Below are 121,345 nucleotides of genomic sequence, written 5' to 3'. Positions count from 1 at the left end.
TTTATATATTGTCTTCTTTAAAAAGTTCATTTTTCTTAACCTTGTCTTCCCATCTGGATTTACTAACTATACCCTCAACCGTTTCCAAACTAGTTAATCTGCCTTTGATCTTTTTAACTTTAAAAAAACTTCTAAAAAAGAAACAGTAGGTAGTTACATTTGCCATTGTGTGTTTCTTAATGTCTCAGTCTGAATTTAGATATTCTCTTTTTTGCTTAATAAAGCTTTTTTGTGACTTTACACAGACTTGATTACTACAGGGTGTATCCAAGTTTAATTTGCATAGCTGTGTTCCTGCCTTCCTAATATTAATATGATAGGGATTTTACAATTTTTTAAAATATTAATTATGGAAAATGAACATATACAACTAATGACAACATATACACAATATGCCCACCTATGTAAACAGCCAGCTATCTGTTTGAAAGACATTATTTTTTATAGATTTCATGGCTGGTCTCAATCAAATAGTTATGAGCTTCTGTGCGGAGAGAGCATGACTTAACAGTTTTTCAGTGTCTTGATGTTTCACTGACAGCTGTGGCCTGTTCAGAAGCAGGAAGAGCTGCATCATGTTGTATGTTGTGTAGTGAGTTCTTCGCGCAGGAAAGGAGAGGCAAGTGAGTTCAATAAAGCTCATGATTTATTCCTTGCAGGATCTGATCTGAGAATTGGGCTGCAGCTTGCAGCAATTTATATCCTGGCCCCTAGGCGGCAGCCAATAGGTTTAAAGCAACTCATTGCCGCCTAGGGACAGCCAATGGCAGCACTGGAGACCTGGAGTCTGGGTAGCTGGAGAGCCGTTAGCTGTTCCAGCTTACCACTGGGGTTACAACTGAGCCCAATATATAACACCCCTCCCCTCTTAGATTAGACATCATAGCAATAATTGGCAAACAGTACAAGTTACAAGACTTAACATCATAGCAACTTTTATAAAACAAGTTACATTATAGCATCAGTTAGCCCAAATGAATAGACTTCCATTTTAGCACATGAGACAGTTAACATCACAGCTCCAATGCTGTTTCAGTACAGTGACAAGTTACACTACAGGCAACATTATATAGTTCCTTTATTTTACAACATAATCAGATAAGAAGGAGGCTTGCATGCCCTTGTGGAACGCCTTGGGGTTCCAGTCACTTTCTGTTCTACCAGTTTACCCATCGGGCCAGGTAGACCAATGTCCCTTGATGCGCTTGAGTCAAAGGAATTAGATGCTCTCTGTCTGGCCTCTCCAGGTTGGCCCACCCCAGAGTCATACTGATCAGCAGAGTTGGCACAGCGTTTGTTAAAGTCTGGTTGGCTTGCTCTTTCGGGGGATCCATGTTGCACTTCTGGACTCCCGTCCTCTACGTCCAGTTCCTCATTGCTTAAGAAGGAAGAGTCTTGACAGTCCATGTATGGGCTGGCTTGGCTGCAAGTTTGGGGACTTTGGGATGGACCTATGACGCAGTCCTTGCTTAGTGGCCGTTCTGGAGTTGATCAATGTGGTGTCTGACAACTTGCCCTCCCTCCAGCCCCACTTCGTAAGAGAGGGGACCAGATGACTTGGTAATTTTACTAGGAACCCATAGCTTCCCTTGTCCATAGTTTCTGGCCCATACCCAATCGCCCACTTGCATCCCCCTTGGGGGTTTTGGTCGAGAGGCTTCTGCTGCCACCCTATCTGGATGCAACCTGTCCAGTTTAGTGATCAGTCGCCTCCCCCAATGAAGTTCTGCAGGACTTTTGCCTGTAGCAGTGCAGGGCGTAGAATGTTGGCAGAGTAAAAAATCTGCCAGTCTGTGATGCCAGTCACTTGTTACGATGTGTTTGAGTGATTCTTTCATGGTCCTCACCTTTCGTTCAGCTTGACCATTAGAGGACGGGTGAAAAGAGGTAGATGTTGCATGTCTGATAAGATTTGCTCTTAGGAAGGCCTGAAATTCAGCAGCAGTGAATTGGGCCCCATTGTCTGAAACTAAGACATCTGGCAACCCATGTGTGGCAAAGAGTTTTCTCAGCACCTGGATGGTCCTAGCAGTAGTCATATTTGCAACTGGGATTACTTCCAGCCATTTGGAGTGGCTGTCCACCACTATGAGAAAGAGCTGTCCCTGAAAGGGCCCAGCATAGTGTATGTGAATTCTAGACCAGGGAGTTTGCGTTTCCTCCCACCTGTGAACTGGGGCGTGTGGCATCTCAGGCCTAGATTGCTGGCCTGTATAACAACCATGTACCTGTGCCTCAATGTCCTTGTCAAGGCCAGGACACCAAAGGTAGCTTCTTGCTAAACCTTTTATTCTGACAATGCCTGGATGGCCCTCATGTAATGACTGTAAAACCCTGTCTCTCAGTGAAGAGGGGATTATGACTCTGTTTCCCCATAGGATGCACCCCTTGTGAGCTGATAGCTAATGTCTTCTGACAAAATAACTCTGAAACTCAGATCCTGGGCTTTTATCTAACCACCCCGTGTGTACCCATGAAAGCACTCTAGTAAGTGTTCTGTCTGTAGCTGTTTCTGTAGCAATGTCCCCAGCATGGAGGGGGAAATTCTGGCAGGTCCTGAACGGACAGAATTCTGGCTGCAGGGGCTGGGTCTGGTTCCGTTAGTGGCAGTGGAAGTCTGCTGAGGCCATCAGCATGGCCCATTTCTTTACCAGGTTTGTGAACCAATTTAAATTTGTATGCAGATAAGAAAATAGACCATATCAACATTCTTGGGGACAGTATGTGGGGGGTTTGTTTGTCTGTTGTGAAAAGTCCCAACAGTGGTTTGTGGTCTGTAAAGACAGTGAAGTCCCTGCCATATAAATAGTCATGGATTTTTTTTATTCCAGCTACAATGGTTAGGGCTCTTTGTCAATTTGAGCGTAGTTATGCTCAGCAGAGGACAGTGTCCTTGAATAAAATGCAATTGGGACTTGTGTTACATTCTTTTCTAAATGATTCAAGACTGCCCCTACCCCATAAGGAGATGCATCACATGCTAAACAGACTGGTTTATACTCCCTAAAATGAGTTACAGTGGATTTAACTGACAATAGTGCCTTTAAGTCCTGGAAGCTTTTTTCATGAATGCAGTTCCATTTCCATGGAGCTTTCTTATCTAAGAGCCTGTGATGAGGCTCTGCCAATGCAGTCTTGTTAGGCAGGAAGGCATGGTAGAAGTTGAGGAGGCCCAAGAATGCTTGTAAATCTCCTTTGGATTTAGGACTAGGAGCCAATTGAATGGCCTTCACTTTGGATTCAGCAGGGTGAATACCGTTAGCATCAATTTGAAATTCTAGAAATTCCATTGAAGGAACCCCAATACTACATTTACTCTTCTTTAATTTGAGGCCTGCTTCTCGAAGCCTCTGTAAGACAGCCCTGAGCCTGCTGGCTAACACTTCTGTAGATTCTCCAGCAATAAGTACATCATCAAAATAAGGGCAAACACCCTGAATGCCTTTAAGTGTGCGTTCCATGATTCCCTGAAAAATGTCTGGAGCAAAGCATTTGCTAAACACTTTATTTTGAAAGCCCCCCTGTGAGTCACGATCATCTGAGCCATGGCTGTGGCCTCATCAACCGGCAGTTTCTGATAGGCCTGTGCTAAATGTAATTTAGCAAAAATAGTGCCCCCTTGCAAAGAAGCTAAAATGTGGTTCACTACTGTGACAGGGTAAGCGTGTTGTTTAAGGGCTTTGTTAATTGTACATTTATAGTCAGCACATATTCTAATTTCTCCATTGGCCTTAAGTGGAGTGACTATAGGAGTTTCCCCCTATCCACCATCAACTGGTTGTAAAACGCCCTGTCCTACAAGTTTGTCTATTTCTGAGTCAATTTTATGTTTGAGGGGCAAAAAGGACCCTTCAAGGCTTAACCCTAATGGGAACTACGTTGGGATCTAGCTTGAATGAGATAGGTGGGCCTGTGTATGTTCCTAGGGCTGAATCAAAAATGTCTGCAAAGTCCTCGCAAACTGACGAAAGGTTTGCAGCTTGTCTCTGGTTGATACCAGTTATTTGAATGCCTACAGCATCAAACCTTGATTGGTCCTATGAGACTCGTTCTCTGGCCCCCTACTACTATGACATCCAGGTGCCCATAAAACCCCTTAAATTTTACGGCCAAGGTGGCTTCTCCATTAACTTTGACTTGATCGTTTTGAAAGTCAATTAAAATTATGTCAGAGGGCCTTAGCTTGGCCCATTTTCTACTGTGACTGCACACAAAATTGAAGGTGTCATGGGAAATAATGGAGACAGCAGAGCCAGAGTCCAATTCCATTTTGCAAGGAACTCCTTGTAGCTCTACCTGCAGTTTGAGTTTAGGCTTGAGGGGGCGTTGGGCCCCGGTGCAGCGTACACTTCTACGGCTTCTACAAAACCCCACACTAAATGGACCCTGGGCCCTGGGCCCTCTCCTGGTCGGATCTTCCGACTGGTGTTTGGGCTGCTGGTCCCTCTGGCGAGCTTTGCAAACTGCTGTGATGTGGCCTGTTTTGCCACAGGCCCTGCACATGGCTGACCAGAATCTGCAATCAGCACGTTGGTGGCTGCCGCCACAACCTTTACATCTAGGTAAGAGAACTGCCTTGTAAGTGTTCTCTTGCAGTTTGCTGCTGTGGTGCTGTGCATCGGGTTGCTTGTGAAGCTTGTTGACTTCAGGATCTTCTTCCTCCAAAGATTCCTCTGTGCGTTCAGCGTCCTCGTGGTGGAGTGTTTCATCTTGTTTCGTCGTTTTGGCAGGCTGGACTGTTTGGACTGCACCCCCGGTGGCTTCATTTGCCATTACTTTGTCTTGGGCTTCGATGAACATTAAATTCAGTCTGGCAAAAAGTTTTTGCTGGAGCGTTTGGTTCCGTAGGCTGCAGATGAGCTGGTCTCGCAGTCACTCCTCTACGTTGGAAAATTTACAGAGGCGTGCGGCCTGCCTCAAGGCCGCGATGTATTCTGATGCTGTTTTGCCGGGCTGCTTCATTCGCTGTTCAAACCTGAAACGCCAAGCAATCACTGACATCTTCGGCTGAAAATGCTCTCCCAGCTTTTTCTTGAGGTCTGCGTAGGAAACTGACTCCAGTGATGTCGGGGCGAAGAGGTTTTCGGCCAGGTCGAATGTAGCTGGGCCACACACGCAGACCAGTGTGGCGGCCTTCAGCCCATCTTCTGCGACTTGGTTTGCCCGGAGGTAGTTTTCTACCTGGGACAAGTAGGAAGGCCATCCCTCTGGATGCTTGACATCAAATTCGCATACTCTTCCGACTTTCGGCATTCTGTCTTCGGCTGGTTCCTGTGGTTTTCGATCCTGCTTCTCCAAGGCCCAGGGACTGAATCTGCTGAGCACGTGGTCGCTAGCGTGGCTTGCTAGCCGACCGTAGTGGGGCGGGAAATGCCTTTTCTCTCCAGGCGTGAGCTGCCTCTCCCCTAGTGAACTTCACTAGGAGAAGCAGGATCCCACCTTCGTTGCCAGTGTTCTGTAGTGAGTTCTTCGCACAGGAAAGGAGACGAGGCAAGTGAGTTCAACAAAGCTCATGGTTTATTGCTTGCAGGATCTGAACTGAGAATTGGGCTGCAGCTTTCAGCAATTTATAGCCTGGCCCCTAGGCGGCAGCCAATAGGTTTAAAACAACCCATTGCCGCCTAGGGACAGCCAATAGCAGCACTGGAGACCTGGAGTCTGGGTAGCTGGAGAACGTTAGCTGCTCCAGCTTACCACATGATGTTACAACTGAGCCCAATACATAACAGTGTATTTCTTAAGAACTCACAAATAGATTTATTTAATTAATTTATAGATCTATAGCAGTGCTGGCAAACCTTTTAGAGACCGAGTGCCCAAACTGCAACCCAAAACCCACTTATGTATCATTGGGTGCCAGGTGGGCGTGGCCCATTGGGTGGGCATGGCTGCGGTGGTAACAACAGACTGGGTGGGACTAAAAAGTTCAATCAATCAATTCCAACTTTGTGAGACCTTTTTTTCCCCTGCAAGAAGTTGAAATTGATTGATTGATTGAACCATTTTTTTTGCACATGGCGGAGGCCTAAAGCGAAAAGGTTTTATGAAACCCAGCTGAAGGCCTAGGACAGGGGCGATGGCACGTGTGCCCACAGAGAGGGCTCTGCGTACCACCTGTGGCACCCGTGACATAGGTTCGCCACCACGGATCTATAGCATAATCCTATACATGTGTATTCAAGTATAACTTCCACTGAGTTCATCAGAACTTACTTCCAGATATTTGCATACACAATTGCAGCCCTAATATCAGAATACAAACTATATTGCTAGGGAATTTGATCTTTTGAAATGAACATGAATAAACTTTAATAGTCACAGTTGTTTGATTCTTTCCAAAATCCGTATCTGTAGAGAAAACTCCAGATTTTGAAAATATGGCATTAGTTTGTTGTACAGTTCTAGGCACTGCAGTGTCTCCAATAATTCAGAATCAGTGTTAGACTAGGTGAAATACTGACTTCTGCATTTCTCACAGACTCTGACTACTTACATTATTAAATGAGTTTTTTTTTAAAAGAAAACTTTCAACTAATTTTCAGAGAAAGGCATTTCTTACTGGTGACTATAGTCTTTGCTGAAAGATACTAGGGAAAGGAAGTACATGGATCATTCTTTCACCCAATTTAATTGTAGCACAAAGATGCCTTGATAACCATATTTAAAAGAAATGGAATCAGGATATCATCTCTGTATATCTCTAGCTTACTGAAGAGGCAATCTATAGTTGTCTTTAGTTGTGTGGTGTTTTCCTTCTTTTCCTGACAAGCCTTGTCACCTGCTGTATCTATAATACTTTGAATCAGTGTTGGCAATGATTCAGTCAAGCACTGAGATCTGTATAACTCCTATTGGTCATTTAAATTTGCTGGAGATACCTTTATATCCACTACTATAGAAGCACTGTCGTCTATTACATTTTGGATTGTACAGGTGTAATGTCCAGCTAATGCCAAACAGAGACTTAAGAATGCTAATTAGATATTAGGTGTACTCCTTATACCTGATTTTTATCAATGTCAGCTGTAGTTCAAAACACCAATATACTTGTTAACAAAATAAAAGAAAAAAGAAGATGGGTGGTTAATTAAATTGGAATTATGTTACATACTCAATGACCGTTAAAGGTACACAGAGAAAAAGTTTTCTATTTGCCTTATTTCTTTGTGTGAAGGTGCTGTCATATAGACTATTCCAATGCTATGTTGTATATAGACTACAGTTTATTTCTGGTTGCTGTCATATGTGGGCCTTCATCTTTAAGCATGATTACCACACTTACAAAACAGCAAGTTGATTTGCTTTTTTTGTTTTAGACAGAAATGTTGATCTTTAGAAGATAGATGGACATTCCCATTTCAGAAATAAATAAGTAAATCAATAAATCAAATCTAGAGGTTGGTGAGCTATAGAAGTCTTACAGGATAATGCAATATCTGTCAAAACTGACAGAATGGTGGTTCATTTTCATTTTCTTTTTATTCAGGAAACTAATCTTTGTACCACTATACCAATATTCCAGAATACCTATAATTCCTGTGCCAAACCCCCAAATCTCCCTCTCTCCCTCCCTCTCCTCATTGACCAATCATCAGGGGATAAGAGGTATGTGGGTGATATAAAAAGGAACTCTGCTGCCCCTGCAAGTTCTCAATCACTTGATCCGTATTTACCTATCAACCTGTCTGCTGGAATATTTGTTTATTGGTACTGGAATAACTACAGATAGTCCTTGACTTATAACAGTTCATTAAGTGACTGTTCAAAGTTACAGCAGAACTGAAAAAGGGAGTTAGGACCATTTTTACACTTACAGTCATTGCAGCATCTCCACAGTTACATGATCAAAATTCAAATGCTTGGCAATGGACTCATATTTAAGATGGTTGCAGTGTCCTGGGATCACGGGACCACCTTTTGCAACCTTCTTACAAGCAAAGTCAGTGGGGAAACCAGATTCACTTAAAAACTGGGTCATTAATTTAACAACTGCAGTGATTTCACTTGGGAAGAAAAGTTGTAAAATGAAGCAAGAATTCACTTAACAAATGTCTTGCTTAGCAACAGAAATGTTGGGCTCATTTGTGGTGGTACGTTGAGGGCCACCTGTATTCCTGAAGACAAATAGGTATTCACTAAGACAACTTGAAAGAGAGCTAAATCTTTCAGGCACTTCTGGAACCCCCAATCCCACCCTGTGCCATGTTTATGAAAAACAATAGGTATTGTTGATTTCTTTCCCCCCACCTGTGTAGGACATAGGGCAGGAGAAGAAAGAGAACCTGAGAATTAGTCTCTGCTCTGAAAGCACTTTGCCCTTTTGTGCTTTCCTTAATAGACTCTTAGTTGATACATAATAATCTGAAGATGATGTGAAATATATTTAGAAGGCAAACCTGGGACTCTGACAAATGAGCATTAAACTCTACACTTTATATATTACCAACTAGATATCCTTCATTTTCATATGACCATGATGCTTGTCTCTGACTTCACTCATCTATTTAGAGAAAGGCTTCATTGAATTCTTACCTCCCTTTCCCTCTGTGAACTCTTATCACAGTTGCCAAAATAACCCCTCTTAGTAAGTGACAGCTTTAAAAACCAGACAACAGCTGAGTGCAACTCAGAAGCACAGCACAAACAGACTGGAGTGTCTTTCCTAGGAAACAAGGCATTTTTATATATTACTGGACTCTCGGATTTTTTAAAACATTTTGTATATAGTTTCAATATGAATATTCAGTCATGTGCCAGGTGTGGCTATGGGGTCTATCCTGCTGAGAAGGTTAATTGTATCGATCAGGTTAGTAATTAATTACTATTTGCCATTATTACTGTATAAATGTTCTGATACTATTTGCCTATTTAGCAGCTTTTGTTCAAATAAATAAAACATACTTATCCTAAAGCATAATAATCAATATAACCATTGGATGGCCAAGTTAGAATTGAACATCTGCTAAATTTGTTGCACTGTTTCTTTTTTTAAAGTTTTGAAAGGAGAGATGGATTTACACCATACATCATGTGTGTTTGATTGTTAGACTATCAGGAAAAATTAGTTATAAAATTTTAAACTAGATTTAGAAAATTCAAAAGACAAATAACTTTCACCCACTTCTATCTGCTTTTCTAGATCTGGCATAAAGCCTGCTTTCACTGTGAAGTTTGTAAGATGATGCTAACTGTAAACAATTTTGTTAGCCACCAGAAAAGGCCATACTGTCAAGTGTAAGTGTGTACATTTTGTTTTGTAATATGACCCTGTTATATGCATGAGATTGAACTAAATTCTGATACTGTTGTAAATTGGCTCAAATGATTTTCAGATATACTGGTTTAGTCAGATGATAAAGTGCATCCGTAGTGTGGAGTAAACAAAAAGTGTTCATGGCATTTGAAATAATAAATACAGTTTATTATGCATTAAATCTAAGTTTTCTGTTTAAAAGTACAGTTGAAGATATGATAATTTAAAGGAGTAAGATAGAAAGCCAAAATACCTGATTAGACTTATATCCAGGGGGTGCTCAGTAACTCTTTACTAGTACCAGGCTGTTCTGTCTTCTCCCACCTTCTAATCTCCAGATGTGTTGAGTTACAGCTCACAAATTTACCAACCAGCCTGCTCAAAAGATAACGACAAGAGTTTTAGTTCATCAGAATTATAACTGCTTATTAGATTAAAGACCAAAATAGGTGTACTGTAGAAGATCCATTTTATATAAAGCACACAACTTGAAACTCCAAGTTGTGTGCCTCTATCTGAAGTTTCAGAGCAGAATGGGACAACTTGCCACGGCAAACTTGCCACGGGAGAACTCAACATAGTCATAGCCAGTTCGCCATGATATAACTCATTGGTTGTTGTAGACCCTTTTACCTGAAAGTCATTTCTAATAGAAGAGATAAATAATTCCAAGCATATCTGGAAGAGAATTATATTACCTGTGCCTAATTTAGTTTAAATCTAAATGCCATTGACATAAACTCAAAATTAGATTTCTTTTTCTCTTTGAATTTACCTATTTTGTTTTGCAGTGCAGTCCTATTGTATCCGAAGATTGACTGGGCTGTGTATCTTAGTTCAGAAAATATGTATTTTCTTAATTTAGAGCATTTATTAGCAGGATATGACTTTTCAGATCTTAAATTCCTATTCCATCAAAGGAAAAAGTTAATACTTCTAGTGCTACGAACCCATTATAATTCACCTCCAATTATTTGGATTATTTAATTTGAAAGCATTAGAGTGATTCTAAATGACATGGCTCAGTGGGTTAGGACGCTGAGCTTGTCGATCAGAAGGTCGGCAGTTTGGCGGGTCGAATCCCGAGTGCTGCGTAACGGAGTGAGTGCCTGTTACTCGTCCCAGCTTCTGCCAACCTAGCAGTTCGAAAGCGTGTAAAAAATGCAAGTAGAAAAATAGGGACCACTCTGGTGGGAAGGTAACAGTGTTCCGTGCGCCTTTGGTGTCTAGTCATGCCGGCCACATGACCACGGAGACGTCCTCGGACAAACGCTGGCTCTTCGGCTTTGAAACGGAGATGAGCACCGGCCCCTAGAGTTGGAAACGACTAGCACGCATGTGCGTGGGAACCTTTACCTTTACCTTTAAATGACATTAGAACGTGGACCACCTTTGTGCTAGTAGACCTGATCTGAGACTCTTCAGTTGGCCAAATCACATTCTCTATCCCTCTTATAGCTACTAATACCTTCTCTGGGAAGGCAACTGCCTATAGTTACTTGCCGTTAGAGTGCAGTTAATGACAAGTAATAATGATTGAGAATGACACAATATGGCTATTGTGCACATCCCTTTATATGTTTTTTTTCTAAATTCAAGCTGATTGGTAAATCTTCAAAGTTCACATGCATAACTTTCAAAATTTCATGTTTAGTTATGGATGCCTATAATGTGTCACATTGTTATTGCTTTTGTTAGCTTTTTTTCACTCTAAAAACCAGCAATTCCAGTGAGTATTTCCTGGTCACTTTTTAAATAAGTTCCTTAGAACTGGTACAATTCTGTTTTCCTGACTTTACTCTCCATATTGGCCCATATGATCAATCCTGCACTGAAGGACTCTCAGAGTGAAATATTTCCTCTATGATTGTGTTCTGGTTGTGCTCTGGTGTCTGTCTGTCTGTCTGTCTGTCTGTCTATCTATCTATCTATCTATCTATCTATCTATCTATCTATCTATCTATCTATCTATCTATCTATCTATCTTTCACATTAGCTTAATTTGGGAAAAGACAAAATGGGATGGGAAAACAAATCAGCTTAGAGAAGTTAGGCAGAGTCCTGAACCCATTCCCTCTACCCATTAGGCACCATCAAGTCTAATTGAACCAAAAAGCTCATAGGCAGAGATTTGAGGACTTAGCCCTGATAGTATACTCTTATTCTTAATTTCCGGTTAAAATCCTATGTGTCTTTTCCATCGCTTTACATTGCAATGGACTGGCATGTACTTATTTCTCAGTAGGCCAAGTAGTTGACACCTGGGAATAGTTACTGTAATAGCCCAGTCTGATCTTAGGTCCTTTGCTTCTGACTTCAACCTTAGCCACAGTGCAACAATGCCATCATGAGAGGAAATTTTCCTTGCTGTATGATGACACATGGAAAAAGGATGTCAGCAAAGTCAGGATATAAAAATAATTCTCTGGACTACAATCAATGGCATTCTCACAAATTAGAACACTATTTAGCAGTGACTCAGAAGAGATGCAATACAGACAGAATAGAGACTAGTAACAGATAGCACATTTTTGTGCTATTTTGATTTCATGGTAACTAAAGGATGTCTGGATAAGGTTTCAACTCAGTAGTGAGAAAGGCCCCAAATCTTGATTAAGAGCAGAGACATACAGTGTTGTATTTTCCTAGTAATATAAAATGAGTTTATGCTTCAGTAAAAGGTAAAAAAGGAGTCCCAGCAGATTTTACTCTGCTAGTTATTGCCAACTACAGGGGGTGGTGTTCATCTCTATTTCAAGGCCATTTAGCCAGCACTGTCCGAAGATATTTCCATGGTCATGTGGCCAGCATGATGTCATGGAGAGCTCTTAGGTACCACTTCAGTGGGAAGGTAACAGCATTCCTTATGCTTCGGTATCCATCACATATTAAAAAAGTTAAATATTCAGTGCCTGAAATATAATCATTAATTTTTACCTTTGTAATTATATATAAAAATGTATAAATTATTGCCAAAGTCAAATGATATCCCCCCCCCAGTTTTTCAAGTTGGAATTTGTGATTAAATAAATGTCATGTGATTATATATGTATCTCTATTTAAAAGAATGCTATTCTTTTAAAGATTATTGATAATAATTTACTTTCTTTCATAGACATAACCCCAAAAACAATACATTCACAAGTATTTTTGAGACACCAATAAATATGAATGTGAAAAAGCAGTCTGAAGCAATAAGTGAGGTAAGATGTGCTTTGTAATCACATTGTAATGTTAGATTTGTTTTTTTTTAGGTAATTATAGAAAGAACAATTTCACTCCTTTGACTAAAATCCATATTTGTTCTATTTACCCAAGTTGCTAACTAGTTTAAAAATGAACCATTATTTTTCTATTGAGTTTGACATTGACCCTGAGATATTTTAAGCAGAAATATAAAGTCAAATGAGTTTTACATACTTGCAATGGGGAAATCTGGTAAAATGTTACAGAAACTGCTAGATACCATTCCCTATTCAGTGAAAAAAAATCCTATAAAATATGTCCAAATATTTTTAATGAATATTACTGTGCTACCAGTTACAACTCTCCTAAATTTCTGGTTGTATTTGTACTGCCACGAGTTTTCACTATTGAAACAGGAAACATCAATATATTTATATTTTTTATATAAATTCTTCTGGTTCGTTGGACTTATTCCTGAGTAAGCATGGCAACTTTGCAGATGTAATATATAGTATGAATATGTATTTGATGTTTCTTTTTCATTTAACAAATGATGGACATTGTTGTTACAGCTTTATGAACCTCATTCTATGTTGCTTTCTAGGATAATTTCATATGTATGTGTGTATACATATATCAGAATTACACTTCTGAATTATCCTTCATAAACCTATCATAAACAACAATTATATTTCTTTTAATTTGAGCATGAAATATCTGCTCACGAATGAGTCAGGGATCAAAAGCAATATCTATTTCTGTTTGAAGGTCATGCTAAGAGATCTTGTTACTTCCAATAAATTTGAGTGCTGGAAAAGCCAAGATTACTTTTCCTTTCCTTTTTCCGTATAGAAGACATCCTTCTAGTCAAAAAGGGAAGCTTCAGACAAAATTCAAAGGAGAGTTTATAAGAGCTAGTTCTCACAATTTTGTTTTTTAAATGAAATATTGATTTTAATAAGCTTCCACCTTATTCATTTTGGAAGGATTCTGTCATTGATATTATCAAAACCGTTGAGAAGTCTAAAAGAAGTAACAGCATCAATTTTTGCCCAAAGAAAGCTAGAAAGTCTGACTAAAGAAAATAAAATTAGCTTCATGTAAAATGCCTAGAGTTAGTAGACAGCTACACATTCCAATGTTTTATCTCCTTGCTGCAGGGGAGCTGGACTAGAAGATCTCCAAGGTCTATTCTATTCTATTCTATTCTATTCTATTCTATTCTATTCTATTCTATTCTATTCTATTCTATTCTATTCTATTCTATTCTATTCTATTCTATTCTATTCTAAGATTTTGCAACCCATAGTTATCTACTACTTGTGGATGCAGGGTAAAATTTTCTAAGGAAAGCCCAAAAGCAACCTATTTCAATGTGCAAATTTAAAGATCTTGTGATCTTAAATATCTCTTCCCTTTTACAAGTTCAAATACCACAATTAAGGCAAGGAGTGAATGCAATGGTAGTTATCAAGACTTGTCAAGTGGACCCTTGTCCATTTTCTCAGAATTCAGCTGCAACATTTAGAATTCACTTCCACATCAACATATTGTAAATCACTACTGGAGACCATGTAAAAGATTCCAAATGACTGATAGGATAAAAAAAGGTAAAAAATCATTTCCAATAGTAAATCAGATCTAGGATATATTCTGCTACATGTGTTCCGTTAATGATTCTTAAGGAGATTTCTGCAGATAGAACAGCTTTGGCATACACATTGCAGTTCCCCAGAAGCTCTAGCCTGAATATCGTTGGCACCAAATCTCAAATCATATCTTAGCTTAGGCACTGAAATTATTTAATAACAGGGTATAATACTGTTTCTAGAAAGTCTTGGATCAGATGCTAACATCACGTATTAGGAGACATTGTAAAGAAGAGGATGAAATCTAGCCTGATGCAGTATTGAGTACCCTACTTGGCAAATTTCGTCCTATTGTCAAGTGTTTTAAGTACATTTCCAAATTATGAAGTGGTAGCTTTTTAAATAAAATAACTGAAATGTATTATGGTAAATATAGTTTGCATTGTTTTATACATAGTTTTTAAAATAAAATCTTAAAACTTGTGCTTTCTGACTAATGTCTCTTTGAAATAATCAATGAAACCAAAGAACTTGAAAATTCCAGACAATTCTGGTATACTAAGATAATTTATGACCATTTATTTAACATAATGCCTTTTTATTTATTACAATTGAATCTGTATTTTTATGCAGGTTAAGTATAGGGAAGAGGGTGAGAAATTCAAGTCTGCTTTTCATTGGGATGTAAAATCTAGAGACATGGAAGCCACACAGAAAATGCAACAAATAAGTCAGGTAAAAAGCTGCTAAGTCATCAAGACTCAATAAACTATCCTTCAACTCTTCACAGTTTTGTTGTGCTAGTTGATTGACTGAGCCACCAGATAGTTAGACCAGGAACCTGGTTGTTCAGGTTTCCCAATGGTGCATCCTTTGTTGCTATAACTGAGTTTCTAGAAAGCTTCTGAATGTCATTTTTTCATATTCTCCAGTATTATTGACTTCTTAAGAGAGCTGGGTCTTTGCATAATGTTTCCAAAATATGATAACTTGAGCTTGGTTATTTGTGCCTTGAGTAAGAAGATGCCTTGCTCTTCTTTGAGTGTTATCCTAAGAGTCCATTGTCTGGCACTATATTGTCAATCACTTTATCTTGTCTATCCATGTGGTTTCCTTGATAAGAAACTGAGTGGTTTACCATGTGCCAGTATGGATGTTACCTTTGCTGTTATCCCTGATCATTTTTCTCCAGTATCCTCTTCTATTAACGCTGCCTGATATAGGTGCCACCTTGCTTTAGTTGGCCAGCTAAAATGACTTTCTAATCTTGGGTGATTCTCCTGCATGCATATACTCTTAATATGCATTTCCAATATCAAAATCAAAACATGAAACTGCCTTGCAATTACATAATGTTGTAATTCTGGCAGATGTACTGGACAGAGAAGTTTAGGATGTTACTTTATTGGTTTGGGCATTCTAGTCTATATCCAGCTTGCTGAAATGTCCTGGAACTGAAATAAGAAACAGTTATATGTAATTCACTCTTCATGTTCAGGGCGAACAAACAGAAGAAAAGGGAAAATGTCATTTTCAGTTCAGTGCAAAAGGAATAAGACCAATATAAAATTGATGTAAAATACACTCAATAAAGAGATATGTGCACATCCGGTCTTTTATTTATAAATACTTCTTAGAAAAGTAATTCATTTTTGGAAACCCAATAAAAATGGATGTAACCTTTGTACTAATTTCTTATTATACATATATTCTTTTTAGAAAACTTACCATGATGTATGTAATGAAAGCAAATCCTGGTATAGAGAAACTATTCCACAGTTGGAAATGATCAAGATAGCGCAAACACAGAAAAGTCTTAGTGATGTAAGTAAATCACTACTTTATGACATTGATTTGTAAAACAAATATTATATTATTTCTCATGAAGGCTTAGTTTCTCAGCTAACTGGCTTAAGGAAATATGTTGAAATACAATGCTGTCCTTATTCTTCCTTTCACATACAGTGTCCTTTCACAGACACTTTTTTTTATATTGGGGAATGATCTATACATTGCCAACAATATATGAAGGGAATATGGAACTGATAGAAAAAGAATTATTTGAAACTCAGTGACTGTATATCTGTTTTTAAGAAATCATTTCTTTTCTATTAGCTTTACGTTCTTGTACTCATCTCATCAGAGAGATTTTTTAAAGAGTAGGTGATTATTAAGAAGAAATAACTTTTTGTTTGTAATGTACTTTCATTAAAATTATTTAGGATCTTGGTAATAATAATTAATTACACAGAGGAGATATTTACATATACCATGAAAATTCACAATTAAATTTCAGTTGTCTCCTGTCTTATTCCAGTGTAAATTTTAAAATAGTCTCATATGAAGCTTTATTTGATCAATATTATTTATTAATAAGATTTCAACAGTTGGCAATATATTAAATTTGATAAATAAATAAGTATAACATTTGGAGTGCTGAATTTGAATGTGAAAATAATCCATATTGAAATTTTTGCTATACCATAAAGTTCATTTCTTAATCTGAACAATCAGTCTAACCTCAATGAAACATTACCAATGGAATCAAATTGTTGTATTAAGCTGGTGGAAAAAAGACACGATACAAAGGAAAACAAATAACATAAAATCAGTTACTTCTGGTAGCAATGACAATTTAAGTATAATTAAAAAATGAACAATGGTTGACTATTTTCAGTATTTTATTCCATGACTTTCAAACAATCTTCTGATTAAATTATAATAAAGACAAAAGAAGTGAAAATTTTAGAAGCTTTGAATTCTGACTAATTCTTCCAAATGAAAAATATTAACAGAATTCTGTTCTTCTTCCAATTAACAAATAAAAGTTTGCTTATTAGTATCATGTAGAATCCTTTATTTAAGTATTTTTATTCTTTCTTTTCAAATGGAATGATGGAAAGAAATTTTGTAAAAGGAGTTGGGACTCTGTCCATCTCAAGGAGAGCTCTCTGAAAACTGAGAAGCTGGTAAAACAAAGATATTTTTCTGTAAAGAAAAATGCATCCCCCAAATATATCCTGATGAAAGGGCTATTTAGACAGTAGCTTCACATATAGCTTTACATATAGGGAACACATATACATCTATTCCATGAGACTGTCATGCATATATACAGAGTGAAAAAGAAGTGCAGAAATGCAGATGCATTGATTAGTCCAACAGGGGAAAGTGCACACATACAGTATACACAAATATATCTTGTTACTCTGAGGCTTTGTGTCTATGCGTTCAAGTCAGCCTTAACTCTCTGCCACTGGACATGTCATGCGGGGGTGGGGGTGGGGGTTGGAAACATTTTCAGAAATGATTTTTCCTCCTTCCTAGGACTAAGAAAGAGTGACTGACCCAAAGGCAAGATTAGAAGTGAAATTCATAGTCCCCTGGTTTTTAACCCAGCGCAAATTGGGATGCCAATAAATAAATATCAGAGGAAATAATTTCATGGCCAAGTGTAAATGCATACATATCTGTTTTGACTAGCTGAAGAATAACCAGGAATATGAGCAGCTGGACAGAAAAGGAAGCTTTCCGATTTCTATGACTCCATCGTATCAGATTGCCAAGAAGGCCACAGAGCTATCCAGTGATGTGAGTTTCTGGAAATGTATTTGAGGAGAGAGAGCAAGAGATTTTATTTATTTATTTATCAAATTTAGGCCATAGATTGTGCTAGGATGGTGGCGGTTGGGATTTTTTAAGAATTAAAGCCAACCCTTTCACTTATAAAGTTGTGTGTCTGTATATATGTGTATATTTACTGTTTGGTTACCCATGTGTTTAAGCCCAATGTCTACGGAGTCTCTGATTGTTGTATGCTGCTAAGAGTCACTTCTCATGACTATATAAATTTTATATAGATTTAAAAACCAAATAAATAAATAATAAATAATAAAACCAAAAATAATAAATAAATAAAATAAATAAATAAATAATAAAAAACCAAATATACCAATATAGCATTTTGATTAATAAATGCATTTATTTTGTGATATGAACAAAAATTAAAATGTTTTAACAGCTGAGGATCAAAGTATTTAAAATTACTATTGTTTAAAAACTGAGTAATGTTAGAAATAATTATTTCCATCCTATAAACTTTTCAGAATTTCCATAAAGTTTTGAAGGTTTTTTTCCTTAATATTATCAGGCTTCTGCTATATGACAGATTTATATTTATGTAAAGGTAAAGGTAAAGGTTCCCCCGCACGTGCGTGCTAGTCGTTTCCGACTCTAGAGGCCGGTGCTCATCTCCGTTTCAAAGCCGAAGAGCCAGCGCTTGTCCGAGGACGTCTCCGTGGTCATGTGGCCGGCATGACTAGACGCCAAAGGCGCACGGAACGCTGTTACCTTCCCACCGTAGTGGTCCCTATTTTTCTACTTGCATTTTTACGTGCTTTCGAACTGCTAGGTTGGCAGAAGCTGGGACGAGTAACAGGCGCTCAATCTGTTACGCGGCACTCGGGATTCGACCCGCCAAACTGCCGACCTTCAGATCGACAAGCTCAACGTCCTAACCCACTGAGCCACCGCGTCCCCTATATTTATGTATCCTTTGTCATGTCCGTGTTTTAAAATGAATACCTTTGGCAATTAATTAGTCTGTAGAGAATAAAATCAGCATAATGGTTTGAGAAATAAGGAGATCTCAGGGTTGATCTCCTCTAGGACTGACCGGTTTGATCGCCTTGCAGTCCAAGGAACTCGCAGGAGTCTTCTCCAGCACCATAGTTCAAAGGCTTCAATTCTTTGGCGCTCAGCCTTTCTTATGGTCCAGCTTTCACTGCCATACATTGCAACTGGGAAGACCATAGCCTTGACTATACGCACTTTTATTGGCAGGGTGATGTCTCTGCTTTTTAGTGTGCTGTCTAGATTTGCCATGGCTTTCCTCCCCAGGAGCAAGTGTCTTTTAATTTCTTGACTGCACTCCCCATCTGCAGTGATCTTGGAGCCCAGGAAAATAAAATCTGTCACTACCTCCTTTTCTTCCCCATCTATTTGCCAGGAATTGAGAGGGCCGGATGCCATGATCTTGGTTTTCTTACTGTTAAGTTTCAAATTTATCTTAATTTATAATTGTAATTTATACAGAGCAAATCTTACAGATTATCTTTGCCAAAGAAATATGTTCAGGATTCTGTATATTAATTTAAAAGTGTATTATGGTACAAATATCGATAATTTTTATTTCTTTCAAATTATAAATTGTTCTTACATTAAGTATTCATCTTAATCACTTTTATCTTATTTAAATATCACTCAAGTCTTGTTTGTAGATCTTCTTTCAGACCTTTCTAGAACTTCTTTCGTGTATGTCTGAACAGCCAATAAACAGTTGAGAATAATTCATACAAAATACTGTGTCAAGATAAAGGAATCAGGACATAATTTAAACTCTAATCTGTATCCATTTTGACTGTTACTGTGAGAAAGTGATTAGTACTGATTTATTCCAATTTATTGAGCAAAAAGACAGGGTTCCAAGTTCATGTATTAATGAAATAAGAATAGGTGTAGATATGTCAGTATTTTTAATATTTTTTTACTGGTCCACGAGTAACACTGGTGTATAATAAAATCTTATCCTCAGCTCTCAATGGTAATTTTCAGAATTTCCAATTCTACAGGTAAGAGGTTCTAAAAAAAGAAAAAGAAAAAAGAAGAGAGAGCATATACTTTGGCGTGAATCAAACCAAGTATAAGCAGAGGATATCTCTATAGGTATAGAAGTTGAATAAATAATTTCAGTCCAAACTATAAAACTTTGCTGGAATTGAAACCAAATGAAAATCCACAAGATATCTGTGCCCTTTTCTGTTTAGTAGCAAGAAATAAGATTTTTTTTCTTTATTTGTTTTCAAGAAATGTTGACTTCTTTCCATCCCTAGGTGGAATACAAACTGGGACATAAAGAACAGGTTTCCAGTGTTATGGATACTCCAGAAATACTTCATGAAAAAGCCGGGGGGCAGTTCATGGGTGATGTATGTATAAAGAAAAATTATGTGCATGATTTTTACTACTTACTTACTTTTCTATAGCTTATCTTTCTATAGCTATATTGATATATCATGTGACATAATAAAGTGGCTTGTTTAATTTTGCCTCAGTCAATATGTATGTATTGTATTATATGTATTGTTTTGTATATATTAACCTAGGCCATGATTTATATGAACTGGATTTATAGCTCTGTTGCTATAGCTTTACACATTCTTGATTTTTTTTCAGTTTAAATACCCAGAAGATTATGAACAACAAAGAGGGAAAGGAAGCTTTCCTGCTATGATAACACCAGCTTATCAGATTGCTAAAAGAGCCAATGAACTTGCTAGTGATGTAAGTTTTATAAGTCATGAATGTGTCATTCTGTTTATTCTGTTTATAAGATAACATATGTTTTTTTAAAAATAAGGCATTTTCTGCAGTGAGAAAAATTACAAATATTACAGCTCACTAGATTTGAAAAGGGCAGAGATTAATAGGCAAATGATTGTCCCTTACTATGGTACATTTATGCTAAAAATGAATTTTAGGATGCAAGAGAAGGACAAATTAATCTCAAAATGGTGGACAGGTGGCACTCCCAGATATACGAATTAGGTGTAAATGCTTACATTTAGTCATGTAAGGAATTAAATTCGATCTCCTCATTAGTTTTTTGACTGATGTGAGAACAGTGGACATTGGCTATTCATTTTTTAAAATTTGATTTTTGGGAAGCTTTTAGAGAAGGAGATAAACACCAATACAAACTAATATAAATTAAAGGAGGGGAGGGGGAGAAAAGATACAAAGAGAAAGCAAAAAGTTCAAGAAAAGAAAACAATTGAGGAAAAAGAGGAAAGAAAGAAAAAAGATACAAAGATTTAGTTTTCAATATTTTTAAGCACAATTATATTTTAAGCTCTCTCTTAAATTGTGACTTCTTTCTATAAGCTATCCTGTTTAATCATTAAAGCCATAAACCACAAGTTCATTTTTTTTTCATTTTTACATAAAACATCCACAAGAGGTTTCCCATTACCAATAAATATACTGTAGATACTGTATTCTCTATTTTTCTGCAACTTCTTTTTTCTTTTCTTGTACATTATTTTTTTTTATGCTTTGCACATGTATCTAGAAAGTCAATCAGTCTTAAACCTAAAGGAATGTTAGAATAAACTCATTTTTTATAATAATTTCTTTCAGGTTAAGTATCACCAAAGATATGAAAAAGAGATTAAGGGAAAAGCAAGTCATTCTGTTGGCACATTAAGAGAAAATGTAGATCAATTTAATCAGGTAACATTCAAATGTATATGCATGTATTCACACTGCTTCTAAAATAGTGGTTTCAGTCCACATATTATGAGTAGTAGTTTCTCTTGTAGTTTAGGACTTTTGATTCCCTTGCTGTAGTGCCCCAAATTTTCTACCTCATGCTGTTTCTGGAAATTGTGAATTTTGGAATAAAATGAAATGGGAGTATGAAGGTTTAGCTAGATGCAAAGACTAGGTAGGTCACCTGTTAGTAAGAATTTATTAGATAGTAGAAATTTTTATTTTCCTTCATTAATATGGCAAGATAAGAGAAAGATAAGACAAGGCACTCCTCAGGGTGCCTCCGGTCAGAGAATGTCGGCTGGTGGCCCCCAGGGGGAGGGCCTTCTCTGTGGGCGCTCCGGCTTTATGGAACCAGCTGCCGGTCGAGCTCCGGATGGCACCGGACCTTAGCTCCTTCCGACGCGGTCTGAAGACCCATTTATTTGAACAAGCTGGCCTGGCCTGATGGGGGATGCTAGGGTTTTTAATGGGTTCTTATATTGTTATTATTTTATTCGGGCGATTATTTAATTCTTTTTTAATTTTTGTATTTTCTATTTATATGTGCCCTGTTCACCGCCCTGAGTCCCTCGGGAGAAGGGCGGTATACAAATTTAATAAATAATAATAATAATAATAATAATAATAATATGTTCTACTATACTTATTCATTAATATACCTTATTTACTGCATCCCATGGTTCTATAGATTTCTTAGAATTAGTATATGGTATACATGACATATTGCAGTGTTTGGTTTTAGATAAGCAATGTCATGCAAAGAGAAGAAAAAGAATAAGTAAAGGACAAAAAAAATTAAAGACAAATAAGAGAAAAAAAATCTAGCTAAATTTATTTCACAATAATACCATTGTGTACCACATTTTTCATTTTGTTTCCACCACATATATCAATTCATACATAGCTTTAGTGTGATCTACAAATAAATGAATGGATTTAAATGTGGGTTTCTTATGTTCATGTTAGGGGTTTAAAAATATATGGGTAAGAATGATGTTTTCAGCCTCTTTCATTATCTGCTCTCTTACATTGTACATTTGATGTTGTAATATGTGGAAGTACTACTTCTTCTTACAAAGGCTAATATTAAAATGAGATATCAAAATCAATAAGTAATTGATCACTGCTGAATATAATCTTCAGGATTATATGGACGAATATGAAGAGCATAGAGGAAAAGGCAGTTTCCCTGCTATGATCACACCAGCATATCTAAATGCTAAGAAGGCAAATGAATTGGCTAGTGATGTAAGTATGAATTTGGATGTCTCAGCTAACATGGGCCAGATCCAAAATGCTTGCTATAGTTTATCTGGTGTCATATTATTTGAACAACTAATGAAAACCTATAAAAAGAACAAGTACTTGGAGGACATTAGCTGTTTTTTGTGGTCTACCAAATGACCCTCTGTTTGAGTTCTGATTGAGTAAATACATGCTTTCAGAACTGGAAGAAATACTTTAGTCAGAAATATTTTATTACTATTAAAAGAAGAAATACTCATCTTCTATATTTATCTTTAAATAAACTTTGAATAAACTGTTGGTATTCTAGCACTCATTTTGGAGAAGGTCTGTCTGGGTGGTTGCTAAGAGGCAACACTAACTCATGGCACATAATCAGCTACAGTATTCTAGCACTCAACTAATTGGTAGTAATAGCTACAGTTAGCAGTATAGGATCTGAACTATTTAGCACATGCACATGTCTTGCAATGTTTACTACTTGTACATAATCAAAAATAAACTGAGATAGTTTATTTACTTTTTCAATGTATGCAATTAATGAAAATTGTTTTTGTATATTTTGCATAAAGAACTGAAGCAGCATTTAATATTATGTAAACTAGTATCTCAAAATAATCCTGTGAAGTATGTTAACATGGGAAATGGCAACTTGTTGACATGGGTTATAGGACTGACTGGGAGCTGAATCCAGAATTTTTTTACCTCAAGCTTATTATAATGTTTTGGCTTTCAACTGGATAGAACAAATTGTTTTTTATACTGAAGTACATCTGTTCAAATATGTTTCCAAAGTTTCTTTGATTTATATTTTATTTATTAAATGTATTGGACACAGATATGGTTTTTGTATGAAGTTTACCTCATGAATGAGAAGGTAAACTTCGGTCCTTCCGCCATGACCTGAAGACATGGATGTTCCAACAAGCAGGCCTGGACTGACTATGGTTTTAAATTTGGCTTTTATTGGGTTAAATTGTCACTTATTTATTACATCCATTGTTTAGTTCTTTTTCAAATTTTGTACTTTATGTTTTTTAATTTTCTATTGTTGTGAGCCACCCTGAGTCCTTGGAGAGAAGGGCGGCATATAAATTTAATAAATCTAAATCTAAAAAAGAGTTCTGGAGTTTATGACATTTTTCCCAATGTATTGTTGCTTAGAAATATACAAACAGTGCTTATAGGATGCAACAAGATTCATAGAATAACAAAACTGCAAACATCAGATGTAGCATAATATGCAATCTCAAATGTTGTGATTGATATCGAAGGAAAATTTTAAGAAAAAAGCACCAAATTGTTTTTCTTCTGAAAATAATATATCCTGAAACTGTTGTTTGACACAGAACCTGCTATTTGCTGAAGCAGGTTGTGGAAAATATATATTAACATATTCACCTGCCCACAATTTACCGGTAGTTGATACCACTATGAAGCAGCTATTGTTGTTTGAAAAATAGAAAAAGTAAATCACAAATATTGTATTCAAAAGCAGGTTAATAGTATGTTCAGTTCAACTGTACCTGACTTTGTCTTTTTATATTCTAATTTCTTTTTTACTTGTACATTTATTGAAACAATAGCACCATGGGGTAAATTATAGGGTTCACTAAAATTATTGTCTCATCAATACTTGGCAGATAGCTAAGTAAATGAAAAATATAGTTTACTTGTAGCTGTTATACCACATTTCTTTTTCAGATTAAATACAAGAAGGATTTTTCTCAAATGAAAGGAGCAGCCCATTACCACTGTCTCTCAGCCCAAGACAATCTAGTTCTTAAACAAGCTCAGGATGTGAACAAGCTGTACAGTGAGGTAAAATCATATATCTTAATTGACAGTAAATGTAGAGGAAAAATATTTTTATTTAAATTATTGTTACTTATTTTATTTTTATTATAGTTATTTAAATTTAACTCTATCACTTACAGTGTTAGTTGCTATCTCTAAAACATTGATAACTTCTTTGTAAAACTATCCCTCTTCCATCATCCCTTACTTTTTCTTATAAAAAGTAGCAGTGTTTTTCTTTTACATTAATGCAAGAGAAGCTTCGCTAGAGCAAATAAATTCAGCAAAGTTTTCTGCAGTTGTATGAAAGTGATGGAAAATAGGTTTGGGCACTATTGTCAGAGTATAACGGCTAAACCATTGTCCTCAGTTGTGTTCTGCAAAAATGGTACTGACATATGGATGATATATGAACATCCCCCCCCATCTGTCTGTCTGTCTATCATCTTACATATATCTTTTTATTCTTGTTAATTCTAATTTTTAAGGTTGAGTACAAGAAGGATATGGAGAACAGTAAAGGCCACAGTATTAACTACTGTGAGACGCCTCAATTCAGGAATGTTAGCAAGATCTCAAAATACACCAGTGATGTAAGTCTGAGTTATTTGTGTGCACTTCTGTGAAAGCTTAACTTAGGTACTGTTGAAATCAGAGTTTCTATATAGGTGACTTCCAGAAAATACAAATAGCTAGATCAAAGAATACAAAAGTCATTGCAAAAGAGATTGTATATAAATTAATCACTAATCCAATAATTTCTGTTAATTTTAATATGAATTATCTTCATCTGTTAAGTTTGTTTAGAGCTTCAATTATCAAGTAGCCTTGGCTATCAATTTTGAGTTCTAAACTAAAGAGCAAAATATAAGCCAAACATCAGATTATAACCCAATAATATTTTGTTATCAATTTTTAAGTAACAGCAATTGAATTTGGATATTATATGTCTTTATGATTAGAAAGGGTCATAATAGCAATGTTGTAGTATGCATCTGGGAAAACATGATATCCTATTAAAAATAATCTGTATTGAAAGTTGTAAAGCAGTATGGTTAAATTGGATTCCACTATTTTATTCTTTCATAAATAAGTTGATGTTTTCTAACTACAATGGCACCTAAATAAAATGATAATGTAGAGTCATCTTTTGAAATAACAATACAGCTGCACACTATCAGTTCTGATATTGTTTTAAATTCTCTGTTAAGTCTTTGCTTCTTTGTTGCAAGGGAGAAGTAATAATATTTATATGTGAGAGGTGTTTTGTCTTTATGTTCAGCTCAAATATAAAGAACGTTACCAGAACCAGAAAGGTCATTATGAAGGAGTTGGCATGGACCGGCGCACACTGCATGCCATGAAGGTTGGAAGTTTGGCAAGCAATGTAAGCTGTTTAAATCAGATTGCCTTTAATTATTTTCTGTATATCATTTCAAAACGATATCTAGTCTTTGCTTCCTGAAATGAGGGAGAGCCACAGTTTTAATTATTTCTTAAGAGTTGCAGGAAGGGCTGTATATATTTCTGTACCGTTCAAAGGACATATTAAAAATTAATTTTGCATAAGCATATATCATGCCAGTAAACATGTACTGTATTTTGGATCACTAGAGGAAACAATAGTTTTCCCCCCATTTATGTGGCAGATGGTTCAATTCCTCTTAGAATGTAATTTGTTAATTCACATGTTATGAGCTTTGGAACTAGGCATTAAAATAATTGAATTTAGTTTTCAAAGAAGGGTCATCCTCTTTGTTCCCCATGCTTATAAAAGTTTAGTTCATAAACTGCTGCTTCTGCTACCTGTTGTTTTGATACTGCTGCATTTAAGAACAATTGTACTTTATCCAATATTTATGGTATTCAGTGAGATGACATTTCTTACTTATATCTCTTGAAGCATATTATTTACAAATGTACAAGACACTAAAGAACCATGACACTATATCTGATAGTGGCATATATGCACAGCTGAAGAAGATTCAGCATTTAAACTTTGCAAATAATTTCCTTTCTTTGACATGGACCATCCTGATCTTGCTTTGTTGGTTAGGTTTAATAGTAATATTAATATTCCTTTTCCCCTTGTCTTATAACTACTAAAAATGATAGCTTTAAAAAGGTAATTGTTTTTGTGGTCCTTGTGTTCCAGATAGTCTATAAATCTGATTACACACATGATGATGCTAACTACAATTACCCAGTGACCCTGACACCCTCCTATCAGACAACAAGGAAGCTGGATCCTCTGAAAGATGTAAATAGTCTCCTCAGTTCTCTCATTATGTTTGCTTGACATGATATTATCTGCATCATTTTTTTCACATGTTTTATCAAGCTGTGGAATAATCAAACAAAAGTCAGAATGAGTAAGTCCAAGAAAGACAGATTCCTATACATCTAAGCAGGGTAGATATGGATTTTAAAGACACAGCCTTATGACTCAGGGCTGAAATGATACCTGGTGAAACTCTATATAGCTAAATTTCATGCTTTCAGATGCTATTGAGCTGCCGCATACCTTTTCCCCTCAAAGCACTGACTCCTATTACAGGCAAAAGCTGAAGGCTGCCCTTCTTTTCATCAGGTAATTCTGTTGACTTCCAATGCAGATATATTCTTATTTTTTTCAGAAATCAGAGCCCATGAATAAACATATCTGGAATTACACTGGATTTCTAGGTGATCTGCTGAAGCAAGAATGGCTTATCAAATTAAAAATAATGCATTGGATGTGCATTGCTTAAACCATGTTAAGAGTTTTAGATGTTTTGTGGATGACGTGGTTTAAATATAAGTCCCATACTATTAAAAAAATCTATAAATGAACTATTTTTGAATGATATACAATTTGCAGCTTAGTAAGGAAGTAATTAATCAGTAGTGGGGGTAAATAATCATTAAGATCTGATAAAAATACTAATTATACCCTGCATTGTGATCTGAAGGTCTTTGGATGAGATAAGCATTTGTAAGTTTGAAAGTATGTGTAATCTGAATGTTTGCTTGTTTTAATTTTAGGCAAACTACAGGCAAAACATAGATAAATTGAAATATAGCTCTGTTACATGTACACCTCAGATCCTTCAAGCAAAAATCAATGCCCAGCAACTTAGTGAAGTAAGTTCTATTATGATTGTCAAATAGTCATCCCAAAACAGAGCAACTTTGCGCAGGCAAACAGATATTTATTCCTGGAAAGGAATAATACAACATTTATCAAAGGCAACACTGTCTACTTGAGCACACAGTTCTGATAGAAAGGTGCTTTTGCCAGCTCCCTTTGGCCATTGGAATGGCTTTTCATTTTCGTTCTAACAGAAATAAGAAGAATTAGCAGGCTCAGTGTGTCCTTCTGGGCCATTGTGTGAGGTGAGCTAAAAGAGACAATAGCAGTGGTAATAGTGATGAGGAAGAACAATTCACAGAAGACAACTAACCCTTAGAGTATATGGACTCAAAGTATATTTTGTTTGATGAGGGGTGTGAAACAGATTTCTGTGGCTTGTTTGACATACATAATCAAAATAAATTCAAGATAATCAAAATAAATCTAGAGCCATGGTGGTTAAGATGCAGTATTGCAGGCTAAGTGCCCACAGTTAGGAATTCAATCCTGACTGGCACAAGGTTAACTCAACCTTCCATCCTTCTGAAGTCAGTAAAATGATGCCTGTTGGGGGAAGGGACAATATGTTTGTTTTAGAAGGAGCAGGCAGGACAGCAGGTTTAAACAGAACTTAACTTTATTCTGAACCAGGCAAAGAATACGTTGACAGCGCTCCTATTTATACTTACAGCTGTCAGCTGTTTAACCAATCGGGGCTGAGCCGGTTTCCCGCTCTGTTTGTTCTAGCCAATCGGTGTCGGGCCGGTTTGACAGCTCGGAGCTGTCAAACTGGTGGCGCGTGCGCGGTAGCTGGCGGTTTTGACAGCCGAGAGCTGTCAACCAGCTTGCGCCTGCGTGGTTGATCTCCGGCAGCTTTTGACAGCTGTCAAAGGCTGCCGCGGCTTTTACCTCAGCCCCGTTGAACTATTTAATATATGATTAAACATGTAAATACATAACACCCCTTACCCCTCCCTCTGATTGGGTCGAACGTTACCCCGGCTGTTTCTTTGCGGTTTTCCCCATTCAAAGTCTTTTAGGTAGGCGGGGGGTTTCCTTGCTCTTTCCGAACGTCGGGGTGGGGGTGTTTTATCTGCCCGTTCCTCGACCCTTGGTGTTGTATCCTTGTTAGAGTCCGGTTTGGGGGGCAGGGGGTTTGTCTCCTCGGTTTCCGGGTCCCTCTCGTTGGATGCGTGTTGCTGGAAAAAGTCATTATGCTCGGGGTTTTGTTGTGATGACATTTGTTTGGGGTGGCTTTGGTGTGACGGTATTTGCTCGGGGGGGGGGGTTTGCTGGCATTCCATTGCTCCCCCTTTCCCCCATGTTTTGTGGCCTGCGTTGCCGTAACTGATCGATGTGTCTACGGAGGTGGTTGTTGTTTCCGATATCGACGATGTATGACAAGGGTCCAGTCTGTTCTATGATAACCCCTTGTATCCACTTATTGCCACCTCCGTAGTTTCTTGCCCAGACGGCCTGCCCGGTATTGAGAGTTCTGTGCCGGATGGGTAGTTCTGGGTCTGCGGGGGTTCTATCTGGGTGTAAGCGATCTAGTCTGGTCGTAAGTCGTTTGCCCCAGCGGAGTTCGGCTGGGGATTTTCCGGTGGTCGTGCATGGGGTGGTGTGCTGCGCTAGCAGGAATTGTGCAAGTCTGCAGTGCCAATTGCCAGTGATGATTTTCCGCAGTGCCTCTTTAGTTGACTTTACCATCACCTCAGCCAAGCCGTTCGTCGAGGGATGAAACGGAGCCGTGGTGGTGTGTCTAATAGAGTTCGCCGTTGTGAAACTCTGGAATTCGTGGGAAGTAAATTGGGGGCCATTATCGGAGACTAATACATCCGGAAGCCCATGTGTGGCAAACAAACCCCTTAACACCTGTATTGTGGCTGCAGAGGTCGTGCTTGTGACTGGTGCCACCTCCAACCATTTGGAGTAACTGTCTACCATGATTAGGAACATTTGTCCCTGGAATGGACCTGCAAAGTCTAAATGGACGCGGGACCAGGGTGTTTTTGTTGTTTCCCACCTGTGTACAGGAGCTTGGGGCTGGGTGGCTCTGACAAGTTGGCAGGGGTAACACCCAGCCACATGTGTTTCTATTTGCTTGTCGAGGCCAGGCCACCAGACGTAGCTTCTGGCTAAAGCTTTCATTTTGACAGTTCCTGGGTGACCCTCGTGCAGGCTTGCTAGGACTTTGGTCCTATGTTTTTCAGGAATTATTACTCTGCTGCCCCATAATATGCATCCCTGGTGGGAGGATAATTCTTTTTGTTTTAGAAAGTAGGGTTGGAATTCTGGCCCTGGGGGTGTGGTTTGCCATCCTGAAGTCACGTAACCTAAGACTCTGCCCAGGATTTTGTCTGTAGCTGTGGCTGCCGAAATGTCCCTGATGTCGGGCCGGGCACGCCCGACATTCAGACGGGTAGCGGGGAGACTCACCCGACCGTCAGGCTCCTGCAGAGCGCCCCGTCAGGCCCCGAAGCCTCCCGCCAGCGCCCATCGCCTTCCAGAGGGCCAGGACAGCGTACGGCCCTCCTCAGCCGCCCGAAACCTCCTGCCGGCGCTCGTCGTCTCCCGGAGGACCGGCTCGGCATACGGCCCCTCCTAGCATCCCCGTGACTACCCGAGGCAACGTACCGGGCCGCAGGGACGTTCGCCGGCATCCTCGTCTCCTCGCCATGCTGCCAGGCTCCGGAAACGGCTGGCCACGCCCACACCACTCCGACGGGCCGGGGAATGGGACAATTGAGAGAATGGCGCAGCGGCGGGCCGCCTGTCAGCTGGGGAGGCCGCGAACCAGCCAGCCGGCTCCCAGAAACTGCTTACAGGCCGGGATGGAGCTGTGCGATGGGCTGGGCGATGGCTGCCCTGCGCCCGAGCTGCAGGACAAGAATGGGTGCCCGGGTGGGCCAGGGGGTGACGGAGACGACCGGTGGGCCGGGGAGGGGTTTGGAACGCAGATTGCAGCGGTCTGGGGTGGTGAGGGGACAAAGGAGCCTAGGCAGAGTTCTGGGGGTACGGAGGGAGGTTTAGGCTGGGGGGTAACTTACCGGCTGCATTGGTGGTGGGATGGGAGCCAAAAGGAGGGAATCTTGGGAGGCGGTGTTTAAGTAGGGTGGGGGCGTGGTGGTGTGATTAAGGGTGTGGTGGTGGGAGTCGGCTCTGCCGGATATTTAACAGCGTTGACTGTGTTGTGAAGTCAACGCTGACTTCATTTGTCTTTAAGCAACTGTTTATGCGGAAAATAAACACGGCTAGAAGAACCAGCTCCCGTTCCGGTTTCCATCTTTGGGTGACTCGTCGGACGGGGTCTGATAGTAAGTCAGCGTTGCTTTATTCCTTGAGGGGAGCTCTTTTCCTGGCAGTTCGCTATGGCAGAAGGCACGGAGGATTCTGCACCACTGGCTGAGGAGCAGGAGGAGGCTGGAGCTGCGGCTGGGCTCTTGGAGTCGGTAGAGGTGGGGGAGGAGGCGTTGCCCTCGGTGCGGCGGAAGGAAAAACCTCCCCCACTCGAAGGCCCTGGTCCAGGGCATCAGGAGGCTGCAGTGCGGAGTCGCAGCAGTGATCGGTGGACGCGTTCTGATGGGGATCATCGAGGGCTCGGCCAAGGCCTGCTGGACCGGCCTAAAGGTGCGTCTTCTGAGTGGAGGGAGCGGTGTTTCGTGGAGGACAGCGGTGAAGATTGGAGCTACTCCACCGTTCCGGGCAACCGTACTATGGAGATTCTCAGAGAGCGGTTCGGGGAAGTGAGGGGTCGGGAGCCTGGGTTTTGGTCTGTTCCGGATGAGTCTGACCAGGGGCAGTGGTCCCTCCCAGGTGGCCCTGCTCGGCGGTCTAGCCCACCCCGCTTCCGTATGGACAGCCCGAGGCACCAGGGATCAGCCCGGCAGCCTGAGGTTCACAGAGGTTCCGGGGTTTCGGCTCCCGCTACGGCGGTGCTAAGCGGCACGACTCCTTGGGACAGTGTTACCGGAAGACCAAGACAGCAGCCGTCACGACCAGCTGGGGGGGTTCCAGCCCAGGGGGTGCCGCTGGGTCCTTGGGGTCAAGGGCTGGCATGGGGTCCTCCGCCCCTGACCGCGGTCTATGATGGTCATCCAGACCGCCTGGCAATGTTTTTGGGGCAGGTGATTAATCACATGGACCAGTACGGCCCGGCCTATACGTCCCAGTGGGCGATGGTAGTGGCTGTAACAGCTTGTCTACAAGGAGAGGCCGCGGCCTGGGCGGCCGACCTATACGGCGATCATGCCCGTGAGCTCGGGGACCTTGGTCTTTTCCTGGAGGCGTTACGGGCCCGTTTTGAAGATATCTCACGGGTGCTCCGGTATTGGATCTGCGCCAGCAAGGAAAACCGGCAGTGCGTTACGTTGGGGAGTTCCGGAAGGTGGCTGGGAGGCTACGGTCATGGCCTGAACGCCTTCTTGTGCACCACTTCAAGGCTGGACTGGATAGTGCCTTGCGGCGAGCTTGCGTGGTAAGAGGGGTGCCGGCCCGTTTGCAGGACTGGTTCCGGGTGGCTATTGAGCTGGACATTGGCTTGCAGGATACTCGAGGAAGGTCTGAGGGGGTGACCGGGACCCGGCGGCCGGCCGAAAGAGTGAAGGTGGAGGAGCGGCCCGGCTTGCCGGCGGCCAAGGCCAACCCTGTACCGCCACCCCGTCCTGGTATTAGGTGTTTCCGATGTGACCAGCCGGGTCACCGGGCGGCTGAATGCCCGCTCCCGCCAGCCCGGATGGTTCCCCCCGCAACCTCAACACGGGTTTTGCCTGCAAGGAAGACCTCGGAGCGGTCCCGAACTGCTTACCAGGCAGCTGACGACAGCCGACGGGTGACGACATCTCCTCCGGCAACCGGGCCTGTAACTACCCAGACCGTGCCGACGGAAGACCTTGAGGATCTGGAGCTGGAGGAGGATCCGATGGTAAGCGCTCCGGTGTGTCCTTTTGCATTCCCGGTGGTGTTGGTGAGCCCCGTGTCTGGGCAAAGGCGGGCGGTTAGGGCTTTGGTCGATTCAGGGAGCACCCGGTGTCTAATCAACCGGAAAACAGCAGCTGCGGTGGGAATCCGGTTGCAACGTCTGGTGACCCCTCTTCGTTTCCAACAAGTGGATGGGTTGCTCCTGGGGGGGCTCCTATCACCCACGTCACCGAGCCAGTCCAGCTGGAATTGGGGGCCCACTGGGAAATTCTGCGTTTTGTTGTGGTGCCCTCTATGACTGAAGCTCTTATTCTGGGCCTTACGTGGCTTGATAAATGGGGCCCCACGATTTGGTGGGAGGGGGGTAGTCGTCATCTTCGGATGGGTCTGGGGCCCGAGCCCCCTCTCCACCATTCCTTCTTGGGGCCGGGGGACACGGGAACGCGGGAGAAGGTTTGTGGGGTCACGGATGACTCGAAGGAGCATGTACCCCGGGTTTACTCTGATTTAATGGACGTCTTCGATGAGCGAGAGTGCGATTCGTTACCACACCACCGGTCGACGGACTGTGCTATTGAATTCGAACCTGGAGCCAAACTGCCTAAGCCCCGTATGTACGCCATGTCCCCAAAAGAGATGCAGGAGTTACGGCGGTACATAGATAAGAATCTGAAAAGAGGGTTTATACAACCAGCACGATCCCGGGTGGCGGCGCCAGTTCTTTTTCGTGAAAAGAAGGATGGGGGCTTGCGCTTGTGTGTAGACTACCGGGGGGTTAATGCGGTGTGCGTGGAGCACCTCTATCCCCTTCCTTTGATGAAGGACATGCTGGCCCATTTGGCGACAGGCCGAGTATTCACCAAGTTGGACCTCAGGGAAGCCTATTACCGGGTGAGGGTCAAAGCCGGGGACGAATGGAAGACCGCGTTTAATTGTCCCCTTGGCAGTTTCCAGTTCCGAGTGATGCCATTTGGCCTACAGGGAGCTCCCGCTGTGTTCATGCAATTGATCAATCAGGTCCTGCATGAGTTCCTGTATCGGGGTGTTTTGGTATACTTGGACGACATCCTGATTTACTCGGACACATTGGAGGAGCATGTGCTTCTTGTGCGGCAGGTGTTGTCAAGACTGCTGGAAGCACAGCTCTTTGTTAAACTGTCCAAGTGTGAGTTCCACAAGGCCCAGCTGGACTACCTTGGGTATCGTATATCGGCGGCGGGGGTGGAGATGGACCCTAGAAAGGTACGAGCCATTCAACAGTGGCAGGCTCCGCAGACTCGGCGACAGTTGCAAAGTTTTCTTGGCTTTGCCAACTTTTATAGACAATTCATCCCACGTTTCGCGGCTATCGCCCTGCCGTTAACTGATCTTCTACGCACACGACAGTTGAAGACACGCCCGCGTCCGGGGCTGAAATTGGAGTGGTCCACCGCGTGTCAGCGGGCGTTCGAGGAACTGAAGTCTCTCTTTGCTAAAGAGCCCGTTTTGAAACATCCCGACCCCGAACTGGCTTATGTCGTGCAGGCGGATGCGAGCGATGTTGCTCTTGGGGCCGTCCTCCTTCAGCGGAATAGTGCTGGGGTCTTGCAGCCGTGTGCTTATGCCTCTAAGAAACTGACTCCCACCGAACGGGCCTGGGCGGTGTGGGAGAAGGAGGCTTTTGCGGTCCGTTGGGCTTTGGAAACCTGGCGACATCTTCTGGAAGGGGCTTCCCGTCCGTTCGAACTGTGGACAGACCATAAAAACCTGGAAGCCCTCCAAACCCCTCGTCGTTTGTCGCCTAAACATGTCCGATGGGCCTTATACTTTCGTCGCTTCCGTTTTGTGCTGAAGCATGTACCGGGGGGTCGGAACTTTCTGGCGGATGCCTTGTCACGTATGCCTCAGTTCGACAGCAAGAGGGAGGAGGTGGTGCAGGCACTCATCCCGACACTGGCAAACGAGGGGATTGGTTCAGAGAGTGCAAGACAGGTGACGGAGGAGAATTTGAACCAGGCCATCAAAAGGACCTTGCAGGAGGATGCCTGGTTGCTGAGTAATCCGGGTCTGTTAACTATGCGGGACGGTTTAGCGTGGCATGGAACACGGTTATATGTGCCTGAAACCGTGCGGCCACGTGTTTTACATGGGTGCCACGATGCTAGACAGGCGGGACATTTCGGGTTTGTGAAGACTTTACATCTGGCACGTCGTCAATTCTGGTGGCCCCGCATGAAGAATGACATTGAGCAGTACGTACGGCGTTGCCATATTTGTGCCACTACAAAACCCCAAGTTGGGAAGCCTTTGGGGTTATTGCAACAGGTAGCTGACCCAACTCGGCCTTGGCAGGACATCGCCATGGACTTCGTTGTGGACCTCCCAGAGAGTAAGGGTCACACCGTTATCTGGACAGTTGTAGACCTGTTTTCTAAACAGGCACATTTTGTCCCGTGTAAGGGGTTGCCATCAGCCCGTCGCCTAGCTTGGTTGTTTCTCACGCAAGTATACCGACTGCATGGAGTACCGCGGCGTGTGATTTCGGATAGAGGGGTGCAGTTCACGGCCCGGTTTTGGAGAGAGTTCTTGCGACATATCGGCTCGTCCCAGGGATTGAGTACCGCTTATCACCCCAGCACCAATGGGGCCGCAGAACGAGCCAACGCTGCTGTTGAACGCTATTTACGGAGCTATGTTTCTTTTCGGCAGACAGACTGGGTAGACCTGTTAGCGCTTGCTGAGGTTGCATACAATAACGCAGTTCACAGTAGTACTGGCTTCTCCCCATTTCGAGTGGTCACCGGTCACGAGTTCGTTCCCTTCAGTGAGTGTCCCCGGGACGACGGACCTCCGAGCTCACCGCCTGACTGGATGCATCAGATCACGGCTGCCTGGGGGGCGGCGAAAGAAGCGTTGGATCGGTCCGCCGTAGCGTCCAAAGCACAGGCGGACAAGAAACGAAAACCCTTTGCTACACCGCGGGTGGGGGACCTGGTTTACTTGTCCACCAAGTATTTACGGTTACAGGTTCCGTGCCGTAAGCTAGGACCCAAATACCTCGGGCCGTTCCGGGTGGTGCAGGTGATAAACCCGGTGACGGTGCGGCTGCGGTTGCCTAAGTTTTTGGGTAAGGTCCACCCGGTGTTCCATAGTAGCTTGCTGAAGCCTGCTCCAGCGGCTACCGCGGCAGCAGGGGAGGGGGGTCCCGGACCGGTTCACGCTGACCAGTATGAGGTGCAGGAGGTCTTAGACTCCAGGGTGCGGAGGGGTGCTCTACAGTATCTCCTTCGGTGGAAGGGGTACCCGGTGGAGGAGGCGACGTGGGTATCACGGGAAGATGTCCATGCTCCACGTTTGATCCGGGCGTTCCACCGAGCCCACCCTGGCAGACCGGGGGGTGGGGGACATGGGGGTGTACGCATTGTGAATGATGCTAAACCCCTGTTTTCTACGTCTGCAGGAGGACCCTTGGTAGGGGGGGCGGCATGTCGGGCCGGGCACGCCCAACATTCAGACGGGTCGCGGGGAGACTCACCCGACCGTCAGGCTCCTGCCGAGCGCCCCGTCAGGCCCCGAAGCCTCCCGCCAGCACCCATCGCCTTCCAGAGGGCCAGGACAGCGTACGGCCCTCCTCAGCCGCCCGAAACCTCCTGCCGGCGCTCGTCGTCTCCCGGAGGACCGGCTCGGCATACGGCCCCTCCTAGCATCCCCGTGACTACCCGAGGCAACGTACCGGGCCGCAGGGACGTTCGCCGGCATCCTCGTCTCCTCGCCATGCTGCCGGGCTCCGGAAACGGCTGGCCACGCCCACACCACTCCGACGGGCCGGGGAATGGGACAATTGAGAGAACGGCGCAGCGGCGGGCCACCTGTCAGCTGGGGAGGCCGCGAACCAGCCAGCCGGCTCCCAGAAACTGCTTACAGGCTGGGATGGAGCTGTGCGATGGGCTGGGCGATGGCTGCCCTGCGCCCGAGCTGCAGGACAAGAATGGGTGCCCGGGTGGGCCAGGGGGTGACGGAGACGACCGGTGGGCCGGGGAGGGGTTTGGAGCGCAGATTGCAGCGGTCTGGGGTGGTGAGGGGACAAAGGAGCCTAGGCAGAGTTCTGGGGGGACGGAGGGAGGTTTAGGCTGGGGGGTAACTTACCGGCTGCATTGGTGGTGGGATGGGAGCCAAAAGGAGGGAATCTTGGGAGGCGGTGTTTAAGTAGGGTGGGGGCGTGGTGGTGTGATTAAGGGTGTGGTGGTGGGAGTCGGCTCTGCCGGATATTTAACAGCGTTGACTGTGTTGTGAAGTCAACGCTGACTTCATTTGTCTTTAAGCAACTGTTTATGCGGAAAATAAACACGGCTAGAAGAACCAGCTCCCGTTCCGGTTTCCATCTTTGGGTGACTCGTCGGACGGGGTCTGATACCTGACTGATAAGGGGCATTCTGGTAATTCAGAGATAGCTAGTATTTTTCCAGCTGGTGTGGGGTCTGGGTCTATCTCTGGTAGGGGAAGCCTGCTAAGCCCGTCTGCGTGAGCCATGCTTTTCCCTGGCTTGTGTTCTAGTGTAAAAGAATAGGCTGACAAGAAGGTAGACCATCTGAGGATGCGGGGAGACAAAATTTGGGGCGTTTGTTTATTGACTGTAAAAATTCCTAACAGGGGTTTGTGATCTGTAAAAATGGTAAATTGGTGCCCATAGAGGTAGTCGTGAAACTTCTTCACACTGGCCACTATGGCTAAAGCCTCTTTATCGATTTGAGCGTAATTGCGCTCAGGTTTTGACAGCGTTCTGGAATAGAACGCTATAGGAGTTTGGGTTCCTTCCTTTGTCAGGTGGCTTAGGACTGCTCCGATGCCGTAGGGGGAGGCATCGCATGCCAAACAAAGGGGTAACTGTTCGTTGAACAGTGCTACGGTGGCGTTGCTGGACAGCAAGTTTTTTAGGAGTCTAAAGCTTGAATCGTGCTGCGGGGACCAAGACCACGGGGTGCCCTTGTCTAAAAGCCTATGGAGGGGTTCTGCTATGGTAGCCTTATGTGGCAGGAAGGTGTGGTAAAAATTAACTAACCCCAGGAAGGCTTGCAGTTCTTGTTTGTTTTTGGGGATTGGGGCTGTTTTGATGGCTTTTATTTTAGACTCAGTGGGGTGTATCCCTTTTGCATCGATTTTGAAGCCTAGGAATTCCGCTGAAGGCACCCCTATGGAGCATTTGTCCCACCTTAATTTAAGCCCTGCTGCTCTGAACCTATGGAGCACTTTTGTCAGTTTGGTCGCTAGGTCCCTTTCGGATTCCCCTGCAATTAGGACGTCGTCAAAATATGGGCAGACCCCAGGGATTCCTTTGAGTGTTTTCTCCATAATTTCCTGAAAAATCCCTGGGGCTGCAGATATGCCGAATTGTAGGCGGTTAATTTTGAAGGCTCCCTTGTGCGTGACAATTGTCTGTGCTAGGGCGGTGTCAGGGGTGACAGGCAGTTGTAAGTACGCCTGCGCCAAGTCTAATTTAGCGAAAATGGCGCCTGACTTAATGGCCGCGAGGATGTCTTTGACAGCCGGAACCGGGTAAGCGTGGGCATTTAATGCGCGGTTCAGGGTGGCTTTATAATCCGCGCAGAGTCTAATTTGTCCATTGGGCTTGATTGGGGTCACTATAGGTGTTTCCCATTCGGCCCCTTCGACTGGTTCTAAAACTCCCAGTTTAACTAGCCTGTCAAGTTCGTTTTCTATTTTGTCTCTTAAAGCAAATGGGACCCTCCTAGCCTTAATTCTTATGGGCATTATGTTAGGGTTCAGTTTTAGTGACACCGGGGGTCCTGTATACTTCCCTAACGAGCCATCGAAAACGTCCGCAAACTGATGGCAGACGGTGTCTAAGTTTGACAGCTGAATGGCGTTGACGCCTGTCAGTGCTATTCCTAATGCCTCGAACCTGTCCAGCCCCAGCAGGCTGGTCCTGTTTTCTAGTGTGACTAATATAGTGAGGGGTCCCTTAAATTGTCTAAATTCCGTTGGGACTGAGGCTTTTCCCTTGAGCTTAATGGGGGTTTTTTGAAAATCCGCCAGGCGGAGTTTAGTGGGTTGCAAAACAGGTTGCTGCCGACTACGGCTGCAAATGTTTTTGTAAGTTTGCCATGAGATAAGAGAGACGGAGGACCCCGAGTCAACCTCCATCTCGCAAGGGACTCCGTGGATTAGGACGTCCACCTTAACTTTGGGCTTAAGGATGGTGTGGATCGTATTTTTTCCTGTACTTCCCTTAACATTTAGTACTAGGGGTTTAAAAATTTGTTTTTCCCTGGGTGTGGGTCGGTTCGTACCTGCAGACGTCACCTCCAATTCGTGTAGGTTTTCTCGGCTTAGGCTACGGCACACGGCTTTGAGGTGACCTGTTTTCCCGCATCCGTGGCATTTGGCACTGCAGAACCGGCACGATGCCCTCGGGTGGTTTCCACCGCAGCTGGCACATTTGACCTTGCTAGGCTGGTAGCTGGGGCTCTTGTTGTTGTTGAAAGAACCCCCTCGGCTGTTGCGCTGGGACTTGAGCCTCTCGAATCGGCATTGAACGGCATCGATGTCCAAGGAGACGTCATCGTCTTCTGGGGCGCTGTAGGCACCGTCCTCCTGGTGCACGGACCCGCTGGGTCCGCTATCAGGGGATCAGGGGTTGTCGCCGTGACTATCCTCGTAGGCGATGACTTCCATGGCTACTTCTGCCAGCGTTAGAGTGGGTTTGGCAATTAGTTTTCTTTGTAGGCGCTCTTCCTTCAACCCGATAACGATCTGGTCACGGATCCGGTCCTCCAGGTCAGGGAACCGGCATCACCGTGCAGCGTGCCTGACTCGAGTTATGAAGTCGTTGGCAGGTTCGTCAGGGAGTTGTACGCGCCGGGCGAAGTTCACTCTCCAAAACAGCTCTGACTTTGTTGGCATAAAATGTTTGCTCAGTCCCTCGGTGAGTTCTGCATATGATATGGTCGCAATGGGTTCCGGACTGAATAGACCCACAGCGGCATCATATACGGCAGGCCCGCTGAGCCAGAGAAGTGCTGCTGCTTTGGCCCGGTCGTCAGTTATCTTCTTTACCACCAGGTACCCTTCCACCTGGCCTAAATGGGATTCCCAGCACTCCGGGTGGCGGGTGTTGAATTCGCGGATATGGCCGTGGTTCGTCATGCTGTCCGGTCGTGGGTACTGCTCGCGTTATAGTGGAAGCTGTGCTTCCAGTCAGTGACTTCAGCTAGTGACTTAGCTCGAGACTAAGGGAAAAAATCTCTTCTCCCCTTAGATGGTGACTTCAGCTACGCGAAGCAGAGAATCCCACCCTCGTCACCAGTGCTTTAGAAGGAGCAGGCAGGACAGCAGGTTTAAACAGAACTTAACTTTATTCTGAACCAGGCAAAGAATATGTTGACAGCGCTCCTATTTATACTTACAGCTGTCAGCTGTTCAACCAATCGGGGCTGAGCCGGTTTCCCGCTCTGTTTGTTCTAGCCAATCGGTGTCGGGCCGGTTTGACAGCTTGGAGCTGTCAAACTGGTGGCGCGTGCGCGGTAGCTGGCGGTTTTGACAGCCGAGAGCTGTCAACCGGCTTGCGCCTGCGTGGTTGATCTCCGGCAGCTTTTGACAGCTGTCAAAGGCTGCCGCGGCTTTTACCTCAGCCCCGTTGAACTATTTAATATATGATTAAACATGTAAATACATAACAATGTTGACATTTGTAAACTGCTCAGAGAGCGCTGTAAAGTGCTATGGAACAGTATAGAGTTAAGTTTAAGTGATATTGATATTGCTATATACAGTAATAACTGAAAAACCATAGACTACAGTGACACATATGCTTCAGAGAAATATGCAATAGTTAATCTTTATCATTTATATTTTATTTTGCATTCAAACATTTCAGTGACAAGTTGCTATATTACAGGATAACATAAGAGGGTTCCCCACCCTTTCTTAAGACCAAGCATAACTTCACAATAATTGTTAGCATCATATTATAATCCTGAATAATTACAAATCTTTTAAATACATGTTTTTGACCTCTGCCAGCTGAACTATCGAGCCAATTATCAGAAAAACAAATCACATTATACTTTGCCTCAAGATGTACCAGAGCTAGTGAAGGCGAAAGCCAATGCAGAATTATACAGTGAGGTAAGATTTTTTCCTATTCTAGTGTAGATATTGGTTTAACTTGCAGTGCTTTTTTGTAAAAAAAAAAAAAAAGGTGCCGGAACTCACACATGTCATACAACCCACCTTGCCTACCCTACAAGCACATTGATTTGTGCTTTAAATTGTAAGCCGCCCTGAGTCTTCGGAGAAGGGCGGGATATAAATGGGATTTTTTAAAAAAGGTTCCATCCAAAAAAGGTGCCGGAACTCCATTCTGGGTGTTCAATGACAAAAAAAGCCCTGGGCTTAAGACTAGTGAATGTAACACAGCAATTCAGGTGGTTAACAACTTTCCTGCAACCTGCTGCATGAAAGAGAGAAAAGGTAGGCCTTGGAGAAAGAGAAAGGAGGGGATATCAGGGTTTTGTTTTTAGTTTTGTACTACTTTGTTTCAGCCACCCCACCATGGAGCTTTGCAGATGCTTGTATGCATTTTTACTGTAGTTGTTAAGGGAATAACCATGGTCATTAAGTGAATCTAGCGTGCCCAATTGACTTTGCTTTTAGGAAGCCAACTGGAAATGTTGCAAATCATGATTACATGACTGCAAGATGCTGCAACCTTTGTAGGTGTGAGCCAGTTGCAAGCACCAAATTGTGATTTCATGACTGCAGAGGTGGTGCAATTGTTGTAATTTTGAAGATGGGGAGTAAGTCACGTTTTCCTGAGGCCATCATAATTTTCATTAGACAAATGGTCATAAGTAGATTGCTACCTGGTTTGCTATGTTTGTGTGTGTGTGTGTGTGTGTGTGTGTGTGTGTGTGCGTGTATGGCTTATTTTTATTAATAATATATAATGTGCAACCATATTTTCTTCCTAGATTAAATACAAAAAAGACTGGCAAAAAAGCAGGGGCCGCAACGTTGAAATGAAGTTAGACGCCAGGTCTTTCCTTGCTGCCAAAGCTTCAGGAGATCTTGCCAGTGAAGTAGGTTCTATACGTTTTTGAAGGATTTATCAATTGTAAAAATCAGCATACTTTATATAAATGAAAATAAGTTGTTTTATAAATTCAGTATGAATTGTATCTGAAAATAATATGCCATAAACGATGATACTCTATATTAGATACTTTGTCCTTTTCCGTAATAATCTTTGCATTTTAGATACTTTCTGGAGTATCCAGAAAGTAAAACAGAAATTTTGAAAAGTACTTTTCAGGGCTTAAAAATTAAACATGCATGTAGATAAAAACAGGCAAAATCTTAATGGACCAAAACATATGTTTAATTCATTTCAAAGTATTTCAGACATTTATTTAGTTATTTAGATTTAGTACTGTTTTTAAGTATAAATGTTCACAGATCTTTTTAATCTCAGGTATATATTTTGGGTTTTGCAACTGTTCTCACAAAATGGCCTGTTATGTACAGCCAGTTAGAAAGTACCTTAAAAAGCAAAATGTGAACTTCTAAGCTGAAAAATCAGAAGAGATTTTTTTTAAAAAAAAAATAGTTGCCTCTCCTCTTTTCAGGTAAGGATTCAGGTAAAGAGGTCATTGTGCAACGAGTTTTTAAAGAAAAAAATCACAGTATTAGGTAGTTACTCTGTCAATTATTCAGCCTTACTTTTAAATGCCAGGAAGTTTATATCTAGGGGTTACAGTGTTATTATTCTATAATAATTACTTATTTTCTCTATAAAGATTAAATACAAAGAAGACTATGAGGAAATGAAAGGAAAAGCTTTATCAACAAAAGATTCAAGACTTCTGCACTCTATGCAAGTAGCCAAAATAAATAGTGAGGTAAATGTCCTTTCATATCCACTTTTATTATTTCTTTAGGATATACAGATCCCAGTGGTTGCATGCTTACAGTAAAAATCAGTATTTCTTCTCATCAGACTTCTTTATCTAAGCAAGACAATAGTGGTTAGCAGTGCTTTTTTTGTAAAAGAAAAAGGTGCCGGAACTCACACATGTCATACAACCCGCCTTGCCTACCCTACAAGGTTCCATCCAAAAAAGGTGCCGGAACTCCGTTCTGAGCGTTCTATGAGAAAAAAAGCCCTGGTGGTTAGGGATTAAAAGCTTAAACCCTGTAGAGATTGGAGACAAAATAGTAATAATGATCAAATCATGTTTATTACATTAGAACATGCCACAGGCTCACATGATTCATTTCCTATTCTCGTGTAATTTCTTTTCATTGACTGGTAATACATTTGTTCTATCACTAGATATGTCAATCATGTTTAACGCTAAGCAAAGTTAGCAAATGTATAATTCAAATTCTTCAAGATTAGAATAAATCCATATGTGCAATATTTCTGGTTTGGGGAAGATAAAAGATCTCCTTATATTATTATAACTGGTAATGTAACTAACTTATTACCAGTTTCAGATCTTAATTCAAAGAAACTTGTATTGAAACTTTATTCAAAATAGGTTATTAAGGTTATTATTTTGGTATAAGATGCATTAAATCATTGAATTTTTGCCAGTCTAAATCTGCATGAGATTATCTGTTTATTTGTTTGAAATATGCAGAAGTGGGACCTCAAGCACATCCAGAGGCCAGATATTTCTCTTCTTTAGCATACTGGATTATATCAAGTGATGTAGCTTTGCAATAGAGAAATCCTGAACTACCACTTGCTGTTATCCACATCTACTCAGAAGAAAGGAAGATCATCTTTTCCTTTTCATAAGCAGAATAAAATTTTCATTTTTTTCTCTCAGAGGTTAAAAACTGAAAAACAAATGGGATTACATTTTATGCCCTTTTAAATAATGGCATGAGGGCTTAATCAGAATGCTGATTCTTGAAGGTATCTCAGGTACTGATTCTTTGGTCTTTGCTTGACCCCTAGAAGAAATGGGGTCATAGCACAGCCCCAAGAAAAGGTATGGCATGCTTGTGGCACTCTGAGCTGTATTTGATATGCTGGTTAAAGTTTTTCCAAATGAAAACCAACATTTGTCTGACTTCTGCAGCCAAAGAATAAAGCATGAATTACTCCAAATGTAGTAACAAAAACAATTCTTTGAAAATAATTATTAACTTCAGTTAAGTGTTAGCAAAATTTTGTAACCCATTATAAAACTTAAAGAAAATTTCACAATGCTAGCAAAGAAATTTAGTCTTTCAACTCTTAATCAGATAAGGAAAACTGTGCAGAGATTTGAGGGAACTGAAAGTTGTTGTTTTTAATCTAGTTGTTGTGTGGTAAAGGTAACTCTTAATTCAAGTTTGGTGTTTCATCAGTCTTGTTTTAATTTTTGGTAAGACAATATGTTGACATTTCTGCAGATTGCATATAAAAAAGACTTTGAGAAGAATAAAGCACATTTCCATTTACCACTGGATATGATAAATCTGAAACATGCAAAGAAAGCCCAGGCTCTGGCTAGTGATGTTGACTATAGGAAGAAAATACATGAATATACAGCAGTTCCAGAAGACCTAAAGACACAGTGGGCCAAAAAGGCTCATGGGCTACAAAGTGAGGTAGGATAAAAGGCATTTCTTTTATTAGTTTAAAAAAGCTTATAAGAATAATTATGAGATTAGAATCTATTGGTTATTGTTTGGTCTATTAAATCTGGATTGCAAAAAATCCAGATGTCAAAATTAACTTTTTGTCTGCCATCTATTGATCATCCAGAGTTTTATAGTTCAGATGGTACAGCCCAGGTATTGTCATTTCACAGGCTACATGTTAAGACGGCAGACCAATCCACATGGAATTACATATGCACTGTAAAAATAAAATATATTTAATTCAATAAAAAATTATTAAATTAATATATTTATTCTCATGGAAGAATATTTTGTTGAGCTGAACTCTTGTAGTACCAACAGTTTGTGTGAATAAAAAATTAATACAATTTTATACATTTATAAACTTTATAAATTTATATAGTTGTTATAAATTAGATCTTTATTTGCATTTATTATTAGACTTATATCCCGCCTTTATTTTGTTCACTCCAGGATGGTATACATAATGTTCCTGTCTCCTAATTTCTCCGTGACAGCAGTCTTGTCTGTGCTGAGGAAAAGTGGTCCACCCAAATGGCTTTCACGTCTAAGGGAGGACTGGAAGTCTCTTAATTACTCTTGTTTCACATAGCTGGCCAATTTAATATATTTTAATAATGCCACTCTACTTAAAACTTGTGAAATTTTATTTCCCCTTTCCTTTCAGCTTCAGTACAAAACTGACCTTCAATGGATGAAGGGAGTTGGCTGGATAGCAGACCAAAGTATCAATATTGAACAAGCAAAAAAAGCAGGAGAACTCATCAGTGAGGTCAGTTTACTGATTTTGTTCAAGTATTTATACTGCTGAAATCTTATAGAAAGGAAAAGCACTTGTACGTATGTTGATGGCATGACCCAGTGTTGTAGTTTTTCGAGGATGTGATTGACCAACTGTCAAACCACCAGTTGAATTATATTAAATTAAGAGCAACATTTTTTTTGCAGAGAGGTTTGCAGAATTTAGCATTTTGTTAAAATACTGAAACTACTATTGCCAGTATAAGTTCCATCCTTTTCTGATCTGCAAGTAACGTCATGATGGACTTATAGAAGTAGTGGAGGTTGCCACATATTGGCAAAGAGTTTCCTGCTTTGATCGTTTGACTTCCCATACCATCTTTATTCCCCACATGTGTTCAAGGAGGGGGAATACAGTTGAACTTGTATATGATACAGATACAAGTAAGTGGAGCTTGCAGTGCCATCTCAGTGCCTCATTATAGTTAGGAGTGAATGTCTGTGATATTAAATCTTAAATCCATATCCATAGTAGTGCTTGTGGCACTTGATTGAGAAATTGGAGTGAGAAAGTATACGTGTTTATGTATTTAAGTAGCATAGTTCAAACTTTACCCATTTCAATTAAATATGAACGTACGTAAATAATGAAGAACGTGATTATAATTAAAATCTCAACTACAAAAGCGCTGTGGTGGCACAGTGGTTAGAATGCAGTATTGCAGCCTAACTCTGCATTCCATTGCAAGGAGTTTGATTCTGGCCAGCTCAAGGTTGACTCAGCCTTCCATCCTTCCAAGGTCAGGAAAATGAGAACCCAGCTTTAACTTCAGAGTTGATAGCAATATTTTTTAAAAGAAACCTTGCAGTGCTATGTGACCTAGACTGGAAATGAATGGAAGGTGACATTGGTGACAATGTCTGAATCATCTTAAAATGTATTTTTACTGGAAGTTTTTAAGAAGAGACTGGCCAGCCACTTGTCTGAAATGGTATAGGGTTTCCTGCCTGAGCAGGGGGTTGGACTAGATGACCTCCAAGGTCCCTTCCTACTTCTTCTTCTTCTTCTTCTTCTTCTTCTTCTTCTTCTTCTTCTTCTTCTTCTTCTTCTTCTTCTTCTTCTTCTTCTTCTTATTATTATTATTATTATTATTATTATTATTATTATTATTATTATTATTATTATTATTATTATTAGAAAAAGTATCGACAGAGGGCTGATGCTCTAAAGTTCACAAGCATTGCAGACAGTTCCCAGATCCAACATGCGAAGAAAAGCCAGGAAATGCAGAGTGATGTGAGTCTGCTTTACCTTCTTTCTATATTGATTTGTTATTGTTAAAAACTAAAAAATCCCTGAGGACAAATTGAATGATTGACTTATTATGTGTCATCAAGTCAGTATTAACTCTTATTCATGTCAATAGTTTTTTCTCCATGACAATCTGATCCTAACCTGGTCCTTCAGGTCTTCCAACAATGCACGCATTGCCACTGAAACTGAGTCCATCCACTTCTCTCCTGCTGCTCCTCTTTCCTTTCTTTCCACCTTTCCCAACATAAGAACCTTCCCAGAAAGCTAGGTCTTTACAAATACCAGCAATGAAAAATAGGAAGATTTAGCAATGAACATTTTTCATTTCTTAGGTAAAGGTAAAGGTTCCCCCGCACATGGGGGAACTCTAGGGGCCGGTGCTCATCTCCGTTTCAAAGCCAAAGAGCCAGCACTTGTCTGAGGATGTCTCCGTGGTCATGTGGCCGGCATGACTAGATGCCAAAGGCGCACGGAACACTGTTACCTTCCCACCGTAGTGGTCCCTATTTTTCTACTTGCATTTTTATGTGCTTTCGAACTGCTAGGTTGGCAGAAGCTGGGACGAGTAACAGGCGCTCACTCTGTTACGCGACACTCGGGATTCGACCCACCAAACTGCCGACCTTCTGATCGACACGCTCAGCGTCCTAACCCACTGAGCCACCGCGTCCCATTTTCATTTCTTACATTGATTCATATGTAGTTCATCTGTGCTATTTAATGTTTGGCTTACTTAAATAATGTATCAAGATGTTGTTTTACCATTGTTTTGGATATTGTGGTGATTAAGGCCATGTAGTAAACTACTAAGAAAAAACAACTTTACTTCTGCATATTTGTCCTCAGCAAGACTCTACTGTTTGTTGCTAAGGTTACGTGTCCGTCTTCCACAATTGCTAGACAGAATTGTTGAGAGTTAGATTGCAAGTTTCATAGATTATCATTGGCTGCATAGTTAGCAAGATTAGATGGATTTGGCATTTTTATCCACCTACTGAGTCCTTCCCCAGGACCTGGGATGGCAGATGGTGTTTGATGGGTGTTAAAGGTATCATCACAAGATGTAACATGCTCCAAGTAAAGCTGTCTTTTGCAATTGACTGATGCTGAATTTATCAGTGCTGATAGTGTTCAAGTGGTGCTCTAGTTGCACCCAAGGCATTTTTGGTAATATCTTTGCTATTATCTTAGTTTTATTTTGCCATAGTCCTTAGACTTCTGTTTATAGGTTTTTGTATTTTGTGGTTTTCCCCCAGTTCTTTTTCTTTTATTCTGCTGCCTCCAGATACTGCAGGGTCCAGTATCCAGACTTATTTTGTCTTTCTTAACAACAGTTGTTATGTCTGGGATGCTGTGTGGCAGGTGCTTGTCTACCTAATTCTAAAGTGCCAAAGACTTAGTTTCTCCATTTTCTATTACTTGGTCTATTTTGTAGTCTTGCTTGCAGGCAAAATAGGCAAAGTAATAGAAAATGAAGAAGCTAAACTGCTCTGGGATACTATTTTTATTATTCTGAAATCTTTCCATTATTTACAAAAGAGATATTGTACTACTTTATATTAGCATATTAGGGGAAAGCAGCCCATTCTGATACAGTATAATATGCAGAAGCTAGCATCAGCTGCAAACCAAGTTTTCACACCATATGTGAATGCTGCAAACATTGGGTGTTTTTGCTCTGACAATATAAGAGGCAGCCTTTTCCTTTAAATTGTTTTGCTTTGAATCAAATGAAGCTGGGGGGAGGAGAATTCTAATCCGGTAGTTTTAATAAGATAAGGAATGTCCTGCTACAGAAAGGAAGTGAAGCTTTGCATGTTAAACTAATTGGAGAATGTGATTTATGACATGTAAACTAAGGGAGGGAATTGTGTTTGGTACGATGTGTTCAAGGGAGGAGAATTCAGATTCTGGCATCCATCCATGTGTGCCGATGCTTCGTTCTCATTATTATAGACTTTTTAGAATAAACAATGCCTGAATGTTCTTTGGTCTGTCTCATTAATCAGAACTATGACACCATGAATAAGAAATTGTTTCATTCTCCTACTGTAATGCTTCTACTACTTACACAAATTGTTATCATAATATTGACAAATCCAATGCTTTACAAACTAGAATTTGGAGAAACAAAGCATATACAAATAATTATGACTTCTTCATGAATTTATAGCTTCTTTATAAATACTAGACAAAAAATCCATCTTTGGCTTTCTTTAAAAGGATTGCAATCTAAACTATATACTATTTTAGGTCATATGACTTTTTTCCTTTCCTTTCCTTTCCTTTCCTTTCCTTTCCTTTCCTTTCCTTTCCTTTCCTTTCCTTTCCTTTCCTTTCCTTTCCTTTCCTTTCCTTTCCTTTCCTTTCCTCTCCTCTCCTCTCCTCTCCTCTCCTCTCCTCTCCTCTCCTCTTCCCTCCCCTTCCCTTCCCTTCCCCTCCTTTCCCTTCTCCCTTCTCCCTTCTCCCCTTCCCTATTGGTGTATAAATTTATAGAAAAATGTATGGAAATCACCTTTGTTCAGTAATAAAGCATACAGACTGTGGGCAGAAAAACCCCTGTTCAATATCCAACATTTTATGCTAAGGTATGAAAAAGTCTGTTCTACCTGAAAAAGTCTACCTGAACCACTGTAGGTGTCAGTTAATGTCAACACTACTGGGTTAAAGGTTGGAGAAGGCATGTTTATATATTTGTAAGAACTAAGATATTTTTTTGTTGTGCCTTATGCCTCTGGATGACATGATTTTGTCTGCTTTTGTGAACAGATTGCATACAAGTCAGCAAAAGAGGATTTTCTTCACAACTACACTATTAGCAAAGATGAGCCTCTATTCATACAGGCCAGAATAAATGCAGCAAATATTAGTGAGGTATGTTGAGTTTTGAATGCTATTTTGTATGGAGTTTATGGAGAAAGCCCGAAAGCTTACATTTTAAGTAATAGTAGAGAGTTGCTATCCTTGTGCAAGTTCTGGAACATTTCTGCCAAAATATTTTAGAAAGGCGCACAACCCTTGTGGGCATCCATACATTTATATATAATATACATTTGTATAAAATAAGAGCTCAACAATATCCCACAAGAATTTTGTGAATTATAATTTAGTGTGGATTCTGAGTCTCTGTTAGACAATGTTAGCTAGTTCCTGTCAGACAACTAGTGTCTAGTATTCATTAAGAGTGACAGGGTCTCTTTTTTGTTTTGGGTTACAATTCCCAATAGCTCTATTCAGCATCACCTATGTCAGGAATAATGGAAGTTGAAATTTAAAGCATTTAGATTATCCCATTTGGGAAAAACCACCATAATTTTTTTGTAGAACACCTATGTTGCTCATATTGACACCTATAATAAGGATCTTCTTAATTTGGCCAATAGGGAAACAAACAAACTGGATTAACAATAGGAACTTGAGATGCATTTAAATAACTGGTAAAACAATACAAATGTGATTCCTTTTGGAGCTATTGGATGCAATTATAATGCCTGTGGTTCATGACAGCAAGCAAAATAATTGTGGTATTAACATATTTTTAGAAAATGTACAAGAGTAGCTGGGAGAGGCAGAAAGAGAAAGGGTTTGAACTTCATCTTGATGCTATACCATTCCTGGCAGCCAAGGCAAAGAGGGACCTAGCAAGTGACGTGAGTATTGAGTTGAAAATATGCTCCCTTAAGAATTATTAAAACTAGAATGAACGACTGCATCCTTGTTTAAACATTTTGCTAATCAATAAATGATATGTGATCAAGAAGAAACAGAATGCAGGACATACCTTTATAAGGAAGGTTACCTGGATCTGATTCCATAGTCAATAATGAGTAGACTATTTCCTTCTCCCTGCTGCCTTAATCTATTATTTTTCTCAACAGATAAAATACAAGGAGAATTATGAGAAGACTAGAGGAAAGTTGATTGGAGTGCAAGATGTGAGCCAAGACTCACAAATGGCTCACATGCTTCATGTATCCAAGTTGCAGAGTGACCTGGAATACAAAAAGGCATTTGAAGATGTAAAGAATCAATATCATGTGTCCATGGATATGATAAATCTTGTCCATGCCAAGAAAGCTCAGGACTTGGCCACTGATAGAGGATATAAGACAATCGTGCACCGCTATACAGTCTTGCCCACAGATATGAAGGTAGAATGGGCCAAGCAGGCTTATGGCTTGCAGAGTGATGTAAGTCCCAAAGTTCATTATTTTTACACAAGCTTATACTCTCTTAGCCATTTGTGGCTAATCATAAAGAATAACTTTAGATGGTTAATCTTTTATAGGTTTACTGATAAAAACCTATATAGTATATAGTATATAGTCTGATTATATACTAAGACCATAAACACAATGGCTCGATCAAACGGTCAGGAGCTTGCTAAATTATAACTCTTAATATAATAAGTGATTCCAATATGGTAGGAGTTATAGTGTGTTCTGGTGTGGCACAATTTCTAAGTTAGGTAAAATGTACACTGTTTATCCTGGATCAAAAACAACTTCATTTATGGAATCCTGTGTGGTTTTTTTATACAACTTTGTGTAAATTCCTGATGGATCTGGAAATGTGTATATATTGCAAATTATGAAAGTGAGTACTTTTTCATAGTTAAATAATATTTACAAACCAATATTATGCTTCTCATTGACACCTATATGAATGGAAACTGTACTTAATATTTTTGGGTGAGCGTAGGCCGCTATAATGAACAGATCAATGATGCAAAATACAATGTACTGTATTTAATAGTAGGATGTCTTATCTTGTGTTCCCTTTATATATATATATATATATATATATATATATATATATATATATATATATATATATATGTATGTATGTATGTATGTATGTATGTATGTATGTATATGTATATGTATATGTATATGTATATGTATATGTATATGTATATGTAAATGGGGCTAATTTGACATCTTGGAATGGCAAGAAACTATGCCACCTATTTTCAGCAACCATATCATAGGTAGGTTTGAACCCCTATTATAGAGGCATGAGTATTTGTCTGATGTTGATGAATTCACATTTCCCTCTTTCATGTAACTTTGGGTAGAATTAACACATGGGTTATTTGCACTGGCCTTTACAAAAAAAAGTGATTTAAATAAGTCATTCCTGTGTGCACCTTCACTAATTTCCTTTACTGCCCCAAATCTTTCCTATGGCTGTAACTCAATTCACACTTGGAGTAAGTCTTATCATACTCATTTGCCTTATTTCAGGAAAATAGCAAAAAAGATCTATGGAGAACCAACCCTGATTTTCATGACTGATATTTTGAGACTGTCAGAAACTTTTAGTAATCAGTAAAAGAGAGTAAATAAATACGTTCCTCCTCAATGCATTTTCTTTTAAACCTTATAGCAAAAACGTTCAGTGTCAGCACATTCATGATCTCTTTTTCAATCCACCACCCTCCCTTTCACATTTCTTTCCACAGTTGCAAAGAAGTGAATAAAACAAAAGCAGGCTCTAATTTAGCTCAGTTGGTGTTCTGATGTGTGAGTTCTTTAGGTAGCATTTTTAATGTGTGAGCAGCCACAATGGAGCATTTTCATTTCCTTTTGTCAGAACCGATACAGAGCAGATCTGAACTGGATGAAAGGAGCCGGATGGATCGCCACTGGGTCATTAAATGTGAAGCAGGCTCAGAAGGCAGGAGAACTCATTAGTGAGGTGAGATTTCGTGACAGCTGCAGCAATACCTGCCCCATAATGCATGTAAAATGTCTGTATAAAATTAAAATAATTCCACTGAAAGGGGGAGAAAAGAAAAAGGCTCTCAAAACAAGGCATTGTAGTCATAATTAGAAGGAAGCCAGATACCAAACACAAAACAGTGGGAGTCCATATAGTCTTTGCAAAAGCAAAGGAGGTGACAAGCAATATCATGAATAATAATAGCAATCAAACAATTGCTAACCCACCACCTTGCATTTTATTAATGAAGTTCATCAAGGCTTAACTTGTATATTTATGACTCTAATAACCAACTTTTGTTCAAGCTCTCCCCTTTTTTCAGTACAAAAAACAAAATGTAGCTTATAGTTGCTTCTGAATGCTACTTTCTAAGACATCGCCAGCAACTATTGTGAATGATTGAATATGCATACCTAGCAAGTAAGTTAAGAGGATTTAAGGATTCAAGAGAACTTTTGTGCAGTCACACTAAAGATGGTGCAATGACAGGCATGGTCATTTATAGCAGAAATACATTTAGTCTCAGATTTTCTGGTGTAGTTTTAGTGCTACTGAAGCTCTTTGCCAGACCAGCAAAACCACATAAGATATTTATGCTTTTACAATATTGTTTTAAGTAAGCAATATTCAGGCACTTGGCATAATTATTTTGCAGCTTTAATATTCTCACTATTGAAATGGCAGCACTTTGGAAATTGTGATTTTTACCAACTATATTTCACTTTTGCTTGTAATTATAATTTGAAGGAATGTATTTTCTAAAACATGGATTTCAAGTAGTCTTTGTCCCTAGCAACCCTAAGAATCTTTTATGTAATTGTTATCTTTATAGTTACGAGTGATAAGATGTTTTTAACTTTTGAAGCGTCTACCATTTTTTAAAAAAAATATTTTAAAATATTTTTATTACAACAGTTAATTTGGTGAATCAATTATTTTCACTTGTGGGAACAGCACAATAAAGATGCACTGCAATGTTAATGTAAATGTCACAATCCAATGTCCTCGAAGTGAACGATATATATACAAATACAGGAAAAACATATGATTAAATATCTCATTTTTTGTGTAACTTAAGCAATAAGATAGGCTATCAGAAATGCCTCTTTGATTTGGCTTCAATGTTTATTATTTGTATTCATGACTTAAATAATCAGATTTCAAATAATGCACAAAAATATCATTGCGGTATTATATTCAAATAGCCGTTTTACTTCAAGGGCTTACCAATATAGAATGCTCCTTTGTATTTCAGACTTAGGGAGAATGCATGAGGGTTTTTTCATGGGATTCTGGGCATTTTATTATACACAATCCTCTTGATGAAATGTTTTCCTTAAATTTTAAGTGGAAACTAGTATGATCACACTAGTAAAAATTAGTTTTAAATGGAAACTAATTCTAATCTGAAAGTTATTAGGTGATAAACATGAAGAAAGAGGAATAATAATTATGTTTACACATTCACTCTAATCTCAAGGAACCTACAATTTTTTTTATTTCAAATAGCATGAAAGAGCAGCACAAAATTCACTGCTTTGATCTTTTTTTTTCTCAACAGAAGAAATACCGTCAGCACCCATATGCTTTGAAGTTTACCAGTATTAAAGACACTCCTGGGATGATCCAGGCTAGAATTAGTTATAACCAGGCTGTGGATGTAAGTTGTAATGTATATACATTATGATTATAAGAGTGGTAGCCTCTTTGAATGACCTGATTGAAGCACTAGTTTTCTATGTCATTGACCTCATTCTCAGGAATAGAGAAACTTGTGTTAATGGAAACCTACCATTCTTCTAAAAAGCCTAGTAGAACACTCATATATAGAGAGATAAATTTGTAACCCTATCCTAACTCATACAGTTTGGTACATTAAGCATGTGTTTGCAATTGATTACCATATCAGCTTCATATTTGTAATACATATTTTTTCTCCTTAGGGAACATTTTAAATATGAATGTCTCTTTCTCTCACCAAAACAATTTTTAGCAATTGTCTTTTTTTACAATAAATCAATGCTAGTAATACAAATCACTTCAATCTTATACAGCCATGTACATAGATACTTCTAATCTACAGCTGATTATTTCTATAGTAATAGGTAATTCTGTGATGGATATACTCAAAGACAATACATGAGGAGATGAAAAATGATTTATGTTGTTTTATTTCAAATTTAAGTACAGCTTTCCACTTAGAAATAATCCCAATATAATGTAAAATAGAACAAGAAAATAATCAAATTAAATCATAACATAAGTGCACAGCGAGATCTAAAGTCTGGGAAAATAATTATTACCTCATGGTGAAAAAAACAATACAGTAGATACCAGATAAGCATTACTGGGAAGTGGCATTTTTCTAAGTTATCACCACTGGCTCAGCAGAAGAATATGGATGGCACATTGATAAATAAATAAGCCTGGGAACCATATCATATTCATATTCAAGAGTTAAAATAATTATCTTATTCAGGACCTATAAATGAATAAATCTGCCATCAAGGATTTCAAAATTCAGAAAACAGCAAGAGATAATTCTGTCTTCCAGAGCACATTGCCTGCAAGTGCTGTGTTTTAGAAAGGAATTTCTAGCACGAGACAGCAGCATTTCGATTCTCCCCATTCACACTGAATTGAGATACTGGAATGCTGTTCTTTGATAGAAGCTAATTAACGTAGCAATATTTAAATAAAAAAAACATTTAATGCTGTTGTGAATCATCACTTTATAAACTTTACCAATGTATATGATAAGCAAACAATGGCTTGGATGTATACCGAGGAAGGAATTCACGATTTGCCAAAAAAGGTTTCAGTACACAACTGGAAATAGCTGACCTCAAAGGGTGCTCCAGATTCTAGATACCACAACCTAAATTAACTCATTTTAAATCTCCAGTTAGTAAAGACAGTCACAAGAAAATTAATAAGGCTTAGATGAATTCTTATGTTGGCTATAGTTCTTGAATTAATTTTATAAGGATTCATTTGGGGGAGGGTGGGAGAGATATTATGCACAAAAACATGTAATGGTGCCTTACAAATTATTTTCTGAATTTTGCAGAGGCTTTATAAAGAACATGGAGAGAATGTCAAACATAATTATACCCAAATAGCAGAACTTCCTGAAATCTTTCAAGCTAAGCAAAATGCTTTGAATATCAGTGAGGTAAGTTTTTTTCGGACACATCTTGACTTTCTTTATATTAATAGCTGTGATTTATGTAAAATGTATTTTTCTCTCTTTCTTGAGGATAAGTCTGATTGTAAATAAGGGTTTACAAGAACGGGCTTATGCATATGTATTTTTTGATGTTCTTCTCATTTTTAATAATGGCAATATTGCCATATTGTTGGCTGGTTTGGCTTTCTGAAAAGAAGATGCCAAGATGCCAAGACTGAACTGAGATGAAGTTTGGTGTTCTTATAACAAGTACTCAATTGTGACAATAAATCTTCCATAGTCTCCTTAAAACAAAGGGTAGAAGTTGCAAAATTTGCAACCAAGTTATTTGCATGGTAGTAACCTTACGTAACAGCAAGGAATCATTCAATTGTAGTTAAGTTTATGTTTTTCCTTATAGCACATATATCCTATCTTCTTGAGGATAGCTACCATTACTTTTATTCAAAATGCCCCAGATTCAGTTTGCATTGCAAAAATAAAAAAATAAAAAATGGGTAGTTGGCTCAAATGTAATTTTCTATGATGCTTGGCTGCCATTTATGCTTCAGAATGCAATATGTTACATCTGGGGCATTTTAAGTATTGATTTCTTCTTGCTAGTGCTGTTATTACTGACACCTTTTATGATAACTGCAAATTAAGATAAAAGAGAAGCTATTGCCAATACTAAAGGTAAACATTAATGGATATAAGCAAAATAGATTTGCTGCCCTTAGACAAGATAATAAAATGACTGCTTCAGACACATTGGACTGAATCTAGATTAACCTTTTTCAGATTAATCATATTTCCAATTTGAATCAGTGGGTCTAACTGTCAGCTATTCAAGTTTGTCCAGGCAAGAAATCAAAACTATGAATACTAATATTAGCTTTATCATAAGATTACAGTAACAGAATCTTACAAATCTAAAAATACCTCTCCCCTCAATTGCCTTTACTTTCCAGAGAACTAGGGAGAGTCCCTTCTGAAATATTTCTTTCACCCTCGTTTCTGTTCGCTGAGATAGCTCTTCTTTGACTGTTGTCTAGGCTATAGTCCTCTTCCTCCTCCTGTTTCCCAAGTTCATTCTGACATCCATTACACCAGCTGAAGCAGATTTCAAGATTCTGTCAGAAGTCAGCATAGCATCTTATATGAACTGTAACTCTAACAACATACAATACTGACCTAAATAGAGAAGCCTATTTAATTAGAAACAAGTTAATCTATATAAGTTTGGGCTAGGCATTCTAGGTATAGAACGTATTGTTCTTTGTAGGGAAGAACATGCTTCAATAAATGGATGTTGGTCTTACTTACTATTTCCAAACAGACCCATTACAAAGAATCCTGGAATAAAATGCAACATGGTGGTTATAGACTGAAACTGGATGCCATTCCTTTCCAGACAGCAAAGGCTTCTAATGAAATTATAAGTGATGTAAGTTGATTTAGTAACAATGGCAAAGAAATAATTCTAAGGGCATTTTGTTTAGAAAAGGACAATGGAAGAAACAAATAGCTTTGGAGTATAAAGAATTTCAAATTATTTCCACAAATTGTATGTGTGAATTAAATAATACTCTGCTAAGTAGAATTAGGTAAATGGATCCTAATGTACCTTTAAACATTATATTTGATACTGTATATTATATAATTTATATTGGCAAACTGGAAGGGGGAAGGGAAGATACTTTTAATGATCACTATTCTTTAAAATGGGTTTATTTAATATTAAAAGTCATCTTGGATGACTATTTCAATATCAAAGTTAGTATTAGGACAAAGAAGAATATTCCCCCCACTGTCAATAAAATTCTTAAGGACAGTTGGAAAAGAGAATAAAATAGTATATAAAATTGCCTCTTATTTTGTCTGTATTGTAAACGATATGATAGATTAGAAATTGCTACTGGAACATTATGAAACATATTCATTACTTTCAGTTGCAGTCTCCAAAAATACAATAGCTATTATATTATTATGAAGCTTTTTTTTAAACTAGGAAATTCAAATAACAGACTGAATTTACTTCTGAATATATTCTAGTATGTTTTTTAGGTCAAACTATTCATCTATTGTTCCTCTTATTGCTTAAAAAATGGTTTAGTGGTTTATTATTATTTAGAGTAATTCTTAAATCTTTTCTCCAAGTATATCAAGAGTTTAACTCAGAGATTTTAATCTAATCCTCAATAATATTGAGTTTATGCCATTGTATGGAGTTCAACAAATAAAACAAATGAGCAGGGGTGAGGATCTATTATAATGGGATTACATGTAACTATATTTGCAAAGGGTGTGAATATATATAACACCTTGTGTTTTAGTACCAGTTCTTACATAACAATTAGACACCAGCTGTTGTTTAAACAAAGTACAGGTTAATAAATGTAATTTGAATTTCCAAACCCACATTCCCTTTCTTGTAGAGCAGATGTATTCTAAACAAATTTGGTTTTGCCTGAATAAGGCCATTTGATACATATGACTTTATCTAAAGTCTTCACTATCAGAGAAGACAACAAAAAACAATGTAAAAGTAGTTATTTTATTTCACTTTTCATGTTTTCATTATGTTAATGTTTTCTTTCTCCTCCTCAGTATAAGTACAAGGAGGCATTTGAGAAAATGAAGGGACATTTGATTGGTCCCCATGGCTTGGAAGATATAAACATCTCTCACTTCATGCATGCAGCTTTGCTACAGAGTGATGTAAGTGGTATACTAAATCAACTTGTATCACTATATTTTTAATAAGCATACATTCAATTTGTAAGGATCAGCACATTCAAAATAATATAAATGGATGAGACTTTCACCTGTATTGGCATAAGAATATAAGAGCCTTTACAGAATTATCTAAAGTCTTATCTAATCCTGTTTATTTCATCAACCAAGCAGATGCCTATCAAAACAAAAGAAAAAACAATGCATGGATAAGACATAAATACCATAACTCCTTTCACCATCTTTTTCCAGTACCTGGTATTCAGGGCCAAGATACCTCTGGAATATTATTATTTAAACCAGTGAGAGCCTTGTCTTCCCTAAATAGGTTCTTAAGCTATCTGAGTTATTGTGCATCATATGATCTTGTTTCTGTGAGGATACAATAAAGGAGACCTGCATGTAAACTCCCTTAAGCTTTTGGAACTCAAATCCAACACAATGAGTAAAAAATAAAAATGGTAACTTAATACTGCACCACTATTAAGTATGGAAATGGAAGGGAGGAAACATTGAGGAGCAATGCCAAAAGAAGAAGTAAGGAGAAAAGTGGATAGGACAAAACATTACAGTGGTTCTAATTTTCTTGCAATGTGATGATGATGACGACGACGACGATGATGATATTCTTTCAGTCAAGTCAGATTCTTGGTGTTTCTATGGACAAGCTCTTTCCATATTTTCTGACTTTGTATTATTTCTTTCAGTTGTTTTATGCTTTGGCTAGTGTTGGCTTTGTTCACCAATATAATACAGGCATTTTCAAAGAACACTTTTGAAATTACTAGAAAGACTTCTAAGACAATACTCATATGCTTAGGAACAGAATTCAGTAATGTGCTCATAATGTACCCCAAGCTTGTTGAGGAGCAAATAATAACAGTACATTCAAGTGGCTAGTTGTTTCCTGTGATTATATTGTTATTTTCTGTCCTGTTTCCTAGTTAGTAGTTATAATTATAATCGTAAAGTGAATAATTTCAAAAGAATTTGTCAGATTACTTTCTATGACTATCTTTTAAGTCATGACTGAAAAATAGCATTTGTTTTTACTTCCTTCTTAGATAAATTACAGGAAAGATTTTGATAATCAGAAGACCAAGTTCCACCTACCATTAGACATGCTGAATTTAGTACATGCCAGAAAAGTCCAGTCTTTGGTCAGTGATCAGGAATATAGACAACTGCTTCATGATTATACAGCGCTGTCAGAAGATATGAGGCTGCAGTGTGCTAAAAAAGCTTATAAACTACAGAGTGAGGTAAATTAAGTTCTGCAGACCATCTTTAACTGAGAGTTGAATAGCTTCTGTGAGACAGAGAGCCAGATCAATTTATGAAGAATTAGTGAAAATCACATTTGAAAATTGGGCAAGGTCAGATTTAAACCAAAGTGGGGCTGAGCCATTTAAAGTATAGTTTTATAATAATAACTTATACCTTTATAATTAATTATTTTCATCCCTTAATCAGTATAAATATGCCTCCCCATTCTGCTCCTATAAAAATTTAAATCTGAGTTTTAAGAATATATTTTCTAATATATTTATGTACTCTGTATACTGGGTTTATATGCTGCTCCAATCCAATAGGTCTCTTGAATGACTTACATTCAGTTCCTAAAATAACACCCCACTTTCTGGAACTCATCAGGAGTTCAAGGAGCTGTCCTTACTTGGTAGACAGGAAAATGTTGTTCAGATGCAATTTCAACCCAAAGCCATTATCCTCCAGGCATTCCAGCCAACAATTAAATCTCAGTGGAATTGCTTAGGAAGCTTACCAAGTACCCTCTGGAAATGATTGGATTCCACAAATGTCAGCAATAGTCTAGTCTCCTTGTTGACATAATTGACACTGTGCAATAGGAATTAGACAAAGGACATATATTAATCAGACTGTATTGTGCGTATAACATGCATCTCCCAGGTTAGTTTGGTCTATAACAATAATTGTATGAAATTCTGGAATTTTTGAAAGCCCAACCAGACATGGTAGGTTGCAATTCTCTAACTCCATGATCTAGAGAACTCTACCCCATCCTGATAATGGAATCTAGCAGCCCAAGAAATTATGCTGCCCACCACTGGAAAAAAAATGGTGCAGCAACAGCAGGGCAATTGGCCTAACCCTGTGGCCCAGTGCCTCCAGTCTTTTGTAGAAGATTATGGATGCCAATAGCTACTCTACTTTCCTAGACCCTGAGTTCATGCTTTCTGCCCAAATGAAATTTGAAAGAACACATTTTGAGGTGAACAGCTGGTTTTTGTTAGAAGAAACCAGATCTATGCTCACATCCATATCAAACTGTGGACAAGAAGACATTATTTGTTACAGATAAACTGTAACATTAGGCATTAAGAAGCATCAAAAACCTGGCTATGAAGGCTTTGAGGCTGAAATAAAATGTCCATAGATGGAGACTGGTCTCAAATACTGTTTTACCCAGGTAGGCTGGCTATTGCCTATTTTTTTTCTCACTCAGCAGTACCTAAATCTTGGTATCTATATTCTCCCTAACTATTAAAAAAAAGTGTAAATTACGTGTGTGTGTATTCACACATATGTACATACATTAGCGTAATATCCGCTGTTACAACCGTGACACTAAAAAAGTAGTAGCTTAAAGTTTTTAGAGTATAAACATGATCATTTCATCAGTGTAGGGTTTTTGATTGATATGAATGATTTTAGATGAAATATCAAAAATAATTTTCAATTTTATACAGAATTGACTTCAGAATTAGGTATTGTTTTCCAGCAATAGATAGATAGATAGATAGATAGATAGATAGATAGATAGATAGATAGATAGATAAGAGTTATATAGAAATAGATAGATAGACACACAGACAGACAATACTGAGCTAATGTTTTGTGCATGTAAATGAAAGTGTGTTTAAACGCACCATCATGAAATAAGGAAATTCAATTCCAGTATGCTTGAAAATTATATAGGTTTTATGTAACAGATGTTATTTATAATGAAAGCATTTGAATAAATGCTTCTTCGTTCTGTGCTATCACTTAGTTTTGATTGGTTTCTCATAGAATTTATACCGATCTGACTTGAACTTTATGAGAGGAGTTGGCTGTATCATACCCGGGGCCTTGGAGATTGAAGCAAAGAAGAAAGCTTCTGAACTCATCAGTGAGGTAACAAAAGATGTTTTTGATTTCTCCACTACAAACAAGGTTTTGCCAGATGTCTGTGTAAAACTGACAAAGAGGCTTCCTGATTAAGGGTGGGCTTTCATTCCCACCCTTCCTCTTTATTTGATCACTCAATTTATATCCTGGATGAACTGAACGGAGTTCAAGGTTTTGCAGACCTTGATAACTACTTTCACAAACTTTCTGTTCTGTAATCAGGACCCAAGTGATTGGTACATTAGGGTGATCCTTTGTAGAAGCAAATTCTCCTTTCCAGATGAAAGGAAGCTTGTGTTTTTATATTAGACATAGAATCACATTTCTCAAAACCCAAGTGACTCTATATAAGTGGCCTGGATAGAAAATTACTCTTCCTCATTACTATGCACTCTCTCTGTCTCCCTCTCCTGCTCTCTCATCTCACTCTTAAGTTTTTCTCCAGAGCAAAAGAATGGGTCAATAATAAGGCAAAATAAAGACCAAAACAGATATAATGGCAGAAACCACATTTTAAAAATGTGCATGCGATTTCCTTTCATGTATAAACATGGTGTAATTGTTTTTCGTCAAAACATCCTAGAGGTGAGGACAACTGAATCTCCCCCTCCTGCCCTCTTCTTGCTCATAGTTCCAATCTCTTTTTAAATGTCCTGTCTGAAGAAGCCTCTCTGGATTAAAAAGGCCTTTTAAAAGCAGAAAAGGCAGGGGCAGTGAGGTGTTCAGCTTTTATCCTTTTGGGGCATGTCCTATTCCACATGTGTTCTAATATATGAATAAACAGACCCAACCAGCCGGCTTATTTATCCTTTGAAAGCCCTTATATGAATGTAGCTGTTATTGATAAAAGAGGTCCAACTTTTTCTAGCTCTAATATAAGTATTTCTTTCAGGAATTTTAATAAAAAATATTAGTTCTGAATTGATCTAATATATATTTGTTTATTATTTCCATCAAAGTGCTAAGATGTAGTTCAAAAGAAGTAATGCCAACAACTAATTTTCAGGGATTGCTTTTACTATGCAGGCCCGGTTAATAATATGGAGGCAAGGGATTAAAATGATATACTGTACAGGTCAATAGATTGCTATATGTTACAGATTCTGTGTAAAGTACTAGCCAAATCTGTAGCATTGAAAATATAATGTCCTTATCTTGCATTCCCTCCTTTTGTCTGCCTCTCGCTGTGTGAATTCAGAGTAAATACCGTCAGCAAGCAAATTCCTTCAAGTACACATCAGTGACAGACTCTCCTGGCCTCCTTCATGCAAAATTCAGCAATATGATTGCTAATGAGGTAGGTTCTGCTAACATGGATCAGAAAATACCCTCTTTAAAATGCAATATATGGGGAGGGAGGAAAGCAGCATGTTCTGAGAAGTGTAATATACTAAAAAAAAGGGGGGGGGAGGAAAGCACCAACAATTTATCCTTTAACATCATGAGATCATTTTTATTATTTATAGAGAAGCTTTTAATATCTCTTTGTCAATCAGACTGACAAAGAAAACAAATCAGAGCAGTTATTTCATAGTGACTCCTGCAAATGACTTCTCTTTTGTTCTTGAAAGCAGCCATAATGCAAAAGGGTATACAGGAAGGACAGTCTCAAAGATAGTTAACATCAATGTGTTCAAAAACTCACTTAAAGCACCAGAGGCCAAGAATCTTCCTTCTGATTTTTCAAACTATTTAGGAGACCTTTGCAGATTCATTGCACCATTAAAATGAAAATAAAATCAAATCCACCTTTGGAAACTGTTTGGTCCCCTAACCTTCCTTGCCATGATTTTTTTTTCAGAGTAACATTGAATTTTTATGGAAATGTCATGAAATAAGGCTTTACCAATCATGGATTAGTGCAGTCTTATTTCTGTAATTTGTAGGTTCGTTCTTTTCAACAACTTTTTTTTTAGCATTGTAACATTTTTTTCAATTAGTAAGATTAATTAATTAAAATATTGATTGAGAAAAACATTAAATACTGAATATATTATTACATATTAAATAATAAATCAGATTAATGGGTAGAATATTTTGAAATTTTTAAAATGCAAATGTTTGTAAAAAACAAGAGATGCAATGTGGGAATATGCTTTTATGCTGTATGAGAGAAATTGTACAGTGCTTTTTTGTAAAGATTTTAGTTTGCATGGGATTATGATTTTCTTTATTTTTATTTCTATACTTTAAAAACTCTGCCAGCTGTGTATTTGTTAGCTGGATGAGGTTGAATGCAAGGAACAAATGTTCCTCTTTACACACACACACACACACACACACACACACACACACACACACACACACACACAGAGAGAGAGAGAGAGAGAGAGAGAGAGAGAGAGAGAGAGAGAGAGAGAGAGAGAGAGAGAGAGAGAGAGAGAGAGAAATGTTTTCAACACCAGGAGGTTCAAAAATAACACCCAGATTGAAATCTTCCCCATTTTGGGAGATCCAAGGATTGAGTCCATTAACAATATCATCTGGTTGAGGTGATTATTTTCCTTCTATTTCAAGAAAAAAAATAATAGAAAAAAACACCTGTTTTAGGGAAAATCCACAAATCTCCAGCTATTTTTTTATTCCTAGCATTTTCTCTGCAAGTATAGACTCCACTGTTTTTAGATCACCTGAATGATGATACATTTATTGGAACAGGAATTGACTGACCAATTTTTCCCCAAGCCTGACTAGGAGTGACTAGCTCAAAGTCACACAGTCAGATTTCACACTTAAGGCTGGATTAGAATTTACGGCCTCTGGCCTGGTGCCTTAACCATTAGACCAAACTAGGTCTCTTCTACAGCTATATGTGTCATTGAAAAAGAAAAGTATGGATATGATTGACATCCTAAAATTCTGTTTCATCTGGCCTCGTACTTTCTCTTTGAATTATTGTGGGAAATTTCTCTTTTAGTTTGCACCCAGTACATCCCCAGTCATTCCCGATATCCAGATCAGAGAAAGTATACATACTATTCAGCACAGCTAACAAAAATATAGTTTGATGTTTATTTATTAAACATCGGCAAACATCAAAAACATTTGCTGGCAAAAATGGGATAAAAGGCAGGCAAAAACAGAGAAAAAGCAAGACGTGAACAACAGGCAACAAAATTACATTATTTGTATACTTAGATCTAGGCACAGGAACTTTCCGAAGTTGTTAGTGGGGACAGCCCCACAATGGCCTGTTATTCCATTAGCTTCAACCCTTTTATGTATATAATATTATTATAATTGTGTATATAATAGTGGCAGAATAGAAATGGAAAGTAGGATGCTGGCAAATCAAATTCTATTCTGAGCATGCAGTGAACATGAAAGAAACAATTTGGTGGGTGGAAATGATGAATCCACTGTGAAAAAAACAGGGTATGTATGTATGTATGTATGTATGCACGTATGTATGTATGTATGTATGTATGTATGTATGTATTTATTTATTTATTTATTTATTTATTTATTTATTTATTTATTTATTTATTTATTTATTTATCCATCCTATTTCTAAACCATCCTTCAGATGGGAAAATAGCAGTTGCAAGCAACAACAATTGCGGCAGTGCAGTAGGGAGCACTGCTTTTTTTATTTTTCTGCACAGAGAAAATTGATTATGCTTTAATTAGTGTTATTGATTCTCTTCAATTGTGGACCTTCTTAATCAAAGCTTCCAGTTTTGCACTGGAGATAGATCCATATTTTGTGCAAATATGGCAAAAGTGTATGTATGTATGTATTTTCACTAAAATAATTCAAAACCTGTGGTATTTAAGAAATATAGGTTAAAAACAAATCCCAACCTGCGACTAGACTTGCATTTTAAAAATACAGCTAGATAACATTTTAAAGAAATTTTTGTTAACCAGACTTTTAAAAACAATTCTCCTAGCGCCTGTACAAAGCAGCAGGAGAAGACACTTTGCATCACTGTAGGGTAACCCTAGGACTTCCTGAGTTTGAAAGGTCAAAAATGAATGCAATGAACATTAGTGAGGTAAGTGCTTACTTTAGTCTTAATAAATAATTTCTCCTCAATAAGTGTATTTAACCTTCTACTCTATAAGGGAGAAGTTGAAAGTTTTACCCATTTTACCAATATGTATGAAATGTAATTGCTATCTTCTGTCCTTGATCTTCTGTCAGAGTAGTTGTGGTTTATCAATTTATTATAATTTAAACCTCTGTGCTGCATTTTATATTTGGCTGCCATGATTCTTTAGCAGGAAAACCTGACTGCTCTCAGTGGTGATAATTTTAATTCCCTTTTGCATCTATTATATTAGTATCTTAAATCATAGGCATTGCTGCATTTAAAATTTGCATATTCATTTTTTCACTTTTTATTGAAAATGATCTTTATGCTGACATTGGTTCCAGTGTAGTGAATTTTCAGAATTAAATATTCTGTGATAAGATTGTTGTAATGATTGTAGTTGTTTTGGGGTGTTAATATTTGGGCAGAAATACTATCTATCCTGAATTTTTCACCTTCTTTTCCTTCCTAAATTAATGTGGAAATAGAAGGAGCCAAGAATATGAATAAGTGCCTGCCAAAAAGATCTGGGTGAAAATTTCTATTCACATCAAATACATATGTTTTGTAGGTGTCTCATGATTGTTTATAGATGTAATTATTCGTATACAAATTGAACAATCCATATAAAGATGGATTTACCATTTGATATGTTTATTGAATTGTTTTTATTTGATTTGATGTGAAGAAGCATCTTTTTAAAAGTGACAAAAACCTATGTGAACTATTTTGAAACCAGGAAATCTAAAGTTGCCATTTCCACTTTAGGCAAAATACAGGGAATCCTGGCATAATCACCGTGCTCAGGGTTATAAATTGACAATGGAAGCCATCCCTTTCCAGACTGCCAAGGCCTCCCGAGAAATTGCCAGTGATGTGAGTTGAATTATGCAGCCTTCCATCTTGCCTAATTTTTGTTAACTTCATGTAATACATTGTAGAAAGCAGATTTTACTGAATTAAAGCAGCTCCATAATGATGTGAGACAAGGATGTGAGACAGAATGTATTACTTATGAATGAGATTCTTTGTGTGAATTAAAAAAAAGTCACGATTAATCAGAAACAAAGCAGGACTGAAGCTCTTGCAATGGGAATAGGGGAAAGAAAAAATATCTCTGGATGTTCAGTTCAGATTTACCCAAAACATCCAAAATGATATCAATCCATGTAAATATATAATCCATTTATTTCCTTGGGTATTCCAGTAAAATAGCTAAGGGGGAATAAACAGAAATTTACGTCCACATTTGACTGTAATATATTATTTTCTGCTTTTAGAAGCTCAATGCTTTTTTTATGGGAATTACATTCTTCACTTTCCTGAAACAAAATGCACCCTCCCAAAGTCAAGTAATAAGACCACTATGAGCAATATTCAGACTTTTGCTATCATAAGAATGCTACTTTTCAGAGCAGCAGTGGTACCCATACAATCTGTAGATTTGTTCTCTTTGGTTATTGTGAGAATTCAATATTTGAACCCTTTTCCTGAATTCCCAATGACTTCTTGCAAGTACCATTTCTCTAGAGGATTTCATATATTTCAAGCTATATTCAAATATAGCACCTTTTGCATAACAATAAGCATTTTGGCTACATCAAAATAACTTTCAGATAAACAAAACATAGCCTGAGTCTTGTTGAGATATGCTTATGAACCTGTTATGTCTTTGATGATACTGAAACACTGATGTGGCAGTGTACGAATAAAACAGATGCAGATGCTCTCATATTCACCTCATATTTTTCTGTTCTCATTGCTCAGCTTTCCTACCTAGCAGCAAGTTCCTCAAACACTTAATCACTGAATTCAAAAGGACTTTCTACAAAATCTCACTTTTTTCACATATAGAATCCTGTTGTTCAAACAATACAATTTCTCTTGGCATGTGCTGATCAGAGCCAAGTTTTTAACGTGTAAAAGATGAAAAGTGAACAGAAGCACAACACCAATAAAATATATGATGGCTCTTTCATGCATTGAATTGTTCACTGTGGTGAACGTTTGTTTTAATATATGTAGACATAAAGCTTACTTTTTAAAGCATCACAGATGCAGAGGTGCAAGATAAATCCTGTTTTCTTTTTTCCATCACAGCTACAGTACAAGCACAACTTTGTTTCCGAGAGGGGAAAGCACATTGGTGCCAGAAGCATTCTGGATGATACCAATCTGCTACACTGCTTGTATGCTGCTAAGTTACAGAGTGAACAGGAATATAAGAAAGGCTCCAGAAATATCTGTTCTCAGTACAATCTCCCTATGGACATGGTTAATCTAGTTCATGCTAGAAAAGCCCAGAATCTTATCAGTGACCAGGAGTACAGGAAAAGATTGCATCAGTACACAGTGCTCCCTGAAGACTTGAGGATGAAGTGGGCCAAAAAAGTTAATTTGCTGCAAAGTGAGGTAATGCATATGCTTGAATGTCAGAGGTTAAAATAGTGTAACACCTAGACCAGGGGTAGGCACCATTGGCTCTTTTATGACTTGTGGACTTCAACTTCCAGAATTCCTGAGCCAGCTGTGCTGGCTCAGGAATTCTGGGAGTTGAAGTCCACGAGTAAAAAAAAGAGTCAAAGTTGCCTACCCCTCATCTAGACAATTATCTTGGACAGCCAACAACAACACGGTGTAAGATGAATCAAATTAAGTATTGCTAACTTTACTAAATAAATAGGCTTTTTATTATATACAGAGTTATATCTTTTAAAGTTTTTCTGCACCTGTCCATTCTGAAGGGCATGGTTGATTAATGAATTCAGAGCATATTTCAGAAGTTATGCTAAAATATTTTATTAATTCAATTTTGGTATTGAGTTAATAAATAGAATATTGAGATAAACAAGTATACAGGAAGTACAGTACTATTGGCTGGAAGTTTACCTAAATCAAAGCAAAAGCATATCAGTTCCTGTTTTTCTTACTTCACGGTACATTTTATAGATACCAAACCCAAATTAGTACTTTTTAGAATGCAGTTTAAAAGCATTCAGCCAACTGGATCTTTTTAATGACAGCTAATGATAACAAAGAATCATTCTTGGATTCCTCCCTAAGCATAGCTAAAACAAAGCAAATTTTTGCTTTAAATTACAAACCGAAGGAATTGGTAAAAGTGCTGTTTCAGTAAGTAGGATCAATCAATTAATCAAACAAACAAACAATCAGTCTCTCAATTGGGAAAATGGTGCACCATGGGGCAATGACTTTGGTTTTTTGAATCAATGTATCTCAAAAAGGCTAACTAAATAATGCATTCAAAATCCAAGATCCATTATTCCTGGGGGATTGAAATATCAAGTTCTTTAGATCAGTAGTACTGGCCATGCTGCTTTTGGTCACCTGCCATCACATGATTGTAATTTCCAATGCTTCCTTTCAGTTTTCCATAAGCAAAGTCAATGGGAAAGCTAGCAGGAAGTCAGAACTTGCTTCTGCTCTCCTTGCTTTTTTGCCTGCCCATGATCATTCTGTTTATCAGTTTAGGTAAGGAAACATCTCTGAAATGATGACCCCCAAATGATGTCTAGTCTTTCCTAAATTTGTCAGTGATACATTATTTATTCCCAAAGGAACAATTGAGTGCCTCAGAAAATATAAATGCAAATATAAATCAGGGATCATTCTCACGTTTTGCTTTTGTTTTTATTTAATAGTTTTCCTACAAATCAGATCTGAATTGCATGAAGGGAGTTGGCTGGATGTCTCTAAGATCCCCTCATATAGAAAATGTGAAGAAGGCTGGAGAACTCATCAGTGAGGTACTGCTAACTTTTATGGGACTGTGCATCTGTAAAATGTGTATGCCATCAAGATTCTTCCCTAAACCATCATTATGATATGAAAGCCTGGACGGAGGGCATGTATTATCAATATCAGAGCAGACCTAAAGACCTTTCTCCTTATACCAGTATAACTAATTTACAAAATGGGACATGAGATATTCTGAGTGCATTTGTTTCCATAGGATTTTTTGTTTTTGATTTATATGTATATCACTGCCATAATTTATTTATTTAATTTATTTACCGTATATACTTGAGTATAAGCCGAATTTTTCAGCCCACTTTTTGGGCTGAAAAAATCCACTTCGGCTTATACTCCAGTGAACAAAAAAAAAGAACTTACCGAGGACTTGCGCGCGGCCGAGGCTTCGGTGCTTCTGGGATCGCGCGCACCTCTCCCAAGCCGCCGCCGTCCGGAGACCTGCCGAAGTTTGGGGAGGTGCGCGCGCACCTCCCCAAACCTCCCCAAACGTCGGCAGGTCTCCGGACCTCCGCGCCCTGCCTGCCTGCTTCTTTCCGCTGCCTGGCTGCCCTACGATGTAACCCGCTTCATGATAGAGTGCGACGCCTGCAAGGACTGGTTTCATGGCAGGTAACACAAAGCGGTCATTCTCGCCTTTCCCTCCCCCCCTCGCCCGCCCGCTCGCTTTTTTTTTCCTCTCAAGCATCACTGGACTGGGCCAGGGAAATCAGAGAGAAGCTGGGCGTGCAGCGTCACGGCGACGGCTGGAAGCCTCGCCCAGCTAGAGACAGAGAGGAAGGAGGGAGGGAGGGAGGGCGCGCGCAGGCAGAGAGGGTTTGGTCAGGGTGGCGGCGGCGGCGGACACGGGGAGCTGAGGCGCCGTCCGGTAGGTAGAGGCCGTTATGGGAAGGAGGCGGGAGAAGGGACGTGTGGGGGAAGTACGGGGGCCGTGTAAACGGAGTACGTGCGGCGCCGCGCGGGTCTGATAGAACTGGGCCGGCAACGGGTGCTTGTGAAGCGGCTGAGGGCTGGCTAGGAAGGGGGCGGCAGCGGCGGCGCTGGCGTTTTGCGGGTGGGACAAGGCTCTCGAGAGAGAACATGGTGGAGGCGGAACCGACCCCGCCACTCCCTGCAGGGGAGAGAAGTCGGGCAAGCGCTGCTCCAGTCCTCGCTCTTCTTCCCTCTCCCGATTTTGCCTTCCTCTCCAAGATAAGTTCGAGCGGTAGGGGAAAGTTAGAGCCCCTTTCTGAGGCCGCCCCTTACTTGGGATTGTTGGGCGAGAAGGCGACGTGGGCATGGAGGAGGAAGTAAGTCGCGCTTTACTCGTCACTGCGGGGCGGGGAGAAAAAAAGTTCTTGCCGGCCGGACTTGGATGGCGGCAGCGGCATCAGCTGGGAGCCGCAGCCCCGCCTAGTCCGGCTGAGCTGAACCAGCTCAACACAAAGCGATCGGGCCTTTCCTCCCCCCCCTTTCCCTCCCCCCTCCCGCTCTAGGGCAGAGATCCCCTTCCTATCGCTCGGGGCCTTTCGTCTCTTTGGCTCGCCAGGGCTGGAGCGGCGAGAGCGAGCGGCAGAGGAGAGATGGTGGCCTTTCCTTTCCTTTCCTTTCCTTTCCTTTCCTTTCCTTTTCTTCCCTTCCCTTCCCTTCCCTTCCCTTCCCTTTCCGTTAGAGAGCTACCTTCGTGATTACAATGTGGAGTGGCCGACTGAGGCTGAAAGCACATTAGGTAGCACTTGAGACATGCAGGCAAATCCTGCTAAAGGGCTTTTCCCCCCCACTGGATCCGCGCTCCGCAAGACTCTGCCGCCGGCGGAGGCTGGATCCGCGCTCCGCAAGCCTCTGCCGGCGGCAGGGCGCGGATCCAGCCGGCAGCAGAGGCTTGCGGAGCGCGGATCCACCCTCCGCCGGCATGCAGGCAAATCCTGCTAAAGGGCTTTTCCCCCCCACTGGATCCGCGCTCCGCAAGACTCTGCCGCCGGCTGGATCCGCGCCCTGCCGCCGGCAGAGGCTTGCGGAGCGCGGATCCAGCCTCCGCCGGCGGCAGAGTCTTGCGGAGCGCGGATCCAGTGGGGGGGAAAAGCCCTTTAGCAGGATTTGCCTGCATGCCGGCGGAGGCTGGATCCGTGCTCCACAAGCCTCTGCCGCCGGCTGGATCCACGCCCTGCCGCCGGCAGAGGCTTGCGGAGCGCGGATCCAGTGGGGGGGGGAAAAGCCCTTTAGCAGGATTTGCCTGCATGCCGGCGGAGGCTGGATCCGCGCTCTGCAAGCCTCTGCCGGCAGCAGGGCGTGGATCCAGCCGGCGGCAGAGGCTTGTGGAGCACGGATCCAGCCTCCGCCGGCGGCAGAGGCTTGCGGAGCGCGGATCCAGCCTCCGCCGGCATGCAGGCAAATCCTGCTAAAGGGCTTTTCCCCCCCCCACTGGATCCGCGCTCCGCAAGCCTCTGCCGCCGGCGGAGGCTGGATCCGCGCTCCGCAAGCCTCTGCCGCCGGCGGAGGCTGGATCCGCGCTCCGCAAGCCTCTGCCGGCGGCAGAGGCTTGCGGGGCGCGGATCCAGCCGGCGGCAGAGGCTTGTGGAGCACGGATCCAGCCTCCGCCGGCGGCAGAGGCTTGCGGAGCGCGGATCCAGCCTCCGCCGGCGGCAGAGGCTTGCGGGGCGCGGATCCAGCCGGCGGCAGAGGCTTGTGGAGCGCGGATCCAGCCTCCGCCGGCGGCAGAGGCTTGCGGAGCGCGGATCCAGCCGCCGGCGACAGAGGCTCGATCCGCCGTTCTGCAAGCCTCCGCCGCCGGTTAATACCCTGTATTCAGCTCTGGGAAGTGGGGGGAAGGGGGAGAGAGGGGGAGTTTGGGAGGAGGGGGAGGGGGAGCTCCACGGTGCAAAAATAAAGCCCTGCCGCTCTTTGCGTTGCTTGCCCGACTGGCTGTCACGGGACCGCACAGATCGCCTCGCTCCCACCGGCAGCTGATTCCTTCGAGTTTGGTCTCGAGCGATTTTGCATTTTCTCCAGTGCTGAAAGCCACTCGGCGGATCCCAGCCTCGGCTTATACTTGAGTCAAGAACTTTTTCCAGTTTTGGGGGGTAAAATTAGGGGTCTCGGCTTATACTCGAGTCGGCTTATACTCAAGTATATACGGTAAATTAAATAAATTTATGCATTTAATTTATGTAAATATATGTATCTATAAATATATTTATTTAATATATTTAGTAATGCCAGTTAGCTCAGTAAAAGTGAACACTAAAAATATTTTCCCTGTTTATTTATTGCATTACATAATAATAATAGTTTTAAAAAGTGGTAGTTTCCAGATCCAATAACATCATATTTCTGTTAGACAAACCATTCTTCCAGCCTAGATAAATAATAGAAAACAAAGCTTATTTCAATATTTTTAAATTGTGTATTTTTTTAAAAAAAAGAAACGCTATTGAGGATAATAAGGAAAATTATATTGACAGCAATAGGTCAGATTGATTACCAAAAAATGAGGAGAAAAATAGGTAGCTTAAATCCAAAACAATGAGAAAGTATATGGAAATGACTCAGAGAGACACCTCCACCCTCATTCACATTTGTATAAGAAAGAGAGAAGGTACAGTACAATCAGATCTGAAAGTTTCTGTTATTTTAGCTAATCTCAATAAAGTAGCTTTACTTTCCTGTGATACTGATATCCTGGTCTGGTTTATCTAGTGGGACTAATAGCTATATTATACACAAAAATCTATTAGGTTACATTGAACCTATAATGAAAATGTTATGTTACAAATGACATCATTTGTATGGAATCTTCTTTATTATACTTTGTCAGTATTGCCCTTTGTTCTTTTTTCAGACAAAATATCGTCAGAAACCAAACAATCTCAAGTTCACGACAGTTACAGACTCTCTGGACCTTCTCCATGCAAAGAATAGTTACATTCAATGCAATGAGGTAGGTTAGGTATCTATGATATTGTAGGTCATAAATAATTGCCCTCAACCTTATAGAATACTGCTTGGAACCATGGTATTAGAAGAAATGTTATTGCTACAAATAAACTGATTTTTGCTGGCTGTCACACATATAGTAAATTGCATAAAATAACAGTGGCAAAATATGTTGTGAATTTTCAAGGTATCAATTTATCCCTAATTTATATATTAGACTTTAGGTTTTTTTTACTGCAGCATTGAAATCTATGAACCAGGGTCTACTGCAGAAGATACATATTTATAATTCATTACTTCTCAGCCCATGAATTTGTTCTGAACAACAGAAGTAAATGAAACGTATAATCTTTCCACCACAGTTACAGACAGACAGATGGTAGAGAGGTGATCAATTCTGCTGATTCTAAATTTCCAAGTTATTTAGGGCAGGTATATGGCTTACTTACTCTATTAACATTTGGAAGTAAGCAGATCTCAAATTATCATGGATTTTTCAAAAATCTACTGGTCATCATAGATCTGCATTTTGGCAATTGTATTGTTGGATAATCGGAGTACTAAAGAGATAGAGGCATTGAACTATCTCATAGGGATTGATTATCAGGTGAAATACACAACAGTTCTATAAGGTTTGTGCAGTGGCAACAATTTTACAAAGAGCAACTTCTGATTTTGCCTATAGAGTTTTGCTTGACAAATAGAGATAGCATTTTGGTTTTTTTTCTTAGTGGAAATAAAGCTTTGCCTAAAGTAAGTGTAAGCATAGGCATAGGTTAGTGCTATGTGCATTCTGTATTGCCCTTTTTGGGGAAAGTAGCATTTTAGATATTGTGGAACTACACTAAATGTTGTTTGTCCTAACAGCGGCTATATCGAGCTGGTTATTTGGATAACATGCACAGATACACCCTGCCCCTTGACCGCCCTGACCTCATAAGGGCACGTCTCAATGCCCTCCAGATCAGTGATGTAAGTAATTGTTCTTTTTCATTTGGAAGTTAATCTCATAATCAAGATTACTTCTTTCTTATAGATGTTGTTCAAACTATTTGGAGTAATATAAGTTTGAAACTCCACTGCAGGATCCAATCTTGCGTTGGTCAACGGGACCAAAGTTTCATTCTTCCAAGTTTTTGAGGTCTTGCTGGAGCCCATCCGCAGGGAAATTTTCTCTCTCCAGAAAGTACACAGATTGGATCCTGCAGCATTATCTTGGGGCACGTACATTTGCCTTCATTTGTGTAAAAGATTACTGCCTGCCGTTAAATGCCATAGACTAATTTCACAGATTAAAACATTCTGTAACAATGAATAGACCATTGTGGACAATTAAACTATATGCATAGTCATGTGAAAAACTGATACACAAATAATTCCACAAAGTGACCCGTTTAATCAATTCCCGGAATATAAAAATAGCAGAGAACAATGCTGGAAAGGCTTCTCCAACACACAAAGAAGTAGAAGCAGGTAGCACATTGTGCATTGTACACTGGCAAACCTTTCCCTCTCATGTCAGAAGAAAAGAATAAGAGAGCTATATTGCTCATGCAGTTAGAGCGGCATTGCCATGCACAGATGAATGGCACAGTTGTATGTCTGGTGCGTTCTGTTTCTTCTCAGACCATTCAAATGGATCAGCATGTATCTGAACTGAAACAGCCAGTGAGTGCATGAGGAGGTGGAGGAGTTGGGGGCATCTCATTAAAAATGAAACTGCTTTTGGTAGATACACAATTGGATCAGATGCCACACACAAAAAGCTGTTGAGGGAGAACTGACCCCAGAGCACAGAGAAGAAGGAGGAAAAAAGCCATGTTGGTATTTGTAAAGCTGCAAAGATAGCCATAAATCAAATGAATGTAATGTGCGAGGATGAGTGCAAAAACTGTGCAAACTGTGATAAAGTAAAATGATGCATGGGGTTTCAAATCAAAGGATCTGTGTTAAGAATGAACTGCAACAGCAAGACCAAAGATTTGCAGATTTAAAGGAATGAAAAGGAGAGAGAAAAGGCGGAGGGAAATGAGACATGACTAGAACTTGAGAAAAGGGTCTAGATTTGGATCTCATCCATACTGGGAGAGGGAATGCCAAATTCCTCTAATATAAATTCTGCAAACAATTCTAAAGATTTGCCTAAAACTGCTCTTTAAAGAGGCTATCTTTTATAATTTTTGGATGCATTCTTGCTTGTGTTCCATATCATCTTATATTAAATGAGCATACTATTGACCAGACTATAGGAGCAAAATTTGTTAAAATTTCAGGCCCATTCAAAAACATGGAGGTGGCATTAATTTACTACAGAGTAGAAAAACATTATTCAGGAATCTAAGTAATCCGAGGTGGGTGCAGGACAAATTCAGAACAAAGTAAATGGTTACCTGAGGAAACAGATGTGGAAAGGTATTAACAAAGTGTGATATAAGAGAGCTGTGCACCATTACCGTCTATGTCCTAGTGTCTCTAAATCTAGTGTGCTGTTGTCTAGTTGTAATAGAAGAGTCTATCCTTGTAACAGTGCTTAAGATACTACAATTAATCTGTTCAATGTTATATTTGGGATGGAAGTTTCAAACCTGTGAATTTCCTCTTTGGTAGGATATTGATGAAGTGAACCCTAATCAGAAGTGCCATAATATAAACCTTGAGGTGGAAATATGATAGAGCCACAATGTTGGCCCTAATCTCTACCTGTTTCATGGGTCTCCAACTCAGAGCCTGAAAGCCTTCTAGTTTATTTGGCATTATCTCTATGAATGTTTAGGAAAGCAATAGAAAGTGTCACATTCACAACACAGCAGAACTATCACTGGAAGTAAGACAGCAGTTTGCTAATCTTGACCAGGCACCAAGGCTCTTCCCTTACATAAGAAGAAAGTGTGGCTTTACATATGGGTGGTGGTGAGGGTACATGCCTAGTTTTCCATCAAGGTGCAATCATAGCTGTGCAATAATATCTAGGAGTTATTGAAGCTGAATGTGTAAGTGGCTCTTTCACACAGAGCAACTAGAGGGCACTTAAAGAACCTTCCCTCAATGCTTATACCAGAGATACTCCTGAGTCATCACCTTGTACTGGGCATATACACTCTATCACGGCAGACTGTGGCATCACCCTGTGAGGGGCTTCCTTTCAACTAATACAATGTAGGAGAGCAAGAAAGCAAGATCACCAGAGTTTGAGCCAAATTTAGGCCTTGTTTTGCCATGCGCTGGTGCAGCAGCTTCTCCATTTTATGGCTTGAGAAACATGATAATCCGTAGCCTATTTTCTGTGAATACTAGCTTTCTGGAAATTTAAGGTTATCCCCACCATCTTTTCTTAATCTGAGTTAAGCACTTGAAAGTGTGGATAATAAAATGGACTTCTGAGGTATGGTGAATTGGTTTTGTGAAATCAGAGCCAATGACTGCGGTAAAGACCAAGGAACTGATGAGTAGACTGATTCACTGAAAATTCTATGAATAAGGAGAGGATGGGAGATCCCCCACATGTGCTCCAGAGAACTGCTCCTTTTGAGGAGACTGCAGGACAATGATTTCCCAAAGGTTTGAGAATATGGGATCAGCCATTTTGCTTGCAACTCCAGCATATAGGTTTTTAAAGGGCACTGAGGTCTCAATTTTTTAAAAACGTTTTAACAAGGATTTGCATTTTATAAGGATTCAGAAGGAAAACCGTATTGGCACTCTCTAAATCTTGGCACCCTGGGCACCAACTCAGGGTTGGGCCTGAGTCCAACAGAGAGAACTGAATAGGTTAGCTATAATACTTGGTTAGAAGATTTCAGGATAAAGAACTTCACATTACATGGTCCTTCTTTCGCCGCGGCCTCAAAACACTCCTTTTTTCACCTGGCTGACCTGGACTGACAGGGATTTTAATTATGTTTACAATTTTTAATTTATTTTTAATTTTTAATTTATTTTTAATTTTTAATTTTAATTTATTGCACAGAGGCCTTTAATTTTAATTTTATCTTAATTTCTGTATTTATTGTATATTATTGTTGTTAGCCGCCCTGAGTCCTTCGGGAGATAGGGTGGGATATAAGTCCTATTAATAAATAAATAAATAAATAAATAAATAAATAAATAAATAAATAAATAAATAAATAAATAAATTTGAGTCGTGATCTCTGAGTTATGTGGCAATGCTGAACACATGAAGAGTTGTTCTATGAGCTGTGAAACTGTCCATGTGTTCAGCTGCATTCCTGTGTACAGCTGTGTTCTCTTCATAATTTGGATCTAACTAATGCCTTAATCATATCTGCTACCTTATAAAAACATCTCACTACTTTAGATAGTTTGATGGAACCAGCAGGATTTGGATACAGCACAGAAGGTATTAAAAATGTTTGAAGTTATACATAGTGGAAATACGGTACTGAAATGTCTCTGCTGTAAAACCCAAATGCTACTGCTAAATGTTTCAAAAGACAGAATAGGGGCAATGTCAATGCAATATTGATGTGTCTAATGCATCAAAGCAAACTTTAATTATGACGTTTGTAACTCTTTCCAAATAGGACATTGTATTTTGTATGTAAAAAACTGAAGGGATGCATGCTAACTTTTGAGTCATAAATAAATAATTGTAATAGAATCAAATTTTAATTAATAAAGCCACAGCAGATATGTAAATAAGATTAATTTATTTATTCCCTTTGCTTTTCCATTTTTCAATGCAGAAACTATATAAAACATCTTGGGAGAAAACACGGGCAGCTGGGTATGATTTCAGATTGGATGCCATCCCTTTCCAGACAGCTAAAGCATCTAGAGAAATTGCCAGTGATGTATGAAACATTCCAAGCTGTACTTTTGTGGCATTTAAAGGCGTTTATGACCTAACATCTCTTCCATGATTTTTTTCCATGCAGTTTCAAGGAAAGAACCTGTTTTCAATGCCATAAGAATCCCACAATAGGAACAGTCCCGTATATTAGAATTCACCAATATTCCTATTGAACTGCATATGAAAAAAACTGTGATCAATATGCTGTGGAAATAATTAGCATCTTTTTATTCCATGGAGTATAATATTTGACCAAATACTATTATAGTAATTGACCAAATACTATTATTCCAACTCTGTCAGACTTGACACTGCCAGAGAACAAAAGTGCAATGGAGAAAAATACAAGTTTGCATCTGGCCCAGAGAGTAGCTATCTCAATCATACTTCATGTATATCAGTTGGGCCCTTGTTTTATTTCACATTAGTTTAAATTTATTTATTTATAAATGCATTTATTCAGTCTATCATCAGTCATTCACTTAATGAATCAACTGAAAAACACTGAGAAAACTGAGGAAATTCAGGAGAAATTGACTCTTCTTGCTGTTGTCCAGAGATATGACATTAGGGTACATGTGCTCTTCTTGTCAAAGGCAAGGGCAATAATTTTGGCACATTTTGTTCTATTTAATCAATTTGTGAAGAGTTTTAAAAATCAAAACTGATGCTTTTAAGGCTTCACAGACTTAAAATATATCCATGGAAACCTTGATTTCCTTTTCTCCTTTAACTGTTCCTAAAATTTGGGTGGTATTTGCATGGTACTGTAACATAATTAGCTGTATAACTTGTTTAGGGTACAAAGTCAGAGAATGGTTCCTTGCTGAAAACGTTTGCTTATTCTTGCTGTGCCTATACAGTATGTGCTGCCAGCACTCTGGATGTTCTGATGAAGAGCTCACCCTAGAATTTTATTTGAAATTGTCCTATATGTGTAATTGTTGCTTTGAATATACTGTATGTTTTCTACATATATTCTTCAACTATAATGAAATGTTCTCAATCTAAAAATAATTAGTATGCCATACCAGGATTTTAGCATTTATGTACTTATAGGCTACAGACGTACATGTAAAATGGCATAATATGAAATTATGTGAGTATGCTTCCATATGATTGTGTAATGAACTAAAGATTCCTCTGTCTCAATATTCTCTAGTTCAGATACAAAGAAGCTTTCCTAAGGGATAGAGGTCAACGGATTGGATTTTGCAATGCATGCGATGATCCTAAAATGAGACATTTCCTGAAGATGGGCCACCTCCAGAGTGACAACCAATATAAAAGGGATTCTTTTATAAACAGAGCGCAATTCAGAAGTCAAACTGATCAGCCAGGATTTATCCATGCAAAGAAAAGTCAGCAATTAATAAGTGATGTCAACTACAGGCAGCGCCTGCATCAATATACTTGTGACCCAGAGCAGCTGAATCTCAGGCATGCCAAAGAAGCCTACAAACTCCAAAGTGATGTAAGTATGTTAGGATCTATGGCTAAGAGCCCATTCTAGGCAAGGATATGTCTACTCAACGTACTCATTTTCAGATCCAAACTTAATGTACATATGAAGGAAGCAGATTAGACTTTAAAAGTCAATAGGTCTTTTCCATAATATTGTGCCATTATAATGCCCAATGCACCAGGTTTAGGAAGGCTTTCATAGGAAATGCATTAAAAGGTGCAGCCACTGGGAGAGTTTTCCACAGTGATGTGATGTCGTGCTCATGTGGACAGTTTAGAGGAAAGAAGATTGTGGGAATAGCTGACTGTTGAAAGAGGAGAGAGAGAGAAAGAGAAAGAGAGACAGAAAAATACTAATGCATGTTAGGGGGAAAAATAGTACTACTAAAATCAAGAAATTATTTTCACCAGTCCATGAGGAAAGGAGAGAAAGCTTCTCCAAATAAATCCAATTCCTGCATGCATCTGTAAGTTGCTGTTGTTGTGAGTGAAGAGCTACAAAAAATATGTAAAGATATTCCACTGTTACTTGGATTTCTGATAGATCTAGTCACTGCTTCACATTTCCAATATTTATTTTCAACAATAACCCTTTTCTGTCTGGAAAAGGGAGGAAAAAGAAAAGACTGTAATAAATGTTAACATTTTGAGTCTTGCCAATGTTCTGTCAATTTCTTATGGCTTGGCAACTATTTTCTTGTATTATATAATGTGTGTGTATGGTCTTTTGTTAATAAACAAATCATGTTTGGTATGAGAAGAAACTCAAGTGTTTTCAGTGGCTGAAGCAAAGAAAAGATCTGTCTTCCTTTTCTGTATATAAGACCAATTTTATCTTAAAATTCTAAGATGGGAGGACTCCATAGCACCTGATTTAGGAGAACAACAAAGGTGGCACATAATAGCTTGTGTTACTCCTTCATCTGTCCTTGCCTATCAGCTACTGCTTCCTTGGGTCGCCATATTTTTTTCTAGACCTTTAGTCTCTCTCTCTCTCTCTCTCTCTCTCTCTCTCTCTCTCTCTCTCTCTCTCTCTCTCTGTGTGTGTGTGTGTGTGTGTGTGTTTCACTTCATTTGATCTAAGTATTGTAGTCATGGAAGATACATGCAGTTAGTACTGTATTTTGTTTTCTAGGTCAAATACAAATCTGATTTGAATTGGATCAGGGGTATTGGCTGGACTCCTCCAGGTTCTTACAGAGTGGAAATGGCCAGAAGGGCTGCAGAGCTGGCATATGTCAAGGGAACAGAAACGCAAGAAACTCAGGATCAGTATGATCCAGATTATGTAAGTGAATGAATGGGTAGCCTAAGCATGAGTGAAGGCAAAAACACTAATTTGCTAGCTTTTACCATGTTAATTTTTCAGCTGAAAATTTGTTATAAATTATAGAAATCAGGCACAATAAATATTGTATTGGATAGTCCAGCCTGTACTAACTACAGAGCCACAATAGGAAGATGAATGGCCATGGAATGCAGTTCCTTTTATTCCAGCAAAAGGGAAATTAGTTGCATGAGCTTTAGGTAGAGTTATGGTGAAGTATTCTGATCCAGGTAATCATATTTGGGTAGCACAGATGCCTTGGATCTGTTGGGACCAAGTCTTATCCCAATACGCATCTGGATAATTGGAAAAAAAGACAGCTGAACGTATACCATAGGTCTGTGAACATCTCAGCATTTCAGCTGGTTTCGATCTAAACCACTACTTGAAAATCTTTATTGCAGTCATAAAGATCTGTGGGTTATAATTGGAAGAAATTTGAAATAACCAAGCTAAAAATCTATTGTAATCAGTTTTATACAGCCTAAGTACCCAACCTAGAAAGGCAGCTTTGGGATATTATTTCTGTTACTTAGAATATCATGATATATTGTTTGGCATAATTGTTAAAAATGGAATGACACAATAGTTTTTGTGAGGAGATAACATTCTGAATCTATTGTGATTTCAGGAGAAAATAACAGAAGGAGCCCAACAAGTCCAGTTGAATCCTGATGCAGCAGAGGTTCTGCAAATGAAGAGAAGAAAAATGAAACTAATTAAGAAATGAGCAGAAACACTGACATCTGTCTAATTAAAATGCATATATTTTTCAGCTTGGTCTCCAAATCATCTAGCTATTCTAATCTCTCGAGAAAGAGAGTAATGCACCGTTCAGAAATAGTTATTACAAAAAAAAGACCTTTGTAACCCTAGAGGAGTGGTTTAATATTAAACTTTATATTTTGCATGAAAAACTGCACCTGATTTTTTAAGCTATGTATTGTATTATATAATATAGTATTTATGACAGCAAATTAGATTAGTACTAGATGACTGGCAGGCTCAGCTTTGTACTAAAATATATGAATCGTGATTTGCTGAAAAGGAAAAAAATATATATATTTGTACTGAAAATAAATTAGTGGGATCACTTTCCAAAAAGTCTAGAGTTATTTTGTTGATTTGTTAATGATGTTCATTTTTTGAATTCCTATGTGGCTAAATTAATTCATGCCAGTGGGCACTTTTGCCTCCTTTTTTTAAAAAAAAAATCCTGAGTAAAGGATAGAAAAGATTAGAAATGCAGTGGCTAGAGGAAAAAGTTTAATCTCCCATCTGTGCAGAAGTCTGTTTAAAACAAGATTCCATATCTTCCTTTACTGTAAGATGTTCACTACATAAAAGCATAACTTATCACTTGATCTTCAGCTGGCCTGAAGATATTGAAGGTTTATTGTCATCCAATCAATGTTTGTAGAAATGAATGAAAAGGAAATTCTGGGGAATTGCAAGCAAATATACATAGGTTCTTCTGAATCAAATGATGCATAAATTCATATAACATTGAGAATTGTTTGCCCAGAAGACCTCAGTCTGTTTAATGGGGAACTTAGAATTTACATTCAGAAACCAGGAAATATGCTATCCAAATAGACAGCATACCTCCTGGTTTCTGAATATAAATTTGAACTTCCCCATTAAACAGACTGAGGTCTTCTGGGCAAACAATTTTCAATGCAACTAGTTTTAATTATGAAGGTTATGATCGTGTTTTATAGTTTTAATATCTCAAATGATTAAAAATATAATAAAAAAAATAAAATAAATTTTGTACATTATTTTAAGCAAAGGATTGCACAGTTACTTGGCCATTATATAAGCAAGTGAATTCTAGCCAAAATACTATTCCCACCTTCATGACTACCATTCTTAGTTGTGAAAATTAGACTCGTGTTTAATTTTTGTTCTAATCCAGTTGAGAAATCTTGTCACCCGTGTATAAACTCCTGGTTTATTTTTTAATCCACACTGATCTCCCCAGCTCACAATTCCATAAATATAGTAAGTTCCATTGGTAACACATGTTAAAGGACCTCCTGAATCGCCCTAATGAAAAGATTTAAAAAGGCAATTAACATTGACAATAACAAAAAAAAATAACATTAACATTTTATACTTAATCCTGAAGAATTACATTTTTTCAATATATTAATGACAGGGTTGAGAAAACAGATTCTTGGATTAAATAAGTTTATGATTTTTTTATGAAGTGTAAATTCCTAGGTTAAAAAGTGATGGTTTTAAAAGCAAAGTATCCATTTAGATTTAGAAGGTTATCTGGGACTAAGATTAAATATAAAGAAGACCAAATATTTGACAACTGGCCTCAGAAATGACAAAGAAAATATGAAAGAGTTAGCCTTTTAGAATCAGCCATCAACTATAAAATAACAAGCAGTCAAGTACAGGTAGTGCTCCACTTACCACCACAATTGAGCCCAAAATTTCTGTTGCTAAGAGAGACATTTAAGTAAGTTTTGCCCCATTGTACTACCTTTCTTGCAATGGTCGTAAATGTAAAAAACTTTGAAAGGTCACTAAATGAACTTTTGTAATTTGAGGACTTACCTTTATATACCTTTGAATTAAGGACGAATGTTGGGGAATGTTATCTGATATAAGGAGTAGATACATGTCCAGCACCTTGCCAGTCATTGCCTTGTATAGGCTATATACATTTTGTCTGAAGAGGAATTAGTGTTCAAATAGCAAAAAGCAACAAACCTGACAAGTATCTGCTCTTGTTCTCTGAAGACTTCCAGCACAAAACATGCTTTCTTCCACTCTGCTATTATGCGCATTTGGTGCATTACAATGCCTTTGGGAAATCAGTTTTACTTTGGCATCTAATAGTTGATGAGATGATTCACCTATAGAATGAAGACCAGAAACACAAAAATATTCTATTTCCCATCTTCAGATTTGTGGCTGGGCCCAAAAAACAACTGGTAAAAATACTGAATTTAACTAATGCTACAGAAGAAAGAAAGAAAGAAAGAAAGAAAGAAAGAAAGAAAGAAAGAAAGAAAGAAAGAAAGAAAGAAAGAAAGAAAGAAAGAAAGAAAGAAAGAAAGAAAGAAAGAAAGAAAGAAAGAAAGAAAGAAAGAGAAAGATGCATATACAATAGTCCTGTATATTCATTTTGTTTAGTGACTGTTCAAAGTTACAACAGCACTGAAAAATGTGACTTAGGCCTGTTTTCCCCAGTTACAACTTTGCAGCATCCCCATGATCATGTGACCAAAATTCAGATGCTTGGCAGCCGGTTCATGTTTATGACCATTAAAGTGTCCCAAGGTCATGTGATCACCTTTTGTAACCTTCAGACAAGCAAAGTCAATGGGAAGCCAGATTCACTTAAGAACTGGGTTACTGAATTATGCTTTTGTTTGGGCACTAATAATGTCCTTGTGCTAGGATTATATGTTACATCTGTAACCCATATTCAGTTCTATACAAGACAGTCCATCAAGGACTCAAAATAGACATCAGTCTAGTACTGAACTTTGTTTTGTGAACTTTTGCTGATACTAATAAATCTGACCACATCCAGAAGTCAAGAGAAGACAGGAAAGAGCCAGGTTCCATTATACTGCATACATATGTGATGAACTGGAAACCCTCTTCTATCCTTTCCTAAACCCTAGGACCCCCTAGGCTGGAGCTGCAGGCAGGTATAGCACAATTGTCATCACACAAGTGGCAGCATCTCAGCAAAACCTGATGGGTCCAGTGAACTCTGGGCAGCAGTGGGAGAAGGCAGGAAAAAAAGTTGGGAGAAGATGGAAAACACCAGATTGCAGCGCACCAGATGGCTATTGGACAACATCGAAGCAGCTTTCTGGAACTTCAGGTGACTGCAGTTGTTTTGGAGCTCAGTGGTTTTTTTTGTAAAAAAAAAAAGGTGCCAGAACTCTCATCTTGGTGGGCGCAGGAGGTGGGGGTGGGTGGGGTGGGGCAGCGCTGCTGCAGTCACGGGTGCAATGGGTGTTGGTGGTGGGCTCCCTCCCTGAGCCCAGAGCCGGCACGGCTGATGCTGTGGGAGCAGCAGGGCCCGCTCTATATGGCAGGGCTGTGCGGGGCAGGTAGCAGAGGCAGTGCAGGCCAGGCAGCGCAGGGTGGCCACTTAGGCACGCAGGGCGAGGCAACAGTGACGCAGGTCCAGCACCAGTTAAGCCACCAGCCTGGCTGACCAGCCTGCTCCAGAAGGAAAAAGTGCACATGGACTCCGCAGAACCCACCTCCCACTCCTTGTCCTCACTTACCTAGTTGAGATGGTGTAGTTGGGCAGCAGGGAGGGATGCAAAGTTCCTGCCTACTTGCTTTCGCTGCAGACAACTAGCCGGTGCAACATTTGCCAGCCAGGTCTTTTGGCACGCTCAGCAGCAATTACTATTGGCTTTCAAAAGCCAATAGGCTTTTGAAAGCCAATAGAGGGAGTAGCATAGCTTGTGCAAAAGCTTTTTTTTGTGCAAAAAAGGGTGCCGGAACGCCATTCTGATTGTTCTATGAGAAAAAAAGCCCTGCTTTTATGTTTTAATCTTATGATTTTAAAAATATATTTTTTTCTATTGTAAATTGCCCCAAACCTCGCCATGTGGATTGCATACAAATATTATATAATTGGTAAATAAAGGTAGAACATATGTTAAATATACATCTAATGATAATATGCTTCCCTACAAAGTCAATTCTTGCTCAATGACAGACCAAGGAGTTAAGTCGGAAAGGCAAGAGGAAAATCTAGAAGAGGTCTGTGCAACTTGTAGAAGGGAAAGGCCCACACTGATAAATTAAAAATCTTTGTGGTCTGCAAAGGAATGCTGGTGGGCTAATCAATGGTTTGGTGACTAGAGGAGCATCTACAGTGTTGGAGCTCGTGGTCATGGTAAGCCATGGAGGCACTAGGCAACATGACTTTCAGGGTAGTGGTGGTGATTTTATTACTTTTTTTTTAAGTCTGTGCTCTGTCCAAGGGTGCTTGGTAGGCTGCATGTACAGGCCTGGTCTAGAATTTATTTTGGAGCATTCAACTATCTAGAGCAGGCATGTCAAACTCATTTTGTTTGAGGCAACTTCTTATAAAAGAATTGCAATTAATTTGTTTTAATAAAATAATTTAAATTTTTTAATTTAATGAATTATATTGATTGACAATGATTTTTTTTAGTACAATTGCCGAATGCAATAAACTGGTTTTAGGTATATGTTACTGGAAGGAAAAAGCAATCCCTGCTGTGTTACTGATCCCAGAGAAGCATTTGCATGTTTGCAGGTATCCTTAGGGTGCCATAGTTATGGATGAGAAATATTGGTTGCAAAGTTGGCATCTCTGGATGTAATACAGATATTTTGGACTTATTTTTGTTTCTTTGCACGTTTGATATTTTTAAAAAGGCATATGCTACTGACTACGCTTATGCATATATGTAACATCTTTTGCTAGGATACATGATCACTGCTTGTCCAAAATTTTAATATACAGATAATATCACCAGAAATTATTTTAGCCTTTTTAATAAATGTTGTTATTGATGTTAAGCTCACCAAGGAAAACATCATATATTGTTATGTATATGCTAGGTTAATTATTTAAAGACTGAAGTGCAACATAACTAGATTCTAAATAATCTATTTTTCAAAACACACAACAGTCCAAACAGTAAAAGTAAAGTCCAAATTAAAAATATTTCATTCTTAAGAATTGTTTAGATTCAAAATAGTTTTCAAGAGTGTACAAAAGATACTATTTTTTTCTAGAATCAGCTAAATTAGACATATTACATTGAGAAAAAAGTTTCTCATTTCTTTCCTGTTACCTTTGATTTCATTGCAGAGATGTTAACATAAGAAATAGATTATTTTGTTATCTAATTTTACCTTCCAAAAGACAGAAGCAGATGAAAAATGTGAGGCTCTTTCCTGTTGGCTTTTTTGAACTAGCTGTTTTAGAATCTCAAAGTTTAGTTCCTAAAGAAGTAACCCTGTAAATAATTTTAATGTCCTCCTCTAGTGCAGGCTCTTTTATGACTCAAGGACTTCAACTCCCAGAATTCCTGAGCCAGCATGGCTGGCTCAGGATTTCTGGGAGTTGAAGTCCATGAGTCATAAAAAAGGGCCAAGATTGCTAGCCCTGCAATAGGCTTAGGAAAGCCAATAAGGGAGCTGTTTTTTTTTTTTGCAAAAAAAGGTGCCAGAATGCCGTTCTGAGCGTTCTATGAGAAAAAGAGCCCTGTTGGAGCTTATAGGTGAAACTGCAGAGGCAGCCTTTGTTCATAGAGAATATCATTGTGGAGTAATTTGTGCAGAGCTAACAAACCTCAGTTCAAATCCTGTCCATATGTTAGACTCAATGGCTCTGATTGCCATGGCTTACCTGTTTCTGTTTCCCCCCAGCCTGATATGTAACATTCTGTGTTATCAGGGAACGTAAAAACAGGCAAGCACACTGATTTAACGTAACTTGTTTCCACAGCACAGTGCCCATCAATTGGCTTTAATTTCAGCAAAGCTGTAAAAAGAGAACAAAACATAGTATTTTAAGGCACAGTTACTTATATGGCCAGTGAACTGTACTATAGCCTTAAATTTGCCGATGAGATTTCTTCTAATTTCACTAGGTCAGAGCTGGGCATTTGTTAATTTTTTCTAGATCTTTCCAATCTATTTCATTAAAGTGTTTTTTATATGCTTGAATTAACAAAGTCATCTCTAGACTTAACTTCTAACTTTGGTTTAAAAATAAAACAGTAAAAGCAATAAATATATTTATACTAATCTTCTGTATGTAGGTGGTGAATGAGATAATAGAGCGAACAGTCTAGTAGATTTTGCTGAAGGACACAAACTTTTCCAAGAAAAAGTCTAGCAGAAAATGGACATAGAAGAGTCCATCTGGGTACACAAGAGAAATTGACTACATCATGTCAAGTGATAAAACCATATTTTTCAATTGTACTATCATCAATCGTTCTAACATTGGAAGTGACATAGAATCGAACAAGCTAAAGTGAAGACAGACTGTCGAAAAGAGTGTATGAAAAAGATAAAGACATGATGAAAAGTGATAAGCTGTTAGAGGAGAACAATGATTTTGAGATTAATCTATCAAATCACTTTGCTCTATTGCAAGATTTGGAAGAGATGAACATTATGGACCAAAATGAACAAATAGTCAAAAACATCCTTGAATATGCTACATCTATAGCACTGCCATAAAAACACTTTATAAAGTCAAAAATCTTTTTATGAAACTATTGATTTAATGAAGAAAAGATGGACAATAAACAATATCAGAATTTTCACTAATAAATTGGAGTACATTGAATTTTGCAAGACCATAAGAAACATATCCAAGAAGAAACGAGTCAGTTTAGTGTGAAGCCTGTGAAAAAGACAGTAGAAGTACACAAAGGGACTAATAGAGCAAAATGCAAGTTTATAAATACAAGAAAGAAGGTTTTTGCATTAAACCGTGAAAATGGCTCTGTGTGTAGAAGAAGACAGGAAATGTTAGAAATAATTGTAAAATTCTACTCAGAGGTATATAAAGATCAAGATCACTCAAACGTAATCACACCCACAAAAGAAGAAATGCCAGATATCTTAATGGATAACGTATTAATTGCCATAAAATAAATGAAAAATGACAAAGCTTTAGGATATAACTGTGTTAAGGTTGAAATGCTGAAAGCTGGTGGTTACAGTTTATGCAAGATATTCGCAAACTATATTTAAGATACCTCAGAGAAGAAAAAATACCAGATGCATGGAAAAATGCAGGCTGTCTTCAGAAGAACAATTGTTCATATCCAGATTGTTCAGCAAGTCATTGAAAGGCACAATGAGTACACAATGCCTCTGTGCATGGCTTTCATTGATTATGATAAGGTGTTTGACTTAGTATTACAGCAAGCAATAACTGAGGCATTGTTCAACCAAGGCGTAGACTGCTTACATAAACCTACTACAGTCAAAGAAAAAGAAATGCAAGAAAGCAAAATGGCTGTCTGAGGAAGCTTTGCAAATAGCTGAGGAAAGGAGGGAAGCGAAAGGCAAGGGAGAAAAAGAAAGATATGCCCAATTAAATGCAGAATTCCAAAGAATAGCTAGAAGAGATAAGAATGCCTTCTTAAATGAACAATGCAAAGAAATAGAAGAAAACAATAGAATAGGGGGGACCAGAGATCTTTTCAAGAAAATTGGAGAGATGAAAGGAACGTTTAATGCAAAAATGGGCATGATAAAGGACCAAAATGGCAGGGACCTAACAGAGGCAGAAGAGATTAAGAAGAGGTGGCAAAATTACACAGAAGAACTATACAAGAATGAGCTTAACGTCCCTGATAATCACAATGAGGTGGTCACTGACCTCGAGCCAGACATCCTAGAATGTGAAGTGAAGTGGGCCTTAGAAAAGCTGAGCAACAATAAAGCTAGTGGAGGTGACAATATTCCAGCTGAGCTATTCAAAATCTTAAAAGACGATGCAGTAAAAGTGCTACACTCAATTTGCCAGCAAATTTGGAAAACTCAACAGTGGCCACAGGATTGGAAAAGATCAGTTTACATTGCAATTCCAAAGAAAGGCAGTGCCAAAGAATGTTCAAACTATCGGACCATTGCACTCATTTCTCATGCTAGTAAAGTTATGCTTAAAATTCTACAAGCTAGACTCCAGCAGTATGTGGATCGAGAACTACCAGAAGTACAGGCAGGATTTCGAAGAGGCAGAGGAACTAGAGATCAAATTGCTAACATACGCTGGATCATGGAGAAAGCTAGAGAGTTCCAGAAAAACATCTACTTCTGCTTCATTGACTATGTTAAAGCCTTTGATTGTGTGGATCATAACAAACTCTGGCAAGTCCTTAAAGAGATGGGCATACCAGACCATCTTATTTGTCTCTTGAGAAATCTATATGCGGGCCAAGAAGCAACAGTGAGAACTGGACACGGAACCACTGGTTGGTTCAAAATTGGGAAAGGAGTCCGGCAAGGCTGTATACTGTCGCCTTCCCTATTTAACTTATATGCAGAGCACATCATGAGAAAGGCAGGGCTAGATGAATCAAAAGTTGGAATTAAGATTGCCGGAAGAAACTTCAACAACCTAAAATATGCAGATGATACCACTCTAATGGCAGAAAGTGAAGAGGAACTAAAGAGCCTCTTGTTGCGGGTGAAGAAGGAGAGTGCAAAACTTGGGTTGAAACTAAACATTAAGAAAACCAAGATCATGGCATCCGCCCCTCTCAATTCCTGGCAAATAGATGGGGAAGAAATGGAGGTAGTGACAGATTTTATTTTCCTGGGCTCCAAGATCACTGCAGATGGGGACTGTAGCCAAGAAATTAAAAGACGCTTGCTCCTTGGGAGGAAAGCCATGGCAAATCTAGACAGCACACTAAAAAGCAGAGACATCACCCTGTCAACAAAAGTGCGTATAGTCAAGGCTATGGTCTTCCCAGTTGCAATGTATGGCAGTGAAAGCTGGACCATAAGAAAGGCTGAGCGCCAAAGAATTGAAGCCTTTGAACTATGGTGCTGGAGAAGACTCCTGCGAGTTCCTTGGACTGCAAGGCGATCAAACCGGTCAGTCCTAGAGGAGATCAACCCTGACTGCTCTTTAGAAGGCCAGATCCTGAAGCTAAAACTCAAATACTTTGGCCACCTAATGAGAAGGAAGGACTCACTGGAGAAGAGCCTAATGCTGGGAAAGATTGAGGGCAATAGAAGCATGGGACGACAGAGAATGAGGTGGCTGGATGGAGTCATTGAAGCAGTAGGCGTGAGCTTAGATGGACTCCAGAAGATGGTAGAGGACAGGAAGGCCTGGAGGAACTTTGTCCATAGGGTCGTGATGGGTCGGACACGACTTCGCAACTAACAACAACAACAACAACAACACTACAATCAATATATGAAAAAACAATGGTGACAATTTGCCTTGATGATCTTAAAGTGGAAATCAACATAGAACGAGGTATCCAATAAGATGATACAATATCACCTACCTTTTTCTCAGCCTGCCTTAAAGAAGTATTTCAAAAACTAGACTGGGCAAAATATGGAATAAAAATCAATGACACTTATATAATTCACTTAAGATTTGCAGATGATGTTTTTCTCTTCTCACATGACCCAGAAGAGCTACAAAGACACATACAAGAGCTGCACAAAGCAGGAGAACCATTTGGCTTAAACATAAACCTGAAAAAGAGCCAGGTTATGTTTAATAAATTCACCAAAGAAAGAAAAAAAATCATATCTGTAGAAGAACTAGACCTAATAGATCACCTTGGCCGATGAATCTAATGGTAGGTGATATAATAAAAGAAAGTGAACAGCATGTTAAATGTGGTTGGCAGGCATTCGGCAAGTCAAGCACAATTTTCAAGTGGTGCCATGGAAAAATACATGCTCGGCATTACAAGACAAGATAGAAAAACCTGCACATGGATCAGAGAACAAACAAAAGTAAACAAGTAAAGAAAATAAAAGAGAATAAAATAATTGCAATGGAAATGGGCTGGTTACATAGCAAGAAAAACTGATGGCAGGTAGACCAAGGCAGTCATAGAATGGATCCCACTTGATAAAAAATATCCATGAAAGAGACCTAAAACAAGATGGATCGACGACATCGACAAGTATTGCTGGCCCAGTTGGCAAAAGAAAGCTCAGGACCATATTGGTTGGAAGAGGCCTTCAAACTGCAGTGGACAGAAAATGGCTAAAATGATGATGATGATGATGATGATGATGATGATGATGATGATACTTAATAAACATCACATACTATTTTCTAAACTTCTGAAGATGAATTTGCTAGCTGTCTTAATTGTAACTTAATTGCATTATAATTTAGTGTTTTTTTGTCAATATTTAACCTGCATCAGTGTTCTTACAGTTCAGCCCACGTTTCCTTCTTTGGTTCCTAGTGATAATGATTGGAATTTATCCATGACACAAAATAGGAACTTGCCAATATCATTGTATGGGATGCCATCTTGCTCTGTATAGTGTCCATGTTTAATGACCTTGTCTACATCAAACTTCTGTTCATGAGCTTCTTTCCTATTGAGATTCTGTTCTCCAAGGGACACCTGGAGGTTGTGGGCTTCTGTTCTATGAAGGAAAACAGAACATTCAGTCTGAAAGAACAGTCAGTCACAATTATAGATCTGTGGGACACTTAATAAGTTATAGAGAACTGCACCAATTTCATCTGAATTCATCATCATACAAATTGTTTCTAATAGATTAACCCACACTAAGAAGAGTGTACCTTCTGATATAATAGCAAAACCATTATAAAATATAAGTCTATACATTGCCAAATTATAAAGAAATAGAGTTTAAAGGTAAGACTAGACCAGGGGTAGGCAACCTTGGCTCTTTTATGACTTGTGGACTTCAACTTCCAGAACTGCTCAGCCAGCCATGCTGGCTCAGGAATTCTGGGAGTTGAAGTCCACAAGTCATAAAAGAGCCAAGGTTGCCTACCCCTGGACTAGAAGAAACATATTATCCCAGTAGCAAAAGACAAAGTGGTGTCTTCTTGAGTTTTATATAGCTGCCATGAATTGTGCATTAGCATTGTAATGGTGAGATACAATTCTATATAAAAGAAATAAGGCCACGTGTTAACATTCTGAGATGAAAAGACATGGCACAATCCTATTTATTCTCCAGCTTGACATGGCTATTTTCCCCAACTGATTTCTGCTACCTAAAACTGTGCACTTCAGAGTCCTTTACAGGATGGTTGGACCCAAACAGGTTTGTTTGTTCTTTGCATTTGTACTGAATCTGTCAAGTATGCTTACGTGATACAGTGTGCTGCAGTAAGAATCCAGCATGGCTCAATCAATGCTCCTCCACAATAATGTTCCTTTGGCACACCTGCTGAAATCTTCCTCTGAAGAGAAGCTTGCCATGGATGCTTGCCAGGAGTTGACTTGATACCTCCATAAATTCTCTTGAATGGTCTTATTATTTCTGGTTTCCCACATGTTCTGGATGTATCATCTATTGCAGGATTCTTGGAGGAGGTTGTTATATTCCTAGAGAACTTTGCTACAATATAAAGAAGACCAGACTTGAGATATTATATTATATCTAATTAAGGTAAAACTCAACAGTTTTCCAATATTTTCTTAATATCTGATTTTTTAATTAGGGAAAGAACAGAAAATGTATGCAGGAATCTTTGGGGTGCTACCCCACATGTAGCAAAATTGAGATTCTATTAATAAGGCTAGGCCATAGATATCAGTTGGGCTTGTGTTTGCTTATCTCCCTCTTTCTAATGTAGCTCCTGCCCAAACTCCTTGATTCTTTGACTGGTTTGGTAAAGGATTTTCCCACATTTGTGGTCTTGGGAACTTCCATCTGATTCATTTGGACCCAGAGCCAGAGATGACTCAGGAATTCATGGCCATCATGGGAACCGTGGACCTGATCTAACTTTTCAAAGATCCAACTCACTGTGCAGATCACACATTAGATCTGATCTTTGTCTGATGGCAGTGGTATTGCGATCTGGATTGGAAAACATTAACATCAGCCCTTTGCCATGGACAGATCACTCCTTTTTAACTCTTGAGTTCTCCACACTAATCCCCCACTAGAGGGAGGTAGGACCTATTAGATCATCCCACCTCAGGTTCCAGAAAGAACTCGGGGTTTTTCTGGAAGCTCTGAAGCATAGTTCAGTTGAGTCATTTGTTGTGGCTTGAAATGTGGCCCTCTCTCACTCACTCTCCCTTCTTTTATTCCCTAGAATTCCTGTTAGCTTTCCTATTTACTTTGGTTGTGGGAAACCTGTGAGAAGAAAGTCAGTTGGGAAAGCCAGCAGGAAGTTGCAAGTCCAGCAGGCAGGTAAATAGCTGCTGCCAGGTGGGTCCAAAAAGTATGTGGGCTATGCAATAAATGCTGCATGGGTTAGGAAGGGTATGCACTCAAGATGCCATGCAGGTCAGAGAGGGCATCAGAGTGGGTTACATAAATTGAGAAGGGTGTCTGAAAGTGAATGAGAAGTGCTGTGCTATGACATGTGGAAGGATGGAAAAGGCTATGTGGGAGCCATGGGAATGTGTAAGAGGTGCTCAATAGTTGAGGGTGGTGCATGGGGAGAGGGATGGGAAAGGTGCCTTTAGTTTTTTGGGAATATGCAAAAGTACTGTGCAGTCAGAGACAGCAGATAGGGTTGGGAATTTAGATTGGGAACTGTTCTTGAGTGAGCCCAAATGGTGCTGCATGGGTTAGGGAAGTTGTGCAGGAGAATTTGTGGATATATTGTAGAGGTATTGAACAGGTCGAGGAAGGCATTTGGGGGTGGTGTGGATCAGGAAGGTGTGTGCGGGGTGTGTGTGTTGCAGATCAGGGAGGGTCTGTGGGTCTGTGTAAGACATGCTGCATGGGTTGGGAAACCATGTGGGGAGGCAGTGTGGTGGCTGGCATAGGTCAGAGGAATGCACAGAGGAGTAGCATGGACCAGAAAAGGTGCACAAAGGATCATTTCTCCTTTTCCTCACTTCTTCCCTTCTTATTTTTTTTCCTTCCTTCCACCGTCCTTCCTTCTTCCCTTCCAAACTCTTCCATTTCCAGCAGGCAGGTAACTAACTGGATGAAGGAAAGAGCGAGACATTGCAAGACAGGCTGGGAAAGTGTCCCACAGAATGTTAAAAATGAAGATTTTGTGACCACAGCAATAGCACAGTCCTGGATCTTGGACGCATTCTATAATTCAGACCATTTGGAGCAACTTGGTTAATAAATTGTTGCCCTGTGATGTACCATTTTCCTAGTTAAAGACAACAAGACTTGAGTAGCATTAGTTAAAGCCTTTTTATCTATAACTGTCATCTGGATCTTTTTCAGTCAAGCTCTATTAGTTCTACTAATCTAATCTACAATAGATTTCAACATATTCTGGTATATACTTGATTTGGCACAAAGAGAAATACTTTCTTCTTCCTACATTCTTAAAATATTCTTTAAAATCTTCTGCTTAGAAATAGTTCTGTGAAGAAAAAGAGGACTACAGCATCAAATAATCAAAGAAAGCTTCCTTAATTGCATTCTAAGAATCATGCAGAATATTTTTTTCTGTAATTCATTTATTTTCTTCTTTCTTGTTTTTTATGTAATCTTCTTTAATATCTATTGATAGTAGACATCTCAAGATACTTTGTTTATTTGGTATACTTTTTGATGCTTTGCAAATGAGAAATCTTCCAGTATCATTAAAGTGATTGGGCATCATGTGAGCTGTGCTCTTGAGGTAGATGGATGACACAAAATCGACAGTGATTGCCAATCTAAATTAATGCCATACTAAATTAATGTTACACTGAATATACACCGTGTTATTATTATTTATTCTACCTGTTGACAAGCATGGAGGGACATCACAGAAATCCCACTTCAATTTGTTATTCACAGTGACAAAGCACCAGGGTTTGTCATCACCATCTGGATTCCTAAAGGAGACAAGTTTCAAGATTCACCTGTCAGAAGAATGGATCTTCAGAAAAGAAGTTATTAATTGAAGAAGTGATAAGCAGTGGAACCGAACAATGTTCACACTGAAATATCAAGTCATTCAGAAACCAAGAAGACAAACATGATTAATAATGGCATCTTCTCAGTTTATTATACTTACCTACTAATAATATTGTGCCAATGTCTAAGCTTAATTTTTATGCTTTTATAGACGTGCTATCAGAATTCATTCTTTAGGAAAGTATATTTGGTTATCAAAAACATTACGCCAAACTAGCAATTATTTCTATGGTGAGATCAAATATTTCTGATCTTTTTCGTTAAACAACAAGTTAATTGTACTGATCTATTGTACTGTTATTTCATCACTGGTAACAGGAACAACCTAACCTGAATTATACTGACACAGGGGTATACAGCGTGGTATCAAGGTAGCCTCACTTGTCAACCATCAGGTTCTTTTGGCATCTCCACTGATTTTAAATAAAATTGTGAACTGGCAGGCTTAACATCCATTCTTAAATTTAAACATGGTAACAACTTCTAGAAAAAGGAGACAGAAAAGATGAAGAGCATTCCAAGGGACTACGGAGAGGTAAAGAGCCTGTCATCTTATAAGTCAGGGGTGTCAAACTGTTGGCCCGGGGGCCGAATGCATCATAGCAAAACCGCACCTACCCCATTGGTGGTGATGGCAAAAAAGTTGATACGTCTCAACACGTCACGTGACGTTGCGAGTTTATAAGTGAATACTTTGTGATTTGGTTTTTTTTTGGGGGGGTGTAAGAAAGCTTATTAATGGCTGAGTTACTGATGTCCTCAGAACACAGCCAATGACTTTTATTTAGTAATATTTGATTTGAAATGGGGGTATAAATAACAATGATATTCGTGGAATTGTGTTTTCATGTATACATGGAATACCTGCAGAAGTTATGATCACCAAGGCCATAATAGTCAGCATGTTCCATAAATGCGTTGTAACTACTGTCCAAAAGAAAATGAGACTTCCAGTGAAGGCATCTTTTTTGGAGGATTGTTTGACTAACATTTCCTCTATATGTGTGGCCATTTTCTTCAAAGCAGTCTTCAGTCCCTACAACAAGATTGTCATGTTTTGAAGATTTTTTTGTTTTGTTTCGGCCTCTTCTGGCATTTTTTCCCTCTCAATTCTTATATAAATGAATGACGTTTCACAAGAATCTGCATTCCACCCAGTTTAGATTTTATCAAAAATACCTAAGTTGGATATTCTGAATCTACTGCTTACATCATGACAGTGATGATCACAATGGAGTTCAAATCAGTTTTTTATATGTAAAAGTGTACAATACAAAGAATATTAATCAGTTCTTTTGTAAATTACTAACATATAATTAAAATGATCAAAGGCTGATTTATCTACCACGACCCCTATACTAGTTATGCCATTGCTGCCAAACACAGAGAATTCTCTTACCTAGTTCACAAAATTTTCCTCTGAAACCTTCAGGGCAGTTGCAGCTGAATCTGAACCTTAAACGATGCTTCTGGCAAGTGCCTCCATTTTTACAAGGATTTGGTCGACAAGGTGAGGACGCTAGTATTCAAGAATTAATTAGAATATTGTATTTAAATGAGATTGATAGCTTGTTCAAACAATGTAAGAAGCTCTTCATTCAAGGATTGCCCGTGTCGGGCAATGACTAGAGCTATGGCTACAACACATGGAACTATCAGCAATTCACTTTTAACAACAGATACCCAGAGACAGCTACACCCCCCAAAAACGGATGTGCGACAACTCAAAGAAATACGGCTGACCTCAACAAACCAATCGGTGACACACTCCATGAGCAGAGTGCAGACACCAACAGTATAAACGCGATCTCCCCACCCCAGCGTTCCATCCTGATGACGTTGGCAGTTAGCCAACGAAAGCTTGATCTTTTAGCAATAAAAACTGTTTTACTTTTCCTTATTTTATCATTTAGTTTGTTAATTTTAACATGCCTGGGATTTGCATTTTTAATCTTATCAAGGAATGAATATATATATATATATATATATATATATATATATATATATATACTGCTCAAAAAATAAAGGGAACACTTAAACAACACAATGTACTGTATTTAATAGTAGGATGTCTTATCTTGTGTTCCCTTTATTTTTTTGAGCAGTATGTATATATATATGTGTGTGTGTGTATGTGTGTATGTATATATGTGTGTATATATATATGTGTGTGTGTTTATGTGTGTGTATCCCATATCGAAGGAAAAACACAGAAGGATAATCAGATTTAATATGGGAAAATCTAAAGTCTCCCCACTCTAATGTCTACAGGTCCATTAAAATAAATCCATGCAGGCTGTCCTGAATATTGTTTGCATTTAAGAAATAAGTTAATAAAGTGAAAAGATTTGATGTTAGAGGATAATTTAGAGAAAAAACAGTTGTGATTCTTCTTTGCATAATCCATAGAATGTAGCAGTAGTAGAAGTAATCCTAAAAATTAGTTACTGACAACAACAATTTGTCTCACCTTTATTACATAATGGTGGTTTGTAAGGGTATCTACAACTGCATTGATAATAAGGTGCTCTTAACATAATCAGACATTCTCCTTGATTGCAGCTGATTCTTTGGCATGTATTTTTCACTATGGTATATAATAACAGTAAAAAGAGCAAGAAAGTTAGGTAGATTTTTCAAGTTTTGGATATTTGCTAAAAGCAGACTTTATGTAGTACAAGGATTGACAATGGAGATACACATTGTACTCTAATTCCTGGTGAAAGTTACAGTTACAGAGTTGTAAAACAGTAAACAATCATACAATTCCTACTCTTTCATCAGCCCATGGATATGGAAATGCTCATGGACCTGGAAGAAAATAACAACATTACAGCACTATAAATACCAATACACAGTTGTATTTTAAATATTTCCTATTTGTTCTACACCTAAATAATATGAATTTGTATGGCTTATCTTCATATTAAAAAACTTACCATGTAGTATTAATTATTATATATCACTAAGTTGCAAGGGTGTTTGAAACAGTTATCACAAAAGTGTTTAAAAAAGAAAATATTTTAAATTGGGAAGTCCCAGAATTCCAAGCTAGCACGGAAAAGGTCTAGAATCTGCAATACAAGAGGCTAGAAAAGCTGGATACAGATATTCCACAGTCAATTCATTTTGTTTTTATTTATATTATTATTTAGTTATTTTTAACAGTGAAATTTTATGCTCCTTTACAGATTAATGCTCAGACAGTCATGATCATTTACATTTTTTTTGGCATAGAAGGTACAAAGAGTAAGGAAGGTGAGCATGGTGGAAACAGGTAGGTATCATTACCTAAGCAAAAGGAGCTGAAACATTTTTTAAATCCCAGAACAAGATGACATTCAGAAGTGAATCAGCTAGATGCTTCTCTAATTAATTGAACTATAAGAAGGTGAAGGATGTACCTAGTCTCAATAAAAGTAGTTTCAGATAAGCTGAAATTGATTTCATACTCCATCTATCTACTCTAGTGGGACTAAGATTAGGTTGTTATACCTTCCACATATAAATGTCCTTATCCTACTACAATTTATTCAATGGACTAATTTTGAAAAAAATAATTCCCATTCTAAGCAGTCAAATGCTTTACAGTTGTCAAATGTAAATAATGGAGATAAACGTAAGTATTAAAATATGTTTAATAGTTTTGTGTTTAAAAACTGCTTAATTTAATAATGTACTCACTGGGCATCCTTGATTTGTACATAGTCTGACATCTTTAATAAATGTATTTATCTATTATTATAGCTAAAATATATAAAGTTTAATGCCTTTGTTTAGAAAACAACTAATTTATATGACTGCACTGTTTTGGTACCATTCTGACTATAGTCTTTTCATGTTTTATGAATTGGTTCATAAATACATAGATACAATTAAATAAATACATAAATTCATAGGTACAATTAAATGACTTTATGAAATGCCATCGTTAATTTTTTTAAAAGAAACTCACTTGATGAAACTATTACATCCTCATAATTATGTTAATATATTGTATTTACTTCTTAAATCTATTTTGAGCCAATATATAGGCACTTCATTTACGGGATTAATTTCTATTTTATTTCATTAATTATCTGTCAATACATTCCATGATGTACCTATTTTTGTAAAATTTAGCAAGTTCTTGAATGTAGTGCTTCATTATCATTTTGATTTGACTAATATTGGCTAATATTTAAGAATGCTATGTTTTATAGTTATACTTCAGGTATTTGATTTAAAGCAATTCGTCATAAAATATTCAATTTTAAATATTTTCTCCTAAAATTTACACTACTACAGCTACATGAGATTGCTATTAACTTTGTTTAACTTAAACTGAAGATATTTGGTCTAATAACTGAAGATATTTATATTTATACTCTATGTTTAGCTATTGTTCTATTGGAATATCAGAAGACTTCCATATATAAATACTGAGCCACACCTAAAGATTGCTTGGTGCATTCATATTGCTTACCTTCTATGTACTTTATTCATTTTTTCCAAATGATTCTAAAATGTAATGAGAATTAAGTAAAATGGCCACAATTGTTTTCTAGCTCCTTAGTTCCAGTACATTGTTCTTGAATAATTGCAATAAGCTCTTACATTTTCTTTCTTCTGCTTTAAACTTTGTTATTGGTAAAATAACAGTCAGAACTGAAGCTACTATTTTATATTCTATTTTATTCTATTTCAGAACTAAATCTTCTTCTCAAGTATCTCTCCTATGTTCCATTGTTATTATACTCTATGCCTTGGAATGGAAAATAACAATCTTTTGAATACACTAGGATATTTTCTATTCTTGTGAGTATATTTTACCTCTAGGAGATTGTTTTTGGATTTTTTCCTTGTAGTAAACTATTTTCTCTTATCATCCATGCTTGAATCTATCTCAGTTTTCAAAATTCTTGTTTGAAAGAAAATGCACATATGAATCTTTAGCATGCAAAATTAAACTATTCCGTTCATGCTAGGACCATAACTTTGCACTTGATTGAATTCTTCTTGTCCAGAATTTGTTTTTTTTTTAGAAAGAAATATATTCAACAAAAATATGCATACAATTTATTGTATGTATTCAGGATTGGAAATTATAATGAATTCTTAATTTATTTAAAGTGGCAAAGTAATGCAGAACTTAACATTATAGTTTTAAACTTGAAAGTCCTTGCAAATTTCCAGCTGACTTTTAAAATGGGATGTAAATAAGTCTATTTTATATTTTGCAAACTATATGATTTATAACAGTATCTACATTTTTCAGCTTTACGTAATAGTAGTGACAAGATCAAGATGTATCTTACCACGGTCACACTTTGATCCTGTGTATGGTTCAGGGCAGGTACACGTATAGCTGTTTCTGTTCCTTTTACAGATTCCATTATTCTGACATGGGTTTATCTGGCAGGGATTTACTAGCACAGAGAAATAAATCTCAAGTTTAATTTTTGAAATTTTTTAATCTGTACCATTTTTATTGAAAGGTTTTTCAACCAGAACAGTGATGTAATGGCAGGTTTATCAAGCGGTTACAGTTTTCTCAATTTCCCCCAGTTCTACATTTATCTAAAAATTGAATTCCTTTCTTTCGCTTCCCATATGCTGTCTCTCCATCTTATAATGAGCATAATGAAGTACCATCATGAGTGAAGAATTCGTATATCCAATCAGAGCCAAAGAAACTAAATCTGATTTCACTGCCTGCTGGCTCTATGTAGTCGGTGCTGTATTCATCGCCATAATCATCAGCTGAATCTGCAGATATATCAGAAACAAAACAGACTATAATGTGAATGAAAAGTAGCATTTCAAAGTTGTTTAGTGTAGCAAATATATTGATCTGGCAAAATTAAACTAGACAATGTTATAGAATAAGCATGGTGATCATCAACACATTCCTATTCCGTTGTGTAAAGTACTGCGAAAAAACAAAAAACAGCATGGGGGCTTTGTTGGAGTCCTTGGATATAAATATAATATATAAATAAATAACTTCAACCAGGAAATAACGATCATCTCTGAAGATTTTGTCTGGATCATTAATTGATCTTTAATTCATTTTACTTTCACAACAGTTTTTACAAAGAGTTGAAATCTGAGGCAATGACTTAGCATAGATTGCCCTGCATGTTTCGTGCAGGGTGATATTTTGAAGGTATGATTACGATCCTATTGTATATTTAGAAAAAACAATCACACAGTACTGTAAAAGGCATGAGCCTAATATTATTATTATTATTTATTATTTATTAAATTTTTATACCGCCCTTCTCCCAAAGGACTCAGGGCGGTGAACAGGGCATATCTTAAAACTACAAAAGTACAAAAGTTAAAAAAGAATTAAATTATTGCCCACAATAAAAACAATAAAAATATATATAAATATTAAAACCCTAAGTGATTCCCCATCAGGCCAGGCCAGCTTGTTCAAATAAATGGGTCTTTAACCCATTTAATGGGTCTTTAACCCATTTAACCCATGCTGTTATGGAAGTTGTATTTAACTGAATGTCATTGCAAATAGATGAAAAATCTGATATTATACAACAAGGTAAATAACAAAAACTTTAATGCACCAGCTTCCTGGGCACAAATATTGCTGGAATATTTTGTATTAATATATTGAACTGTATTTTCTTTGTTGATCAGTCTTATGTGTTCATTGTAGTTCACATTATATTATGGACAAAATAGTAAACTGGATTGTCCAATAGAAAAAATATTCTTGATGAAGAATGTGCATGATTTTCATTTTGACTTGAGAATAGTTCTTGGTGTTAGGTTCATGTGAATGTATACATCTTCTCCAACACACATCTATACGCATTAGATGCATTTGCCAATTGGCCTTCTGAAACCTTTGTTACTATATCTCAGATATAGAAAAAAACTTGTACAGAAAAGATTCATAATCAGTGGTGGGATTCAGCCAGTTTGCACCACTTTGGCAGGACCAGTTGCTAATTTTTTGTTGCCCAGGCCTAGAATGGACTTCCGGAAGCGGCATCCACACAGAGAACCAGTTGTTCACCTATTTGAATCCCACCACTGTTCATAATGACATTTCAACACATATGGAAAGTGTTTAAAATTTATTTTAAAACATTAGATTAGTATATATTTTTGTAGGAATAATGCATACGCTATTTTAGGAAGTAATTGACATTCTAAACATAGTCAATGACAAATGTTCTGTTTATTGTAGCACTTCAGGCCTGTATCTTAACTTTTAATTCAAACTGGCATTGTTCAAAATCTTTTTATGAGACAGTTTATTTTTTTCTCCTTGATATCTATGGACTGCTCCTATATAATACTGTGTCTGCAACATTTGTTATGGTCTTCAAGGTAGGAGAAATGCCTTGTTAAAAGTAAATAGACTGTTTCAAAATCCCAATTCCATTCAGAGCGCTGCTGGAATCATTTCATTACAATCAAACTAGTACTGGATAAAGTACAGGTAATTATTCTGGTGTTAGTAGCCGTATAAGAGAAGGGACATATTCATGAACAAAGGAAACAAGTAGGAGATTCTCCTTAACTTTGATCATGGTGCCACATTTCCAGTGCACAGAAACAGATCTTTGTTCATAGCAATGGCTCTCAGGATACCCATTGACAAATAGCTTTCTGAATAGCAAAGTAAAGATGGGACACAGTTCTTTCCATAGACTTTTCACAGAAGTAGTTGATTAAGATGGGTCATCCGCTCTTTCCGGCAGGTGTCAGTGTAGTTTGTTGGAACCACTGGTGAGTTTCAAAGAGCAGGTATGGTAATGAGGAGAGTGAAAATGCATACAGGGATACTTTTAAAAGCTCTCCCCTAGGGCTGGGCCGATGGCCTGGTGAACAATGGGTCGCCTTGAACTGCTTATCAACGGCATTATCTTAGTTTTCTCAACTCATTCATTGGATTGCTGCCTTTATCTTTGTTCTTCTTTTGCTTCTGATGAAAAACACTTTTTTGTACAATGAATCCTTTATATTCCATATTAAAATAGAAACTTCTTTTTTCTATGGACCAAAACTGGTTCCTTGACGGTAAAAAAAAAAGTTTCACCTCATTTATCGTTATGTCAAGTCAAGACTTCTTTTATTCACTCATTATTTCTCAAGAGTCAAGCCTTTGCAATATGAAAGTGCTGCAGGACTGCACACCAGGCTGAGGGATAAGGAACTCATTCCAAGATAGGGCTATTGTCTCCACGGAGCAAATAAAGTTTAATGCGAGGTAATGAAAAAGGAAAGGAGTTCATATTTTAACCTGACAGTATGTGGGATTATTTTGCAAAAGTTAGAACTTCTCTGTTTATTTATTAAACTTTGTAGTAATAATGGTATCTTTGGCTTTTTATGTACTTTTCCCATCTCTGTGTCAAATACTGTATGAAAGAAATAGTTTTCTCCCTTTTTCTAAATAATGGAGTCCATCTTAGTTGGATAGAACCATTTTTATAATTTCTCAATACCCCATCATGCCCATAGATGTCTTCTTATGATTATTCTTAGCTCAGTTTGTTCATTGTTCCTAATCAACTATTAGGAATCAAGTGACACCAAGATCTATTCAAAATATCTCTTTCAAGATAGCTTGCAAGTGTTATTTCTTTTGCTTCTAATGCTCATTTTTATATGACTATTTTTTTTAGTCATTTGATTTAATTTTTTTTGAAAAGCTTACTTAGGACAATATCTGCTATGTTTGCTACAGAAGTCAAGTTGTTATACTGTCCTAGCCTTTCTTCACCAGCCACTTGGTATGTATATGATTATAAATTTGACCCTATACTCAATATCTATCTTGATTTTAAAGGATTGATCATATGCAGCATTATATGGCCTGGCCTGATGAGTTTGGGTTTTAACATTATTTTAACTAACCTACTACATTGGGCACAATCATTTTACTTTAAATCTTGTATCCTGTATTCTTATTTTTATTGCCCTGTGCACCGCCCTGAGTCCTTCGGGAGAAGGGCAGTATATAAATCAAATAAATAAATAAATAAATATACTTTTTTCAAGATTTGTCAGTATAAAAAGGTATATATTTTTCATCTAGTATGAAAAATAAAACTAAGCTCTGTGTCAATTATTGAGGAAAATATTCTATATATTTCATGCATCTATTGTTGCAAAATCTTTGTATGGTACAACTAGTAATTTATTCATCATATCTAGTGATGGGATTCAAATATGTAAACAACCAGTTCTCTGTGTGGATGCCGCTTCTGGAAGTCCATTATGGGCCTGGGCCACAAAATATTAGCTATTGATTCTGCTGAATTGGTGTGAACCAGCTGAATCCCACCACTGATCATATCCATGCAATATTTTCTGTCAGAACATGTTCTGTGGCATAATAAAAATTACTTCCATATCTATTAGAAGAGTAGCCAAACCATAGCTGACCATGCTTTCTCAGATGCCATATGGAATAATTGCAAAAATATCTACTTGGCAGTAATAAAATTTCTATCAGCTATGAATCCAAGTGAAGATTAAGCATCAGTAAGGAGTCTGTTGGCCAAAAGACCAGAAAAATCCCAGCATAGGATTTATATAATATGATTATATCTACTTGCTAACTTTCCTTCTTTATTTGAGAAAACTATGACCTAAATATCAATCTATGTAGGTTCAAAATTGATTTTGCCCGATATCTTACATTTCTAGCAACAAATAACTTGAACTTCTCCACTGTTATCTTTTAAAAGGCTATTTTCTAACAGAGACAGAGAAAATATTCAGTACTAATAGCTTTTGATCACAGTTTTTACTTTTTGCACATCTTGTGCTACTGTGATGGAAACTTGCTTTAAGTTCAAAACTTTAAAAAATCCTTCCTTTTGAAAAATAGTGAATGGTAATATATTCACATATAACAGAGGCAAGCATTCTGACTACATTTTAATAGTCTTAGATGACAAACTAAATCCTAATAATCCTATTCCTAATCTTTAGGATTTGCTAATGCTAATAGATTTAAATGATCTAACAACATTTACCTTTACCTTTCTAGGTTGGCAATATACGGGTAGCTCTCAATTTACAGCCATTTGTTTAGTGATTTGGTCCCAGTTGTGTTGTAAGTTGAGGACTATCTGTACTACTAAGGTTGGGTGCAATAATAAGCTATTAATAAGTCTATGAATTTGCTTGAACAGGCCCACTTTGATCCTAGGACAAACCAAGAAGGATCACTTACATTATATAGGAATTCCATGATTTATTTTTTCCTGAATCCTATTTTTTTAATCATTAGAGAACAGTTGTAGCAGTTACAAGGGCTACACAATCATTTACTGTATTCAAAGTTTATATCTGGCTAGTAAATTAACTTACATTTCAGAATCATCATTATTTAGTATATTTGTATATACTGTATTTAATATACACATTATGATATATCAGCCAGATTCAAGTATTAAAGCTCTTGCTTAATCATATAAATTTTTGGTCCTGTTTATGGAATACTTCTGATGCAGAAACGTATTTCTGCTGGCAGAATAAAGAAACAGATGTCTTCTACCTTTATCAGTCCTCTATACTCTCTCCTTGCAAGAGGCCATAGAACAATGTGGCAAAGGGTGGCATGGAAAAGCTGGATTACAAACTGACAGTAATTGGAACTTTCAGTAAATTAAATAAAAAGCTGAACAGACTTCTCAAGCATATGAGAATGTTAAATGTTAATGATACATCAACACATAGCAATCCAGTTACAATATTCTTTGTATTATTTGAATCCATAAAAATAAAATGTATGGTAATGCTTTTTTAAAGAACATACATGAAACAATGGCTAACATTATTCAAAAACTGATAAAATGTTCCAAGTAGAAAATATTTTACAACTTTTATATTACAGCCTTTTCTATCCATGGAAGTGCTCAGAAAAGATTATTTTCCCCTGCACATATTTATACTTATAACTTCATAATACAGACTACCCATTTCCACATTAATCATTTTGCATAGCAAAGCTTTTCATATTTGTATATAAATATATAAAATATATATTTCTTCTCTCACTGGAGAAGAGCCTAATGCTGGGAAAGATTGAGGGCAAGAGAAGAAGGGGACGACAGAGGATGAGGTGGCTGGATGGAGTCACTGAAGCAGTAGGCGTGAGCCTAGATGGACTCCAGAGGATGGTAGAGGACAGGAAGGCCTGGAGGAACATTGTCCATAGGGTCGCGATGGGTCGGACACGACTTCGCAACTAACAACAACATATAAAATATTGCTTTTGATCAGGATTTCTATATTATAATAATTCTATAATAGGAAGCAAACAAAATATCACAATTAATCCTGTTTTTCCCCCACTGCTGATGATAAATTAACAACTAGAATTAGAACAGAATAGAGCTGGAAGGGACCTTGAAGGTTTTCTAGTCTAGGCATCTGCTCAAGCAGGAGAACCTATACCACTAAAGACAAGTGATTGTCTAGTTTCTTCTTAAGTGATGGAGCACCCACGATTTCTGAAGGAAAGTTATTCCACTGGTTCATTGCCCTTACTGTTAGGAAGTTTCTTCTTAATTCCTGGTTGCTTCTTTCTCTACTTCAATATAGCAAGATCAACAACCTACCAATATATTCCGTGGTAGGTATTGGGCATGATTTCTACCAAAAAGTATATGTGGCTGGAGGTTTAATTTTTCATATGATGTCACACAAGTCATTCTACTGGAATCAAAGACATGCTTATCTACTTAAAGGGAAGTGTGATTTAAGGTTCTTGCCCAATAAAATTAGAGCTACATTCTGCAAGCCAACTGCTCATAGCCAGAGATAATCATGTTTTGTCAAAATTTAGTGCAGCCATATATGGAATGCACAGAATACACTTTCACTGTAATTCTTCTGAAAGCAAAAGAGTCTCTGAAAGGGTCACATTGTCCTAATTATTCCCTCCATATTTTAACATGTAAATATTATGAAGCATCTGTCATAAAGAACACATTAAAAAGCATACTGTTTACCAGGTTGTTGGCGGAACCATGATGATATAATCTCAGAATGCTGAAACGAGAGAGAGACAGAGAGATATATATATATGGATGAGACTTTGTAATGCTATACAAGACAAATCAGATATAAATGCTATCTGACAACCAAGAGTCGTGGTGGTGCGGTGGTTAGAATGCAGTAAGGTAAAGGTAAAGGTAAAGGTTCCCCTGCACATGCGTGCTAGTCGTTTCCGACTCTAGGGGCCGGTGCTCATCTCCGTTTCAAAGCCGAAGAGCCAGCGCTTGTCTGAGGATGTCTCCGTGGTCATGTGGCCGGCATGACTAGACACCAAAGGCGCACGGAACGCTGTTACCTTCCCACCGTAGTGGTCCCTATTTTTCTACTTGCATTTTTACATGCTTTCGAACTGCTAGGTTGGCAGAAGCTGGGACGAGTAACAGGCGCTCACTCTGTTATGCAGCACTCAGGATTCGACCCGCCAAACTTCCAACCTTCTGATCGACAAGCTCAGCGTCCTAACCCACTGAGCCACCACGTCCCTTTTTAGAATGCAGTATTGCTCACTAATTCTTCATTTCCATTGCCAGGAGTTCGATTCTGACCAGCTCAAGATTGATAAAATGAGGACCCAGATTGTTGGGGGCAATATGCTGACTCTATAAACTGCTTAGAGAGGGCTGTAAAGCACTATGAAGTGGTATACTGCTGCTATTGCTGTTAATAAAGCAGTTCATTTTTTTAAAAAAAAGTCAGTTTCAGTACTCTCAATCCCCTTTAAAATAAATTCATTGTATAGTTAAAAATAATATATATTTCAACTAGCAACTATAATGTCATATTTAGTTAAGTCTTTTATAAACTACTTTTTCCTATTAACTGCGAACATTTTAATTAGGCATGTCGATGTACACTTTCAAGACAGGATTAAGGTTAAATAACATTATGTCTATTAGGTTAGCTCTATCTAGTTGTTTAGATTTGGCTATTAAGTTGTGAGTTATTATGCCATGACTTTCATATTTGTGTTGCACTTTGGTAATGTATTATTATTATTATTATTATTATTATTATTATTATTATTATTATTATTATTATTATTATTATTATTTAGCATGATGTTGTATAATCATTTTGAATTACGGGGATAAACAAAAGGGTTGTCTCAGAAGTAACTCTTTAATACATTGGCACCTTTCCTGTCTTTTATTCTGGACAGATCCACACTTCTGCTTCCTTCATCTCCTGAAGAGGTTACTCAGTGTCTCCTGAGGGCAGGAATGGAGAGATATAATCTGCTACCCATTCCTAACACACTGTAAATAGGCTACTTACTTTCTCTCAGCCCACCTCATCTCAGAGGGTTATTATGGGGAACACAGGAGGAGTATTAGCTATGTCCACCCTTTTGAGTTGCAAGTGAAGTCATAAGGCAGAATAAAAATCAAATGTATATGCATATGCATATGTATAAATAAATAACTGCTGGGGTCCTATGTTCTCTGCTGGTTGGCAGGCACCTCCTTTAAAAATAGCAAGGAATAAACTCTTTGCTTCTTCTTTTCTTTCAGAATATATGCCAGTGGAATATTGCCCTTGGTGAAGTTAAGCTCCGTTACTTTTGAATTTTTCCTGAATCTCAGTGATCTCTGCTGATGTGTTTTCTGGCACCATCTGTAACATTTAATCTTCCAAGAACACATAGGCATCGAAATTAATTATTAGGTTAACATATTTCAGGGGAATCTAGTTCCGCTGTATACTCAATATACTCAGAGAATATTGTCAGCAATTGTCAACTCTATTGTAGAGCTGTGCAAAGAACATGTTGATGCATGCAAAGTGTTTCCTTGGTGATCCCTATGAAAATGCTTCTGTCTTTAGGAGATAGCCTTCAGATGAGCTTGCCAAGCTTTCCAGAGGATGCAGCTGCTTTAAAGCTTAAAGGACAGATGCTTTGCTTGTGCCAGCACACTTTGTAAAAGATTCTTATCTAATGCTTTGCACAGTCATATTAAATAGGTACAAAAGTAGACATAAGCATGAAAGTAAAACCTGCCTCTTTTTATTGTGTTCTCCATTCTTTAGGCTGCTATATTCTATGTTGCCAGAAGATGGAGGGCTTGACTTATTAAGGGAGTACCACAATATGCACTATTTCTTTTCCAAGTGGTTTTGATGGTCAAGAATGAATAGAAGGATTAAAAAGCCAAATTTGCTAATTGTGTATGAGAAGCAGAGGCAATTTTTGTCTTAGGAAATCTTTTCAGAATCCTCTCTTAACAAAATACTTTTAAAATCAGTGCAAAACCTGTTATAGCAAATGTAAGTTAGTCATTTTGGGGCATAAAACCAGAATATAATTCTGTTTCCTAACAGCTATAAATGGACTAGCAGTGCCTCATGGAAGTGTCAAGCTTAGAAGAAATGATGGAGAGTAAGAGGTTTGCTAGTGGCTGGACTTATAGAAAGGAAAAATTGCAACTTCCATTGCTTGGAAAACCTGAAATCTAGCTAATTCGAATGGGCTATGTTTTTGTGTCAAATAGATCCGTTTTCCTGAATTTATCATAAATACTTGTTCAATTTGCTGAAGAGAATTTGTTTTACAACTTATTTCAAAAGAGAAGAGAATTTCAGAAATTTCTCATAGATGGACCGTGATTTGCTAGAACTGATTTAGCGATAAAGTGGTCAGGAGCGCAGGTGAGGATTCCATGTCTTGTGTACAGTCATATCTGCAGCTATTTAGACTTTCTTTGGCTTCCCAGATTTCAATTATCCTTGCTTGTAGTAATTTTATTCGAGTTTACAACTACAGAGATAAAGATGAAAACTAAAGCAAATATAAAAGAGTAAAATAATAAAAGTCCAAAAAAGGGGCAACACTTTATATATTTTTAAAAAGAAAATAAGGTATCTATAGAAATATCCTCCCTCTTCATCATGACCAATACATATAGTTTCAGTAGCTTATCATCTTTTCTACTAATACAGTAAAACCATCCTTCATCCCATCTCATTCCTTATTTATAAACAGATTCTTAAAACTTCAACATTTAAATCTAGTCAACAAAAGTCCATTAAAAGTTACCAGAAATAATAACCTATATATTTTAATCTTAAATAAACTAGCTTTATTTTCCTTTCCTTTTTTAAGCATACTTTCTGTACAAATAAAACAAAGAATCTCCTCTTCTGTTATTTCCTATCTATAAATAAATTTTACAGCCTTATCGTTTGGTCACTTACAGCAAAAATACATTAATATTTATTCAGAACAAAAAATATAAATTTTAATCCTCATTAAATAATTCCACTTTATATTCCTTTGTTTTATTTTTAGAAATCTTTAGATTTAGAAATCTTGATTTCTATTCCTTTTAATAGAGTGTAGGGCTTGATCTCTTTCCATTGTCTCTATGTTGCTTTTCAGAACCCTTTAAAACTTTAAAAAGTTTCTTTTGTAAATGTAAAATGAAAAAAAATGTCCAAGTCACTCTTCTGGTTTGTTATTTGTATATCTCTTTTAATTGTTAAGATATTATCTGGTTTCACCTGTATATCCAGTATAATATTTTTATCTATAGCATTCTTTTAGTCTGTGATTTTTAAAACCACATTCCAGTCAGGCTCAGAAGCAGTCTTGTCAATAACAGATGATCTTAAAAATAACCTCTGAGTGAATTAATCCCAAATATTCTTAAATTTGATCTGTTGGAATAATTTGTTCTATTCTGTATTAATTGGTCTCTTTTCTTTTAATTACAACCTTTTAATTCTTTCTGCTCCTTCATGGATTACTGCCTTGTTGTGGCGAAAGGGCTTGCAAAATTCAATGAAGCTATGAGCTATGCCGTGCAGAGCCACCCAAGACAGACAGGTCATAGCAGAGAGTTCTGACAAAACGTGATCCACTGGAGAACGAAATGGCAACCCACTCCAGTATCTTTGCCATGAAAACCCCATGGACAGTACAAAAAGGAAAAAAGATATGATGCTTGAAGATGAGCCCCTCAAGTCGGGAGGCATCCAATATGCTACTGGGGAAGAGCAGAGGGCTAGTACTAGTAGCTCCAGAAAGAATGAAGTGACTGCGCCAAAGCTGAAAGGATGCTCAGCTGTGGATATATCTGGTGGTGAAAGGAAAGTCCGATGCTGTAAAGATTTTTTTTCCATAGGAACCTGGAATGTAAGATCCATGTATCAAGTAAAGCTGGACATGGTCAGACAAGAGATGACAAGACTGAACATCGACATCTTATGAATCAGCGAGCTAAAATGGACAGGAATGGGTGAATTTAATTCAGATGACCATCAGGTATACTACTGCAGGCAAGAATCCCTCAGAAGAAATCCCTCATAGTCAATAAAAGAGTAGGAAAAGCAATACTGGGATACAATCCTCAAAATGACAGAATGATCTCAGTTCAAATCCAAGGCAAACCATTCAATATCACAGTAGTCCAAGTCTATGCTCCAGCCACCAGTGCTGAAGAGGATGAAATTGACTGGTTCTATGAAGCCCTACAGCACCTTATAGAACTAACACCAAAAAATAATGTCCTTATCATCATGGGGGATTGCAATGCTAAAGTAAGAAGCCAAAAGATAACTGGAATAACAGGCAAGTTTGGCCTTGGAGTACAAAATGAAGCAGGGCACAGGCTGATAGAATTTTGTCAAGAGAATACGATGGTCATAGCAAACACTCTTTTCCAACAACCCAAGAGACAGCTCTACACATGGATATCACCAGACGGTCAACACAGAAATCAGATTGACTATGTGCTCTGCAGCCAAAGATGGAGAAGCTCTATACAGTCAGTAAAAACAAGACCAGGAGCTGACAGTGGCTCAGACCATGAGCTTCTCGTTGCAAAATTTAGGCTTAAACTGAAGAAAGTAGGGAAAAGCACTATGCCACTCAGGTATGAACTAAATCATATCCCTGACGAATATACAGTAGAGGTGGCAAATATATTAAAGGAATTAGATCTGATAGAAAGAGTGCCTGAAGAACTATGGATGGAGGTTCGCAACATTGTACAAGAAGTAGCAACTAAAACCATCCCAAAGAAAATGAAATGCAAGAAAGCAAAATGGCTGTCTGAGAAAGCTTTGCAAATAGCTGAGGACAGGAGGGAAACGAAAGGCAAGGGAGAAAAAAAAAGATACACCCAACTGAATGCAGAATTCCAGAGAATAGCTAGAAAAGATAAGAATGCCTTCTTAAATGAACAGTGGAAAGAAATAGAAGAAAACAATAGAATAGGGAGGACTAGAAATCTCTTCAAGAAAATTGGAGAGATGAAAGGAATGTTTCATGCAAAAATGGGCATGATAAAGGACCAAAATGGCAGGGACCTAACAGAGTCAGAAGAGATTAAGAAGAGATGGCAAAATTACACAGAACAACTATACAAGAACAAGCTTAACGTCCCTGATAACCACGATGAGGTGGTCACTGACCTCGAACCAGACATGCTAGAATGTGAAGTGAAGTGGAGTGGGCCTTAGGAAAGTTGAGCAACAACAAAGCTAGTGGAGGTGACAGTATTCCAGCTAAGTTACTCAAAATCTTAAAAGACGATGCAGTAAAAGTGCTACACTCAATTTGCCAGCAAATTTGGAAAACTCAAAAGTGACCACAGGATTGGAAAAGATCAGTTTACATTCCAATTCCAAAGAAAGGCAGTGCCAAAGAATGTTCAAACTATCGCACCATTGCACTCATTTCACATGCTAGTAAAGTTATGCTTAAAATCCTACAAGCTAGATTCCAGCTGTATGTGGATCGAGAACTACCAGAAGTACAGGCAGGATTTCGAAGAGGCAGAGGAACTAGAGATCAAATTGCCAACATATGCTGGATCATGGAAAAAGCTAGGGAGTTCCAGAAAAGCATCTATTTCTGCTTCATTGACTATGCTAAAGCATTTGATTGTGTGGATCACAACAAATTGTGGCAAGTTCTTAAAGAGATGGGAGTACCAGACCATCTTCTTTGTCTCTTGAAAAACCTATATGCGGGTCAAGAAGCAACAGTGAGAACTGGACACGGAACCACTGATTGGTTCAAAATTGGGAAAGGAGTCTGGCAAGGCTGCATACTGTCACCCTGCCTGTTTAACTTATATGCAGAGCACATCATGAGAAAGGCAGGGCTTGATGAATCAAAAGTTGGAATTAAGATTGCCAGGAGAAATATCAACAACCTAAGATATGCAGATGATACCACTCTAATGGCAGAAAGCAAAGAGGAACTAAAGAGCCTCTTGTTGTGAGTGAAGAAGGAGAGTGCAAAAGTTGGGTTGAAACTTAACATTAAGAAAACCAAGATCATGGCATCTGGCCCTCTCAATTCCTGGCAAATAGATGGGGAAGAAATGGAGGTAGTGACAGATTTTATTTTCCTGGGCTCCAAGATCACTGCAGACGGGGACTGCAGCCAAGAAATTTATTTATTTATTTATTTATTTATTTATTTATTTATTTATTTATTTATTTATTTATTTATTTATTTATTACATTTTTATACCGCCCTTCTCCCGAAGGACTCAGGGCGGTGTACAGGGCAATAAATACAAACAGAATATAAAAGTTAAAAACGAATTAAATAAGTGCCCCAAGTTAAAACAGTAAAATAGTAATTAAAATATATTAAAAACCCCAACCCTAACCCATCAGACCAGGTCAGACTGCTCAAATAGATATGTTTTTAGATCGCGCCGGAAGGAGCGAAGGTCGGGGGCCATCCGGAGCTCAAACGGCAAGCGGTTCCATAGGTCTGGCGTGCCCACAGAGAACGCTCTCCCCCTGGGGGCCACCAATCGACATTCTTTGATCGGAGGTACCCTGAGGAGGCCCTCTCTGTGGGAGCGCACTGGACGGAGGGAAGATGACGCCGGCCGCAGGTGTTGCCGCAGGTAATCCGGACCCATGCCATGTAGGAAATTAAAAGATTAAAAGATTAAATTAAAAGATGCTTGCTCATGGGGAGGAAAGCCATGGCAAATCTAGACAGCACACATAAAAGCAGAGACTTCACCCTGCCGACAAAAGTGTGTATAGTCAAGGCTTTCCAGTTGCAATGTATGGTTGTGAAAGTTGGACCATAAGAAAGGCTGAGCACCAAAGAATTGAAGCCTTTGAACTATGGTGCCGGAGAAGACTCCTGCGAGTCCCTTGGACTGCAAGGTGATCAAACCGGTCAGTCCTAGAGGAGATCAACCCTGACTGCTCTTTAGACGGCCAGATCCTGAAGTTGAAACTCAAATACTTTGGCCACCTAATGAGAAGGAAGGACTCACTGGAGAAGAGCCTAATGCTGGGAAAGGTTGAGGGCAAGAGAAGAAGGGGACGACAGAGAATGAGGTGGCTGGATGGAGTCACTGAAGCAGTAGGCGTGAGCCTAAATGGACTCCAGAAGATGGTAGAGAACTGGAAGGCCTGGAGGAACATTGTCCATAGGGTCGCGATGGGTCAGACAGGACTTCGCAACTAACAACAAATTCTTTCTGCTTTCCTCTAGGATTCAGTTTTCAAAATTCCATCTTGTCACTTATTTTTTCTGATTAACAACATTTTTCCACAGGAAAATTTCTTATACTTAATTTCAAAAATGTTTATTTTTTCCCCCCAAACAGCTATATTTTCCTGCAGGAAAAATTTTTGGAATTAGTTTCAAAATCTGATTTCAAATACTGGTACTTAGTTTGTAACTTTCCAAAGTCATTGCTTTAATCACCCTTTTGCTGTTATTAAAGAAAATGTTTTTCAAATTGCTAAGCACATTGGTTTGTGCTTAAAATTGTAAGCCGCCTTCGGAGAAGGGCGGGATATAAATGGGATTAAAAAATAAATAAATAAAAAATCTCTAAACTTGTATAAAACTTCTTTCATTGAGGATTGAAAAAGATTTACCTGATGAAATGAAACTTTCCAGTATGCAGGTTCTTACTATCCAACATGCAGTGAACGAGCAATTTATATTAAGAAATGAAATATGTGAATCCAGTGTCCTTTTGAAGGCTCAAAAGCATGGTTTAGGTAAAGGTGATAATCCCATTGGGTCTCAGAGGTCCAAACCCTTGTTTTATGGTTTCTTCATGGGAAGCTATTCTCTGTGCTGTGTGTGGGCAATTCTGAGTCCTCCCCTTATCTGGTGAGGAAATTCAAGAAGCTGGTCCGATTGCCAACTTCTCATTCCATCAACCCTGTTCACTATGGAGCTATCTTCAGGTCATCACAGCTTCCCTGAAAATTTTCCCATACCTCAATTATCCAAGGAATTTTTTTTAAGGAAACTAGTTGTATGAGCTTTTTTCAAGGATGAGTCCTATGTTTGCTACCGCTGAAAAAAAGGAAACAAGTAATGTTCAGGCTACAAATTGCTGGAAAATTTCAAAAGTATACTGAGTTCTTGGTCTAACAGGAGAGCTATGCAAAGCATTTGAAAGCACGGAATTACAAAGTATGTGAGCAGCTGTGTGCTTTCATGTTCTTGCTTTGTTTCTGGTTCTCTATATTTATATTTATGTATGTGTATGCATGTGCACATGTGTGGACAGACCATATTTCTTCTGGGAGTGCCAATGTATCTAAGCATTGAGCAATTGTTTGCATACATAGATAATGAGGGACAGTTTTCAAAGCAGTTGCATCAACTTTCTAAGGAATGTGTCTGTTTTAATGCTTTGAGGAGATTCACTTACACTAGTATGCTTTAACAACTATTAGAATGCTAGTTTGCTCCCAAACATTCTTGATTATTCATGATATGCCCCAGACAATAGACTGGAGGTATTGCCAAGAGTGACTAATAATAATGATAACAAATACAACAAACAACTACAACAAATACCATTATTTCTTACAGGACAGCCAGGGAAAACTGTTGTGCCAGAATCAGCAAAGATTCTTACAGCATCTTAGAGACTTTGTTACTGAATGAGCTAAGGTGTTGGTTTAGGTTATGACTTTTAATTGAAAATCTGTAGCACATCAGTCAAACTTGTAGTTTAGAAACAGACCACAATTTTAGGTGAAATTGCTTTGTTTTGGAGCATTGATTCTCTGGAATACTTACAATGAAAACTCTGCAGTGCAGAAATTGGCCCATTCATGTCTGCTTGCTCCTACCCAATTTTTACTGAAGTGCAATTATAGGTAATTATATATAATCATGTTAGTTTGGCTGTTTTGAAATTATATCTACTTTCATTCTATACTACAGAAATAAAATAAGATTTGTGGTGTCTACCTTTACCCTACCAAAACAGGAAGACAAATGAATAACTTTATGCTTATTGTTAGCAAAACAGTGAAAAAAATCTAAAATATTGGAAGACAGAAAATAACTTGAAGTGGCAATCTTATACCTAATACTTCGCTGAGAAATAACCCATATTTGTTCATTTGTATCTATTATACATGCAAATAAACACATTAATAACTTTATGTACATAAATTTGGGCTGTCAGAAAATACTTGGTAATGAAACAGTTATAGGAGACTACATTAAATAATTTATCTGTTGATCTTTTGGTTTCACACCGCTGCTTATAGCGCCAGTGAATTAAAATAGCAATTCTACACATAAATAATTGCATCACAAATCTATATATTTTTCTAAATAGATTTATTCTCCCTAATAGAGGCGTATTGGATTTCCCAAGCCTAGAATTGCTGGATTCAAACCTGAACAGCATAAGTGTCCCTTAAGCCTCCAGATGAAGCCAAAGAGAAGGCAGGTGTAGTTTCTTCAATCAGTATTGTCCCCAGCCCCTTTTTCTCCCCTTGCTGTTGTTGATCAGAGATCCTGGTATATCCCATAGCAAGAAAATTTATGGAAATTCTAATCTAAATGCAATCAGGAGCCACATAACATGACCCTAGTTTCTCAACAATCACTCCTAACCCTACTGATGAAAGGACAAGAAGTGATTAATCTCCAGTTTGTTTTGGCTTGGAGTTAAATGATGCTTCCTCATTTCTCTCGACAATTGCTACCTACTTAGACACCTATTTTTTGCTTGATGGTTTTCAAAAGAAGTTTACTTTGCCTGTCTTCTTAGTGACACCAATTCTGGTTATGCAGCCATAAAGCTCTCTGTTTGTAATTTTTAATTTCAATCCCCTGGAGTTTCAAGCATTTTCTTTCTTGTGACGTGCTACAAGTTTGAGGTTTAGTGATATTTTCCCCCTCAAACATGAAGAAGAGAAATAAATTTTGAAAAGCCTATAGAAGTTTGAACCAAAGTGAAATGAGTTCATTATTCCTATGAGTAGTTTCACTGCTAGATCTGAAATTCTATCTCCTGCTACATTCTGAAATTCTCTATTTATCTCATGTGATAGTGAGAAGACACACACTTGGTTTCTTCTTCAGAATAGATCTGATTTCGAGACAGGAGCAACAAAGCCTCTTCAGTTAGTTTCACAAGGCAGACCTTCCTATGAGTCTGACACGAGATTTTTGCATTATCAAACATTTTGCTATCTTTGCTGAAAGCGCAGGCTACATAGCTCAAGTTAAAGCTTATGGAAACCCATTAAGAAGGCACTTAGCTGTAAGAGAACTCTCACGCTTCAGGGCATATGCTGAATGCCTTCAGGGGTCAGAAAGGAATTTCCCCTCTATAAGAGATCAGTTCAACATTTGGTAATGCATCTAGCTAAGACATTTTGCAATCCTGTAGCTTCAGGCACACCCTTGCCTGTCCTATAAAAGAGAGCATATGGGGTTCCCTTGATCAATGAATAATGCTGAATTGGCAACTTGCTTCTTCACGCTGGAGGCTGAAGGTTAACAGTGCAACACCACAAAAGATGTACACAACAGATGCTTGAAAGCTCATGCAAGTTTTTTTTAAAAAATAATAATTTTAACTTTAATATATTATTTAATGTGTGTCTATATCCAATTATTATGTAGTTCCATTCAAAGATATGTCTCTGATCCAGGTTCTACTTCTTCTTAAAATTGGGTGAAGCCTAGGATACATCTACATGGTCCTCCTAATCTATCTCAATGATGTCTCATTTTTAGTTGTGTAAAGTCACATTTCCATGATGTACTAGAGGAAGCTTCTGGATTTATATTAAATACTAGATGGCCAAGGTATGCATTGTCCCAACATAAAAAGTACATGTTTTATTCTACTCTCTCTCATTTCTAGCCATAGGTTCATTCTCTCTTATTTTTGCATCTGTTCATATTTTTTAAAGACAAGCCCATAAAAATATGTTTGTCACAAATTAATACAATCTAACAATATATTTTGTGTAGTTTTGTACATATGAAAAACAGACCATTTGCAGCACACAGTGTGTGCATATATTATACATTATACACACATATATTGTACATACATGTTCATTTTTTCCAATAAATATCTTTCCATTATTAAGCTCGATAACACACAATATTTCCCTCAATGCATACATTTTGCATACCCTTTGAAGAACTGTATTACAAAATGAGGAATTCATTTGCAGTGTTGTGGACCTCCAGATAGTGGTACAAAAAAAGGACTGTGGGTATGATTTCCATATAAGTAAGTGGTGGGCATCATGGGCTCTGTATAATTATATTGTATTATATTATTTATGCCTACTGTATATTTCTGTCCCCTTGGGAGTTCATGGCAGTACATATGCACATAAAACGAGTGTCTTCCCTTATTTTAGTTTTACAAAAGAAACCCAGGCTCTTGTGAGGTGGAAATTTTCAGTTGTCTCCCATGGGAACTAATTGCTACTTGAATTGGCAGAATGTATAAGCCATGGCTCAAGGGAGGGAGTGACAATGCGTAGGTATTGCCTTGCTCTTTTTATTACTGTTATGGAATTTGTTGTGCAGAGGTCTCCTTGTGCTACCAAAGAGTTGCACAGACAAGGAAGGGCACTGAGAGAAGTAAAAATCACACACAGAAATACACTGAGTTCTAAAAGCAAAAAGTATTTTACTTTGAGGTGGTGTAAGAACAAAAATGCACAGTCAAAAATAAACAGTCCAGGTCATAATCCAAACTACAAAGTCTTCTTACCGGTCCAGAGGTCAATACACAGTTCAGGTTTACAACAGTAGTAAACCAACAGCATAGCAAAAACAGTAATAGTAGAGATCAGTGAATTCAGAGAGAGAGAGAAGCTACTTTCCTAGCTTCCTCTTATGGCCATGAGAACACTTACACACCCATTGGCCAATTAACAACTTAAAGACATAGCATTATGGTTAATATATTTTCAACCCAACATTGTAGGCTAACACCATATGCCTAACATTCTCCCCTTTGGGTAGAATAATATATAACTCTTACAATCTTATGCACATTCTTTCACAATTAGCATTGTGTTTCACAGCACTTTGTACCTTCGTAAAATGGTCTGCAATATTTACATCAGATGGACAATACTCTAACTGTATTAATTTATCTTTGACACATTGTCTGACATTTAAATAACGAAGATCAGTATGTTTAGATCTTGTTCTTACTGTAGCATTATTAGCCATCTTTATCGCAGCTTGATTGTCCTCATACACAATAAATGGATCATTTACATTTAAACCCATATCTAACAATAATTGTTTGTACACTAGCAGTTCTGTACATAACACTGATAGACATGAAAATTCAGCCTCCATTGTAGATAAGCTTATGTGTTTTTGTCTAATAGACTTCCATTCAATCAAAGAATCACCCAACATTACAGCCAACCCTGAGGTAGATTTACGACTGTTTGAATCAGAGGCAAAACTCGCATCTGCATATGCAGTAAGGATTAACTCACGATTTGGCTCTAGATATAACGAGTAGTGAATAGTTTGCTTCAAATACCTTAATACTCGTTTAGCTGATTGCCAGTGTCTAACAGTAGGATTATTGTTGTACCTAGCTAATTGATTTACACAGTAAGAAATATCAGGTCTAGTCCAATTACTCAGATACATAAGACTTCCTATCAAAGATTGGTACATAGTCTTATCAAATACAGGACTCTCAACATTAGTGTCCTTAAAATCCATAGCCATCGGAGTTTTTGCTGGTTTACACATTTCCATATTGTATCTCTTTAATAACTGAGATATCTTACTGGCTTGCGACACCTTAAAACCCCTATTTGTTTTCACAATATCTAACCCCAAATAGTGGCTAATTTCTCCAAGATTTCTAATTGTGAATTTATTTTGCAATCTTGAAATGATAGTTTGTGCTTCTAACTCAGTTTTTGTTATTATTGCAATATCATCTGTGAATAATAAAATAAAAGATAATGCTCCGTTGTGTTCTCTTCTAAACAAACAAGGATCAGCATTACTGGCTACAAAACCTAATGCACTTAACTCATTAACTAAACATGTATTACACTCATAGCCTGATTGTTTCAATCCATAGAGGCTTTTCTTTAATTCCCAACAATCATGGTTTCTATCATTGGTCAATCCTGGTGGTATTCTTCAATAAATAGTATGTTGCAATGGAGCATGTAAATATGCAGTTTCAACATCTACATGGTTAACCATATATTGGTTTTTAGCCGCCCATACTAAAGCTGCTCTTAAAGTAGTTGCCCTTAGACTGGGTGCAAACACCTCGTCATAATCCTCAGTAGTTTGGGCAAAACCTTGTGCAACCAAACGTGCCTTATGGGTTATAGTTCCATCTACTCCCTTCTTTATTTTATATATCCATTTACAACCTATAGCTTGCTCACCAGGTGGCAGTTTTGCTTTCTGATAAACCTTAAGATTCTGCAAAGACTTCAACTCCCTGTTCATTGCAGCTTTCCATGATGCCTGTTCCTTTTCAGGATACATCCTGATCTCATCATAGTTAGAAGGTACTGAACTAACTTGACATATTACACTGGCTTCATAGCGATCAGGTGGATGTCTGATGCGCGTTGAACGCCAAGGAATTACAGGGTTTTGAGTTTCTGACTCCTTTCCTTCCTCTGATTCATCTATTATCTCCCCTATCTCCTCTTCATCTTTTATATTTACAGGAGATGTATTATCATTACTAGTTACGTTATCAGAGGAGTCCTCAAACACTAGAGGATCAGTATTAACAGTTACTTGCTCTAACCTATCCCAACCAACGTGCTCAAGGAATTTTGCACTAGCACTGTTATATACATTAGTTGTGCCTCGTTCCCAGAAACGATAGGATCTGTGGTTAGCTTCATAACCTACGAAGTATAATTGCCTAGCCCTATGTTGGCCTTTACTCCTGAGTTGTGCAGGAATGTGGACCCAAGCTGGGGTGCCAAATGTGTGCAGGTAATCAAGGTTTGGTTTTTTACCATGCCATATAGTATATGGTATTTTACCAGTAGAAGTATTAACAACTATATTCAGAACATGGTTTGCACATTTTGCTGCCTCCCCCCACAGTCTATCTGTTAAGCCAGAATCTCTTAACATCGTTCTCATCATGGCTTGTAACGTTTGCCCACGTCTCTCAACAAATGCATTATGTTGAGGCCTATAAGGGGCTGAACGTTTATGCTCAATGCCAGCTGATTGTAGCATATCAACAAAACACTTATTTGTAAATTCAGTACCAT

At 38.5% G+C, this 121,345-nt stretch overlaps 1 protein-coding gene across 2 annotated transcripts; it reads left to right on the top strand.

Annotated features, from left to right (window-relative positions):
* Nucleotides 1-8,641: 8,641 nt before the first annotated feature.
* On the top strand, nt 8,642-81,766 carry NRAP (nebulin related anchoring protein). 2 transcript variants are annotated; one of them, XM_081329234.1, is made up of 42 exons: nt 8,642-8,806; nt 9,140-9,234; nt 12,369-12,456; nt 14,662-14,763; nt 15,748-15,852; nt 17,512-17,619; nt 19,920-20,015; nt 20,263-20,370; nt 21,226-21,318; nt 22,504-22,608; nt 24,310-24,426; nt 24,891-24,995; nt 25,685-25,789; nt 26,558-26,662; nt 27,427-27,525; nt 40,454-40,558; nt 41,404-41,511; nt 42,229-42,330; nt 43,838-44,035; nt 44,736-44,840; nt 46,008-46,106; nt 48,894-48,998; nt 49,667-49,774; nt 50,003-50,314; nt 51,720-51,824; nt 53,410-53,508; nt 54,919-55,023; nt 56,357-56,464; nt 57,628-57,738; nt 58,818-59,015; nt 60,805-60,909; nt 62,102-62,200; nt 64,797-64,901; nt 65,709-65,816; nt 67,041-67,352; nt 68,603-68,707; nt 72,529-72,627; nt 73,491-73,595; nt 77,327-77,434; nt 78,596-78,907; nt 80,033-80,185; nt 80,856-81,766. In XM_081329234.1, exons 1-42 carry the CDS (start codon nt 8,735-8,737, stop codon nt 80,952-80,954), a joined length of 5,181 nt encoding a protein of 1,726 aa, XP_081185360.1. In that variant the 5' UTR covers nt 8,642-8,734; the 3' UTR covers nt 80,955-81,766. The 2 variants fall into 2 exon arrangements, with proteins under 2 accessions (XP_081185360.1, XP_081185361.1); XM_081329235.1 differs by lacking the exon at nt 14,662-14,763.
* The last annotated feature ends 39,579 nt before the right edge of the window (nt 81,767-121,345 follow it).

Source organism: Vipera berus (genome assembly GCF_964194415.1).
Source record: "Vipera berus genome assembly, chromosome: 5".
Classification (NCBI taxonomy): domain Eukaryota; kingdom Metazoa; phylum Chordata; class Lepidosauria; order Squamata; family Viperidae; genus Vipera; species Vipera berus.
This window is presented reverse-complemented; position numbering and strand designations above follow the sequence as displayed.

What these genes read in the sequence shown, in the direction of transcription:
- NRAP (XM_081329234.1), top strand. Translation starts at nt 8,735, where the DNA reads ATGAATATTCAGTCATGTGCCAGGTGTGGCTATGGGGTCTATCCTGCT. An exon ending in TTGGAAGTTTGGCAAGCAAT is followed by an intron (nt 25,790 to 26,557) that starts GTAAGCTGTTTA and finishes CTTGTGTTCCAG; the next exon opens with ATAGTCTATAAATCTGATTA. An exon ending in CTAATGAAATTATAAGTGAT is followed by an intron (nt 56,465 to 57,627) that starts GTAAGTTGATTT and finishes TCTCCTCCTCAG; the next exon opens with TATAAGTACAAGGAGGCATT.